Source organism: Engystomops pustulosus, chromosome 7 (assembly GCF_040894005.1).
Source record: "Engystomops pustulosus chromosome 7, aEngPut4.maternal, whole genome shotgun sequence".
NCBI lineage: Eukaryota > Metazoa > Chordata > Amphibia > Anura > Leptodactylidae > Engystomops > Engystomops pustulosus.
This window is the reverse complement of record NC_092417.1, coordinates 28,112,531-28,256,709: the sequence shown is the minus strand read 5'-3', so window position 1 is coordinate 28,256,709 and position 144,179 is coordinate 28,112,531. Positions and strand designations below refer to the sequence as shown.

The following is a 144,179-nucleotide window of genomic DNA, read 5'->3' as shown; positions in this document are numbered from 1 at the left end:
AATTCTTACGTAGACATGTGAGTTTCTATGGCAACAGACTACAAACACTCTGTGTAGTCTGATCCTGTATTTGTATTCTCTCATATTTTTTTCCTCTGCTGTAACTCTTGTGTAACCCTTGTGTAACCCTTAACGCAATTAACATTGGGAAGGTGGTGGATTAAGACTGGTGTGGGTCCTGGGCTGTATGAATATTATAGCCCCTACAAGTCTGGGATTCACTTCCTACATATGGTACTAGAATCAGCTTCTTGGGAAATAGAGGATGGGTCCCTTCAGCCTGCTTTGAAACTGCAGCTTCAGGACCTTTGGAGGACCTTCAAAGGTCTTGAAATGGCTCTTTAATCCCAATGGGCCCCCTAGAAGACTTGATCCCCGGGTCACCGCCCAAACCGCCTATATTATAATACACTACTGGGAAGCTTAGTAAGAAGTGAAGGTGCATATGTAAGGTCCTCAAAACTAAGAGACACTTTAGAACTCTTCTATGTCTCACATAAAGGGCTAAGTAATTGGATACTTCCAACCACTAGTAATGCAACCTGTATATTCCTTGCTCCCGTTCCGGCAGTGCAACTCTGATCCTGTCTGATCCCGACTTTAACCTTCACCATGTTTCTGGATATTCCACCAACCTTGCCCTCCTACGTGTTATGTTCAACTCTTAATTCTATTGTGGACTACACTCCAATCCATCTTGATTGGCCTTCTAATGAGGTTCCTTAGGTATGTTCCTGAATACCCTACTTCTTCTTAAAGGAGGCATCCCATATAAGCTAAACATATGGCCTTTTAGGTAATCATCCTTCGATATAAGCGTATCTTACTTAAAAAAAAATGTGGTGCACCATGGATGAAGCCCAGTGTACCGTTTTCACAAGAGGAACAGGACATTGTCAAGCAAGGTTGAGTAGGAGTTGCTGGATGTTGAAACTGGACAAGAGCTGGTACATTAGACGTCACCCACTAGAAAGGTAATCTAATCAAAAATGAAAAGTCCATATTTACTAATTGATGTTGAAGGACACTGCATACAGATTGTGACCACGACATCTCCAGCAAGCCTTTATAAAGCTATGGTTTTGGTTCCAAATCAAATCTGCCTGGGTGGAGTGCTGCAGTGGGTCCATGGTAGTAGGTCCACCTGAGTCACCAGCGCATGCGCAGTGCAAACTGACGAGGATAAGGGCTGTACAACTTGACTACCGCTTAGTATTCAGAAGCAAGGTGGACTGCTAGATGCACTGTACATGCCCTGGAGGCTCATGGGAACCCAACCTTTTTCACTGTATCATAGTAGATTATGATATAGATTTGGAAGTGGTAGCGAGGGGCTAAAACCACCCACCAAATGTTATAGTGGGAAGGACCTTCACCCAGGAAAACCTCATACATGTTCCTGCTCTCAGTACACATGAGCTATATCAGGACTTTTGAAGGTCCTCTAAAGGTCATGAAACATGAAGACAGATGGGAGGCAACTTTTATTCCCTAAGAACCTTGATTTTAGGACCATAAGTAGGAAGTGATCCCAAAACTACCGGACATTCCTTTGAATAGTGGAAAATAAGGAGATTGTTTAGACTGGCAAATGGGTTACAGTATATACCCAGATATAATATCGCCACCGCGTCTAATAGTCAAGGATTCTGGACCAAGAACCTTCTAGTTACTCGGATTCTGTAACATAAAAATCAGTTACGTAAACAAGACAAACTCAAAACCGTTGCCCTGGAAGAAGCAGCGTGGTGGAAGTGAACACTTCTTCATATCGCTGGAGCATAACTGGATCCCCATGATACGTGTATTGTATCTCGCCTTGCGCTACGCCGCACGTTATTGTTCCCAGGAACACAAGCAGGTGCTCATTGTTGTCTGTGCCGGTGCTGAAGGTCGTCACATAATGAAGACATTCAGCTTGTACATTGTGTCTTTGCTAATTGCCGCAAATTAAAAGGCTCTCGGTTCGGCTGGCGTGCTGCGAGTTTACAAATATAGGATTTGGCGATGGGGTAATGTGTCAAAATATTGTTAGCGTGTCATTTTTATTTCTTCAGAATAAACATAATCGTTATTCTAAGCCGTAAAAATTGCATTCCCTCCACTGTGTCACAGCACCTCTCCCTGGGAATAATGCGGCTCGTGCTCAATTTCTTCTTTGACCAAAAGATTAGAGATTTATGTTTTCGTTACGCTCAGAATTAGCATTTTTTTGCACTGGATGAAATGGAACATTATGCAGAAAATGTACTGATAAAATATGTATTTATACATAGAGCAGAGGCACCTCTAGAGTTCTCTTCAGTCGGGGTCCAATACCCTAGACATGGCAGAGTGGATTTTCAGCAACCCCCCTTCGGCACCAAATACATAGAGCACATGCCCCATTACCCCTCCATAGCTACACTTGCAGCTCCATGTATGATAGTAAACAGTATATGAGAGTGACTCATCAAACACTTAACAAGTTTTGGGGTAATTTTTAAAAATTTTTTCCAAAATTTATTGTAAAAGTCACAAATTTTTAAGCACCACTATTTCTGCACCATAATTTGTAACTTCAGGGGGGGCTGCCTTACATGGTAACCAAAAGAAGCTCTGTTTTCCTTATTCCAACCTGGAAAAAGTATTTGCATATTTTCCAGAATCCCTGAGTGGAGCATAAATGGCTGTAAATCGTCACACGCCTGCAAGGCAGCCTTAATTGGCAAAGTCTCCATAAGGAGAACTTTTACTTCCTTATGGAATAGATGCACTGATTTGACTTTAATTCTGTATCATGTCATTAGGCCTCTTGCAGGTCATGCTTGATTTCAAGGGAGCTGCCTTACAAGGTAGCTAAGAGTTGTGCTTTTCCTTATCCCATGCTGGAATACGTATTTGCATATTTCCCACTGCACAAACTAGTCTAGCTTTCACTCAGTTTCGGAGTGGAAGACATGCAATATTCATTGGGAGGAAGTGTCAAGATCACCCCATAAATCCCGCCCATTTTCCTGCCTTTCACTCTCTATCTGTTTGATACTGTCATGAATACTTCTCTATTACAGGCATAACACACTGCAATACATAAGAAGTGAAGTTCATTATAAAAAAAGATTAAAGAGCGCTTTCATATTTTGATGTATTAGGTATTGCTGATGCAATTTATTCCAGTTGGTATAAATAAATAAAATGTTCTATATTTGTTATAGAAACACAAATATGGTAAGACTAATAAAAAATCCTAAAATGTTTGCTGGTGTATTAAAACATATATATATTTGTCATCACTGTAGAATGTATTGGCCTGTATAACCTGTCACCACTGACAACCCCCACAGCCACCATTCTTCAAGCTACCCCGCCTCCTAACTGACGGTAACACTGCAAATTTGGCCTTCCTCAGGAGTGATAGAGGGGTAAATGAGGGACTTAAGAGAGACATTGGCTGTGTGTAACTTGCTGAAGAGAAATCAGCTCCCTCATTCCCCCTACCTTGGGAATTCTCTTAAGCTGGAAATTTTTACTATCTTGTGATGTCACACCCCTCTTCCATGCTCCCAGTCTGGGAGGGGGAGGTATGGGGGTGTGCACAATTAGCAGCCCAGAGTGCCGGACATCTTGTCCTGGGGCTCCGGCCTGCTAATTAAAAATCTTTTTTTCTGGTCGATCCTTGCATGTCAACATTAAAGAAGACCAGCGCCAGGATAGGAAGAAGATGAGCAGGGGTGAGTATAGTTTGTTTTTTGATAAATTAAGTGGTTGGGCCTTATTTTTTTGCTACTAATTTTGATTTCATCATAACATATCGTCCTGACTCTAAGGCCAAATACAAACGACTGTATGGGGGACGTATGTATGGCCCCAAGCTCGCAGGTGTACATACATCCCCCATAGACGATATGTGCGGTGCCGTACCACTCCGTACACAGGAATAAGACAGGACATGTCTTATCTTTCCCCGTGTACACAGGAATAAGACAGGACATGTCTTATCTTTCCCCGTGTGCATGGCTGTACACGTGCATCTCCATGTAGGGGTGACCCCACCCCTACTCCTCTCCAGTATGTATGGGCATATGGCTCGTTGGGCATACGTTCGTGTGAATCCAGACTAAGAATGTTAAAGTGGTATTCCAATCTGGGCATTCACATTTCATTTAATTCATTTGCCATTTGAAAACATTTCTTCAATTGGATGTTATTAAAAAAAATGTTCCTGTGTGAAGATAATTTCTCATAAATGTAGTCATATGGTCCCTTAGAAAAAAGGTAGCTGCCATGGATACGACCGCCCCACACTCTAACAGCGGTGGCTAGACATGCGCTAGTGAGTCCTGCCTGACCACATGGATTCAGCAATCATTACTACAGGACTGTGGGACATGTAGTAACTCCTGGACATTTCATATACAAAAACCTTTTGCTTCTTTGGGCAATCACTTCGGCAGAGGTGGTCATAGCCAAGAATACAGTCTTGTTTCTAAGGGACCATACGACTACATTTATGAGAAATTATCTTCCCACAGGTATATTTTTTTTAATAACATCTAATTGAAGAAATATTTATGTATGGCAGATTAATCAAACTAAATGATGATGCCCCCTTTTGCAGTTTTGCAAGCAATACCTCCGAGGCTACTCCTAAAAAGGTCTATACCCTGGTGTTGTCATTCCTGTCATTGGACATGACTTAGCCACCGCCATTTCTACTTACTAAGAATTTGCTCCAGACAATGTTCCTGTTGTGAAGCTGTTCCCCCCAATTTTCATCTCTAAGTTTGGCTGGTGGCCACCTTGGTCTATTGATGTCCAGGATTACAATACATGTGAGGTCTGGGCTAGATCTAAAGCATCTCATCGTTATCCGAAAGGGGCTTCTATAGACTCTCCCTCTTCCAATTGATAGAAAAAATCTTTAACATCACATTGGTGGGAGTCTGGCACCCAGGATTCTCATATCATAACTTTTCTTGGCTCTCTTCTCTGTGTAGTGGTCAGAAGTGACTACTGCAGATCGGCTTTCATTTATTGAAACAAGAGTTAAGAAGCAGTAACTCTAACTCTACATAGCTCTACGTAACTGTGCCGCTACATAGAGAATGGAGCTGTAATGTGAAAAGATACCTGTAAGGGGGACTGGGACTCCGGGAAGACAGACAGGACAGTGAACCCCCAAACTGTTACCAGCCTACATAAAGAACAATCCCTCTTAATGTGTAGGCATTAAACAAGACTTACAAACAACACAAAAGTGAGGTCAGAAGTCCGTGTCACAACAAAGATAGGGAATACGCACAAAATCAAAATGAAATGGGATAGTCAAAATCAATAGATCACAAGTAAGCTAGCTACAAATATAACCAGCACCAGTACTAGCTGTGAACTGAATACTCAGAGAACCTCAGCTGCAGATGACTGGGGCAGACCTCCGTCAACCGCAGCAGTTAACTACCGCTAGATCAGAGCAGAGCTGCACAGGGACTATTAGTGCAAAAGTCCAAACACAGTCAGAAACCTAAAGCAAAGTTCACACTAAGAAATGTCACACAAAATCACAGAAGGAAAGTTAATGCCTCCTAAGCCGCATTCTGCAGACAAAATAAGATGCTGGGATCAACATTACAATACCACAGATAAATGCAACTCATCCCACAAAAAACAAGCCACAGAGGCCACTGGGCCGTGTACTAACCTGGCCGGACTCTGGGAGCTAAGGCTACACCACGCCCCAGTAGCATCTATAGTTAATTTACATAATTCTAAACTAAAGTTTTTAACAAATTAGGTTATGTTCCAGGATTATTAAATTATAGATTAGGGCAGAGGCAGCAGGAGGAATCTACCATCACATCTACTTCTGATGGTCGATTCCTCATGGTAGGTTTCCTTTAAGGCTATAGTAGAATTGTATACATTCATACTGAATGAATAAATAAATGTATACAATATTTTTCTGCTATAAGAACCAACATGAAATGCTGCTCAGCCACTTCAGGGTTCTCTCATGAATCGTACACTTGGCTATAGGTCACAGTTTTCTTCTGGCTTCCATGCACGGAGCGAAGCAAGGAGACTCTACAAACAGCCTGAAATCAATAGGTATTTTCTTAAGCTCTGCTGCGGCTGGATGCATTCAGGGAACGTCTATGGACAATCTTCCCTGCGCTACAAATTTCACACACTCAAGTGGTTATTGTAATCTTGGGAGAATGGAGCCTCGGAGATGACATTGTGCCGCGTGTGTGCTCAGTATGCTGAGGGGCACAGTGGTAATATCGAGACGTTTATTCATTTTCTAGGAGTATTCTAGTTTATTTCACTCTTACTTAAAGGCAACTGCCATGCTGTGCCCATTTACCCCCTACTATATATGTGCTTGCCAACAAAAAATGACCATGTCTACCTGTCCACTACTTATCCCAACCTCATCCTGTCTACCGCTTACTACTCACCTCTGATTGCCTGACGCTATGTCTGAATACAATTCCTGCTTGTGTATATGCAATCCAGCATTTAATACCCCTTGCAGGAATTGAAGTGGTTGTACCACCATAGTAACTTATCCCTAATCAAAGGTGGGACTCCCAGTGATGGGGAGACGGAAAGACTGAGTATGTGCATGGATTCCCATATTTTTATAGCACTGCTGGGACCTTGTCTGGTACATAGAGATGTTTACTCTTTCCCCCTATCGCTAGGTGTCCCAGTGGTTCATAAGTTTACACTTGCGTTCCTCCTACAGATGGACTTTCTCTCCATTGCTGGGACTAGGGTGGAACTGGACCACCAGAGTGCCAACCGATCCTCCAGGAAGTAATGACACATAATATTTGTCTTCCAATGTCCAAAAAAAGATCAACTATGTTTATATAGCAAGGAGATTCAGAACAAGATGGTAGGTCAACAGAGTCTGGTTTACAGTGTAGGCTTAAAGGTGCCCTATGTAAGTGACCAGCAGCCACAGAGTGAAGCAGAAGTGCCCCAGGAGTGGTGATGTTGGAGTGCCTGAACTCACTGGAGTTCAGGTGGGAGACAGCACATTTAGGCTACAACACATTTTTGCCCTCTGTTGTAAGGACACGTTGGCCGATTATAATTTAGGGCAAAAATACACTGTCCTGTTCTACTCCTTGCTTTTGTAAGTGGGAGGAGAAGTGAACTTCAGTACCTGCCATTAATTGGACAATGACATCACTGGTATACAGGAGTATATCGGAGACTGTCAGAGGAGGAGCACACAGATATTCGGAAGGTCAGGTCGTTTGGAATTGCTAAATTATTTTATTTGAATTCTCGGGGTCACAACGCGTTTCAGAGTTCATAACTCAAGTGAAGTGAAATGAGACTAAAGGAGTATAAAGCATAAGATAAAAACAAAAACAAACTTGATGTAAGATCAACATCCTCATGTAAGGAAACATCATGTTTTTATACTCTTTTAGTCTCATTTCACTTGATAAAGGAGTTGTGAACTCCAAAACGCGTTGTGACCCCGAGATATCAAATAAATAATTTATCTATTCCAATCGACCTGACCTTCCTGTGTGCGCCTCCTCTGATAATCTCCAATATACTTCTCTACGCTTTGATCATGACTGTCTTGGCAACTGTGTGTCGATGACCTATGTCACTTATCTATGTTCCCAGCTATGCTATGGTAATCCCATACTGCCATACGGTGCCTGGATATATGAGTAAGTGTCCCTGGTTTATCATGATATTGGCTTTGATGGTAGATTTCCTTTTGTTTCAGAAATAGTCCGTCCCATTCCATTATTCCACGCTGCCAATGAATGATGATGAGGACATTGTAAGGCCACCAGATGCTTAGAAGTACCTACTTGACCAAGGCATCTGAGGGGTGTCAGTTGTAGGTAACACCTGAAACCCTCTACAGATGCCATTATCATCTCTATGTAGTATCAATGAGATGCAGTTACATTTATGTGATGAACAACTACATAATTTCGTGACAAATAGTAAAATTTCTTCAAGTGGAGCAACCATAGGAGGTTTTATAGAGTTAGTGGGTAAATGTAAAAAGTTTGCCACTTCATATTTTTTTGAAATGTACATAATGTACCGTAAGAGCAGAAGAGGACAGATCACACCAGGAACATGGAGTTTAATTGACTTGAATTATTTAATAGCAGATACATAGTGATTCAAGATCAAGGCTGCAAATGTGTTCGGAAGCTTGTCCTTGTGTACCAGGCTGTTTATTGCTTTTCACTGTGTACACAATGTGCAGTTTTAAAAAACTTTATAAATATAAGAACGTTTTTAATATATGTACAGAGATATCAGCTGTTTTCTTTACTCATTATTATTTTTTCTCGCTGAGAGTTTAGTTTCATGGGTTTATAGCCACAAGCTTCTGTAGAGTTGGTTTCCCAAGATGGACTGTCAGCTCGCAGAGTTATCAGATTACAGCTTTACATAGAGGTCTATGAAGGGGAAAAGAGTATAAAGAATCAGAGACATAGGGGGATGTGAAGGAAACCGTGACATTTCGGACCTCTGAAGGGTACGCAAGGTCACTTAGTTATCTTTTTTTTTAGACACTCCCAGAACGCACAGGTTTTGGAAGGCGTAGGAAGTGATTTAAAGTTGTCCACACAACTTCCGGATATGGCACAACAACAATTTACAACCCTGAATAGCTATAAGATCCTTCTCACAAGCCTCAGTGAAACAGAACCTTTTCAACCCAATTAAGCTGCCACCAGTTCTCCTATAATATAAGCCCGGTCTGTATCAGGATTATATAGGGTGAGGAACCAATCCAGTAGCATGTATATAACCGAGACGCGGACATGGGATTCATGGATTGAGATAAAAGACCAACACAGGTTAAATTTTGTATTTTAATTGCCATAAGGGCACACTAAACAATATATATAGTAGAGATATAGGCAGTTAAGCAGAGTACAAAATACAAAGGTAAAACTACAAGTATCAGCAGTTCAGTAATTTAGTTACCTTGTCCACACCTTAAGATCTTCCTCTGCACTTGATGCGAAATTGGTTCCCAGACAAAAAGCATCAAAGGTTTTCTGATTATATCAGGCGCAGAGCCAGGAGGGGTCATGGGTCCCTCCTAGCTGGTATTACATCCAGAACCTTGGAGATGTCTTAGCTTCTCAAAGGAAGTCGTAAGGTCGGGGCTCTGGTATCATTGGATCCGAGTCAATACCTGGATCGCATTGACACCAAACCCATTTGCTATGGTCCCATCCTGAGATTTGTATATCTCTGGGCCCAAGGATGCTGGAACCTAAATAGACATATCGATATGTTATCTGGGGACATAGGTTCCAAAAAAGTATTTCGTCTTGGGCTGAGATGGACCATAACTCCATAACCGTCCCTAATCAACATAGCTGTGGAGATCTTTTAAAGCAACCCCTCCTGGAGTGATAGTAACACCCAAGCTAGCTCAATTAGGCTAATTAAGCTGAAGCTGGGGAGAAGGGGTGGGAGTGGAGGATTTTAGTAGGGCCTCCATCCCCCTGGCCCTATTTATCACAGGAGACATTTATCATATGCTGGAAATTTGTGCGCTGGCGTAGGATGAAAGCCCTGCCTCTCCAGATACATCAGGCTCCATCTGGCGTAGAATTGCGCTATTACCATCTACAGTTGTAGGCTATAGTGAATGTGCAGGTGTGGGCGTTATTCCAATCCACCGCAGCCATGTCCCCTTTAAGTCTGTCCATGCCTACTGGCGTAGGAGCCCTGGTCTATGTCTCCAATTCAGTGCCGTGATTCTGTGTAACAATGTCCATGATGTTTCTGAATAAGAGTTTAGGCTCATGAGTTTAGGCAAACAGCCACAAAGGGGCAGATTTATCAAGTGTCTGAAAGTCAGAATATTTCCAGTTGCCCATGGCAACCAATCACAGCTCCCCTTTAAAATATTCATGAGCACTGGTAAAATGAAAGCTGAGCTGTGATTGGTTGTCATGGGCAACTGGAAATATTCTGACTTTCAGACACTTGATAAATCTGCCCCAAAATGTTACACTGCTGGTCTACCAAGATGGACTGACAGCTCATAGAGATATCAGATAACAGCTTTACTAGAGGGCAAGAAGAGGGAGAAAGAAAGAGACACAGAAACAGACATAGGCTGCTGCAGCTAATATTGCGTTTCTTTCTCACCCCAAGTGCTTTATTCACATCAAAACTGCTCAATCAATAGGGATTTTCTATAATATTCTTCATAGGGGCAGATTTACTTACCCGGTCCGGCGCGTTCTCTGCGCTGGATTCGGGTCCGGACGGGATTCATCAAGGTAGTTCCTCCGCCGTCCACCAGGTGGCGCTGCTGCGCTGAAAAGCATCTGAACGCGCTGGAGTTCACCGGGCCGGACCAGGTGAAGGTAAGCGCGTCCCAAGCGACACATTTCTTTTTTTAAATGCGGTGGTTTTTCCGAATCTGTTGGGTTTTCGCTCAACCACGCCCCCCGATTTCCGTCGCGTGCATGACAGCGCCGATGCGCCACAATCCGATCGCGTGCGCCAAAATCCCGGGGCAATACAGGGGAAATCGGCGCAAATCGGAAATATTCGGGTAACACGTCGGAAAAACGCGAATCGGGCCCTTAGTAAATGACCCCCTTAGTGTTTGAGAGTTTAGGATCACATGCAGATAATCTTCACTTCCCCACCTTTGTGACAACTGAAAATTAAAAAGAGAGTCTGAAGGGGTGGAAATACTTTAATGTAGAATACTAGCTAAAAATAGTGTTACTCCTCATGTACATACATGTGGTAGCTGATGTTATATCTGTGGTGGCTTCATCCTTGGTCAGCTAGGTGCAGCAGAGCCAATAACCATTGTTCTGCCCTTACTAGTGTGAACACTACTCTGTTTCTGTAACCTAGTTAACCTTCTGTAATGGAGCCCTTATCCTATCAGGGTTTGAAAAAGGATTCTAATATTATATAACATGTTCCGGGAATTTGTCCTCAAAGTTTGTTATACAGGCGGTCCCCTACTTAAGGACATCCGACTTACAGACGACCCATAGTTACAGACGGACCCCTCTGCCCACTGTGACCTCTGGTGAAGTCTCTGTATGCTTCAATATAGTCCCAGACTGCAATGATCAGCTGTAAGGTGTCTGTTATGAAGCTTTATTGATAATCCATTACAGCAAAATTTTTGAAAATCCAATTGTCACTGGGACAAAATTAAATTTTTTCTGGAGCAACAATTATAAAATATACAGTTTCGACTTACATACAAATTCAACTTATGTACAAACCCAAGGAACCTATCTTGTAAGTAACCCGGGGACTGCCTGTAGTTCACACTTGTCCAAGCTCACAATTCTTCTGTCTGCTCATATCTGGTATGCTCTGACCCCTTGGCTTGTCTTTCTGATATTCCCCTATTGTATTTGGTACTTCGTTGTCCTCTAGGTTCTTGACTCTTGCGACTTTTGTTTGTCTTGTCTTTTTGTTCCTCATCTGTTGTAATCAATTTGATTTAGGCCACATTCACACGAACCGAGGACCAGGTGAGTACATGTTGACGTGCGGCAGACAAGGAGGTGGTAACCCCTCCCCTCTCCATAAGCGATAGCGACGCACTGCCGTACAGACAGACAAAGACAGAACATGTTGTATCTTCTTTTCGTGTACAGTGCGGTACGGTGCCACATGTGTTTGCCATTTATGGGGACGTATATATGTTTGCATGATGGTTGGGTGAATGGGGCATTAAGCAGGGACTGTCGCCTAGTTACTGGACACTGCCTAGGGTGGTTACGAGTAAGTAGGTAGGTACCATCTGCTGGGTTCAGTTTTAGGGCTCACAGTCTGTGTCCGTCCCAGTGTTCCCAGTCTGCCATATTACAACTGATCCTGAAAATCCACTTTAAAGCAGGCTTTATACTTCTATTCACCAATTTCTATAATGTTGGTGCTTTGAGGGAAGACTGAAAGGTTTGGAAAGTTACTGGCGAAAATGTCAACAAGGTCTCACACTTCTGCCACCAGTATATTACAGACCAAACCTTTATCTACATATATTATATAATATTTTAGTGTATAACCCCAGATGTTCACAAGAAATGGATTTTAGTTCGAGCTTGAGATTCTTCTGTCTGCTCATATCTGGTATCTTCTGACCCCCTTGGTTTGTCTTTCTGATATTCCCCTATTGTATTTGGTACTTCGTTGTCCTCTAGGTTCTTGACTCTTGTGACTTTTGTTTGTTTGTCTTGTGTGCCACACTCACACGACCGTAGCCCGACGTGTGCGCCCCCAGTCGTAGCCCAGGTGAGCACATATTGGCGTGCGGCAGAAGAGGAGGGGGTGACCCCTCCCCTCATCCAATTACATATTTTTCCTGTATTCGTTGGAATTTCATATATTCTTTTTTCCAGGGCTGCTATGATCCTCCAGACAGCCTCGGTTATGACATTGTCAGTGCTGACAAAGCACAAGTAGCCCCCAGTAATTGGCATTGATCACAGCACTTCAGGGGCTACACGGCCAGGATCAATCCTTATGACCGGTGCCGAAGGGGCCATCTTCTAGAAGATTATACATGGGACAGCTGATGTCTTCATTATCAAATCCCTGTAGTTTTAGGATCTTTCCTGTGATTTTCACATATGTGGTAATGCAGGGAAGGGTTAACATCCACAGGCTGCTACTGTGTTGACACCGTACGGTAACAAGTCAGTACAAAACCATTACAATCTGCACCAAGAAAACTTATAATATCTGTAACTGATTTTCCGAAAAACACCGGATTGCACTTTTGCATCGATTTAGCATACTTGCCTAGGATACAGTAAGTAACTTTTTTCGGATTTACGCCATACGTTTACGTACTTTCCTGTGTGACTTCAATCAATGTTTCCATGGCAGCATCCCTCGGTTGGGAATACACAGTGATAGTAATTAGTAGCCACGGCTCAATGGCGGCTTCCTCAGACTCCTGCTAACCCTTAGCTCCACAGAAAAATCTCTTTTAGCAAGAATATGATTTGGTCGTGACCCGAGTGACTGTGAGGAGAGATATGAATTGCCCAGGACATTGTTATTAAATGGAGATGTTGTGGTGGGAGTCACCGGGGAGATAAGGGGGACACAAGGGAAGAGTAAATACATTACTAGAGGTAAATGAGGTTAAGCTAATAGTAGATTGATAGAACATGTAGTGACCGGAGACATAGAGGGAGAGTAAACACACATTAGATCATGGCGGACAGTTCCCAGTGATGAACTGATCATCGGGACGCTCATGGGAGGAGGTTTTTTCATAATTTATTATCAGTTCTTAGAATAGGCAAAAGGTATGAGCCATTCAGGTCTGGGTTTGCTGAGTGTGGCCGAACCCCAAACCTGACAAATGTGCGGTGGGAGTCATGGGTATTGACAGGGCCGGCTCAAGGTTTTAGTGGGCCCCTTCATGGGCCGCCCTCCACTCCAGCTACACTGCCCTCTCACTCCAGCCACACTGCCCCCCCACCCCCTGTACGCACACTGTATCCCCCCTCCAGCTACACTGCCCCCCTCCAGCTACACTGCCCCCCCTGTACACACACTGTATCCCCCCTCAAGCTACACTGCCTCCCCCTCGAGCTACACTGCCCCCCCTCGAGCTACACTGCCCCCCCACCCCCTGTACGCACACTGTATCCCCCCTCCAGCTACACTGCCCCCCTCCAGCTACACTGCCCCCCCTGTACACACACTGTATCCCCCCTCAAGCTACACTGCCTCCCCCTCGAGCTACACTGCCCCTCCTCGAGCTACACTGCCCCCTCGAGCTACACTGCCCCTCTCGAGCTACACTGCCCCCCCCCCGAGTTACACTGCCCCCTCGAGCTACACTGCCCCCTCAAGCTACACTGCCCCCTCAAGCTACACTGCCCCCCTCGAGCTACATTGCCCCCTCGAGCTACACTGCCCCCCCGAGTTACACTGCCCCCTCGAGCTACACTGCCCCCTCAAGCTACACTGCCCCCCCTCGAGCTACACTGCCCCCCCCTCGAGCTACACTGCCCCCCTCGTGCTACACTGCCCCCCCTCGAGCTACACAGCCCCCCTCAAGCTACACTGCCCCCCATCGAGCTACACTGCCCCCTCGAGCTACACTGCCCCCCCCTCGAGCTACACTGCCCCCTTGAGCTACAGTGCCCCCCCCTCGAGCTACACAGCCCCCCTCAAGCTACACTGCCCCCCATCGAGCTACACTGCCCCCTCGAGCTACACTGCCCCCCCCTCGAGCTACACTGCCCCCTTGAGCTACAGTGCCCCCCCCTCGAGCTACACTGCCCCCCTCGAGCTACACTGCTCCCCCAAGCTACACTGCCCCCTCCCCTCCAGGAAAGAAAAAGAACTCACCTGTCCTCGTTGCTCCGAAGCAGCGCAGGAACAGCTGCCATCTTTCTTCGGCATGCGCCCGCTGTATGCGCCAGCCTTGAAGCCGTCACACGTGATCTTATGACGTCATCATGTGCACCGGCTTCAGAGCCGTCACATACAGTGGGGAACAAGGACAGGTGGTTTTCGGATTCTCGTCAGGAGCGCAGCATTGAGGCAGAAAACTACACCAGCTGAAAGGGGATCATTTGTACCAGTGTCTTAAAGCAACACTGGTACAATTGATCCGGGGGCCCAAATGGGACCCTCCAGCACCCCATGGCCCCGGCACTTACCCAGGTAAGCCGGGTGCTGTCGCCGGGCCTGGGGGTTGGACTGCCACAGATCTGATAGCGATCACCTATGGTGTTAAGCAAATCGGAAACTGCAATGTTAGGGTCCATGGCGAACATTGAGGGATTGGGTTCGGTGTTTGGGTTCGTCCTTACCGGTAACACCCCCAAATGTGTCACCCTTTAAATGCTGCCAGTGTACAAACATTATCCCTAGGATGGTTGTGGCAACTTATATCCTCTATTGGATGAACGTAGAATCTATATGGTCCAAGCTCAGCTATAGAAAATAAGGATGAACAAGTCTCTCTGCTTGCTGGTACACTACAGTGCCTGAGGCTCCTCCTGCTCTATAACATTCTGGGCCACATTTACTGAAGCCCCTATGCCAGTTTTCGGTCTGACTTTGCATACTCATTCGTGTCACAGCTATACTATACCTGAAAGGTGTATTCCAGTTCCGGGTGTTTGGACTGTGTGCCATATTTATCATGCCGAGTGGGAGAGAATTGTGCCACATGCTCTATATAAAAGGTGCAAAAGGTGTCGGAACAGTGCAGGGGACCCCAGATTCATGGAGAACGTGCACCACAATTCATAAATCTGGCGCCCTCTACACACCTAGTGCATAGTACATTGTCTACAGATAGAACATTACGTATAGGGGCAGATTTATCAAGCTGTGTAAAAGTCAGAATATTCTTATCAATCACAGCTCCCCATGAAAATATTCATGAGCACAGGTAAAATAAAATGAGCTTTAATTGGTTGCCATGGGAAAGTGAGAATATTCTGACTTTTACACAGCTTGATAAATCTGCCCCATAATCTTCACAGCTCCTCCTGCTCGATAACATGCTGCCTGCAGATAGGACACTACATACAATCTGCTCATCTCCTCCTGCTCTATAACATGCTGCCTGCAGATAGGACACTACATACAATCTGCTCATCTCCTCCTGCTCTATGACATGCTGCCTGCAGATAGGACACTACATACAATCTGCTCATCTCCTCCTGCTCTATAACATGCTGCCTGCAGATAGGACACTACATACAATCTGCTCAGCTCCTCCTGCTCTATAACCTGCTGCCTGCAGATAGGACACTATGTACAATCTGCTCAGCTCCTCCTGCTCTATAACATGCTGCCTGCAGATAGGACACTATGTACAATCTGCTCAGCTCCTCCTGCTCTATAACATGCTGTCTGCAGATAGGACACTATGTACAATATGCTCAGCACCTCCTGCTCTATAACATGCTGCTTACAGATAGGACACTATGTACAATCTGCTCAGCTCCTCCTGCTCTATAACATGCTGCCTGCAGATAGGACACTGTGTACAATCTGCTCAGCTCATCCTGCTCTATAACATGCTGCCTGCAGATAGGACACTATGTACAATCTGCTCAGCTCCTCCTACTCTATAACATGCTGCCTGCAGATAGGACACTATATACAATCTGCTCAGCTCCTCCTGCTCTATAACATGCTGCCTGCAGATAGGACACTGTGTACAATCTGCTCAGCTCCTCCTGCTCTATAACATGCTGCCTGCAGATAGGACACTGTGTACAATCTGCTCAGCTCCTCCTGCTCTATAACATGCTGCCTGCAGATAGGACACTATGTACAATCTGCTCAGCTCATCCTGCTCTATAACATGCTGCCTGCAGATAGGACACTATGTACAATCTGCTCAGCTCCTCCTACTCTATAACATGCTGCCTGCAGACAGGACACTATATACAATCTGCTCAGCTCCTCCTGCTCTATAACATGCTGCCTGCAGATATGACACTATGTACAATCTGCTCAGCTCCTCCTGCTCTATAACATGCTGCCTGCAGATAGGACACTGTGTACAATCTGCTCAGCTCCTCCTGCTCTATAACATGCTGCCTGCAGATAGGACACTGTGTACAATCTGCTCAGCTCCTCCTGCTCTATAACATGCTGCCTGCAGATAGGACACTATGTACAATCTGCTCAGCTCATCCTGCTCTATAACATGCTGCCTGCAGATAGGACACTATGTACAATCTGCTCAGCTCCTCCTACTCTATAACATGCTGCCTGCAGACAGGACACTATATACAATCTGCTCAGCTCCTCCTGCTCTATAACATGCTGCCTGCAGATATGACACTATGTACAATCTGCTCAGCTCCTCCTGCTCTATAACATGCTGTCTATGGCACAACTATGCACAAAATACTGATTTTATCTTATTTTCTATTCATTAAAATTTTTAACCAAACTAACAACTTCACACAACATTATTTTATAAAGAATTCCTGAGTTCATCCCTTCTATGTGACCCGGCATAATCTGTTCCTTCACATATATTAGATCCCGCCGATCATACGGTTACTTCTAATTTCAGTGTAAAATGATGATAAAAAAGCCACATATGATAAGTGGTTTATTATCTTTTCAGCCTTACGTGTCCGGCACAGATTACACGCGGCTCCTCTGCACAGAAAATAACTTTATCTTAATCTCAATAATCCTCTCCGGCCATTAATTTAGAAATATTAAACAGATAAAACAGACATTATGAAAAGAGGAGGGTTCGGGAGACCCCCGGCTTGTGTGGGGTAGGAGCAGCCGAGGAGGAGAACATATGTAATGTGCAGGATGCATCAGGCTGCTGTATTGTTGTAAATGTATTTAATCTTTTAGTGTTCTCATGGTAACCAAATGTCTAGAGAGCTTTGTGCATCGTGCAATTAATCATGACGGAGCACGGGCACACTGACATCTGTGCCCAACCACTACTTACCAGGCAGGGGAGCCAGTGCTCCAAAATACTGGGAGCAAACCTATAGTACAGGCAGTCCCCAGGTCACGTTTGGAGGTTTGTTCTTAAGTTGAGTTTGTATGTAAGTCGGAACTGTATATTTTATCATTGTAATCCCAGACAAAATTTTTTTGGTCTCTGTGACAATTGGATTTTAAAAATGTTGGGTTGTCATAAGAATCAATATTAACACTAAAGCTTCATTACAGACACCTGTGATAACTGTTACAGTTGATTATTGTAGCCTAAGGATAAAGTACAGTAAATTACCAACATCCAGAGGTCTGTTTGTAACTAGGGGTCGTCTGTAAATCAGGTGTTCTTAAGTAGGGGACCGCCTGTCGGAGAAAAAAACAGCACAGAACCGTTACCGGTGCCATAGAATGAAGATAAAGTCATTTCTCCACAACAATCCAAAAGAATTTTACAATCCGGTATTTGTCCCTCAAGAGCAGAGATGTAGCACTGAGCAGTGAGCTGGGATAGATATGTCTACATCTATGTGCAGTTTGTATCTTCACCTCTGTATTGTAGGTTTCCTCTGATTTCTACAGAGTTTTCAGAATGATATCTTAAAGGTGTCCAACTCATTGGGGGTCATTTACTAAGGGCCCGATTCGCGTTTTCCCGACGTGTTACCCGAATATTTCCGATTTGCGTCGATTTTCCTTGAATTGCCTCGGGATTTTGGCTCACGCGATCGGATTGTGGCGCATCGGCGCTGGCATGCACGCAACAGACATCGGGGGGCGTGGCCGAGCGAAAACCCGACGGATTTGGAGAAACCGCCGCATTTAAAAAAAAAAAAAGTGTCGCAGGACTCGCGCTTACCTTCACTCAGCCCGGCTTGGTGAAGATCAGTGCATTCCGGGGAACTTCAGCGCAGCAGCGCCACCTGGTGGACGTCGGAGGAACTGCCTTAGTAGATCCGGCCAGACCCGAATCCACCGCAGAGAACGCGCCGCTGGATCGCGAATGGACCGGGTAAGTAAATCTTCCCCACTATCACTGAGGGAAAATAAATAATTTAAAGGCAATTTAAATGTAACTACAACTTAACAGTAAAAAAGTTTGGATGGAATGGAAGCATTTTTTCTACTTACCTCCGAACCAGGAGGAGAAGCTCAGAGGTGACGCCCCCACTACAGCCGAATAGAGGACAAACACTTGAGGCCACCTGCCCATCAGCAAGTTCGGTCTGAGAAACTTGCTCTGAGCACTGGTGGGGGGGATTTACTGGACTGAAACCTCAAACCACTGGACTAAACCGACTGAACATTCTTGTAGATAACTTTCCGGGCCATGACAGTAACATTGTCCTCCCAAACCCCCCGTTACCCCACTGTTTGGCAGTAACATTTTCCTCTTAGTAACCCCCACACCATGACTGCTACATTCTCCTCTCAACTAAGAAACCACAACACCATGGCAGTAATATTCTCCTCTAAGTAACCCCCACACCATGGCAGTAATATTCTCCTCTAAGTAACCCCCACACCATGGCAGTAATATTCTCCTCTAAGTAACCCCCACACCATGGCAGTAATATTCTCCTCTAAGTAACCCCCACACCATGGCAGTAATATTCTCCTCTAAGTAACCCCCACACCATGGTAGTAATATTCTCCTCTAAGTAACCCCCACACCATGGCATTAATATTCTTCTCTAAGTAACCCCCACACAATGGTAGTAATATTCTCCTCTAAGTAACCCCCACACCATGGCAGTAATATTCTCCTCTAAGTAACCCCCACACCATGGAAGTAATATTCTCCTCTAAGTAACCCCCACAACGTGGCAGTAACATTCTCCTCTAAGTAACCCCCACACCATGGCAGTAATATTCTCCTCTCAACATAGTAACCCCCACACCATGGCAGTAATATTCTCCTCTAAGTAACCCCCACACCATGGCAGTAATATTCTCCTCTAAGTAACCCCCACACCATGGTAGTAATATTCTCCTCTAAGTAACCCTCACACCATGGCATTAATATTCTTCTCTAAGTAACCCCCACACCATGGCAGTAATATTCTCCTCTAAGTAACCCCCACACCATGGCAGTAATATTCTCCTCTAAGTAACCCCCACACCATGGAAGTAATATTCTCCTCTAAGTAACCCCCACACCGTGGCAGTAACATTCTCCTCTAAGTAACCCCCACACCATGGCAGTAATATTCTCCTCTCAACATAGTAACCCCCACACCATGGCAGTAATATTCTCCTCTAAGTAACCCCCACACCATGGCAGTAATATTCTGCTCTAAGTAACCCCCACACCATGGCAGTAATATTCTCCTCTAAGTAACCCCCACACCATGGTAGTAATATTCTCCTCTAAGTAACCCCCACACCATGACAGTAATATTCTCCTCTAAGTAACCCCCACACCATGACAGTAATATTCTCCTCTAAGTAACCCCCACACCATGGCAGTAATATTCTCCTCTAAGTAACCCCCACACCATGGCAGTAATATTCTCCTCTAAGTAACCCCCACACCATGGTAGTAATATTCTCCTCTAAGTAACCCCCACACCATGGCAGTAATATTCTCCTCTAAGTAAACCCCACACCATGGTAGTAATATTCTCCTCTAAGTAACCCCCACACCATGGCAGTAATATTCTCCTCTAAGTAACCCCCACACCATGGTAGTAATATTCTCCTCTATGTAACCACCACACCATGGTAGTAATATTCTCCTCTAAGTAACCCCCACACCATGGTAGTAATTTTCTCCTCTATGTAACCACCACACCATGGCAGTAATATTCTCCTCTAAGTAACCCCCACACCATGGCAGTAATATTCTCCTCTTTGTAACCACCACACCATGGTAGTAACATTCTCCTCTAAGTAACCCTCACACCATGGTAGTAACATTCTCAACTAAGTAACCCCCACACCATGGCAGTAATATTCTCCTCTAAGTAACCCCCACACCATGGCAGTAATATTCTCCTCTAAGTAACCCCCACACCATGGCAGTAATATTCTCCTCTAAGTAACCCCCACACCATGGTAGTAATATTCTCCTCTAAGTAACCCTCACACCATGGTAGCAACATTCTCCTGTAAGTAACCCCCACACCACGGCAGTAATATTCTCCTCTAAGTAACCCCCACACCATGGCAGTAATATTCTCCTCTAAGTAACCCCCACACCATGGTAGTAATATTCTCCTCTATGTAACCACCACACCATGGAAGTAATATTCTCCTCCAAGTAACCCCCACGCCATGGTAGTAATATTCCCCTCAAAGTAACCCTCACCCCATGGTAGTAATATTCTCCTCTAAGTAACCCCCACACCATGGCAGTAATATTCCCCTCTAAGTAACCCCCACACCATGGCAGTAATATTCTCCTCTGAGGAACCCCCACACCATGGCAGTAATATTCTCCTCTAAGTAACCCCCACACCATGGCAGTAATATTCTCCTCTATGTAACCACCACACCATGGAAGTAATATTCTCCTCCAAGTAACCCCCACGCCATGGTAGTAATATTCTCCTCTAAGTAACCCTCACACCATGGCAGTAATATTCTCCTCTAAGTAACCCCCACACCATGGCAGTAATATTCTCCTCTAAGTAACCCCTACATCATGGCAGTAATATTCTTCTCTAAGTAACCCCCACACCATGGCAGTAATATTCTCCTCTAAGTAACCCTCACACCACGGCAGTAATATTCTCCTCTAAGTAAACCCCACACCATGGTAGTAATATTCTCCTCTAAGTAACCCCCACACCATGGCAGTAATATTCTCCTCTAAGTAACCCCCACACCATGGTAGTAATATTCTCCTCTATGTAACCACCACACCATGGTAGTAATATTCTCCTCTAAGTAACCCCCACACCATGGTAGTAATTTTCTCCTCTATGTAACCACCACACCATGGCAGTAATATTCTCCTCTAAGTAACCCCCACACCATGGCAGTAATATTCTCCTCTTTGTAACCACCACACCATGGTAGTAACATTCTCCTCTAAGTAACCCTCACACCATGGTAGTAACATTCTCAACTAAGTAACCCCCACACCATGGCAGTAATATTCTCCTCTAAGTAACCCCCACACCATGGCAGTAATATTCTCCTCTAAGTAACCCCCACACCATGGCAGTAATATTCTCCTCTAAGTAACCCCCACACCATGGTAGTAATATTCTCCTCTAAGTAACCCTCACACCATGGTAGCAACATTCTCCTGTAAGTAACCCCCACACCACGGCAGTAATATTCTCCTCTAAGTAACCCCCACACCATGGCAGTAATATTCTCCTCTAAGTAACCCCCACACCATGGTAATAATATTCTCCTCTATGTAACCACCACACCATGGAAGTAATATTCTCCTCCAAGTAACCCCCACGCCATGGTAGTAATATTCCCCTCAAAGTAACCCTCACCCCATGGTAGTAATATTCTCCTCTAAGTAACCCCCACACCATGGCAGTAATATTCCCCTCTAAGTAACCCCCACACCATGGCAGTAATATTCTCCTCTGAGGAACCCCCACACCATGGCAGTAATATTCTCCTCTAAGTAACCCCCACACCATGGCAGTAATATTCTCCTCTATGTAACCACCACACCATGGAAGTAATATTCTCCTCCAAGTAACCCCCACGCCATGGTAGTAATATTCTCCTCTAAGTAACCCTCACACCATGGCAGTAATATTCTCCTCTAAGTAACCCCCACACCATGGCAGTAATATTCTCCTCTAAGTAACCCCTACATCATGGCAGTAATATTCTTCTCTAAGTAACCCCCACACCATGGCAGTAATATTCTCCTCTAAGTAACCCTCACACCACGGCAGTAATATTCTCCTCTAAGTAACCCCCACACCATGGCAGTAATATTCTCCTCTAAGTAACCACCACACCATGGTAGTAATATTCTCCTCTAAGTAACCCCCACACCATGGCAGTAATATTCTCCTTTAAGTAACCCTCACATCATGGTAGTAACATTCTCCTCTAAGTAACCCCCACACCATGGTAGTAATATTCTCCTCTAAGTAACCCTCACACCATGGCAGTAATATTCTCCTCTAAGTAACCCCCACACAATGGCAGTAATATTCTCCTCTAAGTAACCCTCACACCATGGCAGTAATATTCTCCTCTAAGTAACCCCCACACCATGGCAGTAATATTCTCCTCTAAGTAACCCCCACACCATGACGGTAATATTCTCCTCTAAGTAACCCCCACACCATGGTAGTAATATTCACCTCTAAGTAACCCCCACACCATGGCAGTAATATTCTCCTCTAAGTAACCCCCACACCATGGCAGTAATATTCTCCTCCAAGTAACCCCCACACAATGGTAGTAATATTCTCTTCTATGTAACCACCACACCATGGAAGTAATATTCTCCTCCAAGTAACCCCCACGCCATGGTAGTAATATTCCCCTCTAAGTAACCCTCACACCATGGCAGTAATATTCTCCTCTATGTAACCACCACACCATGGCAGTAATATTCTCCTCTAAGTAACCCCCACACCATGGAAGTAATATTCTCCTCCAAGTAACCCCCACACCATGGCAGTAATATTCTCCTCTAAGTAACCCCCACACCATGGCAGTAATATTCTCCTCTAAGTAACCCCCACACCATGGAAGTAATATTCTCCTCTAAGTAACCCCCACACCATGGCAGTAATATTCTCCTCTAAGTAACCCCCACACCATGGTAGTAATATTCTCCTCTAAGTAACCCCCACACCATGGCAGTAATATTCTCCTCTAAGTAACCCCCACACCATGGCAGTAATATTCTCCTCCAAGTAACCCCCACACCATGGCAGTAATATTCTCCTCTAAGTAACCCCCACACCATGGCAGTAATATTCTCCTCTAAGTAACCCCCACACCATGGAAGTAATATTCTCCTCTAAGTAACCCCCACACCATGGCAGTAATATTCTCCTCTAAGTAACCCCCACACCATGGTAGTAATATTCTCCTCTAAGTAACCCCCACACCATGGCAGTAATATTCTCCTCTAAGTAACCCCCACACCATGGCAGTAATATTCTCCTCTAAGTAACCCCCACACCATGACAGTAATATTCTCCTCTAAGTAACCCCCACACCATGGTAGTAAAATTCACCTCTAAGTAACCCCCACACCATGGCAGTAATATTCTCCTCTAAGTAACCCCCACACCATGGCAGTAATATTCTCCTCTAAGTAACCCACACACAATGGTAGTAATATTCTCCTCTATGTAACCACCACACCATGGAAGTAATATTCTCCTCCAAGTAACCCCCACGCCATGGTAGTAATATTCCCCTCTAAGTAACCCTCACACCATGGCAGTAATATTCTCCTCTATGTAAACACCACACCATGGCAGTAATATTCTCCTCTAAGTAACCCCCACACCATGGAAGTAATATTCTCCTCCAAGTAACCCCCACACCATGGCAGTAATATTCTCCTCTAAGTAACCCCCACACCATGGCAGTAATATTCTCCTCTAAGTAACCCCCACACCATGGAAGTAATATTCTCCTCTAAGTAACCCCCACACCATGGCAGTAATATTCTCCTCTAAGTAACCCCCACACCATGGCAGTAATATTCTCCTCCAAGTAACCCCCACACCATGGCAGTAATATTCTCCTCTAAGTAACCCCCACACCATGGCAGTAATATTCTCCTCTAAGTAACCCCCACACCATGGTAGTAATATTCTCCTCTATGTAACCACCACACCATGGAAGTAATATTCTCCTCCAAGTAACCCCCACACCATGGTAGTAATATTCCCCTCTAAGTAACCCTCACACCATGGTAGTAATATTCTCCTCTAAGTAACCCCCACACCATGACAGTAATATTCTCCTCTAAGTAACCCCCACACCATGGCAGTAATATTCTCCTCTATGTAACCACCACACCATGGAAGTAATATTCTCCTCCAAGTAACCCCCACGCCATGGTAGTAATATTCCCCTCTAAGTAACCCTCACACCATGGCAGTAATATTCTCCTCTAAGTAACCCCCACACCATGGCAGTAATATTCTCCTCTAAGTAACCCCCACACCATGGCAGTAATATTCTCCTCTAAGTAACCCCCACACCATGGCAGTAATATTCTCCTCTAAGTAACCCCCACACCATGGTAGTAATATTCTCCTCTAAGTAACCCCCACACCATGGCAGTAATATTCTCCTCTAAGTAACCACCACACCATGGCAGTAATATTCTCCTCTAAGTGACCCGCACACCATGGCAGTAATATTTTCCTCTAAGTGACCCCCACACCATGGTAGTAATATTCTCCTCTAAGTGACCCGCACACCATGGCAGTAATATTCTCCTCTAAGTAACCCCCACACCATGGTAGTAATATTCTCCTCTAAGTAACCCCCACACCATGGCAGTAATATTCTCCTCTAAGTAACCCCCACACCATGGCAGTAATATTCTCCTCTAAGTAACCCCCACACCATGGCAGTAATATTCTCCTCTAAGTAACCCCCACACCATGGCAGTAATATTCTCCTCTAAGTAACCCCCACACCATGGCAGTAATATTCTCCTCTAAGTAACCCCCACACCATGGTAGTAATATTCTCCTCTAAGTAACCCCCACACCATGGCAGTAATATTCTCCTCTAAGTAACCCCCACACCATGGTAGTAATATTCTCCTCTAAGTAACCCCCACACCATGGTAGTAATATTCTCCTCTAAGTAACCCCCACACCATGGCAGTAATATTCTCCTCTAAGTAACCCCCACACCATGGCAGTAATATTCTCCTCTAAGTGACCCGCACACCATGGCAGTAATATTTTCCTCTAAGTGACCCCCACACCATGGTAGTAATATTCTCCTCTATGTAATCCCTACACCATGGCAGTAATAATCTCCTCTAAGTAACCCCCACACCATGGCAGTAATATTCTCCTCTAAGTAACCCCCACACCATGGTAGTAACCTTTTCCTCTGGGGAACCCCCACACCATGGCAGTAATATTCTCCTCTGAGGAACCCCCACACCATGGCAGTAATATTCTCCTCTGAGGAACCCCCACACCATGGAAGTAATATTCTCCTCTGAGGAACCCCCACACAATGGCAGTAATATTCTCCTCTAAGTAACCCCCACACCCTGGTAGTAATATTCTCCTCTATGTAACCACCACACCATGGTAGTAATATTCTCCTCTAAGTAACCCCCGACACCATGGCAGTAATATTCTCCTCTCAACCACTCGCCACTCATATGGCAGTAAAAAGTCTCTTTACCCAGCACCCAACTCCCAACCTATGTCCCCTTTTGTGCCATGGAGAGAAAAGGGAAGAAGGTGTCTGACGGTCTCATCAATAGTCCTCAACTCCTGGCCTTAGAGGTTTCCCTTCCTGGCATCTGACAGTAAGACACCAACCCAGTCGAATATTCCTGAGGCCAGTGATGTGTTCCAGGTTATTTGGCAAGTCACATCAGCCAGAAGAGAGAGTGTCCATATAGTATTATCTTGCCCTGGAGGACCTGACAACTCTGGGCATTAGACACTAATTTTAAATACAATGTTGTAATACTTCACTTCTCCTGTGGTGGCGCTGCAGGAAACAGAACACCCGCTACCTGGTTCCTGTGGAGATCACCGCTAATCACTTCTCTTCTTTCATTATCTTTAGATAAGTCTAAAAAAATGACATTTCTCTCAATGTCTTGAGGAGTGCGCTTTTAGCAGTCGGCGAGTGGCGCGCACCACTTCAGAACTGTTCAGCATTGATTTCTGTGACTTTAAATGGCCGAGAACAAAAAGCCATTGATTTGAGTGGAGAGTGGACAGGCCTGAGTGGCCTCCATAGCTGTGCTGTAATAAGCTGGGCTGAAGCCGCAGGAGTCGTTCCACCTATTGATCCGTTAGATGTACTGATAGACATGAAGCTCTAGGGGTCCTTGATGTCCTCCTGAGCAGCACCCCCCTGTTATGTCACGCTGAGTATATATGTAACGCTCAGTGTGGTGTACGGGTAAGGTGATGTAGGTGTCACATCACTGCCGGGTGCCAGATGCACTTTATAGAGTCTTTGGCAGAAAACCCGGGATCAATATTGATCAAGGCCTTGGAGTGGTTGGCGGAGGGTGAGGGTCTACGTTTTCCAGTCCTCCCCCCTGTGATCATCGCCATGGAAGCTGGAGCCTAATAAAGCCCCCGGAATGTCATGTAATGCTACCAAACCTATGACCAGGTGCAATATCAAGCCCCCCTGTGACACTGAGAATTAAGGGGAACAAGACTCCCATGCTGGTAATTGCGGAGGGGCGTTTGACCACCGGAATTGATACGATCGTTATCCTATATCCTATGAATAGGGGTAAACAATGTCACCTTTTTAATAGAAATATTTAAAAAGTAACCCTTTTAAAAGAAATCTACCATCACAATCCATCATGATAAAACAGGGACACTTACTCATAGATCCAGGCACTGTGACTGCGCTAATCTTCTTATATTTGTTATCCATGGCCTCCTACCTTCTAAAATCAACTTTTAGAATTATGCTAATGAGCCTGCGGTGCTCTGTTCTGTAGCTTCACAGACTGTTACACTGTGCATGAGCTTGTCTCCCCATTTACATTGGGAGTCCGCTCTTCGCTCTGCCTAATCTCACACAGTGGGTAGAGGAAAGTGCTCTTGCACACTGTAAAAGGCAGAGAAACTACAGCATGGAGGGGCTCTGGTAACACACGCCCTGCAAAGCCCTTCTGGCTCATTACAATAATTTAAAAAAATGATTTTAGAAGGAAGGAGGCCATGGATAACAGATATAAGAAGATTAACACAGTCACAATGTCTGGATCTATGAGTAAGTGTCACTGGTAAGTGCCCCTGCTTGCTGTAGCTTCACAGGCTGTTACACTCTCCCTGTCTCCCCCTTCTCCCTCAGCACTTTCCCCCCTGGATGGAGAAGTGCTCCTGCACAGTGTAAAAGCCTGTGAATCTGCTGTTGTAACACCCCCAGAGCCCTTCTGGCTTATTAGCATGATTTTAAAAGTTGATTTTAGAAAGAAGGAGACCATGGATAAGAAATATAAGAAGATTACCACAGTCACGGTGCCTGGAGCTATGAGTAATGTCCCTGGTTAATCATGCTTGGTTTTTGATGGTAGATTAAGGTGAAAAAAAAAAATCTTATTGATTCCATAAAAGTCTGAACTATTGTATGAAATATCACACAGCTGCATCAGTAAAAATCTAAAAGAAGTTATAAATTACGATCTCACAGTACAATTGGTCCCCTACTTAAGAACACCCGACTTACAGACGACCCCTAGTTACAAACGGACCTCTGGATGTTGGTCATTTATTGTGCTTTAGTCCTAGGCTACAATAATCAGCTATAACAGTCATCACAGGCGTCTGTAATGAAGCTTTATTGTTACTCCTGGTACCTCCTTATGATAACCCAACATATTTTTAAAATCCAATTGTCACAAAACATTTTTGGCTGGGGTTACAATGATAAAATATACAGTTTCGACTTACATACAAATTCAACTTAAAGGGCACCTACCACCACGATTCTACCTATAAAGGTAGATCGGGTGGTAGGTGGATGTAAGGGACGTGAGGAGAGCTCTTTTTAGAGCTAATCCTCACGTCCCTGCTAACTTTTAGTACACTTTATTGAACTAATATGTAAATTTCGTTATGCGGCTACTGGGGCGTGGAGTAGCCGAGCACGAGGCTACACAGCGCGGCTACTCCACGCCTCAGTAGCCACATTACTCCTCCTACCCTGTAGTGTGCGGCGCGCAGCTCCTCGTAGCTGCGCGCCCTCGTCCGACAAGCCGGGTACTGCGCATGCGCAGTAGCTCCGGCCTCGGAGCTGGGGCTGCTTAGCCGCCGGCCTGCGTTCTGCGCATGCGCAGAACGCCATCATGACGGACGAGGGCGCGCAGCTACGAGGAGCTGCGCGCCGCACGCTACAGGGTAGGAGGAGTAATGTGGCTACTGGGGCGTGGAGTAGCCGCGCTGTGTAGCCTCGTGCTAGGCTATTCCACGCCCCAGTAGCCGCATAACGAAATTTACATATTAGTTCCATAAAGTGTACCAAAAGTTAGCGGGACGTGAGGATTCGCTCTAAAAAGAGCTATCCTCATGTCCCTTACATCCACCTACCACCCAATCTACCTACCTTTATAGGTAGATTCGTGGTGGTAGGTTCCCTTTAAGAACAAACCTACAGAACTCATCATATACGTAACCCGGGTACTGCCTGTATAGGGGATAAATGTCTGATTGTTTGGGTTTCCTGGGTGTCCCGCAGAAGTCAATTAACCGTGTAACAAGTTTTGTCTTGCACACAATTGACTTCAATTGGATTTCTGGGACATCACACAGGACCATTGATCATTATGGAGGAGTCAAGTTGGATTTGCATCATCAATCGCAGCCTCTGCATATACTGGATTTTAGATCTAAACATGAAACGGTCAAGATGACCAGAACGTTCACGTGTTGTGATCTGTGTACTATATGTGAATAATAGGCTACATATTGGGAGAAGGCTTATGTTTTTTTTTGCATCTATGTAAATAAAAAGAAGAAAAAATATTGGAATTTGCTCCTTGTTTTATTGCATCAATGATAAATTACAAAATCCATTTAATTACAACAGCACTTCATAAAATGCTATGCAAAACCTAAAATATTCAGTAAGATAATGGCTCCTGCAACATCCCCCACTGGGACTAGCCTTTTCTTGGGGCCTGGAGGCAGACAGGGCCGAGAATACGGTAGTGGCTGGCGGTTGCGGTCACGGTGCTTGGTATGGGGACCGGAGGGCTGTCTTACAGCCTGGCAGGTCTCCAGCAGGTGGTGTGTGCAAGAAATAAGGAGGGAGAGGCTGATGTACTGGTTCTCCCTGGGGTAACTCCTGGGTGTCTGTAAGATAGGTCCCTGGGTAATGGGTGGGGAGCCCATAGTGGTAACAGCCATAACCAGGGATCAGACGGAGGCAACGTTGTGCAAATGAACTCACTGTTCTTTATTGAACAACAGGTAGCAGGCAACGGGCCAAAACAGCCAACAGCAGATGTGGATTCTGGTTACTGGAGTGGTCGTGGAGAGTGGTCCGCAGGAATAGTGCACCAGCCTGGTAGTAGATGCCGGCTGGGATAATTGAGATGGAGCTGTGCCCAAACTGTGAAAGCTGGAGCTCTGGATTAGAGTCTCCAATTGCGTGCGCCAAAAACCTGGGGCAATTCGGGGCAAATAGGAAATATTTGCGTCGTTCGGACCCTTAGTAAATGGGCCCCACTGTCTCTCTCATCACTCAGACCATGTGGTCTGGACTGCTGACAGGCAAAGACCATGAGGTCAGAGCAGCTAAGACCATGTGCTCCCCCTGCACAGGGACTTATACTACTCCCCCTGGTCAGGTGGTAGCACCTCTCCAAACACACTCCAGTTTACAATACAGCCACATAATTGGATAACATCTTACACCCATTTAACTAGAGAGAGACCCCCACAGATCACGAAAACGAGGAGTCCGATGGGGTCCCACTTACCTCCGTCAGACCCCATCAGCCGGCCATGATTGTTCTGCTCAATGAATCTCTATGGAGCTGACAGAGATCTTGGAGCGTGGAGCTCGGCAATTTCCGTCAGCTCCATAGAGATTAATGAAGCAGAATGGTCATGCGCGGTCATCTGCTCAATTAATCTGACAGAGTGAAGAAGGGTCCGATGGACCTGTGGGGGTCTCAGCACTGAGGCCTCCACTGATAAGAAAGTTAGGCCCTATTCCATGGATACGGCCTAACTTTCCTTTGAGGGAAAACCCCTTTAAATACAATCTGTCATGGAAAAAACAGATAAAAAACAGGGACATAAAAGATAGTGAAGAAAAAGGAAAAATGAGATCATGAGACTATGCCCTTAAAGGGGTTGTCAGGGATAAAGTTACATCATGTCAACAGTGCACTGCCTATAAATCCATAGTAAACCAGGGACACTTATTCATAGATCCAGGCACTGTGACTGTTTTAATCTTCTTATATTTGTTGTCCATGGCCTCCTCCCTTCTAAAATTTTGCTAATGACCTGGAAGGCTACCCTAGCCCCTCTGTGATGTGGCTTTACAGACTGTTACACGGTCTCACCCTCCCCCCTGCTCCCTCAGCACTTACACAGTGAGCACATTCTGCCAGGGGGGCGGGGGGGGGAGACAATGTAACAACCTGTAGAGCCAGGTTCAGGCTCATTAGGATCATTTTAAAAGTTGATTTTAGAAGGAAGGAGGCCATGGATAACACATATAAGAAGATTACCACAGTCACGGAGCCTGGATCTATGAGTAAGTGTCCCTGGTTTATCATGATGGATATTGATGGTAGATTTCATGAACTGTGGAGTAAGAAGTCCTGGTACCTGAAGAACCCATTAGGGTCCACTAGACACTAGTATGAGGTATGACTTTTGAAGATTTAAGCTTTAAGGTATACGTCCGGTCAATAAACATCTTCATACGGACCGCGCGTCTTAACTTCATTCAGTACATCAGCTATGACAGCCACCGCCGGAATAGTAATGCCGAGCCCCGAAGGACTTCCTACCGTCTGCCAAGCTAAGAGATGAGAGGACACTTATCTTGATTTTAGAGCTCCCTGGAGGCTGAGACTTACATTGACATATCCGCATATGTATTCACCTCACATTGTAATAAAAGATAAAATATGAATCAATAGAAAAATAATCTATAGACAGTCGGAACGCTTACCCAGATTACACCGGACTATCATCCGAACGGTTTGTGCTATCAAATCCACAATAAGTACAAATTGCATGTCCTTAGTATAATACAGGTATATTATCCAGATAGTATTGTAGGGGCTGCAGTGCCCCCTACTGGATTTAGAGAGGTCATTTGACAATACAGAGAAATATCACTTGTGTGTACAGAAGAAATCCAGATAATCCAGTGATCCGGGGATTGAAGTGACAGATTATTAGAAATTGTAAACCACTGGATGAGATAGAGATTAGAAAGGGGGCACAATAGTCAGAAAATCACTATGTATCTATCTAACTCATATCTATGGAGGATATTTGTCAGGGTTTTTGCGCCATATTAGTTGCTATTATTTTCCCCAATCCGCCATCTTCATGCCAGTGGGGCAAGGAGGGGTGTAAAGGGAAGGAGTGCAGCCGGCTAGGAGTGGGCCATGCGGGGCATTCCTGTCCCTACCCCCTGCGCACTGGTTTCAGGCCAGTAAATTCAAGTCTGAGGGGCTCTGGTGGGTGTTTTCAGAGCCCCTCAGTGCTCCAGCATCACTGGCTGTTACAATGAGCAGAACATGTCTCTCCTCAATGTAAAGACAACACTGAGGGTCTTTAGAAATACCAGAGCCCTTTCGACTCATTAGCATAATTTTCAAAGTTTATTTTAGTAGGAAGGAGCCCGTGGATAACAGATATAAGAAGATTACCACAGTCACGGCGCCTGGATCTATGACTATGATCTATCATGATGGATTTTGATGGTAGATTTTCCTTGAAGACGTTTTACAACGGGGGTATGAAAATAAGAAACTTTTTTTTATAAAAAAAATGTCCACTGAAAAATATTTGAATTGGCTTGAGCTGTTACGATGTTGGGGAAAGCAGCAGAAGTGAGGGCCCAAAACAGCCGTGAATTCTGTAGTCATCGGAGAAGTCGCCATTGGTGGTCTGAGTCAGAGACAGAAGAAAGGGAAAAGAGAATGACTAAAGGGTGGCATGCAACAGGGCTCGAGTTTGAGTACAGTCCAGGGCCTGTGGTCCACCAGTGGTTACCCCTTTGATTCGACGTTGATGGCTTCTAGTTTGAGTTCATTGGAGGACCCTGGCTATAGGTCACTTCTGGCTTCGGTTTTATTGGTCTAGATTGGCCTGGGGATTGTAAGTTTGGGGAGCTTGGTATGGGATCTTTATTTGTCTGTGGAATGATTTAGCTTGTGTTGTTTAGACATTGGAAGGAAGGAGACTCAAAACAGCAGTTGGGACATCATGATGGTCAGAGTCAGATACAGAAGAAAGGGAAAAGAGAAAATGATGAAGAGGGCAGACTTCATAAAGAAGGGGGGGGGGGGGGGTCAAGATTGAGTATAGTCCAGGGCCTGTGCTCTACCTAATCCAACTGTTGTTACCCCGACCTCTGAATAACCACAGATGGCTTCTTCCATTCTGGAAATTGTATTAGAAGCCTACACTACTTTAGCATGACTGTTGCCTTTAAAGGGAACCTGTCACCAGTGACTCCACCCACACAAACCACACAGAGTACCTTTAAGATTTCTTTATATATGTTCCACTATCCATGGGATTAGAGCGACCATTCTACTAAAAAACTTTTAAATTCTTGCCCTTTGTTACTCAAAAGTCATGAAGGCGGAGGAACAGAGGCATAACTTGAGGGGGTGCAGAGGTTGCGATCGCACCCGGGCCCAAGAGGTTTAGGGGGCCCTTATGGTGTCACTTTCCCATATGAGAAGACTATTACTATAAACCATACATTATAGTCGGGGGCCTGGCACAGTCTTTGCACTGGGGCCCATCAGCTTCTAGTTACGCCACTGCGGAGGAATTCTCTTCAGTGAGTCACACTCAGCTATAGTCTCTCTCAACTTCCTCACTTCCCCCCTCAGGGGGCGAGGTTAGCTGTGTTAAAGGAAACCTACCACTTGTAGTGGCAGGTTTCTGATGGAAATACCGGGCACCAGCTCAGGGTGAGCTGGTGCCGGAGCTTACCATGCGCGCGGCTCTCATTCACTTCTTATGTAGCCGCGCGCACGGTAAGCGCCGAGCGCGTACCTGCCTGCGCCGGCTATAAAGTTTAAAAAGTGTTTTAAACCGCGATACCGCGGTTTAAAACACTAATGAAAATAAGCTCCGGCACCAGCTCACCCTGAGCTGGTGCCCGGTATTTCCATCAGAAACCTGCCACTACAAGTGGTAGGTTTCCTTTAATGTCAGTTAGGAGGCGGGATAGCTTGACTGTATGCTAGAGAGCCTCCACCTCCATGATTAGAGCTTTAGTAACAGAGGGCATCAATAATAAAGGTCTTTTTTAGAAGAATAGTGAGTCTGATCCCATGGATAGAGGCATCAGTGGAACATGTAGAAAGACATCTAGAAGGTCCTGTGTGTGGTTTGCGGGGGAGGGCCGCTGATGGCAGGTTCCCTTTACTAGTAAATTATGTATGTTTCTAAAGTAACAAATAAAGCTACACGATTCAACCATAGGTTATTACTGTATGACTGATTACTATGCCTATAATTGGCTCGCATATATAATAACCGGCTCATCTATGTAAGCTTCACAAGACAACAGTTTATCCTAATCTTAGTAATTTCCTAAAGCCACAAAATGGAGGGGATTTAGGAGATGAAAACATATCAGGAAAGCCGTCTTCTACACGACAGCGGAGATATCACAATTAATACAATGAGTGGAGGGATATAACGGGTCTCATCAAGACTTGATTGTAAGGGCGGTTCTCTTATAATTCTGGACTCTTAATTATTTTACCCAGTAGGGAACGATGTGGGGGGAGGGATATGTATCCTGTACAGCATGAAAAATTACTCTACCTTAGGCTCCACTCCAGTCCCATTGATTTATATGGGAATCTGTGCTGGTAACATCGGCTTGTAGCATAGACCCCCAATAGAATGAAAAATTGGGCAACAGCCACGCCCCTAGTGCACCGGAAAGCTCATTTGCATGAAGATTAAAAGCAAATTTTCATTGGTGAATGGGTAAGGTAGGTCCTAAAAGCCTACAATTTGCTCATGATGATTTTTGTAGGGTTATGTAGGAACAGGGAGAAAAATAAAAAGAAAGTTTGTTAGCCACTTCACGCATAAGGGCGTATGCACTAGAGGTCAAAATTAGAGAACACACAGTTTTCTAAATGTCAAGGTCATTGGGGCAGATTTACTTACTCGGTCCATTCACGATCCAGCGGCGCGTTCTCTGCGGTGGATTCGGGTCCGGCCGGGATTCACTAAGGCAGTTCCTCCGCCGTGCACCAGATGTCGCTGCTGCGCTGAAGTCCGCCGAGGCCCGCTTGCATGCCCTGAAATTCACCGGCCTATACCTGGTGAAGGTAAGTGCAATGCGGCGGTTTTTCCGAATCCGTCGGGTTTTCGTTCGGCCACGCCCCCTGATTTCCGTCGCATGCATGCCGGCGCCGATGCGCCAAAATCCGATCGCGTGCGCCAAAATCCTGGGGCAATTCAGGGGAAATCGGCGCAAATCGGAAATATTCGGGTAACACGTAGGGAAAACGCGAATTGGGCCCTTAGTAAATGACCCCCATTGTGTAGTGCTGTGTGAATATATCCTAAAGTGCAATCTATCTGTATTTTAAAGATGACTTTTCAACTCAATAAAACAATCTAGCTGCATAGGGCCGGCGCCATCGCTGGGCATGCCTGGGCAAGTGCCAGGGCCCACTATTCCTGGGAGGGGGGCCCACATAAGGCTGTACATAAGGAATCTATGGGGCGAGTAGGACTGTACCTAATGAAACCATAGGGGGTAAGGGGGCTTTATATAAAATACCCATGAGGGGACTGTAGATAAAATAACCATGGGGGGCTGTTTGGAATGATAAACTAGGGAATATTTTAGGAAACAAGAGACTATTTTAATTTATTAATTTCTAATGCCACCACGTGAGTTCACTGCAATGGGGCCTACTGATGCTCTGTCGCCCAGGAGCCTACTGAAACCTGGAGCCGACCCTGTAGCTGCACATACTATAGGAAAAAGCTCCCTAGCCCTCCCCCAGTTATTGAACTGTTAAATTTCTAGCTTTATCGTAACATACTGAAAAGCTGTGAAACACTGAGGCACGTAGCGGTCCAATTGACGGACCTAGCGTATTCATGAGGGGGTGGTCTGAGGCCAACTGAGTACGCGGTGACAGAAGCATCGACCCTGCATTTCATATGGTATGGGAGTGGCGGTCTGGGAGAGAAGCTGAAGAAAGGGGAGTGCCTCGGACCACCTCCTCATTAATACGCCAGACCACTGTATGGTAGCTCCGTCGATAGGACCGCCAGGTAGGTCTGTGTTTCACAGCTTTTCGGTATGTTCTGATAAAGCTAGAATGTGCATTATGTGCAGCTAGATTGTTTTATTGCGCTGACAGGTTCTCTTTAAGCTTATTTCTCACATTGTATAGATTCTAAAGCAAATAATAAATATGTAAATGAGGTTATTGTAAACGACACTGATCAAAATTAGGGAACACTCTCAGATACCTGCAAGTTATTGGTGTTAATCTGCCACCTGGTAATAATTTCCTTAATTATCTGACAAACCCGATGTAACTGCCACCTAACTTTCCAGTTTACACTGACTGCAAAAATGGTGTGCCATCTGAAACCCTCCGGGCAGCAGGTTATCCAATTAAAGGCCAATGGGGAGACCCCATCAGCCATAGCAAGAGAAGTTGGTCGTTCCAAGTCCATGATTTCTAGAATATTGAATATAATAAAAAAGAAACAAAAGTATAAATATATAGCGCTCTCACTGGGTTTATAGGGAATATGGGGAAATAGACCCCAATTTAGCAGGTCACTGTAGGTGTAGGGGAGATTAGGGCTGCTGGCTGCAGTACTCTCTTTACGGTACATATTAAAATAGTAAAACCGCAGTTGTAGGAATTAGTTGTTTTTTCCTCTTTACCTACAACTAATATCTAGATTATTGCATCTTTATAACATGACCCTCAACAGACAAATGCAAGAGAGGACAGGATAATGCAGAGAATCTCCATGGGCAATCTTTTCATCACTGCAGCTGGAATTGCTCTCCAGTTCAGATCTAGAACAGGGTAATGATCTGTCTCATCATTCAGGGGCAGATTTACTTACCCAGTCCATTCGCGATCCAGCGGCGCGTTCTGTGCGGTGGATTCGGGTCCGGACGGGATTCATTAAGGCAGTTCCTCCTACTTCCACCAGGTGGCGCTGCTGCGCTGAAGTTCCCCGGAATGCACTCAGGTTCACCGGCCTATTCCTGGTGAAGGTAAGTGCAAACTCCGCAACACTTTTTTTTAAAAAAAATGCGGCGGTTTTTCCAAATCCGTCGGGTTTTCGTTCGGCCATGCCCCCCGATTTCTGTCGTGTGCATGCCGTCGCAATCCGATCGCATGCGCCAAAAACCTGAGGCAATACAGGGAAAATCTGCGCAAATTGGAAATATTCGGGTAACACGTCGGGAAAATGCGAATCGGGCCCTTAGTAAATGACCCGCAATGAATCCATGGGGATGAGGGGGGTTGTGTTTTGGTGAGGTTTGCTATGATAAACTAGGGAATATTTTAGGGTAAAAAGTTCCCATAGTATAAAAACTTTAGCTCGTCCTACATGTCCTCAAACAGCTCCATACACCAAAGTATGAAAAAGTTACAGGGGTATGAGAATATTGCAATGCAAAGACCTTTTTTTTGGAATACAGGAAGTGAAAAATGCGTAAAAAACTGATGTCTCGCACATGTTTTCAGATTTTGGAATCACATTACATAACATTGCAGTCAGCTGGATAAATACTACAATGTGGAGGCTGCAGATCTGCCAGCAGGGGGCAGAGTAACACAAGTTTTCCCAATTTACCTGACATAACCTCGTGTCACTGTGTGCGCTGCCTGACTGAGGACATGGTCTCCGTATGACATGAAGTGACATGAGAATAATATCTTCTATTATGACTATTCAGGATACGGACTCCAACGTGATCGCTGTGCGGGAGGAATTATCGTGTAGGTGCCTTACAGATGGATTGATTGACCTAGATATTTCTCATACAATAATTTCCCAATTGAAAAGTTATTTATTTTTGTGCTCTGATATATAGTTATTATTATTTATTATTATTATTATTATTATTATTTGAATATACAGAGAAAACACTGTATAAAGTTTCATCATAAGCTGCAGAGATATGGAGAATATTCACGTCTCGCAGCAGAGACGTCTTTCATCCGCTGGTGTCAATAGGGCTCATTTATTAACAAATCCGCGGAACGCATTTTCGTCGAATCTTGGAAATTTTCGATATTTGAGCCGCTGCAACAGCTATTTAGAAGGGGATTGTGTCGCACCCGATCGGATTTTGGACGATCCGACTGATTCGGACTTAGCGCACGAGTTAATATTCAAATTGTGTCGCAACCAATGCACTTACATGCACCGGGAAGAAGATGGTGAACTCCGGCAGACCTGAGCGGGGAAGCGACAAAATGCAGGATATCAAGCGCCCGATCTATGTGAATCGCGGCAAAGGGCATGCACTTCGGGTGAGCTCCGTCGGCCAGGTAAGTAAATGTGCCCCAATGGGGCTCATTTACTAAGGGCTCCGCGGCCGCACTCTCGTCGGGTTTCCCCAATTTTTCCATTGCGACAGAAATCGGGGGGCGTGGCTGTCAGACAACCCGACGGATTCGGAAAAAACGCAGAATCTAAAAAACGAAATGTGTCACAAGATCAAACATTTACATGAACCGGGAAGAAGCAGGTGAACTCCGGCGGACCTCGGCGCAGCAGCGACACCTACTGGATATTGGACGCACAACCTTAGCGAATCCCGGCAGAACCCGAATCCACGTCGGGCAACGCGCCGCGGTATCGCGGCAGGACCGGGTAAGTAAATGAGCCCCAAAGTGTTCAGCCCGTAGAAATGGACCGGTATTCTGATCCGATCCCACAGATTGCATACGTTGCACTGGACGGATGTTGTAGTGCATGCAGTGTGTGGAAGATGTAGTAGTGCACACCGTGTGCAGAGGAGGTAGTAGTCCAAGCCGTATGTGGAGGATGTTGTAGTGCATGCAGTGTGAGGAGGCAGTAGTGCACACCGTGTGTGGAGGAGGTAGTAATGCACACCGTGTGCAGAGGAGGTAGTAGTCCAAGCCGTATGTGGAGGATGTTGTAGTGCATGCAGTGTGAGGAGGCAGTAGTGTACACTGTGTGTGGAGGAGGTAGTAGTGCATGCCATGTGTGGAGGAGGTAGTAGTCCAAGCCGTATGTGGAGGATGTTGTAGTGCATGCAGTGTGAGGAGGCAGTAGTGCACACTGTGTGTGGAGGAGGTAGTAATGCATGCCGTGTGTGGAGGTGGTAGTAGTGCAACCGTGTGTGGAGGAGGTAGTAGTGCAAGCTGTGTGTGGAGGATGTAGTAGTGCACGCCGTGTGGAGGATGTAGTAGTGCAGACCGTGTGTGGAGGAGGTAGTAGTGCATGCCATGTGTGGAGGAGGTAGTAGTGCATGCCTTGTGTGGAGGAGGTAGTAGTGCATGCCTTGTGTGGAGGAGGTAGTAGTGCATGCCTTGTGTGGAGGAGGTAGTAGTGCATGTGGTGTGTGGAGGTGGTAGTGATGCACGCCGTGTGTGGAGATGGTAGTAGTGCAAGCCGTGTGTGGAGGATATAGTAGTGCCCGCCGTGTGCAGAGGATGTTGTAGTGCATGTTGTCTGTGGAGGTGGTAATAGTACACGCCGTGTGGAGGAGGTATTAGTGCACGCCGTGTGCGGAGGATGTTGTAGTGCACGCCGTGTGCCCAAATCCGATCGTGTGCGCCAAAATCCCGGGGCAATTCGTCGCAAATCGGAAATCGACGGGAAACCTGACGAAAGTGCGCGATTCGGACCCTTAGTAAATGAGCCCTACTGTGTTTGGAGGAGGTAGTGGGGCATGCAATTTGAGAACTAGCTACTAAAACCATAAACCTTCTTTGTTTATTTGTAAAAAATAAGCAGACATAAAAAAAAATTTGGATTTTGGAAAGAAGACAAATGGCAAAAGTTTTCTACAAAAAATTTGTGGCAAAAAATAGAACATTTGAAAGTCAGAAAATTTGAATTCTTTTCACATTTTTCCTAAAATGTTGAATTTCTACCCCAATCAGCAAAATTATTCTACTAATAAAAACTACAATTTGTCACGAGAAAACAAATTTAAAATCAGTTAGATAAGTTAAAGTGTTAAAAAGTCATGACGACACGTAGAGACACCGACACGTAGACACGTAGAGACACCGGTCAGATTTTTAAAAAACGGCTGAGCCTTAAAGGGGTTTTCCCATCTGGGCAATCACATTTAATTTAATTCATTTGCCTTATGTAAACATTTCTTCAATTGGATGTTATTAAAAAAATGTTCCTGATAGCTTGTTTGGATACGACCACCTCACACTCTGGCAGTGGTGGCCAGACATGCGCTATTGTGCTCTGCCTGACCACATGGATTCAGGAATCATTACCACAGGGATATACAGTAACTCTGGGACATTTCACATACAAAAACCTATTGTTTCTTTATGCAATCCCTCCAGCAGAGGTGGTCGTATCCAAAGACACGGTCTTGTTTCTAAGGGACCAAATCATTTATGAGATATTATCTTCACACAGGTAAAAAAAATGTTTATATATGGCAGATTAATGAAACTGAATGCCCAGATTGGAGAATACCGTCCTGAAGGGGTTTATGTCGCTATGTGGGTTCACTGCAAATGGGTCTACTGAAGCTTGGTCACCCAGGGGCCTACTGAAACCTGGAGCCAACCCTTGTAGTAACTCTGCCTGTCCATAATAATAAAAACAGGGTAGCGATCCCTTTAAGATTTAACCAACAAGCCGACATTTTTACTTTTTAATTGCAGGACGAGTTATATTATTTAATTTTGGGATGTGCATCTCTGATTTAGGCTTATAAATGAGTTTATGTGGCTGCACTTTATGTACATGCTCAGGAGTGAAGCTCCTCTGCTATAGAAATGAGTTTATGTGGCTGCACTTTATGTACATGCTCAGGAGTGAAGCTCCTCTGCTATAGATCAGGGGAATAAGGCACTGGGAAGCAATGGCCGCTCTCATCTTTTTTCTTGCATATAACAATTTTTATTCAGCTCTGTAAATAAAATAATCAAAAAGCAATTGCTTGTGAAAGAAGGGGAGGTAAGAAAAGGTAATGCAAAAACTGAGAAGGTTAACAAAAGCCAATATAGATTTTGTATCTCTGTGATAGTACCTACCGATAGAATAAAGTCATTAGAAGTTCGGGCCCAGGTTTGGCTGAAAAACTTAAACTCTCTCTTTACTAACCCATCCCGTGTTCCCGTCTGTTATCCAGCAAACACCAGATACCAAGTTCCAGGCTTCTCTGCAGTCCCATGGACATTAGACTTTGTATATAAGATGGCGGCCGATGACAGGTTCAAGCAGCATTAATTTATTTAATAAATTATTTTCATTTCATTCCATTAAAAAGAAGGGAGCCCCCTCATCCTCATAGACTGTAAGCTCTTGTGTCACCCCCTCATCCTCATAGACTGTAAGCTCTTGTGTCACCCCCTCATCCTCATAGACTGTAAGCTCTTGTGTCACCCCCTCATCCTCATAGACTGCAAGCTCTTGTGTCACCCCCTCATCCTCATAGACAGTAAGCTCTTGTGTCACCCCCTCATCCTCATAGACTGTAAGCTCTTGTGTCACCCCCTGATCCTTATAGACTGTAAGCTCTTGTGTCACCCCCTCATCCTCATAGACTGTAAGCTCTGGTGTCACCCCCTCATCCTCATAGACTGTAAGCTCTTGTGTCACCCCCTCATCCTCATAGACTGTAAGCTCTTGTGTCACCCCCTCATCCTCATAGACTGTAAGCTCTTGTGTCACCCCCTCATCCTCATAGACAGTAAGCTCTCGTGTCACCCCCTCATCCTCATAGACTGTAAGCTCTGGTGTCACCTCCTCATCCTCATAGACTGTAAGCTCTTGTGTCACCCCCCTCATCCTCATAGACTGTAAGCTCTTGTGTCACCCCCCTCATCCTCATAGACTGTAAGCTCTTGTGTCACCCCCTCATCCTGATAGACTGTAAGCTCTTGTGTCACCCCCTCATCCTCGTAGACTGTAAACTCTTGTGTCACCCCCTCATCCTCATAGACTGTAAGCTCTTGTGTCACCCCCTCATCCTCATAGACTGTAAGCTCTTGTGTCACCCCCTCATCCTCATAGACTGTAAGCTCTTGTGTCACCCCCTCATCCTCATAGACTGTAAGCTGCTGTGTCACCCCCTCATCCTCATAGACTGTAAGCTCTTGTGTCACCCTTTCATCCACATAGACTGTAAGCTCTTGTGTCACCCCCTCATCCTCATAGACTGTAAGCTCTTGCGTCACCCCCTCATCCTCATAGACTGTAAGCTCTTGTGTCACCCCTCATCCTCATAGACTGTAAGCTCTTGTGTCACCCCCTCATCCTCATAGACTGTAAGCTCTTGTGTCACCCCTCATCCTCATAGACCAGTGATGGCGAACCTATGACACGTGTGTCAACACTGACACCCGCCGTCCGCCCCCCTCCATGTGTAATGTGCTGCCCCAGTGTAATGTGCTACCCCTATGTTAATGTCCCGCCCCCATCCCTGTGTTTCTGCCCCTGTGTAATGTGCTACCCCTATGTTAATGTCCCGCCCCCATCCCTGTGTTTCTGCCCCTGTGTAATGTGCTCCCCCTGTGTTAATGTCCCGCCCCCGTCCCTGTGTTTCTGCCCCTGTGTAATGTGCTGCCCCTGTGTTAATGTCCCGCCCCAGTCCCTGTGTTTCTGCCCTCTGCTTACCTGTCCGACGCCGCGTTGGTCCGCCCACCGTCTGCAACTCCTCCGGCTCCTCCAGGCTGCAGTGCGCGCTGCTCGTCACGTGACTGATGCGACCTGACGTCAGGTCACGTGAGTCACGTGACCCGAGGCGCGCGGTGCAACCTGGAGGAGCCGAGCCGCCTGCAGTAAAGCTACAGGGAAGAAGACATCACTGGGTAAGTATATAAGTTTATTATTATATTATATTTAAAGGGAGGCGGCTAGGGGTATTTTAGTAGTAAAAGGAGGCAGCTAGGGGTATTTTAGTAGTAAAAGGAGGCCGCTAGGGGTATTTTAGTAGTAAAGGGAGGCCGCTAGGGGTATTTTAGTAGTAAAAGGAGGCCGCTAGGGGTATTTTAGTAGTAAAGTGAGGCCGCTAGGGGTATTTTAGTAGTAAAGGGAGGCCGCTAGGGGTATTTTAGTAGTAAAGGGAGGCTGCTAGGGGTATTTTAGTAGTAAAAGGAGGCCGCTAGGGGTATTTTAGTAGTAAAGGAAGGCCGCTAGGGGTATTTTAGTAGTAAAGGGAGGCCGCTAGGGGTATTTTAGTAGTAAAGGGAGGCCGCTGGGGCATTTTATTAGGGAAGGAAGGCCGCTAGGGGCATTTTAATAGTAAAGGGAGGCCGCTGCTGGACATGTTATTAATAAGGGGAGGCCGCTGCTGGATATGTTATTAATAAGGGGAGGCCGCTGCTGGACATGTTATTAATAAGGGTAGGCCGCTGCTGGACATGTTATTAATAAGGGGAGGCCGCTGCAGGACATGTTATTACAAAATTAAGTTTTTTTCTAAAAGTGACACAGCACCCGAGTTATGCTCGGTTTTTTGGCGAATTTTGACACACCAAGCTCAAAAGGTTGCCCATCACTGTCATAGACTGTAAACTCATGTGTCACCCCCTCATCCTCATAGACTGTAAACTCTTGCGTCACCCCCTCATCCTCATAGACTGTAAGCTCTTGTGTCACCCCTCATCCTCATAGACTGTAAGCTCTTGTGTCACCCTTCATCCTCATAGACTGTAAGCTCTTGTGTCACCCCCTCATCCTCATAGACTGTAAGCTCTTGTGTCAGCCCTCATCCTCATAGACTGTAAGCTCTTGTGTCACCCCCTCATCCTCATAGACTGTAAGCTCTTGTGTCACCCCCTCATCCTCATAGACTGTAAGCTCTTGTGTCACCCCCTCATCCTCATAGACTGTCAGCTCTTGTGTCACCCCCTCATCCTCATAGACTGTAGGCTCTTGTGTCACCTCCTCGTAGCCTGTAAGCTCTTGTGTCATCCCCTCATCCTCATAGACTGTAAGCTCTTGTGTCACCCCCCTCATCCTCGTAGACTGTAAGCTCTTGCGTCACCCCTTCATCCTCATAGACTGTAAGCTCTTGTGTCACCCCCCTCATCCTCGTAGACTGTAAGCTCTTGTGTCTCCCCTCATCCTCATAGACTGTAAGCTCTTGTGTCACCCCCTCATCCTCATAGACTGTAAGCTCTTGCGTCACCCCCTCATCCTCATAGACTGTAAGCTCTTGTGTCACCCCCTCATCCTCATAGACTGTAAGCTCTTGCATCACCCCCTCATCCTCATAGACTGTAAGCTCTCGTGTCACCCCTCATCCTCATAGACTGTAAGCTCTTGTGTCACCCCTCATCCTCATAGACTGTAATCTCTTGTGTCACCCGCTCATCCTCATAGACTGTAAGCTCTTGTGTCTCCCCTCATCCTCATAGACTGTAAGCTCGTGTCCCTCCTCTTCCTCATAGACTGTAAGCTCTTGTGTCAACCCCTCATCCTCATAGACTGTGAGCTCCTGTGTCAACCCCTCATCCTCATAGACTGTAAGCTCTTGTGTCATCCCCTCATCCTCATAGACTGTAAGCTCTTGTGTCACCCCCCTCATCCTCATAGACTGTAAGCTCTTGTGTCACCCCCTCATCCTCATAGACTGTAAGCTCTTGCATCACCCCCTCATCCTCATACTGTAAGCTCTCGTGTCACCCCTCATCCTCATAGACTGTAAGCTCTTGTGTCACCCCTCATCCTCATAGACTGTAATCTCTTGTGTCACCCGCTCATCCTCATAGACTGTAAGCTCTTGTGTCTCCCCTCATCCTCATAGACTGTAAGCTCGTGTCCCTCCTCTTCCTCATAGACTGTAAGCTCTTGTGTCAACCCCTCATCCTCATAGACTGTGAGCTCCTGTGTCAACCCCTCATCCTCATAGACTGTAAGCTCTTGTGTCATCCCCTCATCCTCATAGACTGTAAGCTCTTGTGTCACCCCCTCATCCTCATAGACTGTAAGCTCTTGTGTCACCCCCTCATCCTCATAGACTGTAAGCTCTTGTGTCACCCCCTCATCCTCATAGACTGTAAGCTAATGTGCACTCTGCCCCCATCTTGTCAGAAAAAAACAGAAATGTAAATATTTTTGCTAATTTATTAAACAAGAAAAACTGAAATATAACGCTGTGACACTCATATTTAACTCACATGATGTCCAGTTATTTCTGATCCTCCTTGAGATAGTTCCACCCCTTCATTGGAGACCAGGTGTATTTAATTTAACTGATTGGACTTGATTAGGAAAGACACGCACCTGTCTATATAAGACCTAACAGCTCACAGTGCATGTCAGAGCACATGAGAATAATGAGGTATATAGAACTGCCCAAAGGACTCAGAGACAGAATTGTAGCAAGGCACAGATTCGGCCAAGGTTATGAAATAATTTCTGCAACACTCACGGTTCCTTAGAGCACAGTGGCCTCCATAATCCTTAAATGGAAGAAGTTTGGGACGACCACAACTCTTCCTTGACCTGATCATCCAGCCAAACTAAGCAATCGTGGGAAAAGAGCCTTGGTGAAAGGGGTAAAGAAGAACTATAAGATCACTGTGGGTGAGCTCCAGAGATGCAGTAGAGAAATGGGAGTCGCCTATCACTGCAGCCTCCACCAGTTGGGGCTTCTTGGCAGAGTCTGTCGATGGAAGCCTCTCCTCAGTGCCATACATATGAAAGCCGCATACAGAGTGCAAAACACATAAAGGACTCTCAGACTATGAGAAATAAGGTTCTCTGGTCCGATTAGATGAAGATTTTACATTTTGGTATTAATTCTAAGTGATGGAGAAAACCAGGCGCTGCTCATCACCTGCCAAATACAATGCCAACAGTAAAACATGGAGGTGTAGTAATCCAGACATCAGGAGCCATTGTAGGCCGGAGCAGTCATGAAGGATCTCTATCTCAACTACAGGGAAAGCTCTGTTTTCACTAAGCCATTTTGGTAAGTCCTCTCCCTCCCTGCATGTGAACCTCGCAGACCAGGTGTAGAAGAATAAGTCAATGTCATCAGCCATGATTTCCGACATCCACATTCTTTTTTCTTTTAATTCTTTTATTTTATACAGCACACACAGATTACGCAGCGCTGCACAAAGCATGTCAAATTGGTCCCTGTCCTCATGGGGCTCACAATCTAAACAGCCTAACAGTATGTTTTGGAGTGTGGGAGGAAACCAGAGGAAACCCACAAACACGGAGAGAACATACAAACTCTTTGCAGATGTTGACCTGGGTGGGATTCGAACCCAGGACCCCAGCGCTGCAAGGCAGAAGTGCTACTCACTCAGCCAACGTGCCGGCCAATCCACATCAAACAGTTTGTCTCTGTTACCCATTCAGCGAGGGCAGTGCATGCGGTAGATTTCCAATGAGGTGGAATCACAGTTCTTGCTGCTGTCAAGAAATGTCTGAAGAGACCTTTCCTGAGAGAAGACAAAGGGCCTGGGATCATGGACCTACATCTGGAGATTTTCAACCCTGACAAAGAATAGTAGAGGGTGAAGACAGCATTCCAGAAAATTAGGCATATTGGGCACATGCCCCAAATATGGAGCATAGAGACAATGTCAACTTTACATCACCAGCGAGTCTCTGAAACAGAAACGCTTTGCGCAGGAGTTGAGGGTATCGGCACCATATATAATTCTTCTCTTGGGAAAGATTGTTGCCAGTCGTCTTCTGCTTCCCACGCGCACACAAAAACGGTATAACGGAGCAGGGGAAGAGGTAATGAGGTATGTAGCCACGATAGAAAAAAATTAGTCGGAGGGAGAAAACTAAGGGAGTAAAACTTTTGTTAAAGTCTACTTTTTACCCTGTCCTTCCAACCATAAACATTTCCAGGGATGAGAATCCATAATGAAAAAAAATTCCTACATACATGATGAAATGAAAAACCTTCAAGGGCGGCGCACTCATACTATATACGGGGCTTGGACTAATTATATATGCATTCACTGCCAAAAAAAAAGGAACATTGGAGTGGTTGGATCTAAATAAAGCTTCTCCAATAAAAGCCCTCCACCAAGAGAACCGACACGCCATGTGATATGTCCTGCACATCTCTCTGAACTGTGTCCCTTGTATCAATACTAGAGCTGACCATCCACCATTTGCGATGGCTCTACAGCAAAGGTAGGGTGAAAGTGACCTCCATAATCCATACAGATCCCAAACATAACCTAGATTCAGTCCTAAAGCTAATACGGTCCACTAATGCCACTCCAAACAGAGGACACAATGACTGGTTGGCAATGGCAGGACATGTATTGGGCACAAAGACCCTTCTGCTAAGCCCCTTCTTATAGTTCAGGCAGAGACAGGGGTTTGTAAATAAGGTGTGGACAACAAAATTGTGGAAGCAGCTTGTGCGTGTAATTAAATGGAAGGTTCTTCGCCTCCTGGTATTGGCCGGCCAGATACTGTGCACCGTGTGTGTGCACTCCCGTAAGCAACCACTTGGTCAAAACGGCCTAGATGCCAAGCAGCTCTTCAAATCGCCATCCTTTCCGTCTAATGATGCGCCCCTTCTTTAAGCCTGTCAACTGGGCAACATGTCTTTGATCGTATCAATGATCGCTCAATGAGCTATCACCTAATGTCCTACTACCTCAAAGTAGATGACGTATATGACAAAGTCACTCTTGAGTGGTAGACAGTCAAGTCAGGGCAAGCAGTAGTCATGAACACTTGGTCAAACCTTGTGTTCAGGTGAGGAACAAAGTTCATGTGTCACATCTACTGCCCCATGGTAATTGAATGTTCTTCAACCCACAAATGTTGGGGCACAGGGGGACACCTACTGTCCAAAAATCAATGAGGCCAGTTGCCCATGATTGAAAGTAAAATCGCAGGGTTTCCTTCAGAAAGTCCAAGTGTTATCTGACCATCTATTTTTGTAGTTCTAGTGTGTTCCGAGTAGGGTCAGATTTTCTCAGCCGAGTATTACTGCTCTGAGCTACTTCACTGACACATGTGCGCTGAGGATGGCGCATGCGCGGTGCTTCCGTGAATCCAGCCAGCCTTAGATGGGTACATGTAGGGCCAGCACCGCCCACTCAAGGATCATTCCATGGAGGACAGTAATGTCCATGAAGAGGCACGCCTAAGAGGAGGCAGGGAATTTCACTGCATGGTGCAGCTCCCACTAGATCTCAGGGGAGACAGCATGATTAGACGTAATTTTTGGAGGAACTCTGGATCGCATTAGCGCTGTAAATACACCCCTGGCACACTTGTAATGTAGTCAAAATGGTACTTTATGGATTTTGTAGGGGGTCTCTGTTGCCTTTAAGTGGACCTCGACCTGCATGTGTACAATGTATGTGATGTCATCACTCCAGGTCCATACAGGAGTACAACAGATGTTATTTTTTTCTATGTCTCCACAAATATGTCCCAATTCTAGAATCCCTCTTTAAATTCCCTCCTATAAGGCCTTTGCTGCCTCTAATACCAGCCCTGGCCCCGTGCTCACACCTCTGCCCAGCATGACGGCACACTGCCAACATCACAGGCCTATGCCCTGCTTCCCCCCTTCATCAGCTCTGGCCCAAAACACTGCACCCAGCAGCCTCCACGTGTCTCCAGCTGTCTTCCGGGAAACACTCCCCGCTCAGACTACAACTCCCGGCGAGCGCCGCGCGGCGCGCGCATGCGCCGTACCCCCGCGGCGCCCTTGGTGCGCTGTGGGGCGTGTAGTTCAGAGCCGCGGCCTTCCCTCTATCCGCGGGCGTCTCGGCACTACATTTCCCGGCAGGCGTTGCGCGCTGCGTGTCGGAGGCTCCGGCTCTGGCTAATGATCCCTAGCAGTGTCTAGTCACGTGTGGCTTCCGCTGATCTGTTTTCCTGGGCACAGTGAGGGGCTGCCCCTGCCTTCAGTTCCCCTCACTCGGGTTGTTTTGTCCCCTGCGCCTTTTTTTTTGTTTTCTTTTGTTTTTGTTTTTTTAGTTTTTCTTTGCTCCCCCCCCCACCTACACTACGGATCTGCCCCTGCACCATCTCCATCTCTCCGGGTCACGGCTTCCTCTATGAAAGCATGAGCGATAACGATGACATCGAGGTGGAAAGCGACGTGAGTGCTCCAACTATATCCTATCCCTGTGCCGGGGGCGGTATACAGCGCTATATACCCTGCTCCTCTCCTCCATCTTAAAGGGAGGGGGGGGTCTTCCCCTTTAAGGCCAGAGCCGTGGTCGGTTTGTGGCCCAGTGGGGTGGGGGAAGGGAGCAGGAGAAAGGATCCCCTTAAATCTTTACCATTAAGAGGGTCCCTGCTTGGTTATAAGAGATGATCTCCGTTATTATAAAGTAAATGTCTTATTATCTTTTATTATTATCAACCTGATGAGAAAATCCTTTAAATATCCTGCCGGACCTGTCTGATCGCTGGGTAAACAAGCGTCATATCCAGGAATGTGATGACGCAGGGCTCCGAATATCAACATAGTCAATAATGATGAGATATAGGATCCTGTATTACCCATTATTTACTGACGGACCCCCAGGAAGCGTCCGTTCGGTGGTCTTTGTTGATTATATCGGATCGTAACCCAACTTGTCAAATGTTGTATATAAAATAGTAACTATACGGGTCAGTAATAGTGTAAGTGGACCTGATGTCCACCTGACATGGACATATGGCTCGGATTGGCAGCCGATCCAGCAACCCGACGCCCAATAGCAACTAGCCATGGCTATGAATGGACAAGGGGTTGACCAATCATAGCCATGTCTAGTCGCTAGGGGGTGTGGTTTTGGCCAATCCGGTAATATTTCCAGGCCCGGCAGCAGAATGCTGAACCCTACTATCCCTGGTCCGCACTGTAGTGGATCCCTTTAAGGAATGTGTCCGTAAAAAAAAAAAAATGAACACTGTAACCTGAGATGAGGTTGTGAGACGGAAGTGTTATATCCGCGTGATGATATCTGAGGCGAGTCTCAAATAATTGGGACAGTTTTATTTATGTTTGAGGAAGGAGAATCCAGGGAGATCAGGAACGGTGATCAGGACGTACGCAGTAAGTGCTGATATTTCGGTAGTGTGATTATCCGGTATTGGTGGAGCTGGACAGGTAATAGCTGATAAAATGAAAAAAAAAGATGGATATTTGGGACAAAACTGGGGTAATGGTCCCCAATGAGAACTAGGCGCCCAATGAGCGCTAAGCTTGAGACCTATTTGTACCTCAGAACCATTTAAGACTAAACTTTTTATTTCTTTATCGCTGAGGTGGTAAAGCACAAATTCTAATTTATTTTTTTGTTATATGTTATCATATTTAAAGGACATCTACCACCAGAATGAATGACTGTATGCAAATGAGCCTGATGTGCTCTATTAACACCTATGGAGTCAGGAGCCCCTCAGACTCATTTGCATACAGCCCTTCATCCTGGTGGAAGATTCCCTTTAAGTTATTTTGTTAAAGGAGTTAACAGTGACCTGCCATCGATGGCCCTAACCTACTGCCCCTTGCGGACCTGGTTGTGTACATTTTTCTATGTTATTTTCACACCACTTGGGGGCCAATGATAAAAAAATAAAATTCCCATCCCATGTGAAACCCCTTTAAAGGACCGAAATGCCATAATCTTTCTGCGGGAGAACTACGGGGCAAATTGTATCATACTCTGTAGCCATATGGTGCGGATCGCAATGTTTCGGTTTATGAGGCGGGTACTTCGCAAAGTAAATGAATAGCTGTCACGTCTGTGGGAATCAGGGAAATGTGCAAATAATTTTTCCAGGGAAAAAAATTCCCTCTTAGCTACCATGTAAGGCAGCTCCCTTACCATCAAGCATGACTTTTAGGAGGCCTAATGACTTGATGCAGGATTAAAGCCAAACCAGTATATCTATTCCAGAAGGAACAGATTCCCAACTGTAGACAACTCTGTTTCAAAGTCTTCGCATCTCATCAGCACCGCGGAATTCAGACACATACGCTGAGGATTTTTTCGAAAATGAGCATTCCTAGATTATTATTGTACCCTACACAATATTGTAGCGAATATTCCCTAGAGTAGGAGGCCGTATATTGAAATTAAAGGGGTTATATGTTCCCCCATAATCGGTGTGGAGTGTCATGTGGCTGTGTAAATAAAGATTTATTAAAGGGGATGTCCAGGATAGAAATATTTTTTCATGGGCCCTGTGTGGTCTAAGTATAACAAAAAATTACCTCAGATACTTACCGCAGTCCGTAACTCTGGTTCAGCACGGCGCCTCCTGTCTGTCCGTATACAAAGGCTAAGCTGTGACATCACGTCAATAGTGTACGCCCACTGTATCCTAGGACGTAGATGATGTCACAGCTGAGGCCGGCCGTGAAGGATCAGAGGTAAGTACAGGTTGCCATAGAATAAAGTTCAGATCCTGTGAAGCCCCCTGACTCCCATTACAATGACCAGGAGAGCCATGTCGGGTGCGACATCCATGTGTAGTCTGCTGGTTTTTCGTGAGACTCTTCACACACTACATACATTTTCTAGATGTATTTCTGATTGTGCTGGTTTTGGGTGGAAAGGTAGAAGATAAAAGTCCTAATTAATGATGACAGGCCGGACATTTCTGCAGGGTGCAGCCATATATTCTTACACCCACCCATTGTATCTGAGGTCCTATACATCGAGCACTATCCTGAAATGCAGTTACGGTCATATATTCATTAGATGTGGCATTGGACGCCACGTTACTCTGTCGGACTCTAGAAATGCCCCGTGCCACCAAAACTTTGATAAGATTGTGTAGGTTGTGTAGGAATCTGAGGAGACACACAGGTTAGGTTGTCCTTTGCAAACCTTCAATTCCCAAGAGGTATGGGGGACAGGGCATATTGTCAATCAGACCCCTGGCTAGTATTTTTTTTTTGTACACTGGTTCGTTGATTTTCATTTGCAACCATCTAACACCAATGTCCATAGTATTGTAGATAATGATGAAAATAAGGCACAGGTCCGACCTGTAAAAGCAACAGTGTTGATCCAGAGGAACGCCAAAAATAAAACCCTACAAAATGTTTTTTTCCCTACAATGGGGTATTTTTCTCTCAAGGTTACTCTTGAAGCCTCCTCTCTTCTAGGTGTAGAGGATGCCTTGGTCTATGGTGATGGTAGAACCTCCTCTCCTCTAGGTGTAGAGAATGCCGCCTGTCTATGGTGATGGTAGAACCTCCTCTCCTCTAGGTGTAGAGGATGCCCCCTGTCTATGGTGATGGTAGAGCCTCCTCTCCTCTAGGTGTAGAGAATGCCCCCTGTCTATGGTGATAGTAGAACCTCCTCTCCTCTAGGTGTAGAGGATGCCCCCTGTCTATGGTGATGGTAGAACCACCTCTCCTCTAGGTGTAGAGGATGCCCCCCTGTCTATGGTGATGGTAGAACCTCCTCTCCTCTAGGTGTAGAGGATGCCCCTGTCTATGGTGATGGTAGAACCTCCTCCCCTCTAGGTGTAGAGGATTCCCCCTGTCTGTGGTGATGGTAGAGCCTCCTCTCCTCTAGGTGTAGTGGATGCCCCCTGTCTATGGTGATGGTAGAGCCTCCTCTCCTCTAGGTGTAGAGGATGTCCCTGTCTATGGTGATGGTAGAGCCTCCTCTCCTCTAGGTGTAGAGGATACCCCCTGTCTATGGTCATGGTAGAACCTCCTCTCCTCAAGGTGTAGAGGATGTCCCCAGTCTATGGTGATGGTAGAACCTCCTCTCCTCTAGGTGTAGAGGATGTCCCCAGTCTATGGTGATGGTAGAACCTCCTCTCCTCTAGGTGTAGAGGATGCCCCCTGTCTATAGTGATGATAGAACCGCCTGTCCTCTAGGTGTAGAGGATGCCCCCCTGTCTATGGTGATGGTAGAACCTCCTCTCCTCTAGGTGTAGAGGATGCCCCTGTCTATGGTGATGGTAGAACCTCCTCCCCTCTAGGTGTAGAGGATTCCCCCTGTCTGTGGTGATGGTAGAGCCTCCTCTCCTCTAGGTGTAGTGGATGCCCCCTGTCTATGGTGATGGTAGAGCCTCCTCTCCTCTAGGTGTAGAGGATGTCCCTGTCTATGGTGATGGTAGAGCCTCCTCTCCTCTAGGTGTAGAGGATACCCCCTGTCTATGGTCATGGTAGAACCTCCTCTCCTCAAGGTGTAGAGGATGTCCCCAGTCTATGGTGATGGTAGAACCTCCTCTCCTCTAGGTGTAGAGGATGTCCCCAGTCTATGGTGATGGTAGAACCTCCTCTCCTCTAGGTGTAGAGGATGCCCCCTGTCTATAGTGATGATAGAACCGCCTGTCCTCTAGGTGTAGAGGATGCCCCCCTGTCTATGGTGATGGTAGAACCTCCTCTCCTCTAGGTGTAGAGGATGCCCCTGTCTATGGTGATGGTAGAACCTCCTCCCCTCTAGGTGTAGAGGATTCCCCCTGTCTGTGGTGATGGTAGAGCCTCCTCTCCTCTAGGTGTAGTGGATGCCCCCTGTCTATGGTGATGGTAGAGCCTCCTCTCCTCTAGGTGTAGAGGATGTCCCTGTCTATGGTGATGGTAGAGCCTCCTCTCCTCTAGGTGTAGAGGATACCCCCTGTCTATGGTCATGGTAGAACCTCCTCTCCTCAAGGTGTAGAGGATGTCCCCAGTCTATGGTGATGGTAGAACCTCCTCTCCTCTAGGTGTAGAGGATGTCCCCAGTCTATGGTGATGGTAGAACCTCCTCTCCTCTAGGTGTAGAGGATGCCCCCTGTCTATAGTGATGATAGAACCGCCTGTCCTCTAGGTGTAGAGGATGCCCCCTGTCTATGGTGATGGTAGAACCTCCTCTCCTCTAGGTGTAGAGGATGTCCCCAGTCTATGGTGATGGTAGAACCTCCTCTCCTCTAGGTGTAGAGGATGCCCCCTGTCTATGGTGATGGTAGAACCTCCTCTCCTCTAGGTGTAGAGGATGCCCCTGTCTATGGTGATGGTAGAACCTCCTCTCCTCTAGGTGTAGAGGATGCCCCCTGTCTATGGTGATGGTAGAACCTCCTCTCCTCTAGGTGTAGAGCATGCCCCCTGTCTATGGTGATGGTAGAACCTCCTCTCCTCTAGGTGTAGAGGATGCCCCCTGTCTATGGTGATGGTAGAACCTCCTCTCCTCTAAGTGTAGAGGATACCCCCTGTCTATGGTGATGGTATAGCTGCCTCTCCTCTAGGTGTAGTCAAAATCAAATTGATGACGCAGTGTGAACATTTCCTTATGTCATTATACTAAATATTACTTTAATCACATCTCCGCCTGTAGAACAACATGGGCCCTACTCTAATTTTATCTGGACCTGTATGTCATTTTTTCTGACAGAAAATTACAGAATTTTCTCTCGCCTTAATACCTGAAGTCAGTAATCTCCATTACAATAATATCTGTGTGAGGCCTTCTGTCACTGTCTGACGAAATTTGACATTACAATTGTAGATTTCTTCATGTTAAGGTTTGCTAATTAAAGGGGGAAGCCATTTAAAAAAAAAAAATGTTGATCAGACTATGTTATGGAGATCGATGTCTGACTTCTTATGTCATTTTTTACATGTTGTAATACAGACATTGTTTACCAGGTTCATGGTAATGGCAACTATTAGATACCCAGCGAGTATAAGACGAGGTCCTAAAAATCAGACTTTATTTTTTTTATCATAAAAATTCAGTATTTATTACATTGTTGAGGGGCCTGTATCTGACATGATTGGTTGAAGGGCATTCCGGTCCCCGTGTTTCATCCACACCTTGGTTGGAAGCAATAGGCTTCATGGTACACAAGGAGGCAGAGGGTGGTGGGAGAAATGGGTACATGTAGGTTGGGTAAAGTCCAGACCCAATTGTGTGTATGCCTATGTTGAGGTGTGGTAGCTATAATAGGACCTCCATCTATTCCTCTTACACCCTGTAATTATATGGCTGTTGACCACCTTAAATAAGAAGCCATATTGTGCCACTACTTTACCATTGGTGGTCCAATGAGCTTCATATGGTACATGCCCGGACATTGCCATGAAAGGTTAATTTCTACAAGTTAAGCTACTGAAATGTAGTTACAGATGCCTATAAATAATATGGTGGTGGTTTTCACAGTGTTTCAGCCAGTGGGCTATGGTGAAGCCCCTTAGACCACCAACGGTAATTTAGTGGAACTATAGGGAATCGGGGGCAGCCTTCTTAGGGTGGTCACTCTATAGGACTATAGGGGTTAATGGACAACTATATACAGGGTGTAATAGCAATAGATGATGGTAATATCATCAGCAAGGACACCTTAATCCTTGCAATTGGGTCTGGACTTACCCCACCATGCATGTACCCATGGCCCCCTCTGCCCCGCTACCTCCTTGAGAAACCTTGAAACCAATTGTTTCCAACCCCAGGTGTTGAGGCAACATGGGGACCGAATTTGGATCAAGCAGACCTCATTGGATCTAAGCATTGACCACTTCCAGAACCAGTGAGACCCGAAATGGGGCCCGGTTTTAATATTTGCCTATAGCCAAAGTGTAATATGTTTTTCCATCATCCTTTCGTGAGGTGTCTCGATGGAGACCAGATTGGTCTGCCGCTGGGACGGTGGTTTAGCATTTACACGTTTTAAAATTCATATTTTAAAACAAATGAAGTAAAAGTTGCATTTTTTACATATAAATAAGGTTTATTCTACACTTTTGGAGCTTTATTCTTTGACTAGTGGAATCAACAGCAAAGATTAACCTTATCTTTCATTGCTGAACTAATTATTCTTATGTACGATTACCCATTGACATTTTAGGGATGGGTCTCCTTCGGCGCTCCTAGTTTTAAAAAATTGTGACTATAAACCGAGCTAAACTGAGAGAAAAATTTTTTGTCATGACTGAATGATTGCTTTGGGAGTCATCTTCAGTAAATGGGGATGGACGTGAAGCCAAACTATGAAATCGTATTTTAGGCCGGGCCTGATGGTTGCTGCGGGTAACACCTCCATGTTTCTATGAAGTAATTGTCCTGCACAAGGGGAAATTATAATTTATTTCTATGGTGTAGTGTATATTAGTCCTTAGACTTGGCCTTAAACATGTGAGGGGAGATGGTTGTTCCTCTCACCACTGCCAATGTTAAGAATTTGTCAGTAACCTTGATAATGGCCGCCCTGACACAGCCCCCATACGGCCTGACAGAAGGAGGTCAGCTCTGTCTATGGCCTGCAGATACAGACCTGTCTACATGGATTGAAGGTTGTAATTACTGTCAGTCACGCTCTGACTAAAACGGGTGAATATTTAAGCATTAAGTGTAATGCGCTGTGTATCTAATGGCTGCCCGGGGCAGGTTACACCTCCCTAATCTGCAAAATAGGGTTTTTTACCTGACGTGTATCGATACCGTGTCTGCATACCTAAGACTTTGTTCACACCTATGTTCAAGCCTCAAAAGGTGTCATTCTATTTGGCAGGATGATATAAGACGCCACACAGCAATATTTTTTGTGTGGTAAATTGATCAGTTAATGGGGTGATATTGGTGTGACCCGCTTTTCTATTATTTTTTGGGTTTATTTTCCAGTGTAGAAACTCACAACCCAGATGTAAAATCCAGGTTCAATTAAAATGCACCTTCAGTTTAAAAAAAATACACCTTTGCCCTCGCTCCTACCAATCATGGCTTTTCCTGCCTCTGTTATCTGCTCTTGCGCCGCATTGCCCGACATTGAGCCGGGCACACAAACTCCGTAACTAGTTGCGTACCCGGCTCACTGCCTAGCAACCCAGAAGTGACCCGGGTATGAAACTCTCTACCTGGCTCACTGTCTGGTTTCTAGGCTCATTAGCATATTTATAAAAGTTGATTTAGATGATTACCACAGGCACACTGCCTGGATCTATGAGTAAGTGTCCCTGGTTAATCATGATGGATTTTGATGGTAGATTTCCTTTAAAAGTCATTTCCCTGAAAGAAATTCAGCGGCCAAGTCCATCCGTGTGGATGTACCTTTGGCGTTTTGTATGTCACCATGTATGGTGACAATTGTCTGTGAGAATTTCAAGACCGAAACTGTGCAAGAAGCAGGACACAAAACATCCTCGTCTTGTGCAGGACTCTTGTACGGTGCGGCAATGAGCCTCCTGCAAAGGGCCACCAGGTCTCCTTGGGGTTCTTGCAGGACCACCAAGCACTTTCAGGGATTTTTCTGGGTTCACAGAGCCTCCTTGGGGTTCCTGCTTCTTCCATAGTTTCAACATATGACCCATGTTTCTTGGGCCAAGCATGGTACAGGGACCCTAACTAATCATTTTATCCGCACCCCTCCCCAAATACACATGACACTGAAATTACTATAATTGTTCTTGTTTTCTATTTTTTTTCACATGTTGAAAAAAAAAATTAACGGAGGCCTACATATGTAATTTTCCCTTTTTGTTTTAGGACGAGTCGTCGACGTTTTACTCGGTATGTGACTTTCCCTGGTGATCCTGTTTATATTCTCCTATTGTTATTATAGAGTGTTACATCTGCATATGATGGGCTTCCTGTACTAAACTGGTCATACGGTAGAGGGGGATTTATATGCAGGCGGTCCCCTACTTAAGGACACCCGACTTACAGACAACCCATAGTTACAGACAGACCCCTCTGACCTCTGGTGAAGCTCTCTGGATGTTACTATAGTCCCAGACTGCAATGATCAGCTGTAAGGTGTCTGTAATGCATCTTTATTGATAATCCTTGGTCCCATTACAGCAAAAAATGTTTAAACTCGAATTGTCACTGGGGCCAAAATTTTTTTTGTTTGGATCTACAATTATATATAACATATACAGTTTTGACTTGCATACAAATTCAACTTAAGAACAAACCTATGGGACCTATCTTGTACGTAACCCGGGGACTGCCTGTACTACTATTTTATCCCCCCTTGCAACATGGAACAATTAATCTTTATTTAATTATTATTATTTTTTTTTTTAAATAGCTTCTCTAAGTTGAATTCCTGGTTACCCCTAAAATGCATCAGTACCAGATCTATGGGGGACCATCGCCACCAGGCAATCAGTTAGTTCAGGCACTCGACCCTCTATGTTCACATTTTAGTATCATTTGGAGCGCACAGTAAAAGTTTACCAAAAAGTGACGTGAATGCCTTTTTTTCACCAATTTCACCACATCTGGAATTTTTTTTCCAGCTTCCCAGTACACGGCATGGAAGTACAGTAAAATTTGTAATGCAGAAATGAAGCCCTCACACCGCGCTGTACACAGAAAACTGAAAACTTATAGATTTTTTGAAGGTGGGGAGCGAAAAATGAGTGAAAAAGGAGTACGCCCGTAGGGGGTTAATTTTTTTATCGTTTTTTTTGTTTGTTTGTTTCATCTTGTGCTAAAACTTTTTGTAGCTCTTCGGTCACTCGTGCTGGTGTGTAATACAGGCGTCCGGCCATAGGACGCGTGAGATGGCTGTTGGCAGAGTGATGTTTCCCCTCTTGGCAATAAACATCCACACTTGGCCCGGCTGAGCGTACATGTTATTCCAGTAGGGAAAGTGAGATACACGGCTGCCAGACACATCTGGCACCACCTATGTCCAAGGAAAACAGTCTTGGGATTGGATAAACCCAGCTGCCTGACTCCCCTACATCCCGCTGGAAAACGTTTTGTATGTCGGTCGCTTTAGGCTTTGTTTAGATGTAAGACCCCGATATATAACCACACACCGTAACACTAAGCCCCCGATATATAACCACACACCCTAACACTAAGCCCCCGATATATAACCACACACCCCAACACTAAGCCCCCGATATATAACCACGCACCGTAACACTAAGCCCCCGATATATAACCACACACCCTAACACTAAGCCCCCGATATATAACCACGCATCGTAACACTAAGCCCCCGATATATACCCACACACCCCAACACTAAGCCCCCGATATTTAACCACGCACCGTAACACTAAGCCCCCGATATATAACCACACACCGTAACACTAAGCCCCCAATATATAACCACACACCGTAACACCAAGCCCCCATATAAGCCCCCGATATATAACCACACACCGTAACACTAAGCCCCCGATATATATAACCACACACCGTAACGCTAAGCCCCCGATATATATAACCATACACCGTAACACTAAGCCCCCGATATATATAACCACACACCGTAACACTAAGCCCCCGATATATATAACCACACACCGTAACGCTAAGCCCCCGATATATATAACCACACACCCCAACACTAAGCCCCCGATATATAACCACGCACCGTAAGACTATGCCCCCGATATATAACCACACACCGTAAGACTATGCCCCCGATATATAACCACACACCGTAAGACTATGCCCCCGATATATAACCACACACCGTAAGACTATGCCCCCGATATATAACCACACACCGTAAGACTATGCCCCCGATATATAACCACACACCGTAAGACTATGCCCCCGATATATAACCACACACCGTAAGACTATGCCCCCGATATATAACCACACACCGTAAGACTATGCCCCCGATATATAACCACACACCGTAAGACTATGCCCCCGATATATAACCACACACCGTAAGACTATGCCCCCGATATATAACCACACACCGTAAGACTATGCCCCCGATATATAACCACACACCGTAAGACTATGCCCCCGATATATAACCACACACCGTAAGACTATGCCCCCGATATATAACCACACACCGTAAGTCTATGCCCCCGATATATAACCACACACCGTAAGACTATGCCCCCGATATATAACCACACACCGTAAGACTATGCCCCCGATATATATAACCACACACCGTAAGACTATGCCCCCGATATATATAACCACACACCGTAAGACTATGTCCCCGATATATATAACCACACACCGTAAGACTATGTCCCCGATATATATAACCACACACCGTAAGACTATGCCCCCGATATATAACCACACACCGTAAGACTATGTCCCCGATATATAACCACACACCGTAACGCTAAGCCCCCGATATATAACCACACACCGTAAGACTATGCCCCCGATATATATAACCACACACCGTAAGACTATGCCCCCGATATATAACCACACACCGTAAGTCTATGCCCCCGATATATAACCACACACCGTAAGACTATGCCCCCGATATATAACCACACACCGTAAGACTATGCCCCCGATATATATAACCACACACCGTAAGACTATGCCCCCGATATATATAACCACACACCGTAAGACTATGTCCCCGATATATATAACCACACACCGTAAGACTATGTCCCCGATATATATAACCACACACCGTAAGACTATGTCCCCGATATATATAACCACACACCGTAAGACTATGCCCCCGATATATAACCACACACCGTAAGTCTATGCCCCCGATATATAACCACACACCGTAAGACTATGCCCCCGATATATAACCACACACCGTAAGACTATGCCCCCGATATATATAACCACACACCGTAAGACTATGCCCCCGATATATAACCACACACCGTAAGACTATGCCCCCGATATATAACCACACACCGTAACACTGAGCCCCCGATATATAACCACACACTGTAGTAATAAGCCCCCAGATAAGACCCCGATATATAACCACCTTAATATGACTTCTGTTTGTGACATGAGAATCTGTTTTTGAGGAAAATAGTTTTGTAATGTGAATATTTCAATGTAGAAAATTGGCGGCATACGGAGATGCAGGCCTCGATAACGATATCGGATCACTTATCTCCAGCTTTTTTTGTTAATAACATTGAATTAGAGAATGTAGTTTGTTATCCTGAGATACAGGCAGTCCCGGGTTACATACAAGATAGGGTCTGTAGGTTTTTCTTAAGTTGAATTTGTATGCAAGTCGGAACTGTATATTTTATCATTGTAATCCCAGCCAGAACTTTTTTGGTCCCTGTGACAATTGGATTTTAAAAATGTTGGGTTGTCATAAGAATCAGGATTAACACTAAAGCTTCAGTACAGACACCTGTGATAACTGTTATAGCTGACTATTGTAGCCTAAGGATATAGTACAGTAAATTATCAATATCCAGAGGTCCGTTTGTAACTAGGGGTCGTATGTAAGTCGAGTGTTCTTAAGTAGGGGACCGCCTGTATTTAAGAATCTTGTCTTCTTGGGGATTTCCCTTTAATAAGTGATGGTCCTAGAAGTGAAGTACCCTTTTGTATCATTCATTATGGTGCATTGTGTACAAATACAGGCTTTTTATTTATGTCTTGCAAAATGGTGAAAAAGTGGTAATTCAGGCATTTGGGTGCTATTTTCCATTACAGGTTTTACCATCTGGAATAATTGTTTTTGTATTTTGAAAGATATGGACTTTTTGGTCTTGGGTTACTTAACATGTGTTAACATTGGTGTTTGCTGCATTATGCAGCTCATGAGTCCTGTTCATACCTCCTTGATGGCACCATGACTTGGTTATATCACATGTTGTTAATGGATTTAAAGAAAATCTACCATCACAATCCATCCTGATAAACCAGGGACATTACTCATAGATCCAGGCACTGTGACTGTGGTGATCTTCTTCTATTAGTTATCCATGGCCTCCTTCATTCTAAAAATTTCATTCTAATGAGCTAGGGGGGCTCCTGGGAGGTGTTAACAAAGCCCCACCTACTGTTACACTGTACAGGAGAACTTCCCCCTCCCTCTACCTGCTTTAATCTCACACAATGGGAGAGAGAAGTGCTCCTGCACAGTGTAACGCCCCCAGAGCCCTTCAGAACTCGTTAGCATAATTTTAAGTTGATTTTGGAAAGGAGGCCATGGATAACAATTATAAGAAGGTTACTACAGTCACAGTGCCTGGATCTTAGAGTAAGTCCTGATGCAAAAGACCAAATGTATTTTTCGGTCTAGTTTTTGTGACCGCTGTATGTCTCCCGTAGGCCACCGTAAGTGAGCCGTATTTCGGTAAAAAAAATAGGCTTTTATGGAGAGATTTATCAGAAGTGTAAGAAGAGGTAAAACTGTTCTAGTTGCCCATGGCAACCAATCCAAGCTCAGCTTTCATTTTATAATCAGCTGTTGGAAAATGAAAGCTGAGCTCTGATTGGTTGTCATGATTTAAGGTGTAACTAAAATTAAAAAGAAAATCTTGAGAAGTAAAGGTTACGTGGAATCCACCAGGATTGACCAGCATGCACCTTGTTCTGTTTCCTTCCCTCCTCCTGATTTCCTAACTGCAGCAGCAATGTAAATATTTTGCTTGCTCTGGAGTTGCCATGGCAACCTCAACTTGCCTAACCTTTCTGTACACAAGCCGTGACCTTCACTCGTGAAAACACACTTGTAAATGGAGGTCACCTGACAGGAAGTTCAGGCTCAGCTGTGACTCCTATTGTTTACATTACTGGAGCAATTACATCAGGAAAGAAACCGAAGAGGTGCAGCAGTGAGGCCTTGCAATAAGGGGCACACTGGGCCTAGCTTTGCATTCTGCTTTAAAGTTTTTTTTTTTCACTATCTTTAAAAAAAAAAAAATCCTTAACCCCATAAGGACGCAGCCATTTTGTAGCTTAAGGCTCAGCCCCATATTTTGGATTCTGACTTTACATGGTTATAACTTTTGAACACTGTTACTTATCAAAACGATTCTGAGATTGTGTTTTTTTCCCCGCATGTTGTACTTCATTTTAGTGGTAAATTTTGGCTGATAAGTTTTTTGCTTTTTTTTTTACAAAAATAAAAGAAAAACATTTTTTGAAAAATTTGCCATTTTTTTTAAAATTCAAAATCATTGCGTTTTCAGGCCGATAGATTTACCACCTACATAAGTTGCTGAATAACATTTCCCATTTGTCTTCTTTACATTTTTTTATAATTTTGGAAATATCTGGATAATTTATTTTGCCGTCACGCGGCTTACAAATCGAATATCAGTTTTCCATATTTTCAGATTTGACTATTTTGGGGATAAATACAGTTTTGAATGAAATTTTAAATAACATTTTAACATTTAAAAAAAATAACCTATATAACCAACCCATTTTCAAATCTGCACCCCTCAAACTATCAGAAACAGCTTTTAGGAAGATTGTTAAACCCTTGAGATCTTCATAGTAATTGAATCAAAATGGAGGTGAAATTTAGAATGGTCAAATTTTGTTGGTTATACGTTCATTTAGCCCTAAAATGTACACATTTCCAAAAGATAAAAAGAGAAAACCCACCATACAATTTGTTCTACAATTTCTCCCGAGTACAGAGACCCCCAAAATGTGGTAGTTTCTAGTTTTATGGGCGCACAGCGAGGTGCAGAAGGGATGTATGGACCTACAGCTGCCAGGATTTTAGTTTCCTCATTGGCCTTTTTTGTAGGCTATAAAATTTTCGCTTTTCCGTTATTGGGGCCATGTGATGGCAATTGTTTTGCGGGATGAGATGCATAGAAGGAGACACGAGGTGAGGACTCTCAATCTATGCGGGAGGGTAGAAGGACACACGAGGTGAGGACTCACAATCTATACGGGAGGGTAGAAGGACACACGAGGTGAGGGCTCACAATCTATACGAGAGGATAGAAGGAGACACGAGGTGAGGGCTCACAATCTATACGGGAGGGTAGAAGGAGACACGAGGTGAGGGCTCACAATCTATACGGGAGGGTAGAAGGAGACAAGAGGTGAGGGCTTACAATCTATACGGGAGGGTAGAAGGAGACACGAGGTGAGGACTCACAATCTATACGGGAGGATAGAAGGAGACACGAGGTGAGGGCTCACAATCTATGCGGGAGGGTAGAAGGAGACACGAGGTGAGGGCTCACAATCTATGCGGGAGGATAGAAGGAGACACGAGGTGAGGGCTCACAATCTATACGGGAGGATAGAAGGAGACACGAGGTGAGGACTCTCAATCTATATGGGAGGGTAGAAGGACACACGAGGTGAGGGCTCACAATCTATACGAGAGGATAGAAGGAGACACGAGGTGAGGGCTCACAATCTATACGGGAGGGTAGAAGGAGACACGAGGTGAGGGCTCACAATCTATGCGGGAGGGTAGAAGGAGACACACGAGGTGAGGGCTCACAATCTATATGGGAGGGTAGAAGGAGACACGAGGTGAGGGCTCACAATCTATGCGGGAGGGTAGAAGGAGACACGAGGTGAGGGCTCACAATCTATACGGGAGGATAGAAGGAGACACGAGGTGAGGGCTCACAATCTATATGGGAGGATAGAAGGAGACACGAGGTGAGGGCTCACAATCTATATGGGAGGGTAGAAGGAGACACACGAGGTGAGAGCTCACAATCTATATGGGAGGGTATAAGGAGACACACGAGGTGAGGGCTCACAATCTATATGGGAGGGTAGAAGGAGACACACGAGGTGAGGGCTCACAATCTATATGGGAGGGAAGATGGAGACACGAGGTGAGGGCTCACAATCTATATGGGAGGATAGAAGGAGACATGAGGTGAGGGCTCACAATCTATAAGGGAGGATAGAAGGAGACACGAGGTGAGGGCTCACAATCTATGCGGGAGGGTAGAAGGAGACACACGAGGTGAGGGCTCACAATCTATGCGGGAGGGTAGAAGGACACACGAGGTGAGGGCTCACAATCTATTCGAGAGGATAGAAGGAGACACGGGATGAGGGCTCACAATCTATACGGGAGGGTAGAAGGAGACACACGAGGTGAGGGCTCACAATCTATATGGGAGGGTAGAAGGAGACACAAGGTGAGGGCTCACAATCTATGTGGGAGGGTAGAAGGAGACACGAGGTGAGGGCTCACAATCTATATGGGAGGGTAGAAGGAGACACGAGGTGAGGGAGCAGGGCAGTTATTCTGTGTTGTAGGTGATCCTATACGGATAGGTTTTCAGGTTACATTTGAGTGGTCCCTGTTACCTTCCCCACACCCGGTGAGAGACTGCTATGACTATGTGTGGTTGGAGTAAGCAGGATTCCTACTGTCTCCCCTAAGAGTCCTATCCTACACTTGGGGCACCAGACATCACCCAACACGTTTACTATATGTGTTAGCTCCAACCCTCCTGGTCATCTAGAATACTTCTTGCTTATGGTGCTACGTTCCTGTACGTTCCTGTTCCTGAAAACGTAACTAAAGGACACACAAATATGGTTCTGTGGATATATTTTAGGCACCTGTCCCCATTGACCTTTACATGGGGCTACAGGAGGCACCTGCCCATGCCTGTAGGATCCCTCTTGGTGTCATACTGATCCCGATCGGTGTTCTTGCTGTCTTCTCCCCCGTACGGCGGCCATGTTATCCTACATGTGTGAGTCCTGTCAGAGCATTCCCTCCTGTGCATCTTCGATATCCCCCCGTCCTATATTTCACTTCCCTCCCGTCCCCAAAGCTTGAGGCGTTTTCTACATCAACATCTGTTGCGGAGCTTTAGTGCCGTTACCACATGAAAGGCCCTTAATTATTAACCCCGCGCGGGCATAAGAGGTTCATGCAGCCTCTCCATACAGCCGGCGAGAGCCAAGTCCCCTATAGCGTTAATTTGCTTCAAATATTGGTGGAAATGTGATTTATTCATGAAGCCGGTGGAGCTCCAGTACAATAATGAAGTGTGGGGAGAGGATTAGTTATGCATAGCTGCCTATCTCCATGTGTTTCCCTGACCGGCTGCTCTTCTTAGAATCGCTGAAAAGGCTCTGAAACTAGGACACAAAGGGGGAGATTTATCATCAAGTTTCTGAGGTAAAACTGTTCTAGTTGCCCATGGAAACCAATCAGAGCTCAGCTTTCATTTTAAAAACCGCTGTGGGAAAATGAAAGCTGCGCTCTGATTGGTTGCCATGGGCAACTAGAACAGCTCTGCTCTAAAAGACTTAAGTTAAATCTCCCCCAAAATCTTGGGGGTCTGTGTCTGTTAGAAATACGCGTGAGGCAATGGGATCTACACCTAAAGAGTTCCGTCTTCCACACTATAACCCAGCTGGTACCATATAAAAACCTCACCCAATACAGAGAGTTATAGATGATAGAGTTTTTAAAATTTATTTAAGAAAGGAGTGTTGCAGGACTTGAATATTGAACAGATTTCTTAAAGGGGTTTGCCCATGAAACAAAAAAAAAAAAAAAAGTTGTCAAATTTCAATCCCCTATTCATGTTTACACATTAACCCCTTAGTGACCTGGCCTGAAAAGGCACCAGTGACCGGGGCATTTTATAACAAATTTTCGTACGTGCTGGTTTCAGGGCCATAACTTTTTTTTTTTTTTGCATGCTACCTTAAATTTTTGTGGGGTTTTTTTTTTTTTTTTTTTGGGACACATAGAGCTCGTTAAAATAAAAATGTAAACATTTTTATTTAGTATTTTATATTTGGGGTTAAAAGTGGGTAAAAAAGGCTGTTTTTGTAATTTCTAGTACTTTTTTTTTTTTTTTTTTTTTAGAAAAAAAACTTCAAATTACCTCAAAATGAACACAATTGATGAATTCCTTAATGTGTTTCGGGCAAACGGGGTGACTACGGCGATGCTTTTTGTAGTGTAGTTTATTGTATGGGGAAATGTCATTGTATTTTTATGAATATTTTATGAATACTTTTTTGTTTGTGTCTTTACTATATATGTTCCCCACCGTGAGGTCATAAAAGACCCCTGGGGGACATTTTCACTTATTTTTATTTATTTTTTTTATTTCCCTTTTAAAAAAAAAAAAATATATATATTATTTTCTTTTAAAATCTTCCCCTGTAACTGGGGCATCTATAAGAGCCTCGGTTACAGGGGAAATGACCACCTGACACTGGGGAGTCTGATCAGAGCTGGACTGGTACAAGTGACCGCCGGGTCTATGGAACCGGCGTCCGCCCCGGCTCTGCTCCTCCATGTTTTGCTCTACTTCAGCGCAATTCTGAGAGGAGCGGAAAAGGGAGTAGCATTAACAAACTGCATCTCCCTTCTCCCCAGTGTCTCAGGGTGTGTCTGACAGCTGCTAGGCAGTTAAAGATAATTTTTAACCCTTTGTGGAGGTCCCAGCAATCGGACCCCACCGCTTTAGATTGTTATTCCCTATCCTATAGACAGGGGTTAATAATCAAAGATGTTACAACCCCTTTTTAAATATTTTGAGTATTGGTCTGTGCTATCCTGATCTTAAAAATCTTTGTCAGTGTTTCTGAATACTGCCACTACTTTATAAAACTTTATTTCACATTACCTGAGTCCCTCCGCATTCGGTGAGTCCCATGGGGGGGGGGGGGGTTGCAGCAGTTTGTGTACCTGTGTCTCAGTCTGTGTCATGTATTCTTCCTCCACACATTACCAACCCCCTCCCTCTCCTCTCTGCTCATTACTGTGAGGGGGCTGGGAGCTGGATGGGTGTGGAAGACAGGAGACCTAGACACAGACTGCTACTGCAAATGTAGGCTGTGGTATATACGGTATGCCTCCCCATGGTGCATGCAGCCACATACAGGATACATTTTAGCAACAAGGCGTGTGTTATATTTTTTGGGTGATCGTGTGGGTCTCATAGTTTATTCTTTGGCCTTTTTTTTTGGTTATATTTGTAGCGTTACAAAGTCTGAATTCCGCCCTGTATTTTGTCCCATTTCCAGGCAGACAAAAGAGCACATCACAATGCACTGGAGCGGAAGCGCAGGGACCATATCAAGGACAGCTTCCACAGCCTAAGAGACTCCGTACCTTCACTCCAGGGCGAAAAGGTGAGTCCCAAAGTATGTTACATTTTACTCCAGTCCCAGTTGGGTTTTAATGCTAGAACTCGATCTTGATGTTTCTTTCTTCTTTTTTTTTTTTTTTTTCTTTTTCTTTTCTTTCGACAATTTCTTTCCATCAGCTTAGCCTTATGAGGTCTTGTTCTTTGCGGGACAAGTTGTACTTTGTAATGGCACTGTTGTTATTTGCATAATGTATAGTTAAATAAAGAAAAAAATCCATTCATTTTAAGTAAATAAGGAATTTATGTGTTGTAAAAAATGACCTGTTACCTTTACTCCGGCAGATCGATACGAATACAACTATACATATGTATGTTATGTTTTATGTGATTACGAGAACAGGGGTCTTGCCTATGAGTGGAGTACAGGTGGAGCGTGCGTTCTGTCACTCCATTCCTTGTCATAGATCAGTCTGATCTTGAATGGGGCGGCAGTATGAATGCTTGACCGATCACTCAATTTGTTAGGGTACGGTTGGGGGACAGGATTACCACTAATCTAACTTATATTATCCCCTACGCTGTACTAGAGCCTCATCCATTCCATAATTAGGGTGTTTCCGAGGTCTGATCACCTCCGACTATGAAGTGATGGCGCGACCTTTATCACATGGAAATACCCTTCCTACTTCTGGTGCTTAAAATCGTGATCTATTGTGAGCCCCCTTTTACTTTCTCCCCCTTTTTAAAGGCTTCACGGGCTCAAATACTGGACAAAGCAACAGAATATATACAGTATATGAGGAGGAAAAATCACACACACCAGCAAGACATCGACGACCTAAAGAGACAGAACGCTCTATTAGAACAACAAGGTACGGAAGGGTCCTCCAGCTCCTCGCATTCATCTCCTATAACCGTATTTCTTTCCATGACAGCGGCCTGAAGTTATTGTTACCTACTTGCCTCAAACTTTTACTTTAGTTGCTCCAAAAAAAAAAAAAAGGGAACAGTAGACGGGACTCGGTAGGTAAATGTGTCTCCCAGCCCTTCTATAGGTTCAAAACGAAACCATAACACGTTGGTTCGTAAGTGCAGATACAACGCCCGTAGACTGTTGTGAATTTGTGATATACACTGCTGGATGCCGCCGCACCCTTGGCTCCCACATTGTGTGATTTGAGGTCTTCTTTAGGTCGGATCAACCTACGGGTGATGGACCAGTATAAATGAGTGCGGATACTTGATAAAAAAAAATGCTTCTGCCTGTGTTCAGGTCCGTAAACAGGAGTCTGTTCAGATTTATGAAGTCTTTGGGGAGGGGAGGGGGGAAGAGGCAGAGGAAAGGGCAGAAGGGGGTGACAAGCTGCGGCTATGCTAGTCTTTCGGCACACCTCATAGCCCGATAGTTCTGCTCTGAAGTGGTTACAGATGGGAATTCTCATCTCATTGCCCACTGTCAAAATCCAGCAGATTTACACCCCCCCCCCCCCTCTCCAGAGAATTATAATGTACAGTATATTATAGATCCATTTTTGGGGACAGGAAACAGCTGTAATTTACTAGTTGGCTGTCAGACATATTAACTCTTAAAGGGGTTGTTTAATATATGGTTTGGTTGGGGGGGGGGGGCTTAAAAAAAAAAATAAAGTACTTAAACTCCCCTTTACTGTTCTCCTGGGGCGACGCCTGTCACTGCCTGGCTCTGCCTTTTTTTAATTGAGGTCAATGGTGCTATCCTGACCCACTGGCGCACGCCTCCAGTTTATTGTTTTTTTTTAAGGCTATAGTCGCACACACGTACGATATACGTACTATATACTTCCCCCATACATGGGGATGGGCGCACGGCACCCTACGGGAGCAGTGCATGTTCTGTCTTTCTCCTGTAATAAGGCACCGCGGCCATATATCGCTATGGAGAAGGGGTGGGGGCGAGCAGCGCTCACCTCTTCCTCCTCTCCCCGGCGCCGAAGTGTGCCCGCCGTACTACGGTACGTCTGTGTGAATATAGCCTAAGCCCCACTCACCACCACCATATTTCAACCCCTTTAAGGAGCTGCTTTGATGCGTCACGTCAGTCCGTGTAGTAGTGTTTTTATTTTCCGGACTAACGCATCGCCCTAATGCATATCACAAGCGAGGAAGTAGCTGACTTTTCACATGAGTGATCACCCTGGGACATGAAGATTGGTACATAACCTGAATGTTTTCTCTGTTTTTTTTTTTTTAACAGTCCGTGCGCTGGAGAAAGCGAAATCCAATTCTCGCCTTCAGTCGAACTACTCATCATCCGACAGCAGCCTTTACACCAATCCCAACGGCAGCACCATATCTGCCTTCGATGGGGGATCCGACTCCAGCTCCGAGTCCGAACCCGAGGAACCCCAAAGCCGAAAGAAGCTACGGATGGAAGCAAGTTAAGCAAACACGAGCAATAAAACCAGCAACCTGTACCAAGCTTCTCAACTTCAGACCCTCCATAGCCCAAAAATAGGCCCGTACAGCTCCTTTAAGGACTTCTGCCTAATCTTTTTGTTTGTTCCCCCTCCCCTTTTACCCCCCTCGTTACCATTAAGCAATCGGACTGCATTTCTTTTACTTTCCCCTATATACCCCCCTCTCCCCTCCCCCTATATGTTATTTAAACCTCATTGACACGTCCATTCTTACCTACCGTACAAAAATGCACTCGGCGCGCGCCCGACACTTGACGCGCCATTACCCATCATACCCGCCTGCAGTGTGCCGTCTCGTAAGACGGGGTATCACAAGGTGAACAAAACCAGTTAGGAAAACAAGGGGGGGAAAAACAAACACCAAAACACATTTATTTTTTTATTATATTTTATCTTTTTTTTTTTTTTTTTTTTTTTTTGCATTTTTCTGAATAATTTATGCTTCCATGAGCTTTATAGTCGCAAAAAAAAAAGTGGAAGCGATGCCTTGCCACGTTAAAAACAAAACCTAAGTACTTGGTGCTGCAGTTGACCACCTGGGTGAAAATACTTTTCGAAAACCATATTAAAATGCTTTGCTAATTTTGTTTTTATTTTTTTTTGTATTTCGAGTGTTTTTTTTTTTTTTTTTTTTGTGTTGTCACACGTCTTTAAAGGGAACCTGTCACCAGGAGATCCATTTTTAGCACTCCCCCAGTCCCCACAGAGCATAGTACATACACTGCCAAAGAGTTTTTGTATTAAAAATAGGTTTTACAGAAAAAAAAGATGTTATATTGTACCTTTCATTAGCATCTGCTGTGTGACTAGGCAGTTGCCAAATGGGAGGGGCTAAAAAGGAGCAGCCCCCCCCCCCACCCTTGGGGAACAGCTACTCCATGTGACCTTTTCAAATATATGAAAACACCCATCACTGGGCTTAGCGACGCCCCCTGCTGCTCTACAGCCAATCCCGTGTGAGGGGAGTTGTTCATATATTTGAAAAGGTCACATGTTTCCCAAGGGTGGGGGGGAACTGCTCCTTTCCAGCCCCTCCCATTGGGCAACTACCTAGTCACACAGCAGATGCTAATGAAAGGTACAACCAATTTTTTATACAAAAAAACTTTGGCAGTGTAAGTACTATGCTCTGTGGGGACTGGGGGAGTGCTAAAAATGGGTTCCTGGTGACGGGTTCCCTTTAAAGATGACTGTGTAATAACTTGGAGAACATATTAGCGGTGTCCACTCGTAGTCGGGAGATTGGGTTGGGATTCTTAGTTCCAAATAAATCCCGCCCACACTTTCCCTCCTCCCCCTTACTATTTTAATCCGTGGCGTCCATCCCCCTCCGAAGGGTTCGCTTCCCATGACTGAGCGCCATCCAGTGGCCATTATAATGGTCGTAACTGAATCCTCCCAAGATCGTCCCTAGACTTCACTTAGAAATTCTATTTTTTTTTTATTCTTTTCCGAGAAATCTGTGAATTCGACCAAATTTCAAAATTAAAAAGATCACTTGTGCATGTGTGTTTCTGTATGCATTTGCCAAATTAAATTTGTTCTGTGTGACAGGTAGTAGTTTTGTGTCATGTTCACTGCAGAGAAGTGATAGGGTCATCCTTCACATATGCTACGGTCACCTACCCCCCCACGGATCATTTTATTTACAAAGGACTAGAAAAAAACATGGCTGCTTTCTGCCAGAGACGACACATTTGTCTGGAAGTGGCACCCGAGCTGCAATACTAAACATGACCTGTGGACAGATGTGGCGCTGTGTATCGAAGATAGCAGCTTTATGTTCACAATCCTGGACGACCCCCTCCATAGCTCCATTGCTACTATCCTATTCAGTGTTTCAATGTGGGATTTGGATAAGGGGGGATCACGGTGATCGGGGCGATCACCTTCCAAATATCGTATGTGTTAGGGGGAGGAACCATTGAATTTGGTCCTCCCTTGTAATCTTCTTTTATAGTTTAATTACCATCTGTATTTGATTAAGTAACCGGAAAAGGATGATCGCACTGATCGAGCCCACCGACTACCACGTAAATAGTGTGTGAGGGGGAGGAGCCATGGAATTTGTGTCGTTCGGTTTGGCCTTTTTATTTGTCTGCCATCTTCCTATAATGTCTCATCACCATCTATGTTTATTTAGGGAACCAGAGCAGGGCGATCACACTGATCGAGCATCCTCCGAGGGGGAGGAGCCATTGAATTTGTGCCGTTTGGGATAGGCATCTGATTTTTCCCGCCCTTGCTTTGTAATTTGACTACTACTTTTCCAAAATAGAACTCGTTGTTTGGCTGGTCGGTATTTTCCCCCTTTTTTTCGTTTAAGATTTGGTTTGCTTTTACATTTTAATTTTTTTTTGTATATTTTTTTTTATTGTGATGTATTATGCCAGGATTGTCACATCTAAAGCCATTTCATAGGTGGAAGGTTGTATCCCTCATCATAGGATCACACTCCCTGCATAGAAATTATAGATCTTTGCGTCTTCCTCCGCCATATATACAGCTGGGTTTTGGCTCTGATTTTTACCCATTGCCTCTGTGTCTCCCCTTGTGGCCATAACCCAACACAACAAGGCAGACTTGTCATTTTTTAGGCTGATGGCTGCTATGGGAGGTGCCATAGTGATTGCTATGACTATGGGAGGTGCCATAGTGATTGCTATGACTATGGGAGGTGCCATAGTGATTGCTATGACTATGGGAGGTGCCATAGTGATTGCTATGACTATGGGAGGTGCCATAGTGATTGCTATGACTATGGGAGGTGCCATAGTGATTGCTATGACGATGGGAGGTGCCATAGTGATTGCTATGACGATGGGAGGTGCCATAGTGATTGCTATGACGATGGGAGGTGCCATAGTGATTGCTATGACGATGGGAGGTGCCATAGTGATTGCTATGACGATGGGAGGTGCCATAGTGGTTGCTATGACGATGGGAGGTGCCATAGTGGTTGCTATGACGATGGGAGGTGCCACAGTAGCCGCTTTGACACCCATGGACATAACCAAGTTGATGGAATTAGGGAGGAGGCAGCTTTTATTTGCTGGTGGGGAGGGCACAATATTGTACTTTTTTTTTTTTTTTTTTATTTTATTTCTTGAAGTAATGCAAGTAACATGAATTCTGGGAAAAAAACATAATATAATTGTTATTGTGTTGGTAAATCTAATATCTTGTCGTATCAAGTGTGCACCGAATGTAGCACACAATTGTTGAACTTCTGATGGCTATAAAGCATCGTGAATATTTAAAGGGCTCCAGTAGGGGATTTTTAAAAAATATTTTTTAAATGGGTCATTGTGTAAAAACAATATAAAACAAGCAGTACTGAAATTGCTGATTTTTTTTTTTTTTTTTTTTTTTCTTTTCCCCTATTCTGATCCCTGATTGGTGTCAACACAGATGGAAATTTCGGCTCAACCAATCACAGGCAACTGTGGTGACCAGTCATGGATAGTGATTGGCTTTAGCAGTCATTTCTTGTGTTGAGGCGGAATCAGGAAGTTGAGTATTGTCTTTTTTGGTCATTGCTTTTATATAAAGATTTGTCCAAATTGGCAAATAATTTGATATTGTTTCCAATAAACTTTCTCTGTCCATTCCTCACAGGTCTTCTGATTCTCTACTGCTTGCTGTAATTCTATAGGAAGCTAGATCTCTGCTTCCTGTCATTTTATAGGAAGCTTCATTGTTCATACCCTGTCGATAAAAAAACGGTCCCTGGTCATGTGATATCACACAGGTGCACAACTCGTTATATATCCCTGGTCATGTGATGTCACACAGGTGCACAACTCGTTATATATCCCTGGTCATGTGATGTCACACAGGTGCACAACTCGTTATATATCCCTGGTCATGTGATGTCACACAGGTGCACAACTCGTTATATATCCCTGGTCATGTGATGTCACACAGGTGCACAATTAGTTATAACACGGAGAGTAATTAGAGCTGTGTTTTATAATAATAACCGTGCACCTGTGTGACATCACATGACGATGATGATATAACGATCCATGCACCTGTATGTGGTTACATGTCCATGGATGTAACAAGCCGTGCACCTGTGTGACATCACATGACCAGGGATATATAACGAGCCGTGCATCTATGTGACATCATACGACTAGTGGGATATAAGCTCTGAACCTGTGTGACATCACATGTCCAGGGACTAGTTTATATCCACAGGGAGTAAACCATAAAACTTCCTATAGAATGACAGCAAGCAGAGCTCTAGAAAACGGTAAGGAATTGATACAGAACGTATATTGGAAACTTGTAGAAATATTCATCACACAAACATGATAAATTATTTGCAGATAGTGGACCACTCCTTTAAATCGGGCACACTATCGATAAGCTCATTACATAGGACACTGAGCTGGAAGAATTTAGTGGCCATGTTGGGTTACTGCAGCTTGGAGAATGGGCACGGTTAGCGGAATCGGCTCATTCGTGGTGCTACCCAGTGCCTGACAATCTGCTCTTATGGATAGGAGACCATTTACGGTAATAAAAAAAAAAAAATTCCACCACTGGACAACCCCTTTAAGTCCACTATTTTATAGTATAGAATAAAACTGGTGGCAGCTATTTTCCATTGTGAGACTGTGTGTCCTACAGGCGTGCATGCGGGAGATGTATTAACCTCCGAAATAGGGCAGCATTAGGTTATGTGTGTGTATAGTTGTCGGTCACTTGATTGCTGCAGATTTTTTTATTTTTTAATTCTTTTTTTTTTTTTTTTATACCCCCTTCCCCCCCTCCTTTTATTTTTTTTATCTCTGTACATGTCTGACCCCGAGAATGCCAGGGGGCATCAGGATGGCCGAAGAGGTCATATAGTTTACCTTGTTATGGTTCAGTGTTGGTGAATAGCTAAATTATCTTTTTTTTTTTTTTTTTTTTTTTTAATTATATATTTTTTGCACATAACAAAGTCTATGTGCAGAGGAATATGATACTTTTATGTTTTGTTTTACCCCCACTCTATGAAATACTAGGTAATTATTGTACATAAGCTCAATTGGCCATCTCAAATTAATGTTCACCTTTACAATAAAAGTATAAATAAAATCTTATTTTATCCTTAAAACTGCATTTGTTTTTTCATTATGCATATTACAGCTCTATGTAACCCTTAGGCCTCGGTCACGCATTGTGCACGGGGGGGTTTGCTTCATCCTGATCGTATATGCATTTCCAGGGAAACAAGTGTGATTGGGGTGGTTAACGACCACATGTCTCCCTGGAAACGCATATATGATCGGGCCGAGAACTTTAAATTTGTGGAATAGCCGAGCTGAAGCTCTAGTCACAGCAGGGACAGCAGAGAGCTTCAAGAAGGGTCTAGATGCCTTTTTACACCTAAATAACATTGATGGTTATGTGATATAGAATTATTTCCCCTGAATCCTTTCCTCATCCAATCCCTTCCCTTCCTTGGTTGAACTTTGATGGACATCTGTCTTTTTTCAACCATATAAACTATGTACAATCTGCTCAGCTCCTCCTGCTCTATAACATGCTGCCTGCAGATGGGACACTATGTACAATCTGCTCAGCTCCTCCTGCTCTATAACATACTACCTGCAGATAGGACACTGTACAATCTGCTCAGCTCCTCCTGCTCTATATCATGCTGCCTGCAGATAGGACACTATGTACAATTTGCTCAGCTCCTCCTGCTCTATAACATGCTGCCTGAAGATAGGAGACTATGTATAATCTGCTCAGCTCCTCCTGCTCTATAACATGCTGTCTGCAGATAGGACACTATGTAAAATCTGCTCTGCTCCTCCTGCTCTATAACATGCTGCCTGCACACAGTACAATCTGCGCAGATAACAAAGTCGGTATTTGGTTTGCGCAGAATTTACACTAAAAAACCCTCCATCACGTCACTGTAATGTACCTGGTATCAGCAGTGATGGAGGCAGAAGTACCAGGAGCGCTGACCCAAGAGGAATACAAGAGATTTTATTAATCTTAATGCAACATAATATCACACATTCACAATCCTGAGGGTGGCGCTGTGTGCCTCAGTGACCCGACATACAGAAAACTACACGGCAGAACCGACCCATCTGGTATCTTCTTATCTACAACATACACTGATACCAGGGATATAGCGGACCGGAGAGCACTGGTCTCACCCAAGTGGTAGCATGGCAGATAGGGACCCGGCGCCAAGATAGCGCACCAAGTATATAGCAGACTATCGTCAAGCAGGTACCAGGAAAATAGAAGAAAGCAGTAAACCTGGCGCAATGCAATGGCAGCGGGCATTGTAATGGTAGACAATGGACAGGGCAAATAGTAAACCTAGCATCATGTAACCGCCCCGGGAGAGTAGTAACCTGGCATCGTGTAATTGGAGAGAAGGGCATCGGGCGAGTAGTAAACTGGTACCAGGCAAGTAGTAAAATGGTTCCAATGGGTTAGTGATCTGGTACCACTAGTGGTGGTATGATGCCAAGCAGATAAGAGACTGGCTCCAAATGACTAATAAAAGAGTACTAAGCAGGTAGTAACATAGCATCATGTACGTGGTACCATGGTACGTGGCAAGTAGTGAAATGGTTCCAGCAGGACAGTAGACTGGTACCTACAAGTAGTAATATAATGATGCCAGGCAGTCAGGGCAATGGCTCCATGCAAGTAATAAATAGCACTTAGAACATAACTGGTACCAGGCAGGTAGGTGTCTGGTACCCTCTGCCTCTCTATGCCCAGTGCATGACTCTTATGCCACCTTGGTAAGTTTAATGTCTCCTGTGACCCTGAGCCCGGTGACGGCTTTGAGTTGTGGTACGCGATGCGTGAAGTCGCACAGTCGTTGTCCGTCCAGGAGAACCCGCATTTGTTGATGTTCACAGTGGATCTCCATCTGGAATGAGAAGAACAAGAGTAATGGAGAAGATGTCCGGCTATCCGACCTTTACCAAAGCCCTTGGATGTGCTCCATACATAATCCTGTCATATGGATACTACTACTCCGGCTATTATACCTGCACTGAGATCTACATAGAATTATACCCACATATGGTACATAAGCCCTATTTTCAGAGGTGCCCTTCACTATGAGAACCCCTCCACAACTTAGTTGTGACTATCCTACTCCTGGTTAAAGGGATATTCTCACCTACCATATATAAACATTTCTTCCGTTGGATGTTATTACAAATAATCTACCTGTGAAGATAATTTCCAATAAATGTAGCCATGTTGTCACTTAGAAATTAGATGTCCTTGGATACGACCACCTCAGCATCCTGGCAGAGGTGTCAGACATGCGCTATCGAGTCCTGCCTGACCAATTTGAAGGTGATGGTGGTTGTATCTAAAGGACAACATGGCAACATTTACTTCACATAGTAACTTTTTTTTAATAACATACAATTGAAGATATGTACAGTATGTATATGACAGATAAATCACATCAAATGTGAATGCTCAGATGAGAAAACCCCTTTAAATCCTTAATCTTCTGAAAACTTAAAAACTAGATGGGACCACAGTTGTCACTAGTAATACAGCGCCATCCCCGGGCATAAATCCCGACTGTCCTGGATACGGCGGGACAGTCCCGTGTGGGAGGAGGTATATCCTGGGACATCAACTCTGTCCTAACAGAGTTGTATACAGTGATATTGTAGAGAGTCTGCAGGTGCGATTATATGAAGTCGTCTCCCTGCCATCTTCAGGGAGGAAAGAAGAGCTGCTGCAGGGGAGTGGGGAGAGGTAAGTGTTTGATGTTTATTACAATAAGGATCTGGGGCCACAATATGAGAGAAAGCTGCTGTTGGGGGACATAATATAAGGGGGAGCTGGGGAGAAGGCACAGTCTGAGGCTGCTAAAATATCAGTGGGGGCACAATATAAGGGGGAGGAGTTGGTCACACTATGACAGTAAGCAGTGGGGGGCCCTAAGGGCGAGAATTATACAGAGTGGGCCTGGAGTAAGGGGCATGGGCTTAGGGGGGATTTCCGTGGTGCGCATGACTTGCCAGATGCTTTACTCATTCTTATAGGAGATTTGGGACAATTTTCTCTAGTAGTGAATAATGTGGTGGCTGAGTATCACCCCATAATAACCCATTATACTTATGGACCCCCATTCATGCGATCACAGCGATCCCAGATTATTGGGGTTGTTGTGTGCTCACATGACAGTGAAAAACACTACCAGAGCCTCAAACACATGCAGGAATAAGACCTGGCCAGTCATCTCACACATAGTGCCATGGAAACCTGGGCATGAGCTATCCAGGGGCGGATAAGACCACCATGGGCCCTGGGCTGTATGAATATTATAGCCCCTACAAGTCTGGAGTCACTTCCTACATATGGGACTAGAATCTACTTCTTGGAAAATGAAGGATATGTCCCTTCTGCCTTCTGCAGTTTCAGGACCTTTGGAGGACCTTAAAAGGGCCTGAAATGGCTCTTGTGTACATGTGTATTGCCCCCAAATGTCTTTGTGTCACCCTTTAATGAACGTATAGGGGTCTTTAGACTCTTACCTTAAAGTTGTCTCCAGGGGTGAAAGGGAAATATGGGACTTTCCTCTCCTCTGCTCCCCAAATTCCTGCAAACTTGGCATTTCGGATGATGGATCTGTCCCTGAAGTTGACGGTCAGTAGAAATGGGATGTCCTCCTCTGTGTCCCTGGGACTGGACAGCAAACTGACGGTAAAGCTGCACACAGAAGGGGATATATCAGAGCCGCCAACATGAACGACTGAAGATACCCCCTTCATGGAGATAAAGGGTCCGCCATTTAGGATCTATGAAATAAAGTCTATACAGAACTTCTATATCGTGGACCCAGCACATCCAGGCAATACAAATAGATGCCATACATTTCAATGGCTAATGTGTAATGCTCTATTTCCCCTGTGGGGGGCGCTTTACAGCACCTTATATCATTCACAGTTAGTGGCTGATCTTATGGGTCACAGTTGCAGGTAAAAAATACCTATGGTTTCACGCAACCCCTTCATCCCTCCTATAGCCCCTGTGAATGGTTTAAAGGGGATGCCCTTAGCACTAGACACCCCTTCCCCAAACTGAATTTTCTTGGGTCCACCATGTGATTATCAGGACCCATCAACTTTTGTAGCTTCCAAGTTGGGTTGTCTACCACCAGGATGAAGGACTGTATGCAAATAAGCCTGAGGGGCTTCAGACTCCATAGGTGTTACTAGAGCCTGGAGACCCTCAGGCTCATTTGCATACAGTCCTTCATCCTGGTGGTAGATATCCTGGACTTTTGAGGGCTAAACCCTCGGGTACATGGTGGGCCAGTCCAACCCTCCCCTAATAATACATATGGTGTCCTAATATCCTAAATAGGAAACTATGGATGGAAGAGCCATCACTATAAGTAACATATAGAAACTGGCTCCATTATATCCCTAAATCAGCCCCTTCCTCATGGCTGGTGTTGACCCTCACGGTGCCTCAACATTACCAAAATGAGGTTGGGTGCCCAGTGCAGTCACGCCCTACTTGTCTCCCATAGCACAAAGCACAGAGATTCGGGGGCTGTGTATTACAGTTGTAGGATGAGGATTAGGTTTTGCGGGTCTGATTTTAGGGGAGACACAGGGTAACTGACCCCAATCCCTAATCATTGTAAAAGACTTAAAAAATAGGTTGAGCCAAAAACAGAAAAATAATCTATTGTTTGTGTAGATGTAACCAGATATACAGATAGATGTTACCTCTGGGGTCTGACGTCTACAAGCCCCATGATGGTGATCCTCATCGCCGGCTTCAGCCCTCCTCTGATGTCACCCACATATTGTACTCCCTGCAAATGGAAAAGAGAGGGGAATCAGTCACAATAGAAGGAACTGCTAATACGGATTATACAAGTGTCACACACAGGGATGTCACAGTACTGGGATAATACACACAGGGATGTCACAGTACTGGGATAATACACACAGGGATGTCACAGTACAGGGATAATACACATAGTGATGTCACAGTACAGGGATAATACACACAGTGATGTCACAGTACAGGATAATACACACAGTGATGTCACAGTACAGAGATAATACACACAGTGATGTCACAGTACAGGGATAATACACACAGTGATGTGACATTACAGGGATAATACACACAGTGATGTCACAGTACAGGGATAATACACAGTGATGTCACAGTACAGGGATAATACCCACAGGGATGTCACAGTACAGTGATAATACACACAATGATATCACAGTACAAGGATAATACACACAGTGATGTCACAGTACAGAGATAATACACACAGTGATGTCACAGTACAGGGATAATACTCACAGTGATGTCACAGTACAGGGAAAATACTCACATTGACGTCACAGTACAGGGATAATACACACAGTGATGTCACAGTACAGGGATTATACACACAGTGATGTCACAGTACAGAGATAATGCACACAGTGATGTCACAGTACAGGGATAATACACACAGTGATGTCACAGTACTGGGATAATACACACAGGGATGTCACAGTACAGGGATAATACACACAGTGATGTCACAGTACAGAGATAATACACACAGGGATGTCACAGTACAGGGATAATACACATAGTGATGTCACAGTACAGGGATAATACACACAGTGATGTCACAGTACAGGATAATACACACAGTGATGTCACAGTACAGAGATAATACACACAGTGATGTCACAGTACAGGGATAATACACACAGTGATGTGACATTACAGGGATAATACACACAGTGATGTCACAGTACAGGGATAATACACAGTGATGTCACAGTACAGGGATAATACCCACAGGGATGTCACAGTACAGTGATAATACACACAATGATATCACAGTACAAGGATAATACACACAGTGATGTCACAGTACAGAGATAATACACACAGTGATGTCACAGTACAGGGATAATACACACAGTGATGTCACAGTACAGGGATAATACACACAGTGATGTCACAGTACAGATAATACACACAGTGATGTCACAGTACAAGGGGTAATACACACAGTGATGTCACAGTACAGGGATAATACACACAGTGATGTCACAGTACAGGGATAATACACACAGTGATGTCACAGTACAGATAATACACACAGTGATGTCACAGTACAAGGGATGATACACACAGTGATGTCACAGTACAGGGATAATACACACAGTGATGTCACAGTACAGAGATAATACACACAGTGATGTCACAGTACAGAGATAATACACACAGTGATATCACAGTACAGAGATAATATACACAGTGATGTCACAGTACAGGGATAATACACACAGTGATGTCACCGTACAGGGATAATACACACAGTGATGTCACAGTACAAGGATAATACATACAGTGATGTCACAGTACTGGGATAATACACACAGGGATGTCACAGTACAGGAATAATACACACAGTGATGTCACAGTACGGGGATAATACACACAGTGATGTCACAGTACAGGGATAATACACACAGTGATGTCACAGTACAGGGATAATACACACAGTGATGTCACAGTACAGGGATAATACACACAGTGATGTCACAGTACAGAGATAATACACACAGGGATGTCACAGTACAGGGATAATACACATAGTGATGTCACAGTACAGGGATAATACACACAGTGATGTCACAGTACAGGATAATACACACAGTGATGTCACAGTACAGAGATAATACACACAGTGATGTCACAGTACAGGGATAATACACACAGTGATGTCACAGTACAGGGATAATACACAGTGATGTCACAGTACAGGGATAATACCCACAGGGATGTCACAGTACAGTGATAATACACACAATGATATCACAGTACAAGGATAATACACACAGTGATGTCACAGTACAGAGATAATACACACAGTGATGTCACAGTACAGGGATAATACTCACAGTGATGTCACAGTACAGGGAAAATACTCACATTGACGTCACAGTACAGGGATAATACACACAGTGATGTCACAGTACAGGGATTATACACACAGTGATGTCACAGTACAGAGATAATGCACACAGTGATGTCACAGTACAGGGATAATACACACAGTGATGTCACAGTACAGGGATAATACACACAGTGATGTCACAGTACAGATAATACACACAGTGATGTCACAGTACAAGGGGTAATACACACAGTGATGTCACAGTACAGGGATAATACACACAGTGATGTCACAGTACAGGGATAATACACACAGTGATGTCACAGTACAGATAATACACACAGTGATGTCACAGTACAAGGGATGATACACACAGTGATGTCACAGTACAGGGATAATACACACAGTGATGTCACAGTACAGAGATAATACACACAGTGATATCACAGTACAGAGATAATATACACAGTGATGTCACAGTACAGGGATAATACACACAGTGATGTCACCGTACAGGGATAATACACACAGTGATGTCACAGTACAAGGATAATACACACAGTGATGTCACAGTACAGAGATAATACACACAGTGATGTCACAGTACAGGGATAATACTCACAGTGACGTCACAGTACAGGGATAATACACACAGTGATGTCACAGTACAGGGATTATACACACAGTGATGTCACAGTACAGAGATAATGCACACAGTGATGTCACAGTACAGGGATAATAAACCCAGTGATGTCACAGTACAGAGATAATACACACAGTGATGTCACAGTACAGGGATAATACACACAGTGATGTCACAGTACAGATAATACACACAGTGATGTCACAGTACAAGGGATAATACACACAGTGATGTCACAGTACAGGGATAATACACACAGTGATGTCACAGTACAGATAATACACACAGTGATGTCACAGTACAAGGGATAATACACACAGTGATGTCACAGTACAGGGATAATACACACAGTGATGTCACAGTACAGAGATAATACACACAGTGATGGCACAGTACAGGATAATACACACAATGATATCACAGTACAGAGATAATATACACAGTGATGTCACAGTACAGGGATAATACACACAGTGATGTCACAGTACAGAGATAATATACACAGTGATGTCACAGTACAGGGATAATACACACAGTGATGTCACAGTACAGGATAATACACACAGTGATGTCACAGTACAGAGATAATACACACAGTGATGTCACAGTACAGGGATAATACACATAGTGATGTCACAGTACAGGGGTAATACAAACAGTGATGTCACAGTACAGGGATAATATACACAGTGATGTCACAGTACAGAGATAATACACACAGTGATGTCACAGTACAGGGATAATACACATAGTGATGTCACAGTACAAGGGATAATACACACAGTGATGTCACAGTACAGGGATAATACACACAGTGATGTCACAGTACAGATAATACACACAGTGATGTCACAGTACAAGGGATAATACACACAGTGATGTCACAGTACAGGGATAATACACACAGTGATGTCACAGTACAGAGATAATACACACAGTGATGGCACAGTACAGGATAATACACACAATGATATCACAGTACAGAGATAATATACACAGTGATGTCACAGTACAGGGATAATACACACAGTGATGTCACAGTACAGAGATAATATACACAGTGATGTCACAGTACAGGGATAATACACACAGTGATGTCACAGTACAGGATAATACACACAGTGATGTCACAGTACAGAGATAATACACACAGTGATGTCACAGTACAGGGATAATACACATAGTGATGTCACAGTACAGGGGTAATACAAACAGTGATGTCACAGTACAGGGATAATATACACAGTGATGTCACAGTACAGGGATAATACACACAGTGATGTCACAGTACAGGGATAATACACACAGTGATGTCACAGTACAGGATAATACACACAGTGATGTCACAGTACAGGGATAATACACACAGTGATGTCACAGTACAGGGATAATACACACAGTGATGTCACAGTACAGATAATACACACAGTGATGTCACAGTACAAGGGATAATACACACAGTGATGTCACAGTACAGGGATAATACACACAGTGATGTCACAGTACAGAGATAATACACACAGTGATGTCACAGTACAGGATAATACACACAGTGATATCACAGTACAGAGATAATATACACAGTGATGTCACAGTACAGGGATAATACACACAGTGATGTCACAGTACAGAGATAATATACACAGTGATGTCACAGTACAGGGATAATACACACAGTGATGTCACAGTACAGGATAATACACACAGTGATGTCACAGTACAGAGATAATACACACAGTGATGTCACAGTACAGGGATAATACACATAGTGATGTCACAGTACAGGGGTAATACAAACAGTGATGTCACAGTACAGGGATAATATACACAGTGATGTCACAGTACAGGGATAATACACACAGTGATGTCACAGTACAGGGATAATACACACAGTGATGTCACAGTACAGGGATAATACACACAGTGATATCACAGTACAGAGATAATACACACAGTGATGTCACAGTACAGGATAATACACACAGTGATATCACAGTACAGAGATAATATACACAGTGATGTCACAGTACAGGGATAATACACACAGTGATGTCACAGTACAGAGATAATATACACAGTGATGTCACAGTACAGGGATAATACACACAGTGATGTCACAGTACAGAGATAATATACACAGTGATGTCACAGTACAGGGATAATATACACAGTGATGTCACAGTACAGGGATAATACACACAGTGATGTCACAGTACAGGATAATACACACAGTGATGTCAAAGTACAGAGATAATACACACAGTGATGTCACAGTGCAGGGATAATACACATAGTGATGTCACAGTACAGGGGTAATACAAACAGTGATGTCACAGTACAGGGATAATATACACAGTGATGTCACAGTACAGGGATAATACACACAGTGATGTCACAGTACAGGGATAATACACACAGTGATGTCACAGTACAGGATAATACACACAGTGATGTCACAGTACAGGGATAATACACACAGTGATGTCACAGTACAGGGATAATACACACAGTGATGTCACAGTACAGGATAATACACACAGTGATGTCACAGTACAGGATATAATACACACAATGATGTCACAGTGCAGGGATAATACACACAGTGATGTCACAGTACAGGGATAATACACACAGTGATGTCACAGTACAGGATAATACACACAGTGGAGGGCTTGGACTGCTGGGTATAATGTGACACTGAGCTCATGACAAATACTCCTGATGACGTCCTTTTAATCAAACATCAACAATTTCTTTTAAAAAATCTGTAGCTACCACACAGCGCTGCAGCGCCTCCATATCTGTGTGCAGCAGTCTGACTCGTTCATAAAAAAACAGGTCCCAGCCCAAACGCTGCTCATAGATAAGGATTATTACCATTCAAATCCCCCGCCGCCCGTCCCCTCACCCTAATGCAGTGTTATCAGCATCTCTAACACAGATATTGTGCCTAGTGCCAGCCCCATTTATGAGAACCGTCCTGAACTGCAATACCAGACACAACCAATGATCAAGCGTGGAGCTGTTTTAAAAAATAATCAGCTATTTTGTAAAATTATATACATCTCCTATGAGTAAATTCCTAGTTTGGAGTCCACCGTAATATCTGCTGCTACTGAGAAAAGATACTACGTCTGTGAGTTTTTTGCTCAGGTTTTTAGTTTTATTTAGTTTTTGATAGGAAATCTACCATTAAAACCCAGCATGATAAACCAGGGGCACTTACTTACAAATCCAGACACTGTGACTGTGGTCGTCTTCTTATATGTGTTATCCATGGCCTCCTTCCTTCTAAATTCAACTTTTACAATTATGCTAATGAGCCACAAGGACTCCTGTGGGTGTTACCAGAGCCCCTCTGTGCTGCAGCCTTACATGATGATTTTCCTGTTTCTCCCTCTGCACTTCCCCCTCCCTCTGCTTGATGTAAGGAAGTTTCAGCACATGGTGGGTGAAGGAAGTACTCTTGCACAGTGTAACAGCCTGTACATCTACAGCACGGAAGGGCCCCTCCATTCTGTAGCTTTGCAGGCTGTTACACTGTGCAGGAGCACATACCTCCACCCAATGTGCTTAAACCTCCTCTGCTCTGGTGAGATTACATCCGGCAGAGGGAGGAGGGGAGAAAGTGTAACAGTCTGTGAAGACAGAGCATAAAGGGGCTCTGGTAGGACTCCCAGAGCTCTTCTGGCTCATTACCATAATTGTAAAAGTTGATTTTAGAAGGATGGAGACCATGGATAACAAATATAAGAAGATTACCACAGTCCCGGTGCCTGGATCTATGAGTAATGTCCCTGGTTTATCAGGATGGATTTTTGATGGTAGATTTCGAAGGCTTCTGCAAAAATTTGACTCCAGTAACAAGGAGCTAAAATCATAGGTTACCACGGCCATCACATGTCCATATGTTTCACTATGAGGCAACAAGTTGTAGGCTACTTTACAAAAATTTCCCTCTCTTCAATGCTTTCAATTATTTCACCTCTTTCACTTATAAGTAAACAATGAAGTTGGATGACCATAACTGTTATAATACAAAGCTCTACAACAAGATCTCTGCTTGCTGTTAGTGAATGGTAAAATTACTAAGTGAAATCTTGCTTTGATATCATAACTGTAACAGCTGAGAGTTTGTTACAATTGCTGTACACTGGCAATTTTCTTTGAGTTAAAGGATGTGTCCCACGATGGAAACATATTAACTATGTACAGTATATAGTGTGTGATCATTGGGGGTCCGACCTCAAAGATGATTGAATTTTAAGGGGGTCGGTGTTCCCTTAGTTCCAAATATTATTGGGTGTCCGGAGATAGCCGCACACTCATCTACCTTCAGCAATCCCATCTACTTGTGTTGTTGGTATGTGCCATACAAGTCTAAGGGACAAGGCTATAATGCCTAAAATCCACCCCACCAAAATTAAGGGCAGCGCAACTCCTGACCTCTAGTTAATACTCTATGATAATCAACTGCCCTCTCTTTAGGATGGACAACCCCTGTAAGTAAATCCCTAGCTCACATGTCTCAAATGCTCATAGGTTGCTATAGTGCAGTGATGGCGAACCTTTTGGAGACCGAGTGCCAAAACTACAACCAAAATCCACTTATTTTCCCGTGAAGTGCCAACATGGCATTTTAAGCAGTAACTTATTGCTACCTGTTCTTCCACATCTTTCAATTGTATCGCCCCCCTGAGGCCACCAATACAGTTGAAAGAAGGAGGGCACATTCAAACTCTCGTTGTAGCTTCTCTCCAGGGTCTCTCTGTAGAGGAAAAGTGGTTGGTCCAGCAGGGTGACCTCCAAAGATATTGCAGTTCTGTCAACACCTTCTCACTTTTCCCGCAGTTCCTAACAGCCAATGAAGTGTTGCTTTAAAATAGCTCTGAGAGCAGCATCTCTTAAGTTGCCTGGGACTTGGTGGATTTGGTCATATTTGTTGAACTCTGTCCTGAGGTGATGGTCTGAGTGCCCACAGAAATGGCTCCAAGAGCCACCTCTGGCACCCGTGCCATAGGTTCGCCACCACTGCTATAGTGTGTATAGAATGGATACAAATGTAGCAAACCCTCAGTTGTGAGATGAATCAGTTCTACATAGATCTTAGGGTGATGCCACACCTGGCGTTTTGAACCCGTTTTTGGTCCGTTTTTAAGCAGTCCGTTAAAAAAACGCATGCGTTACCAATTATCTTAATTAAAACTGGTCAAAAAACGGATGCGTTTTCAGAAAACGCATGTGTTTTTTAAAGGACTGCTTAAAAACTGACCAAAAACGGGTTCAAAACGCCATGTGTGCCATCACCCTTAAATGTTTCTAGTCTATGACAACAAGCCAAAATGTTTAACATTTGAAAAACAAGTATAACAGATTGCAGAAATTATTCTCCAGGAATTCCATTCTTTTTGAGAAATTGTCTACTCACGTTAGCGCAGGTCTCTATTTCGGTCATGGTGAGAGGCGGATGCTGGCGATACTGCGGAGCTGGTGACACTGTGGAGCTGGTGATACTGCGGAGATGGTGATACTGCGGAGCTGGTGACACTGTGGAGCTGGTGATACTGCGGAGATGGTGATACTGCGGAGCTGGTGACACTGTGGAGCTGTGATGTAGAACAGGAGTTTATATTCCCCTTTCAAAAGTAAACACTAAGTACAGTCCAGAGGCGGAGAGGGACTTATCTGTACTATACAGTCTATACTACAAGCTGAGTCACAACCACAGACTACAACCCTCATCTAGTCACCATGGTAACGGCAAACTATGATCCGGGCTCCTAGTAGTCAACGTCTTTTCCTACAAATTATATTCTCATCCAATGTAGACAGATCACTAACACTACAATGTGTAGGGAAGGCTGGGCCCCACGGTAATATTGTAGATTGGGCCCAAGTATTATTGTAACTGTTATTAAATAAAAATCTGATCAATGATCCAAATCTTCTGCTAAGACCTCCACCGATCACAAGAAAGGGACCCTCACCATTCACAAGAACGGGGGTCTTCTTACTTCCCACTAATAGAATGAAGCGGCAGGTCGAACATGAGTCCTTGTGCTCCATTTATTATTATGGGTGCCTTGGACATTGCTGAGCACTGCGCTTATGTATCTGTGACACTCACATTCATTAAGTGTTCCTGAGATACTAGAGCATTGTGCTCAGCAATTTCCGATGCTCTTCTAGTATTGAATGGAGCAGCAGGACTCAAGCTCCACCTACCACTTCATTTTAGTAGTGAGAACATGACCCTCGTTCTTGCAGATGGTGAGGGTCCCAGCAGTCAGACCCTCACAAAAGTGACCCTCACCATTCACAAGAACGAGGGTCGCTTTCTCACTAATTGAATGAGTCCTGAAATGTAACTGTGGAAAATTGTATAAAAAGGGCTTGTCACGTGTAAGATATCTTCAGAAGAAAATTTGTACAGAGAGTTATGGAGGGTCTTTTATTCCGGTTGCCATAGCACTTCATAACAAAGAATTGGCGGCTGCTGAACACAACTGAATACCGTCTTGGAGATAATTAGGCCATTTTATGATGTGTTGTTTTGATTGTATGTCTTATGTATGTTTTTTTTATATGTTTTATCCTATGTCTATGACTGAGGCAAAAGAATTTCCCTTTGGGGATATATAAAGTTTTATCTCATCTGATCTGCTGTTCTGTGCTCAGCAATTTCCACTGCTCCCATAGTATTGTGTGGAGTAGTCGGACTCATTCTCAACCTGCCTCTTCATTCATTTAGTGAGAACAGGACCCTCGTCCTTGTGGATGGTGGGGGTCCCAGCAGTCAGGTCCTCACCAATCATATACAGGTGGTCCCCTACTTAAGCACACTCGACTTGCATACGACCCCTAGTTACGGACCTCTGGATATTGATAATTTATTGTACTTTAGTCCCAGGCTACACTGATCACCTGTAACAGTTATCAAATGTGTCTGTAATGAAGCTTTATTGCTAATCCTGGTTCTTCTGACAATCCAACATTTTTAAAATCCATTTGTCACAGAGACCAAAAAAGTTCTGGCTGGGATTACAATGATAAATTATACAGTTCCAACTTACATACAAATTCAACTTAAGAACAAACCCTGGGACTGCCTGTAGTTATGCTTTGTAAAAATAAGGCACAGTCAGCCCTGAAAGTGTTTTTCACTAATATTTATGGTCAGAAACTAATTAGGGTGATGCCACATGTGGCGTTTTGAACCCGTTTTTGGTCCGTTTTAAGCAGTCTGTACAAAAACGCATGCATTTTTTAACTGACTTCTTAAAAACATACCAAAAACGGGTTCAAAAAGCCACGTGTGGCATCTCCCTTATGGGTCCAAGAGTGCTAACCATTACACCCTGGAACCTTACATGTGCGCATATATATGTGGTAAAATTATTGAATGTCAGAATATCTGCAGTTTACAATCAATTACAGCTCCTCCTGACTGGATGAGGAACCAAAAAGTCCATCTCTACCAGTCAGGGAGAAAAGCTGCACGCTATTGTGTGTGATAAACTTTGCCAGTTAAGGCCGCCTTGCAGGTGTGAGGAGACTTACAGCCATTGATGCTCCACTAGGGGATACTGGGAAATATGGATATACATATAATGAAAACATTGCTACCTTGCTCTCCTCATGTCATTAGGCTTTCTGAAAGGTCGTGCTAGATGTAAACCCCTTAACGCTTTATGACGTACATGTACGGAAAAATTAAAAAGTTTGTGAAAAATGGAAACGCAAAAACAAAACAAAATGACCTGGGGGCTGCCTTAGAAGGCAGCTAAGAGGCAATGTTTCCCTTCTCATCCATCCCTTCCGTGCACATTCTACAGTGAGGAAAACCCTTTTGAACCTGAGATTAAAATAGCTGTAAAAAAAACTATTTTACCTTTTTGAATTATTTATTAAACAAAAAAATTATTATTATTTTATTGAATCTGCAAAGTAGAAACTGAAGTCTCACGCTGATCAGTGGCGCCTCCCGCCGGTCGTTCCGTTTGTGACGTCACCAGTAGGTGATGAGAAGGGGCGGAGCACTCGCATCACGTGCTCAGAGCCAGTCACATGACCTCGGTGGGTCACATGACTCGCTGTATATGGGAGGGCTGAGGGCCGCGCACGGTGTGAGTGGAGTGCGCGGAGATGTCGCGGCGGCAGCAGCAGCAGCGGTTGTGCTGGGATGAGCCGGAGGCGGCATGGAGCAGGCTGCGAGAGTTCTTCTGCCGGTGCTTACGGAGGGAGCACTGGGCGCTGGCCCGGGCCTGTCTGCCGCAACTGTTCCGGGGTCCTGATGCCGAACACATCGAGGAGATACTGAGGGGGCTGGTCCGAGCGCCGCATGTGCTGAGGTGGGTGTGCTGCCCCCTGCTGGAGCCCCGGAACATACACCAACAGTGCCCCCTGTATAACACTGGCCTGCACAGTGCCCCCCACCATAAGATGTGCCCCCTGTATAACACTGGCCTACACAGTGCCCCCCGCCAGAAGATGTGCCCCCCCCCCCTGTATAACACTGGCCTGCACAGTGCCCCTCGCCATAAGATATGCCCCCTGTATAACACTGGCCTGCACAGTGCCCCTCGCCATAAGATGTGCTCCCTGTATAACACTGGCCTGCACAGTGCCCCCCGCCATAAGATGTGCCCCCTGTATAACACTGGCCTGCACAGTGCCCTGCCCTCCGCCATAAGATGTGCCCCCTGTATTATACTGGCCTGCACAGTGCCCCCTGCCATAAGATGTGCCCCCTGTATAACACTGGCCTGCACAGTGCCCCCCGCCATAAGATGTGCCCCCTGTATTATACTGGCCTGCACAGTGCCCCCCGCCATAAGATGTGCCCCCTGTATAACACTGGCCTGCACAATGCCCCCTGCTATATGATGTGCCCCCTGTATAACACTGGCCTGCACAGCGCCCCCTGCCATAAGATGTGCCCCCTGTATAACACTGGCCTGCACAGTGCCCTGCCCCCTGCCATAAGATGTGCCCCCTGTATAACACTGGCCTGCACAGTGCCCCCCGCCATAAGATGTGCCCCCTGTATAACACTGGCCTGCACAGTGCCCCCCGCCATAAGATGTGCCCCCTGTATAACACTGGCCTGCACAGTGCCCCCCGCCATAAGATGTGCCCCCTGTATAACACTGGCCTGCACAGTGCCCCCCGCCATAAGATGTGCCCCCTGTATAACACTGGCCTGCACAGTGCCCCCCGCCATAAGATGTGCCCCCTGTATAACACTGGCCTGCACAGTGCCCCCCGCCATAAGATGTGCCCCCTGTATAACACTGGCCTGCACAGTGCCCCCCGCCATAAGATGTGCCCCCTGTATAACACTGGCCTGCACAGTGCCCCCCGCCATAAGATGTGCCCCCTGTATAACACTGGCCTGCACAGTGCCCCCCGCCATAAGATGTGCCCCCTGTATTATACTGGCCTGCACAGTGCCCCCCGCCATAAGATGTGCCCCCTGTATAACACTGGCCTGCACAGTGCCCTGCCCCCCGCCATAAGATGTGCCCCCTGTATAACACTGGCCTGCACAGTGCCCTGCCCTCCGCCATAAGATGTGCCCCCTGTATAACACTGGCCTGCACAGTGCCCTGCCCTCCGCCATAAGATGTGCCCCCTGTATTATACTGGCCTGCACAGTGCCCCCTGCCATAAGATGTGCCCCCTGTATAACACTGGCCTGCACAGTGCCCTGCCCCCCGCCATAAGATGTGCCCCCTGTATTATACTGGCCTGCACAGTGCCCCCCGCCATAAGATGTGCCCCCTGTATAACACTGGCCTGCACAATGCCCCCTGCTATATGATGTGCCCCCTGTATAACACTGGCCTGCACAGCGCCCCCTGCTATATGATGTGCCCCCTGTATAACACTGGCCTGCACAGCGCCCCCTGCCATAAGATGTGCCCCCTGTATAACACTGGCCTGCACAGTGCCCTGCCCCCTGCCATAAGATGTGCCCCCTGTATAACACTGGCCTGCACAGTGCCCTGCCCCCTGCCATAAGATGTGCCCCCTGTATAACACTGGCCTGCACAGTGCCCCCCGCCATAAGATGTGCCCCCTGTATAACACTGGCCTGCACAGTGCCCCCCGCCATAAGATGTGCCCCCTGTATAACACTGGCCTGCACAGTGCCCCCCGCCATAAGATGTGCCCCCTGTATAACACTGGCCTGCACAGTGCCCCCCGCCATAAGATGTGCCCCCTGTATAACACTGGCCTGCACAGTGCCCCCCGCCATAAGATGTGCCCCCTGTATAACACTGGCCTGCACAGTGCCCTGCCCCCCGCTATAAGATGTGCCCCCTGTATAACACTGGCCTGCACAGTGCCCCCCGCCATAAGATGTGCCCCCTGTATAACACTGGCCTGCACAGTGCCCCCCGCCAGAAGATGTGCCCCCCCCCCCCACCCTGTATAATACTGGTCTGCACAGTGCCCCCCACCATAAGATGTACCCCATACATAGCTATTATATCTGCACCTGGGAAAGCTGGGTGATCACCGGTACGGCCTCCAGTACAGGGTTATCCCGGATCCTCATTGTTCTCTATTCTTGCTTTTGCAGCCATGATGTAGCGCCCCCTCCCCAGAGACTCGCCTGGTTCTGGCTCCACGCCTTGGAGGACTGGCACAGCTGGGCTGATGTAAGTACAGGGCACATACAGGTCTGGTGAATGGTTACATAATGTAAGACGCTGCTGGAGATTTTCAACACTTAAATTGTGCTGCATGTGTCATGGATTACAAAGGGTTCAATATGGCGTCACTCTGATCCGACATTGATGGCTGCAGGTGAACAAAGACTGGTCTCAGCAACGATGCTGCTGTATATGGCACACGACTGCTGAGACCGGTGACTGGCTGCAGCTCCTACTCTTTATTCTTAAAGGTTATGTGTATGAGCACAGCCGCCCCTTTAACACGGCCTTATATTCTATCCCCTATCCCACTCATATTACACTTAGTGGTTATCCTGCGCTCTCATTACATTCTGGACGGGATCCAGGAAACACTTTACTTTTCTGTTCCAGCGAGTGAGAATTTCTCTTCTGCTTTTTGGCTTGCACATGTTGTGATACTAAAACTTCTTACTATATGTAACCCCTCAGGGACCAGGTTTTAAAGAAAATCTACCACCAAAATCCTTCCTGGTAAACCAGGGGCATTTACTCCTAGATAAGTGGTAATCTTCTTATATTAGTTACTCAGGGGGGGGGGGGGGTGCTGTTGCTTCACAGGCTTTTACACAGTCCATCCCACTTCCTTGTCACTCCCTCTCCCCCTCATTCTGACTGATGAATTCTCACACTCTGGCAGGGGATGTGGGGGGGAGGAGTGGATTTGACAGTGCACCAGTTTGTGAAGATACAACACGGAGGGGCCCCAGTAACACCCCTCAAAGCCCTTCCTTCAGGCTGATTAATATAATTTTAAAATGAAGGAGGCCATGGATAACATATATAAGGTTTCCACAGTCCCGGTGCCTGGATCTATGAGTAAGTGTTCCTAGTTTGTCGTGGTTGAGTTTGATGGTAGATTACCTATTAATGAGCCATTGACCTCAGAGGTGATCGCGTGATACGACACCCATCATATACAATGTATCACCTACTCCCGATAAGTGATACCTGGATGCGGTCATGTATGTGTATGGGGCACAGTTACTGGCAGTGTTGTCATGTGGATCCTGCAGAACTGCTCACGTCTATATTGTACTTTGTGTTGTAGAAGGGGCCGCCGGATATTGTCAGAGACGAGACGGAGTTTCTTGTCTTACTGGAGGAGTTTCAGGACAACGCATCGGAGCAGAGCGTGAAGGTAACATCCGGGGAAGTGCGCACAAAACTTTGGGCCGTGGGTTATCACTGACTCTTATGGGGTGTGTAGTCAGTAAGCCACGCTCTAACCTTAGAGGGGTTACACCAAGCTAGAAGGACGCCCCCTATCTACAGGATTAACTATAAGCTGAACCGTGCGGGTCTGACTATTGGGACCACAAACAGTCCCAACACGTCCATTTGTATATTAGAGGGAGCAGCAGCTTGACTATTAGTGAGAACAAGACCCATCATCAGTAGGGATCCCCTTCACCAGATCATCACAATCAGCTTGTTATCCATTGATAAGGGGCTATGTTTTTACAACCCCTTTAACTCTGTAGTGACAACTCCCACTGCTCCAGGACACCCCCTTGCTTTACACTGCAGTTCTGCCTACTCCGATGTACTGAAGCCAATACAGTATCACAGCTAAACTTAATATCTTCATCTACCCCAATTTTGTAATCCAAATTAAGAGCTCTGTCCCCACGGGCCCCATCACATACCGATATCAGACTTGTAGAATATACGGTATTATTTATACGGATCTTTCCCCCGCAGGAGCTGTATGATGCATTTCAATACAGTCGCGCCGAATTAAAGGACTACAGAAGGGAAATGCCAAGTCCCAGGTTCAGCGAGGGGACAATCTCATCTCTGCGGGGTTTTCTTACCCAGAATCCTCGGCTGGTGCAGTCGCTGCTGGGTTTTCTCTTAGTAGATGAGGCTCACCCGGCCTCCGGGGAATACAACCACTACCTTCTGAACATCACTGTGACCTTCCTCCTGGACGTGTTACCGTCACTCCGGGGGGGAGACGAGGCCGGAGATGGGCGTCCAGTGGATTGGTTATACAGCGTCTTGTGCACCATGCACTTCAGAATGGAGCTCCAGGCAGCGGAGCTCAGGCGTCTATGTGAGCAGCTCTATCACACCTGCTCCGATAAGGGAAGGCTTTCCGAGGATCGCGTCCAGGCGTGTTTACTGAGGAAGCAGAACTCCGCACTGGTCAGTCTGTACAGCACCGTGGCCAATGACATAATAAGGGGCATCACTCACAAGTCTCCCGGAAAAGGTTTGTTGGTTGATGTATAAAATGTGGCTAATTTTATGGGAATGTCTTGGGGCCTCCTGTTACTTTGTTACACTTCAGAGCTGCAATCAACGTTCTGCTGATATTCAAATCATCAATAAGGGCATTCACTTGAACGTTTAAGAAGCCTATGATCCCTTTAACGGATTTCTATCTGTCTTGGCTATAGGATAGGTCAGTGATGGCGAACCTTTTAGAGGCCGAGTGCCCAAACTACAACCAAGACCCACTTATTTATTGCAAAGTGCCAACACAGAAATGTAATTTGTGATTTATACTTCCTGTTCTGTCACAGCTTTCATTGATACCAGCACCTGAGGACACTAATAAAGCAGAAAATGGGAGAAATTTGGATGGTCATTGTAGCTTCCCTCCACGGTCCCATAAACAGGAAGAATTGTCAGGGCCGGAGCAGGAGCTCCAATGATAATCCAGATCTGTCCACACCTTCCCACTCCTCCAGTAGTCCCAGATAGCACTGTCACTTTAAAATAGCTCTGTGCACAGCAAGTCCTGGGCTGTCTGGGACTGCAGGAAGATACCTGGAGTCATCTCTGGTGATGGCCTGAGTGCCCACAGAAAGGGCTCTGAGTGCCACCTCTGGCACCAGTGCCATAGGTTCGCCACCACTGGGATAGGTCATCACTATCAGAATAGTAGGAACAGCTCCATGATCTGTGTGTTTTGATTTGTGTAACGGGTATAGGTGAGCTGACGTGTGGGTTTAGCTGTGCTACGTGGACATACTAGCAGACGAACAACCAATCCGGCAAATTGATGCCTTTAACAACTAGCCATGGCTATGATTTGGTCCCAGGCGAGTGGCCAAACCCTATCGCCTGGTCCGCTCTTTTCTACTTACGGGACTACTGGGCTCCTATTAACCTGTATTTGGTTATAACCAATAACCCCCTAAAGAATAAAAAGGATCCAGCATGTAAAATGCAACTTGTCCAATCCTTCCTTCATTTAGAAGACAATGCAGTCTCCTGGACTGTACCCATGTTCTTTTATTGATGAGACTATAGATGTAGAGGATAACCTCCCAGCTGGCATCACATTGCCCATGTGATGCTATGCTGAGTCATCATGGGATTTATGCTCCAGACTCCAGCAGACTGCTGGGTAATGAGTATATTATACATCAGGTAGGTGCGGAGTGTGATATATTATACAGATAGGTGGAGGAATTGAAAGACTCTTCATATTCTATAATTATAGAACACAATGTTTTCCTCTCGTCTAGGAACAGGAGCGTCTCAGGAACTCGCAGATACAGACAAGGCAGCCCTTAGCTTATTCTGTGACCGGGAGCAGGAGACGCCGTGGAAGAAGATCTATTTCTACAGTCTGTCTTCAGGCAAACATTTCCTGGAGCAGGTTCTGGTCAGTGATGGATCTGTATATACTGGATCTGGTGATGTCATACCTGTACTACCTGCTACTGCTGGACCATTCATGACCTCCATTACCACATGATGGTTTTTGTGACATTTGGAATATCTAAGTTTGACTTGGTTTTCCCCTATATACAAAGAATGACTAAGTTTCTGATCAATGTGGACCCTGATAAAAAAAGTCTGATTTGTTCCCCAAATGTCACTACATCCAAAATCCTCAAAGTCTTCTCCTATAATAGAACCGTCTGTCCTAAGTTCTTGTCTTTTCGTCCCTCGCAGCTCACATCTCTGGCCCTCCTGAAAAAAGAAGACTTCTCCAGTCTAGATCTCCTGCTGTCCAATGAGTTTCAGCCTTTGAGACGTCTTCTAGTTCTGCTGGGATGGACCCACCTCCAGAGTACGGAGTCTGCCAAATCACTTCTGCGCGTCATGCACAAAAATTCGGTGCGTCTATTTAAGTTGTTCCAACAGCTCAATATTCTTCTCTTGTTAATCACAGTATATTGTGGCTGTGTGATTGTTCTGCCAGTACACAAGTGAGGCATTCAACAGTCTCATAGTTATAGCTCCAGCTGTATTCACGAGTAGGGCACTTCTATCTTTGACCCTGAGGACTATACTAAAGATCTATGGCATTCCTGTACAATGGACTCCCTTCTATATACATTGCCCACTCTAGACTGGATGGATCATGTGGTCTTGTATAGTCTGTTACCATGGAGACACAAAAGCCTGCATAGGAGCTGCAAACTGGAAAAATATTAGTTTTAAGGGGATCAAAATACGTTGTGGATAGTGGATACTTTTGTATTATTGCTGTCTGTGTGTGTGTCATACAAACTCAACTTAACAGACAAACATACAGACCCTATCCTGTACGTAAGTCGGAACTGTATATTTTATAATTGTAACTCCAGACAAATTTTTTGGTCTCTGTGACAACTGGATTTTAAAAACGGTGACCAGGATTAATAATAAAGCTTAGACACCTTTGATGGTTATAGCTGATTATTGTAGCCGAAGGCTAAAGTACAGTAACTTGCCAACATCCAGAGGTCCGTTTGTAACTAGGGGTTGGGTGTTCTTAAGTAGGGGACCGTCTGTAGTTTATATAACTTTTTTTTTTTTTTTTTTTTTTTTTATTGCTCCATTGCAACTGCTGCAAAAATTTCTGATGTTAATATATATTTCCTCTTGCAGGACGTCTGCAATGACTCAATATTGAAGGAGTTCTGTCAGGGTCTCCTGTATCAGGTGGAAGCACTGGATTGGTGCTTTGAGCACAGCAGGTAGGTGTCCATGACTTACTTTATTGCTTTTAGTTAGTCTTATCTTTATTAGACTTGCGTTCGTGGCTTCTTTTGGAACAATCATCAGTTTTTCACATAGACAGAAATTGTTGCACTAATTCTATTAACATTACAAAGTTGGAGCGGTGTGTATGTAAGTATTCTCCCCCCCCCCCCCCCCCTCTTCCTTACATTTTTGGTGGAGGCTGTGCCTTATACTGCAGCTCAGCCACTTTTCCAAGCTGCAATATCAAGCACAGCTAATACTTAAAGGGCTTTTAAACCCCTTTACATATACTTGTATTGTAGCTGTAATAGATCCAAGACGCACTCTTGGCACCCAACGTATAAAGAATATGTAAGTGTATATATCAGTTCAGTAACCTCTGCCCCTGGTGTCGTTATACAGACAAGAGATTTCTAGGAAAGATGTCCCCCGCCACTTGTGTACCCTGGACAGCCATTCTGCCCTGTATATCCTTCATCATCTCACCAATCTGCCGCAGCTGAACGAAGATGAAGTCCTGAAGCTTCTGCACAGAGGGGTCCCTAAGGAAGGTGCGCTCATCCGTCTTATCTGTGTGACTGTAGTGTTGGCACAGGACACGTGAGGTGCTAGCGGATGCATCACAGAGCCAAGGATGTGTGGGAAACTAATAGGATGTTTGAGCCTTGGTGACTCTTAAAGGGAACTGGTTATGCACATTAACTCGCCCAAAAAATCATTTAAAAACTGTGATTAAAAAGCATCATCCCTAAATGGTTCATTCCCATGGCTGCAATGTTTCCAAAATCAGTTTGTAAAGTCCTGCATATTAAAGATTGGTTATGTAAAAGTGCTACCATCTTCTGCTGTACGGAACGTTGACAGAGAACTCCGTTACATCATTGGGCACTTCTTGTCATGTGACCGGGGTGATGTCATCTAAGGGCCTGTGAAATCTGTAATGTCTACCCTATGTGTGTATCTGATCACATGAAATCACAGCAGCCTCTGTGGAGGATTGGCAGGAGCTGAAGTCCGTGGAGGGTGCTGTGATTACCTACAGTACTGTACGTAAGGGTCTTAATACAGATAACTTTTGGCAGCAGCAATTTGCTCTTTTCTTTTTACTAATGTTGTGTGAATGTAGTAAAGGGCCATGGTGGGGGATGTACAGCAGCTCAGCTCATTACCAGTCTCTATACTGTCGGCAGTAAATATAGAGAAGCTAATGCATAATTTTATAGTAGTGCACCATTCCTGGCAGCCTAGGGTAGTTGAGGTCTTGATGCACTTTCTTCTTGTGGACCTGGGTTGAAGAGTTGTTGGTGCACTATTGGATGTGTTTCGACTCTGTCTGGTACTAATGTGTATCCCTTAAAAGAAACGAATGTGCAATCCCTAGTGTTATAGAAGTGTGGCCACTATCCCTGGTTAGTGAGGGTATCCCTGGTTTATTATGTAGTGAGAAGCACTGTCCCTGGTGACCTAGGGTAGTGAAGCTCTGTTACTAGCTCAACTGGATACTTGTGTTCTTAACCTGCTATCATTGAGTAACTATAGTAGTGGCAAAGTTATTGCACTACCTCTGGGCTAGGGTAGTGGAGACCTTGATACTTTCCTAATGGAAATAGGATGATGGAGGAGTTGCTGTCCTATCCCTGGTGGACAAGTGTGTCCCTGGTGCACTTGGTAGTATATAAGCTAATGCACCATCTCTGGTGGGTTAGGGAAGTTAAGGTCCACAATTCTCTGGTCTAGTAGAGAAGTCATGACTCCCTCCCCCTTCATCCATGGTAGTGTGTGATTATAAAGCGGTATGTATGCCGTAACTTTCTGACTGCCGTATCCATATCAAATAGTGAATGACTTGTATTTATCTTGCTGGCTTCACAGAACATAGAGATCTTCCAGCGCCGGCTCCCAACCGGAACATAGTGGTGTTTCAGGCTTTCTGTGCGATGAAGTATGCCATCTATGCCCTGTGTGTCAATGCTGCCAGTCATGGCAAGGACTACCACTCCCACCAGCTGAGCGGCTCACTAGATGACGGAGAGTGCTCCAAGGGCTCAGGTGAGGGGCACTTCTCATCACAAGATAATTCAAGTACTTGTCTTCGTATTGGTCCAAATATTTCCTTTCTGTTTTTGTTGCAGAGGATCCAAATCTTTTTGTACAGTATTTAACCAAGTGCCAGTATTACATATCCACGCTGCCTTTACCCCTAAAGCTGGAGCTTCTGGAAAACATCTTCTCCTTAATGTTTACATCTGCGTCCGATCTGACCTCCGAGCCTCCCCTCCTTGAGGCCGTCACTGTGCAGGAAGGTGAAGAAGTCTCGGACTTGAAGCTGCGGAGGAGCCCCGAGTCGTCGTCTTTGACTATGTCTCCGCTGGAAAGTCCCCTATATAATAGTAGTGCAATAATCGCTGACCTCAGTGATGCCACTCAAGGATCAACACCAAGTGCTTTAGAAAGTTCTCACAACAACGTGTGGGACCCGGCGAGGCCGAGCTGTGTAGACCTCAAGCGCATCACCAGCAGGTTGAGTGGATATTTGGCGGACGAAGTTGTGGTGGAAACTTTCTTAAAATTGTTAAAGGAGCAGGTAGACCAAATTAAAGACTCGGTTGACACGAGCGATAAGGACTTTGGTGAGGAATGTAAGATCCCTACTTCAGAAGACTTCAACAATAGGGTCGTCCAGTTGTCAAAGTACATTAGCGAAGCTCAGTGGAGATACCAAGTGGTGATGCACAACAGGAATGCAGGTACGTGACTTGTTACTCTTGGGCTTTCCCGGAGCCGGTTCTTCGTTTGCAGAAACATGGTTTTGCATCACTGCCAAAAAGCTGTTCTAGCAGGTGCATGTCGGATACCTGTGGGTGACGACCAGAGATCTTTGTAGGGATCAGTGTGTTGTAAAGGCTCTACCCTCATCCATCATTGCTGTAGTACATTGTTTGCAGAACTGTTTGGGAGCTCAAGGAACTGTGGTGGATGGGAGTCGTATAGAGGCACCAGAATCTTCAGAATAAACAGAATGGGAGGGGGCCCAGACTTATGGGAGCAGCAGAGGATGGAGAAGGGCTGGATCTGTGGGAGCGGCAGCAGTGGGTGGCAGGATCTGGGGGAGCGGCAGCAGTGGGTGGCAGGATCTGTGGGAGCCGGTGGATGATGAGAATGGGGGGGGGGGGGTTTATTGTGGATCTGTATTTTTGGCAGTGCTGCCTTTTACCAAATTATTTGCAGGAGTTCTGCATCTTGCTGGATGGAGCCAGACCCCTCTGTGCGTATAGAAAATAAGTAAAATACAGGCAGTCTCTCTTTTATGTGAAATTTTAAAATCTATAGGTCATAATCATTGCTGCTTCTAGGAAAAGGCTGGACTATGAAACTAAAATTGGATAAATTATTTTTTTGGTCAACTCTTACCCCCTAAAAGGAGTAAAATGTAATAATTGTCAGGGGTTTGCAGGATTTTGCTGTGGTAAGGGGTAAGGTGCCAGGATCTTATGATGTAAAGTAACCTGTAAGTGTTGTATGTTTTCTACAGAGTACGAGCAGGTGTCTGCACGAGTGCAACTAAGAACCTACAAAACTCCCAGTAATAAAAGACGTAAAAGAACCAAAGGATGTAAGTGTAAATGCTTAGGTTGTACAGTCTCTAGGGGCTCCATGACTTTTTTTTTAATTGGATGTAAACGCATTAAAATATTCAGCATGTAAGTGCTGTCGTAGTCTGAGGGGAGGGGGAGTGGAGAGTCACCGAAGCAAACGCTCTACCATATGTACAGGTAGGGCTTCAGGCTTATATGGTGACTGAGGAGCGCATACATCTATGGGATTAACCTTTTACCTTATAATTCATTCTAGCGGGTTCCAGGAAAGCGAATGAGAGCACGAGCAGCGAGCTGAGCACATCAGGTAGTGACCACACGAACTCTAAGTCCTCTACACACTGTCCTTGTACATACACTTGTCTAAATATCATTCCCTTCTTGCAGAGAGCTGTGCCAGCAATCTATCAGCCCGAACAGACATGGAAGGCCGCAGCCTCCTCCAACTTAGGAATAACCTCATCCCTATGATGCTGGCCCCTCCGGAATCGCTGCTCATATCATGTATACTGAGGGGGAACTACGCGGACGCCCATGATGTAGGTGACAGAGGGTCATCCGGCCTTATTTTGACTTCTTACAATGCTTTGGCATTTGGTTTAGTATAGAAGATGTTTTGGAATATTTTTAGGGTCTAGGGAAAATAGAGATAAGTAGTTCATGTTCTGGTGGTGAAGGCTTAAATATCTAGGGTATAAAAGCTTAATTTATACCCTGGTAGTTTAGGGTAATTGTTAGAAGGAAGAGCCCATTAGACCCTTATACTGAGACTTCATTGATGTCTATTAATGAGAAGCTGAATACCCACTGATCAAACCAATCAGACATGGGGCTGCCCTATAACTGGTAGACAATGTGAAATGATCTCCTCCTATCCCATTACTCAGGTCTCCAGGATGTTTAACCTGCAGTCTTCCCCATGTTACGGCGAGCTCATCTTCATGGAGCGACACCAAGGCGTCGTGCACGAGCTCTCAAAGGTGGAGAAGAAAATCGAAAATCAAACCTCAGAGGTCGGCATCAAAAAGCCGAGCAGTAGCCGCTCCACCCTGCAAGCCATAGGGAACGCAGCAGCGGCAGGTGAGCGCTGTCCTCCTAGGACCAAGTCATTGCTGGTTGTGATCTGTGACTTGTATCCTCCTTGTAGTTTTATGGTGAAAGCCCGTTTTACTACTAGAGATAAGGTCATTTAACAATGCAGTCCTGTTAAAGAGAATGGGGCAGAACTGCTATTCAAAAAGCAACCACTATACGTAGTCTGGCGCTGTGCTTGGTAATCAGTGAGGAGACTGCAGCACTTGTCCTGAAGCTGCACGACTAGTATGATCCTTCATGCAGGTTTGTTTAAACAGGCTCCTCCAAGAGTTAGAATACATGGCCGCTTTTTTCTAGAACCGCTCCTCCCCTACTACCATGGGTAGTATCTGGTATTACAGCTAAGCTCAATTCATCTCTATACCAGCACAGGCCATGGTCGGGTTTGGCGCGGTTTATGGGACAGGATGTTTTTGATCCACTTTGTCTGGGTTTGGCTTTGGGGCTATGTGCTTGCTCAGATCGGAGGGGGCGGCTCTTTACCCCTCCTCCCTTCATATGGCTGCCCGACTCTGCACAGTGAGCACCCGTTGTGTCACCGCTACAGCCATGGTAGCCATGCATCATTCATGACCAAATCACTGCCCCCATGACGGCTGTGTGAATGAGCCCCAACTAGAAGGGAATTTGCAGGGACAAAAACTTCACATTGGTTTTCTCTGGCACTGAGGAGACCGTATCTACAAAGAGGCTGAAAACTCTTAGTAGGTACGGGCTCAAACTTCTTCACTACTTCTTTGTACTTCACTGTTTTTGCAAACTCTAGTAATTCCCGCGTGACTGGCGTTCGGCCATCCCAGCTCTCCGCCTCGAAGCGTGGAAACTGGCTTTATGTATTTCCCCCATTGTAGAGTGCCGCTGTGTGGCATTGCACCTCAAGGCTATTCACTTGTGCAACTACCTCTTAATAGATGAGTGATGTTCCAGGCGTTAACCCTATCCTCACTTGTCTTGTCATGTGCCCCCCCCTCCCCTCCTCAGGAATGGTGTTCTATTCCATCTCAGACGTGACGGATAAGTTGGTGGCCCCCGCGGAGTCGCTGATCCCAGCATTACAGGATGACTTCTGGTTGAGGAGCGCTCGCTTGGAGAAGAACGACCCCTGGAGACACGTGGTGGAGGAGATGAATCCGGCAGCCATGGCGGCCTTTGATCTGGCGTGCACACAAGCTCATCTATGGAAAACCTGCAAACAGCTGCTGGAGACGGCCGAGAGGAAGCTGCAGAAATGTCTGGAAGGCAAAGGTGTGTTGTGGTCGGATATATAATCGTATGCCAGCTCTCCACTATGGAGGACATGGCATGACCCCTGGCCGCTCCGGTGGACTAATGGAGCAGACCGCCCTGCATGACTGTTCTGCTCCATTTAATCTCTATGGAGCTGACAGATCTTGAAGCGCAGTCGATGGACCCCTTAACTTTAGTTTGTCTGAAAACCCTTTTTAACTACTACACGGCCGCCATAGAGATGGATGTCTTGGAATAGGAATCTGTTGTCCATTAGAAAATGTGTTTGTATCTACAGGTCGGAGCTCTGTCATCGCAGATCATCCTGAAGGGATTAGAGGTGTCCAAGCAGTTCTTCAGCAACTGAGTAAAATTATCAGCTACCCCAGCCTGCAGCATGAACAGACAGAGACCGGTAAGATGCCTTACAGAAGTTATTAGATTACATGGTCTGTGAAAAGGGGGTTGAGATGCAGAGAAATAAGGAGCTGCTGCTGAAGAATATATGCCCCATGTGCTATATCCACATGAATACTGTTCAGCACTGCTCTAGATTGTCCTTCCAAAATGACATGTCCTTAACCACTGATCTTGCAGAGGAGAAGATAAGCGGCCAGCTGAAGTGTAGCATAGCGGAGCTGTTACATACCTCCTACTTGGTGCTAGAAGATGACCACATGGTCCGCCATATCACCCTGAGCCACGAGCTGGAGAAGAACATCGCACAGCTGAAATCTGCAGTCTCTGCCCTCGGTGAGTCCAATTCTCTAGTCTTGCCAAAACTCTGCAAAAATCCTGGATGCTGAATGAAGACAGTCTTTGCTTACTCTTTTTCGTAATATTTAACTTTATTGCACTACCTGGTGATGGGTGTCTATACTGGACGTGGTGTCTTGTTGTTGTCCTCATTGTGTCCCATTTTTTTTTTTACTCAGAACCTAAAGCCAATCCGGTCCAATCTCTTATGGACCAGTTGTCAATGAAACCTCAAGATGTTCAGGTGCATCCTGTTCGCCAGCACATGACTCTACTCATGAGCAACCTGGAGGAGCTTGCCAGGCTGCTGGACAATCGGGGGTTAACCTCCAGCCCCCTCCATTCCTTCTTTACATATGTAGACACCTTGGCCAAGGTTACTACCCAAAGTATAAATCCAGATTCAGGTAAGTCACAAGGGGTTTGCCTGCACAATGTGACGGTTATTGTCACGGTGCGTTGTCTTACCATACCATTGTATGTATCTGTCCTCACACTGCTGTTCTGTTTTTCTGTACTGAGCAGCTTCCTAGATCCTCCCTTCTCTTTTGTGTCTGCTGTATTTAACTCAAAGCAGAGGGGAGGTTACTATGCAGCAGCTCAATGCAGAGAGCTAAGGCACAGCAGTGTGAGCACACGGACATACTGAGCAGCCCTTCACCAGCTCTTGGCCAAGAGGTTTAGTCACTTTTAAGTTCTGTAAAGGGACCCTATTAGGACAGGCCTTGTTCCACTACACATGACAGTCCCTGACCACATAGTAGCATGCAGTAGTCCTGGATCAAACATCACTTTTCTTTGTAGAAACTGTGGACGTAAAAGTGGCGAATCCCTTTATTCTTCTGCATCAGAAGCCGACACAAGTGATGTCCCATCTGCTGTTTGAGCGTCAAGTCCCACCGGAAAGGTAACGCCATCCATGTTGTGTTCCCCAAGATGATAAACCAGGGGCACTTACTCATAGATCCAGGCACCGTGACTGTGGTAATCTTCTTATATTTGGATTTGAAAAGGGCGGAGACGATGGATAACACTTTTAGAATTATGCAAATGAAGTTCTCTGGGGTAGTTACCAGAGCCCCTCCATGTTTTAGCTTCACAAGCTGTTACAATGTGCAGAAGCACTTCCTTTTCTCTGTGCTGCTGCAGTGTGATTACAACTGGAAGAGGGAAGGGGGAGACTATGTAACGGCCTGTGAAGCTACAACATGCAGGCGCCCATGCTCATTACCATCATTTTTAAAGTTGATTTTAGAAGGAAGGAGACCCCGGATAACAAATACCGTATAAGAAGATTACCACAGTCATGTTGCCGGGATGTACAGTTTATCATGATAGAATTTGGAGATATATAATATAAATTTTTGTGATTTCTCAATTTTCCTTCTTTCAGGTTGTCTTCCTTGTTGCAGAAAGAGAATCTAGGGCTGAACGTGGAGCAGGTGATAGCGGATTGCTGCTGCGAGAGTCTGTCCTTCTGCAATATGCGGAGGGTAAATCAGGGGCAAAGTCTCCTACAGAGCCTGGTCCAGTCTGCACAGCAGTGTGTGGACTCTTCGCTACCGGATCTCGACCTGACGATATCTATGAGCCCCCAGGATAGCGAGGACATTCCTTTAAGTCACCCTACATATCCTGCCTCTGATTCTGGGCAGTACTTCCTTACAGCTTCTACCCTGAACTTCTTAAAGGAGAAATCCTCACTAACCGCAGCCATAGCTTGTTTAAGTGCAAGCAAAAGTGTCAAGCCGGCCAAGTCTGGCCTGTCCTGGATGGAGTTACGAGGCAGCAAGAAAGAAGCTCCTCTGGAGATGGAGACCATTGCCAAGGAGTGTGACTCGCTGCTGTCAGAGTTCCCCGTCTTAAGTCGGTACCTTACCATAATGTCCGAACCATTTAGAGAAGGTTCCCAGGAAGGGGAAGGGTTGAGTAGTTCTCTATGTGGGAAACCATGGACATCCTCAGTCCTCTTAGGACTACATGCATCCTCGGCGTGCACTGTAATATCTGAAGCTTTCCAGAATGCGCTCTCCAAGAAGAACTGGGCCAGTGCGCTGCAGATTCTGGATCTCTATGTCGGTGACTTGGACCTCAAACAAGTCACGGATGCCGTATTGTGCTGTGCTGCTGCTGAAGGTAAACGGCGTAGAACAAAAATGAAAAATTTGTGACCCCATTAAAAAGCAAGTTTAAAGATGTACCTGACTCCTTCCCAGCAGACACCCATGAGTCATGTGGGAATTTCTCTATGCTTTGAACTTCCTTATTGCCCCCTCCCTTCTGACTATGGCACTGTAACTGTGCAAGCAACCTCTGCGCTTGAAAGCTCTTCTCTATTTCTCTGACTCGAGCTCCAAGGTCTCGCTGCGCACATGTAGCTTCTCCTGGCCGGTTGCTACGCAGTGACCTAAGTATGCAACTGACTTGCATTTGCGTACCTACTGTAGCTTACCATGTAGCGACCAGCCACGAGCATATCAGAGCTTAAATAGTGCCGTAGTCAGAAGGGAGGGGGTGTTGAGAGTGCTGAAAGGGGAGGTTGCTTACTTGGAGGGTGAAGGTGAACGCCCACATGACTCGAAGTTGTTTTGTTAGTAATTTCATGGGCACTATTGATGGAAGACGGCTTCCCTTTTAACTTGCATGATGTGAATGTAATTGCCCTGTATGAATAATCCTTCTTTGTGATCAATTTAGAAAATGAAGGCTGGAGACGTCTATTATCAATTCAGGATGCCACAGTGAGAAGCAAACTGGCTCTAAGATTTCTAGACAAATGGCCTCTGGATGCCTGCGGGGACATTTTATCTTACTGTGTATCTGTGAACAGTATAGAGGATAGCCTCAAGCTGGAGCTACTGATGAAGAAGAAAGAAATGGATATGTACAGCAAGGTAACGAGGAATTCATTAGATTATTTCTTCAATCTTCTTGCACACATTTGTAGTGTAGTACACTCGGTGGAGGCTGGGTATGGATGCTATACAGGCTATTGTGGCCTCCACTAAGCAAATGCTGCTCTCTGCTGTGGGATGTGGGATGATCTAGTGAGGACTGCTCCACTTTTATCTGTTTACGGGGTAGAAATGGGCAAAAAAGAGGCCCCCATCTGCCAGAATGTCTATGTGCATTGGGACACTTCCTCCTAGATATACTGGGTCTACATCCAGTATATCTAGGAGGAAGTCTCCCAATGCACATAGACATTCTGGCAGATGGGGAGATTTATTGTAAGAATCAGAGCCACCAATTAGAGCTCAGCTAATTGGTTAATGCTTTTATATGGCCACGATAAGCATTTTCAGCAGTTCCCCCACCCCCTGAAGCCTCTATCTACTTTCTATGTTATGTCCTATATGCTGCACACTGATGGAGGAGATCCTTCTCTATGGCTCACTTGGCAGGATCATTCAGGTTATATTTCTGCTACTGTGAAAAGCTGCTTAAAGACGTTGGAGATGGTATTTTGTAAGTCTTGAGTCTGTCTTGGGAGACCAAGATTGAACATAGTCTGTTGAGTTGCAGAAGGAAGGATCTGTTGCATAGTTTATTGAAGTTACTTGTCACATTACTTTGTATATGCTGGGAGTACATGACGCTCCTGCACCTCGTACAATCACACACTGACCCCCAGAGCTTCTTTCAGATTCTGACCCTACGGGAAGATAAAACTTGGGCCAGTTGGCAAGATTTAAAGGAAGACTGTAAAAGAGATCCTCAGTCTATAGTCAACATGATCTTAGATGCCAAGGTAAGGCACGGGGGGATTTTTTTTTTGTTTTTTTTCTTCTGGGTATCTGATATTTGACCATAAATTCGCCTTTTACTCGTTACGGGGTTCAACGCTGTGAAGAACTGTCTTCTATATTGATAGGTATCGGTATATGGTGGATACCCTGCCAGCCCCCGCTCCCTAATATAAGGCCTGTAGGAAAAAAAATCCCGCTGTACTCTCCTTCCTATGCCCCCCAGCAGGTCCTCTTCTATACAGCGATGCTCCGGCATAGTCTCCGTGTCCCGGTGCCGTCAGCTGCTCAGTGACATTCTGCTATGTGTGCTGGCACCGGGCGGCTGACCTCATCGTTCCTGCGATGGACCTTGTGAGGACACGGAGCTGATGCCGGAGCATTGCTGTATAGAAGAGGACCTGCAGGGGGACATTGGAAGGTGATTACACGTTTTTTTTGTTTTTTTGCTGAAAAATTCGGCTTATACTCAAGTATTTACGTTTTTTTTATTTTTTTAAACTCCCTCCCACTAGCATAAAGTCTCATTACTTCTACCATATACTGCAATACTACTGTGGACTGGGAGACTAGGACTCTGGGGACAAAATGTGATTTTATTTGTATATTAGATTTTTTTTTTTTTTTTTTGGTTTGTCTCTATGTAGGATTATGAGCTGTGTGAGGACTGGGGACTCTTCTATCCGATCCCTTCAGATCTTCTTGTAAGCCTGTACCGTGATCATCTGCTACATCTTCTGAAGAGGAAAGATGCTGAGAAATCTGTACAGGTACTAAAGTAGAAAGTGTCTGCTATAGCGCCCCCTGTGGACTAGACTTCACTGTAGCGGTCATATCGCTCTCTTCTCTTGTATATTTCTGCAACAAATGCAGAAATTCTACCATTTAGAAGCTTAAATATTCTGACTATAATGTGAGCCCCCCCTAATCCGCTGTAGGTTTTCTGTATCCACTTGTATAATATAATAGGGAGATAATTTGCATATCATTTTCTTTGGTAGATTATGAAGAGAGTTGAGGATCCGAATACATGTTTCACCATCATGGAGCAGGCCCTCCTGCTAGATCCTGGCATCTTTGGGAGTCGCTTCATATCAGAGTACCTGCTGGCACATTTTACAGATCGTCTCACCGAGATTCGAAGCGAAGAAATTAGGAATATTTTCTTGGGATCCACGGTAATGAATCTTCAGCATGAGATGAGTGATTATGATATCGGTAGCCAATATTAGAGCATCCCGAACTTGGGCAATCAAAGCCAGGGCTAGTAGGTAGAGGCGTCAATTTGCCAGATTGGCTGCACAGCCACCAATCTGTGCAACACGTCCGGGTCGTGGTACACACCCAAACTTAAGAAGTATGGTTCGGAGCCTCAGTGCTGGGAGTAGCACCGTATACACAGTAGCTGATGTATACAGCTCTGCCCCGCTCGCTGGGTAACTACAACTCTCATCCTGTTCCCATCACACTGACTTGTTGTCCATTGTGCCGTCTCTTCTAGATATTACTATCCCTTCCAGAAGACACTCATCCCAACTATGAACATCTCCTCTCCTGCCCGCTGCTGATGATGGAGCAGCTGCTGATGAACATGAAGATGGAGTGGCTCTCCATGGCCATGCAGACCTTGAAGCCGTATCTGGTGGATCCAGTTTTCCCCTTATCTATAGAGGATGTGGACAGGTTGCTGAGCACATACGCTGGGAAAGCCCTGGACATCCCATTCTCCTTCAGAGAAAAAAGACCAGGTTTGTTTCTCCTCTTTGCAATGCGGGCAAAGGTCTGGGGGCCTAGAGGCTTATATGGGGGCTAAAGTTCTGATGCTACTGGAAGGTACCAAGATCTGGTGGCCATATGTCTTCAGCTGTCTCTATAAATGGGACTATTAAGTTTCCCAGAGGAACGGAGTCTAACAAATCGAGTACAGACAGGCAAAACCAGCAGCAACTTTCCTCCATAACGTTACCAGACAATGCATTCAGGGGTATAGCATTCTTGTTCTGGTTGGGCAGTATAGAGGTATATAGGGTATGGAGGAAGGATAGGTTATACCAGAGGTCAAAACGCTTGTGTATAAGCATGGATAAGAATCCACAGGCAGTTTAACGCTTTGAAAAAAGTATCATGCGTATTATTGTGCGTGACCCTTTTTCTTGATCTTATGGGTAAATGAGCAATGCTTGACACATTCATTGATAAAGCTCTTTATACACTGTAAATTGAAGGGAAGTATGAAGCTTTATTACAAGTTAGCGGGCTGCAGGCATTTCAAATGGAGCGAGTGGTGCTGAGGCTGTAGGGTCCGGCATCTATGGTAAAGATAATTTTACAGAGGGAGATTGACAGGTTCTAGAACATCAGACTATGCAGAAGAGGGGTTTGGAGTAGTGCTGTAATCTTTAGTCTAAAATATATATATATATATGTGTATTTATAGCTCTTCTTTCTTGGTTATAAATCTGGCAGATAAGGAATTATTTAACCCTCTCCTGTCTAATTGTTGAAACACTTTGTGCCTCTCGCATTGCTGCTTTTTCCCAGCTTTCTGCAACACAGATTGAAAATGCTCGGGTCTGTCGCTCTACTCTGCTATAAAGGATGTTTACCACCAGAATAAATTATCGTAAACCAAGCACAAAGACCTACTGGTGTGTGTAAACCCTCTGGCAGGATCCATTCTTTAACCTTGTTATGCCCTTGTGTGGTTTTTAAGGCTCTAGGCTCCATTGGTGTTAATGGAAACTGGAGCCTCTCGGGCTCATTTTGCATAATGTTTAAAGCTTTAAGGGCCTAAGCTTAAATAAAAATGGTTCCTGCCAGATGAGGCACACATCGGTATGTCCTTGGTTTACAATAAATGATCCTGGTAGGGTAAGTGTCCTTTAAAGGAAATCTGCCATTCACATAAAGTATGGATAAACCAGGGACACTTACTCCTAGGTCCTGGCACCATGACTGTGGTCATCTTCTATTTTTCATCCATGACCTCCTTCCTTCTGAAATCAATTGTTAGAATTGTGCTAATGAGGCAGAAGGGCTTTGGGGGTGGTTGCCAGTGCTCTGTGCTGCATATTCACAGGATGTTACACTGTGCAGGAGCACAGAAACTTTGTTTGCAGAAACTTCCTCTGCTGCGGAGAGATTACATCAGGAAGGGGAAGCAATAAGAAGCCTGTGAAACTTACAACATAGAAGGGCTCTGGTAACATGCTAATGAGGCAGAATGACTCCGGGAGATAAGTTTTTAAAAGTTGATGTTAGAAGGAAGGAGGCCATAGATGGCTAATGCAAGAGGATTCCCACAGTCACGGTGCCTGGATCTATGAGTAAGTGGTTTATGCTTGACTTTGGTAGATTTTCCTTTTTAAGGATATTTTCTGCTGTCAGAAAATCCACATCACTTTCCGTGTCCCTTCCCACCATCTGGTTTTTTAATTAATTTGCCCTAAATCTGCCTGCAACTTGGGCCACGTTGCTTCATAGTGGAGGTTGCATTCAGATTTGAGCCAAAATCCCACATGTGAACGTGCCCTAGGAATTTGGTTTCTATCTCTATAACCGAAGTAGGGTTCCACCGATACCAGAATTTTGTGTGTGATACAATACCAGGAAAATTATCACGAGACTCTATACCCATACAATACTTTTCAAGAAAATGTCTGTATAGTGCAAAGCGGCAGCGTCCCACATTACTGGCGCTACTTTTTGTATGGGTGCACAGGGGGCGCCGATGTGACGGTTTTTAGTAAGCTGTAAAATATTCATCTTTCTGTTAATGTGGCCATGCGAGGGCTTATTTTTTGCAGGATGAGAAGGCATCAATTCTTTTCTTTTGGTGTTCACTATATAACCATATATACCTGTTACCCTTATTCTATGGGTCAGTACAATTAAAACCTACCGTATCCATAATATATCTATCTAACTTTGCATTTCATAAATTTTGCAGAATTAAAAAAAAAAAAAAAAAAAAATCGAGTGTTTTGGCATCGCCGCCTTCTGAAGGTTATAACTTTTTTTTTTTTTTTATTTGGGGCTTATTTTTAGCAGTGAATTATATTTTTTACACCAGTAACATTGGAGTAGTACTTTTAAAATTGTTATTAGGGTTCCCAGTATTGGAAATGACCGAGCAATCATTTTAATACATTGTTTTGGCTGATCTTGCATGCCCTGGCTATGTACAGCATGGGGGGTCCTGATCAGACCCCCTGGGCTACCCTGGCAAAGACTAACAGTTCAAAACCCTGCAAAAGTGGCCTGGGGGGAGGGGTTGTTGATTGTGGGGGAAGAGACCCCTAGAAGGAAATATCCTTAACAGGTGGAGCTAATGTCTCGCGGAAAGGTTAACCCCTTCCTGCTCAGCTCCTCTGATTAAAGCTGCTTTGGTGCCTGGAAAATTGGCCGGCAGTACAGCAGTGTGTGACCGGTGCTTTTAGCTTGTACCCTTAAACACTCACAATGGGAGCTCGCTCAGATTGTGTGTGTTACACAGGGGTGCTGCTGTGCTGGCTGATGGTGGGGGCCGGGGGGTATTGAACAGTTTTGGGCTTCTTTAGAAATTTCGACGCATCGTGCAAACCCTAAACCAAAGCAAATAAAATGTGATCCATCAAATGACTAAAACTCCTCGGTTCAGACCCCATTGGGTCTTCACACAACCTTGCATCTGCAGTAAAGGCCACTATGCACACACACTCTCTTCCAGGACAAGCCTCTTGCGAAAGTGATGATGGACTCTCCCATACGCTGACATATTATTCCTGTGCTTTGCTTCCTCCCTGGCTATTTGCACTATAGTGCGACCTCCTTTTTGGTACCAGTTGTGTCGGGTTTATCCACTTGCTATAGACTGGTGTAGATGCATGGCGGCAGCTGCTTGGCTATATAATGCACTTGGAGACCTCCGATATCTTGTGCAATTGATGCGTTGAATTAAATTTCTCCAGATACTGTGAGTCGAATGCCTGAAAGCAGCGCTCAGTCTATAGACCCAGAGCAAGACTCTCCGCCCTCCCCCGGAGAAGTGGAGGGCTCTCCTTTTGTGGGTAAAGTATTAGGGCTTTATTTTATACTTGTGTGTCGTCTTGTGTACATCACATCCATGAAGACACTACCACCCACTATAGGGCACCATTAATTTCATGGGGTTCACCAATGAGTACAAAAGGCACAAAACTGGAGCGGATTGGCAAAGGTGGAGGAGGACCCTGGTCCTGAGGGCTCACACTCTATATGGGAGACTCTAGGTGAAGGCTAGGATTCTCATGTCAGCATATCACATGACTTCTCCTCCGCTTGCTTCAGATCGCTCTCGCCTGCAGACGCCTGGAAGTCTTTCCGAAAAAGGTCATAGAAGGAACAAGTCTTCTCCAGAGTTTATCCCCCCAGATAAACCTCCTGCCAAAACGGAATGGATCCCCGATGACACCGAAGTCACCTGCATGGTCTGCAAGAGCGAAAGATTCACCATGGTGAGTAGAGGGGACACTCCGAATCTGACCCCCTTAAAGGGAACCGGTCACCAAGTTATGCTGCACATATACATATGAAAAGCCACAACCTAAGAACAGCCATTGATGGGGTGTCCTTCCCCAGGATGAGCTGTTATTGGGTAGCACGATGATGATGATAACATGAGTAGCGCTGGAGGATTGTCTTATCATTTGCACCCGTGTCTTGTCTCCCTCCTAGTTTAACCGCAGACATCACTGCAGGCGATGCGGGCGCCTGGTCTGTAGCTCCTGCTCCATGAAGACTATGGCGGTGGACGGCTGCCGGGAAAATCCGGCACGTGTGTGCGATCAGTGTCACAGCTATTTCTACACAGAGTAAGTATGAAAAAGACCAAACTGTTAGGGCTACTTTATTTAGCCTGGAAATGTCACCACCGGGGGGTGCTATTCTTATTTGCCTTGTATACGTGGTGAGTGGTAGCCTTAGAAGGGTGCGCCTATCTTATAGATTCATGATGCCCTTACTGGATAGGTCATAAATGGATAAGTGGAGTTCCCTGAGAATAGCGCAGAGGCTATTCTCCTTTCAACTCTGTGGCAAAGAGCAGTCCAGCTACAACCCTGGAATAGATATGTATTTTTTCAGTCCTGTGTAGCCTTTCCTTTAATATGTGTTAACCACAGATCTGCAGAGACCATCCCTCAAGGTAGCACATGGATGAGGTGCTAGGTCCAGCATGCACCAGAAGCGCTGCGTGTTATAGTTGCAACATCTGCCTGAATGCTGAGCAACCGGAACTGAACTCTTCAGTTCAGTTCTGGTTGTCGGCGTTTCAGCCATAAGTTGGACACTAGTGTGTAAGGGGCTTTACTTCAGCTGCAGCTTTTCGTGGTCAAAACTGTTGAGATAATCCCTTTTAAATGGATTTTCCAGAGGGAAATGTGGAATTGTAAAAAGCCTGAATAGCAAAGATAATAAATGCCCCCCGCATCTGCCTCTCAGACAATGTAACTATCCAGATGACTAGAGACCATATGATAACCTTCTCTTTGTTTGTTTGCAGCCCGAATAAAACCGATGATGACTTTGAACATTTGGAAGGTAATGTTACTGTATGGACATGTAGATAAGGACTAATATGTGATGTATCCGTTTATATAACTGGGGAGCTATAAAGGGATCTGTTCCATGACCGGTTCCCATAGAGCCCCAGTAACTAACACCCTTCTTTTAGCTATAAATTGTTCCCATCAGATCCCCATGTATTCAACTTTTACCTGGTATCCTGGGATATCTATAGTGAGTCCAAGGTGGGTGTGGCCTCCGCTGATCCAGCAGCAGTAAAGTCATGTGACCAGGGTGACCTCATTGCAGGTCCTTTAGCCTCCTAACGTTAGCAGCATGTAGACCACGCACGTATGTCATGTCTGCATTAACTTCTACTCCTCTCCATGCAGACTGTTGCAATTTTTATGTGTCTATCGTTTTTGTTTTTTAATTTGGTCAGATATGTGCATGGGGAACAGTTAATAGGCTAAAGGACCTGTGATGTTACCTTGCTAACATGACAATAGGCTGCACCTCCTGACCTGCTTAAAAGATCCCAAGATATTGGGCAAGTTTATAACTCTGATCTGGAAAGACTTCTAAGTCCCAGGCAACATGAAGACCTGTCCTGGTTACTCATCAGAGCCCCAGTGCTGATGGGTTTCTGCCCCCATAAACATTAGATGAAGTCTTATCTGTAATATATGGCACCTCCCGACCCTCCATGGGTAAGTTTGGAATGCAGACACTCTCGCCATTCGTTTGCATATAAGCTTTTCTCCGATTGGCCATCACTCCCGAATCCCCCCCCCCCCCCCCATGCACAAGTTGTGCAGAGAGGCCGAGTGGACCCCATTATCTAAAGACTTTTGAATGCGTCTAAACGTACCCCGGTATAAATACAATGTAAAACATTATCTTAACAGCACCAGTAATTTTTTTTGTTTCCTTACACAGAAAACAATGGAATTGACTTGGATCTGTCCGAAGTCCTGCAGCTCACTAAAGCCCCTGAAGTGGACTGGTGGTTGTCGCTCAACGAAGCCGAGAACGAGGTGGAGAGGAAGGAGTTTTATTATGAGCAGGTACTTGGGGCTTCTTCCAATAGGCGTAATATGCAGTATTCCAAAAGCCAAAATAGATGCATCTATTTAGATGATATGAACGAGCTTGAATGATATAGCTGTATCTTCTGTCACGTAATCATAAGATGCTCTGTAAGTAGAATGGGACCCGTCCATGTTACCCTCTAGGCATCAAAGCAGTTTTTGAGGGATAATTTTAAAGAAAATCTTCCATCAAAATCCATCATGATAAACTATGGATGCTCACTCGTAGATCCAGGCACTGGGACTGCGGTAATCTTCTTATATTTGTTATCCATGGCCTCCATCCGTCTAAAAATCAACTTTAACATTATGGTAATGAGCCAGAAAGGCTCTGTGGGTGTTACAGGCTGTTGCTGTCTCTCTCTCCCTTCATACTCCTTTTCCTGCTGTAATCTCAGCAGCCCACAGTGGGAGTAGAAGTGCAGGAGGGAGAGACAGTGTAACAGCCTGTGAAGCTATAGCACGGAGAGACTCTGGTTACGCCCCTCAGACACTTCTGGCTCAATGGCATAAGTTGTAAAAGTAGATTTTAGAAGGTCCCCGGTTTATCATGATGGATTTTGATAAATTTCCTTTAAGGAATTGTTGGCGTGTCTTGAAGTGAACCTGGAGGCAAAAACATAAACACAAGATAAATAATAATTTTTGTTCTAATGCTGTGAATTTATACGCAGTCTGAATCTGACACCTTGTGCCTCTGCAGGCCCCAAGTGCGTCTCTGTGCTCCACCATCCTTAGCCTGCACTCGAAAAGCGATGAATGCGGCTACCAGCTCATCGAACGCTGCTGCCGCCTCTCCGAGGGTCTCACCAACTCCGAGATGGACAGTCGCCTCCTGCTGGATATCATGAAAAACCTGCTCTTTAATGCCAAAATGATTTTCGTCAAAGCGGCGAGTAGTCACGACCTCGCACTGTGCGACAGGTACGTGGTTTTCCCCATCTTGTATTACTAGGATATGTATCTATATGATGGATCTCTGTTTTTGGGAGTGTAGCATGGTGGCCCCCAGTTTCCCAGATTGTTGGCCCCCCTACAAGTGAACTAGGCTGGACTCTGCTCCCTTCATACTGTCAAAGAACATTGCTTTGTGATGAAACCATCGTCCACTTTGGAGTCCACAAAGTTTGGGGTGTTCTTACCATCTTGGAGATATTCCATCACATTGGGTGCAGCAAGTTTTTAGTAAAATGGATCTATTTTTTGTTTCAGTTACACCAGTAAGGTGGACTTGCTGAAGATTCTGGTGGCGGCGTCCTACAATGACATCCCTTCTCTGGAGGAGATTGTCAGACCGGCCGCCGTGGTGCGGCTAAGGAATCGACTCCTGGAAGCAGAATACTACAACTTGGCTATAGAGGTATTAGTATTGTAGTGCGCAGTGACTCGGGTTGCCATAGGGGGGACCTATACATCTACTTTAAAGTACATTATATGACTTTCCTTCATATTTCATAACATAGGTCTCTACCAAGTCCGGACTGGACCCCTCGGGTGTATGGCATGCTTGGGGCATGGCTTGTCTCAAGGCTGATTATTTACCTGAAGCGAGGGAGAAGTTCAGCAGATGTTTGAAAGCTCCTGTGGATCTGAATCAAAAGAATATTGGATCGAAGCTCCTGGACGATGTTGTTCAACACTTGGATTCTGTATCCAAATCCGCTATGCTGGTTGTAAGGCATCATCTTGTTTGGTATAATAAGGGACCCCAAAACATCCATGGTCAGCAGTAAAGTAATTTTTTTGTTTAAACTTGGATTCAAAGCTTCAAATCCCCGGAGAAGGTGAAATTCTGCCTTTCTAAAGCCACCACTAGGGGGGGCTAACTGTATTCTGGGGGGGTTATTGATTTTAATACTTTTTTTAAGACTTAAACTCCTCAGCAATGTGTGATGGATGTCTAAACCTAGGTCTGACTGCTGGTCACCAGAATGGGGGGTCATTTGTTCCTTTTTTGAGTAGAGTTGTGGTTGCGCTATTGTGGCCATCGGATAGGTGCTTGGTTTGTGACTGAAGCCATATCTGATATCCCTCCTTTTGTTCTCTTGCAGAAAGATGATGATTTTTTTGCAACCATAAGAGAACTGGAAGCGACCCTGAAAACTGACTGCCTCCTGTACGATATAATGCCAGAGGGGAAGATCCAGAAAAACACCTACTACCAGGAATGTCTGTACTACCTGCACACGTACGGCAGTAACCTGGCCATTATCCAGTTCTACATGCGGCACGACCTCATGCGCGACGCTCTGCTGCATCTGCTTAACAAGGTAGAGGGTCCTGACGGCTTTTATTGTCTTATGGAACCTAAGTGATAGGATGGTCCAGGATATTGTATCCTCTGCTCTTCCCATAGGAATGTCCTGGGGAGATCTTCATAGAAGGCATCTTTGTGCCCAGCTACGAATGCGGCAAACTGCATGCGCTGGAAACCTTGTTAGAATCCATTGACCAATCGCTGGAGAGCTGGAGCGTCTACCTCCTCGATTCCTGCAAACATCTGCAGCAGAAGAACTACTTCAACATCTTGTATGAGCTGCAGCAGTTTATGAAGGTGAGTCTATACCCGGACAGGAGCCTGCATTCATCTTGTATCAGATTACATCCATATTCTGCTCAATCCATGTGGACGAACCTACAGTATCAAGGATGAGACTCCTTGCATCATTGGGATAAATGATGCAAGGAGTCCCTGATTCCTTGCAAAACATTGTTGCTGAATTATAATTGTGATTCCAAGGGTGTCTGAGCATCAGTGATGCTTGGAGTCCCGTCTGCGACTCAAGGACTGATCACAGCAGTGTGAATTGGCCCTATACTTGTCGTTTGCAAAGAGCTTCATCTCTGATCTGTGACTTTGTACATCGCAGGATCACGTTCGCGCGGCCATGACCTGCATACGATTTTTCTCGCACAAAGCCAAAAACTACCGTGACTTGGCCAACAACCTGACGTGGTTGATAAAATCCAAGGAGCACCTGAAAATCTCCTTACAGGAAGCCTCCCGGAGCAACAGAAGGAAATCCTTCGATACGTTTAGGAAGAAAATGACTGCAACTGATGTGTCCAGGTAATTCCCGCAAAGTATTGGTATAACCTAATGCGCCGGTATTGTGTCTGGCAGGCGCAGACACAATTACAAATAATACATATAAATGTAATAAAATATGGATATATAGATAAAGCAGAGCCCATAATTCATGAGTCTTCATCTGCATTTGTTGCGCTGGAGGACCTATCCTGCCCATGCACTACAGGCATCCTATCTTTATCACCAGGGACTGTGTAATGTTTGATTTGCCCTGTGGGGGCGCTGTAGCTGAGATAAATACTTACTATTACGATCCCATGACTTGCTGTGTGTTTTAACTCTTATTGGCTCATTGTCTTCCAGGCACATTAACACTGTCGAACTTCAGATGGAGATCACCAAGTTCCTGCAGAGGTGCGGGAGCTTTCAGACGGAGGTAGACGACTCGCCGCCTCCTATTTTTTTTGGGAGCAGCGCGATGATGGTAGAAGTGGCCTACAGGGTGAGCGCCTGGCTGACTTGCAGCTAAGACCTAAAGACCTAAACAATAATATAGACTAAAAAGTGAACAAAGTTCTCCCGACATTCACACCCCAAATTATACCCACAGGGGGTCATGGTGGTTTGCTTCAGTAGTGTCTTCTTACATTGTAGACCTTTCACCACCTCGGGTGTATGGGGATTATCATATCATAATGTAGGGGCTGCTTCATGGATTCAGGGGCACTTTGTATTCTCTTTCTAGCTCCCACGGTTGCTGAGATCTCAGTCACGGTATCTGATCACTGTAATACACTTTGCTGTCAGGTTTGAGGAGCTGGAGCAGAGGATGTTATGATGTACATGTGCTATGACAAGAGTTTAAGCACATCCTCTGCTCCAGGTCCTCCTCTCTGACGGCAAACAATGATCAGATACCGGGACTGATATCTCAGCAACTATTGGAGCCCAGCATTCATGTGTCAGTAATGCTAATATGGTGGGCAGGGGGTAGACAAAGCAGGTAGTCTGTGGGTGAGAATGCAGCCAATAGCTGCCGAGCAGGAAGTGCATTGGGGGAGGTGGTGTTGGACTGCAGCCAATAGCTGTGGAGCAGGAAGTGGTGTGGGAGGGAACACGCAGCATCATGTATAATAAATTTGAAATATTCAATGTGTATCTTTTCTGTATATTAGGTGATACTGGGAGGGAAGAATGTAGAAGAAGGTTTTGGAATCGCCTTTCGGGTGATTCAGGTAAGTTTGTTGTGACCGATGTATCAAAGCCGTAATGTCTCACATGTGTTTCTAGTCCATCCAGGAATCTCCCTTTAATTTGTTGCACACAGCATTCTCCAGAGGTTTTAAGGCTCCTCTTTAATTTTGGGGAAATCTGATTCCTGTAGGGAAGAGATTAAGACCATTATTTTAAAATGAAAGTCTAAGTTCCCCCAAATTTCTTGTTGTGTGGGTGAAAATATGTGGAACATAGAAGTGACCATAAAGGTTGGGATTCCTTCAGTTTACAACTTCTGTTATTCCTGCAGCACATAAGTGCCTAGGATTGTGCCGATCCAGCAAAACGGATGTACAATGAGAATTAAGATCTGTAACAGTAATGCTCCATCTTCTGCTTCTTTAAAGGGACACTCCAGTCACACCTTGATTATACCTTGTGCAGGACTCCAGGTTCTAGGAATACAATGTAGAGGAGTCCTGCTCCTCCCACTAGGTCCTGCACCTTGTATTATCCAATGAATTGGCTCGGACTGGAGTGTTCCTTTTAAATGTTCATCACTTTCCATTTCAGGATTTTCAGCTGGACGCCTTCAAGGTGTACAGCAAAGTGTGCAAGCAGCTGGTGCAGGAGGAGAGCTACTCTGAGATCCTGCAGCTGGTGAAGTGCGTCAGCGAGTCCGGCATCGCCGCCGAGAAGGACTGCGATCTGATCCTACTGAGATGCGTAGAAGAAATGCCCGACGTTGATTCTGATGTAAGACGCTGCTTATTGTATTGCACCTAGGGAGAGGCGGGGGGTGGGTCAGAATTTGCATAAACTATGGCTGCTTGTTTGATGTGAATTCCTGAAGTTGGTGCAATACTGCACACAACCACTAGACATGTGTGGCGCTATTTCTGAAGGAAAACGGCCTTCTGATCACCTGCCCTCTAGATGGGGAATAAGTCTTTGCTCAATGGTGGGAACTTGCTGATCACAAAAACCAGGGGTGCTGGTCCAGAATGTGTCCTATAACTTAAGACTACAGAACCAGTACCACATGGAGCCCTATTCATGCTAATGGACACACAATCTGTGAAACTTTTATATCCTTCTGCGACCAAAATTGGATCTTGCAGGTGTCGCAATGTCAGTGAGGATTGGCGATACCAGGCGATGTCTTGTAAGGCGCTGTCCCGGGTGATGTGGTTCTTATCCTGATATACAGGTTTATACTATTTTTATTCTGTTTTCAGGAACTAGACTTACTCATCCAAGGCATGAAGAGTGACGAGATCAAGGTAAGTGTTCTCAGAAATTCACTGGCTTAAGGCATTCCCCTGAAAACAAGCCCGGAATTATTCAACAATTAATTAAAAATTACGTTTAATCCTATTTTAAATTTTTACTTCTTGGTAACATTCCAAAACCTGAATTGTGAATTTCTTGTGTTGCCCTAATTTCTCATGTTGAGCAATGACCCTTTCCTTCTATGAGCACCTCCATTGCATCTGTCAGCTGTAGAGGGACACACTTCATACTGCTCTGAACTGTTGCACCTGGAAACAGTTTTGATGTCATTTTTAAAGAGGGGAATCTCCCCTTTATTATGGTATAAGGATTGTGTTTCTAGGTGATGGTGGACACTGAGATATCCATAGTTACAGCAAGACCCCGTGCACAAGCTTCTATGGCAGCTGTATGCGAGCTGAATGAACGGCAGATGGCATATGGCCGTAATAGAAGAACTTGTCACCATTACAGAAAAAAAAAAATATGTAGAAAGTTTGAGCATGTACTTAAGTACGGTCCGGCTGCACTCTCCATGAAAATTGAAAATGACACTCCCAACAGTAATTTAGACCATGTGTAATCCTTGTGACATTTAAAAGGGCAGAGTCTCCTCTTTAAAATGACACCAGCAAGGTGAAAATAGATTTTCACTTGTACTCTGAATCTTGCAAATGCCTTTTTTATTCTGAGAAATGGGGTAGAAGTAAAAATTTTGTTGGCATGCTGTTGCTAGATTACACTTGCCTTCAATGTCTGCAGGCATCAAATATAATGTACTGACAGCCCCTTCTCCTCCCACTCGCAGATCAAGGCGTTCCTGGCCTGCCGTATGATGCGCTCCGCCTACCTGACCGCCGTCAAGCAGGAACACGAGAAAGCCATCGAGCTGGTGCAGGAAGTATGGCAGACGGCGTACAACATCAATGACGATGTGGTGCAGGGCATCTGCTCCAAGTGGCTTGTAGAGCACCCACCTGTGCCCAAGCAGACGCAGCGGCATGCCTCCCGCAAGTGACCCCCGATACGGGTCATATTCAACCAGCCGCCATCTTCTGCTCCTCTATGTAGCAGGTCAAAGACTATCAAAATGTATTATATTTCTACCTCACTCCCTAACTGCGGATGCCCCACTTTTATACTAGTATTTTATAATGTGTGTATACAGTCACGCCGGGCGTCACATGATGGGTGCACAGAGATTACATATTACCCACAGTTGCCAATCCTCCCTACATGAAGGTGTGAGGCCAAACTCTGATCTCCTAGAGGGAAATTCTATTTATGAAATTTTTTTTTGCCTTTTTTATAAATTTGCACAAAATATAATAATTTCATGAAAAACAAACTAGAAAGTGATGATACTTAATCATAAACACTAGTCCACTCTCATTTTCCGAGACAATGCTACTTTTTTTATTGCAGGGTCTTATCAGATTTGAATAAAGAGTCTGCATTTATATTTTTCTTGGGAATAGCACCACCTCTGTTTTTGTGGCTGTGTCTGGTATTGCAGCTCGGAACGGTTTCATAGTTAAGCAGGTTGAGCTTGTAGTACCAGTTAAAACCCATGAGAGGCGCTGTATATGCGGAGATAAAGCACTCCAAATTATAGATATGAGGTGGTCCTATCCACCGGACATCTATATATGTGACTGTGTGGTTGTCATATCATAAAAGTTAATCAATGGGTTAAAACTGAACCTTTTTTTTTTTTTTTTCTTATTTGCTTTTAAAAGGGAATTTTTTAGCAATTTTTTTTTCTTGTAACACGTAGTGTTATTCCCTGATTTCACTGCGTTTAGGGAAATCACATTTTAAAGGGTTAATTTGAAGACTTTTTTTTTTTTTTTTTTTTTTTTTTTTTGTGGTTGGGGGTAAAATATAAAAAAATAAAAACATGGAGTAATCTTCTACCTCTTATGGTCCATTGATGGAGAGTGGTAAAGACTCGGGTGACCACTGAAACCAATCACATTTGCAGGAATGATGTCATTGCTGTATGTGTGACCGATCAGGACAGAGTGGTCAAGGCACCAGAGGTAGGCAAATATTCCTAATGTTTTTATTATGCACCTTCCTCGGCCACAAAAGGTTTTCAGCTTTGCACATAAAATCCCTTTAAACGTGCAATATTATGTAATGTATATATTTTATAATAATTGTTAGGCAACAAAATTAGGACCTGGCACAGAGTCCTCCGCATCTTTCCTCTCAATTTATAAGGATCTAATCACTAGACTTGATATATGTACTCTGATTAAAGTAGCTGTGGGTCACGTATATAAAACCATGCCCAGTAGCAAGACGCAGGACTTCGTGTTATGTCCTGTCTTCTGGCAGATGGAGGAGGCCGTGCAGTCTGTGTATGCTTATCACCTCCATCATAACCACTTATGTATCTGTGGTTGGAAGGGCACACAGATATACTTGTCACTCCCCTCAAGACACTGATATTGGAGTGGTTGTGACTTGACGCTGCGTTCAGTAATGGCTGCACGGCCTCCTCCGTTCCCCTAGAAGACGGCACGATGTCACAGGGAGTCCTTAGGCCTGCTGCCTGGGGGTTGTGACTGTGGCTACAAATTGTATCTTTAGGTTCTTTCACTTGCCCTGTTTATCTACTATACTTACCCTGGTTAAGTGAGGTTTTTTTTTTTTTTTTGTTATTGGTGGTCAACCCTTTTAAGGAATATTTTGGTTATGATTTGTATGTTCTGATTACATGCAGAGCTGCCTAGAAGTATCAGTATTGATGTAGATGTATTATGTCGGACCTATTACAAGGATGATTCTTGTCCCTCACGTGACTCCGTTTTACACCAGACCATCTGGTATATGTGATGTTACTGGGTCACTTGTCTTCCTGGTGTTACACTGCTTGCTGAACATAATCCCTTAGTATTGTTGAGAGACATCTAGTGGTAAGCCATTGGTTCAGTAGTCTATTGCCAGTCATTGCCCTGAACAAGAGCAAATCCTAAAAGAACCGACCATTATCCAGCTAGATTATCCTGCTAGATACATTTGTTTGAAAAAAAATTTTATTGAGCAGATTACAAAGGTTTTTTTTTTTTTTTTTTTTTTTTTGTAAGGTGATCGGAAAATAGGTGCTAACGGATGTTTAACAGTTGTGTGTTCATAAAAAATGTAAAAAAAATTAATAAGTAGAGGTTTGAGTTGTTAGACCACTAAATATAAAAATATACAATATTTTTTTTTTTTTTTTTCTCATTTCTTTCCTCTGAATTTTTGCAAGGCAACTAGCCGTAGCAGAAGCTGTCCCTTCCTAAAATCTGCTTGCTAAACAGAATGCCAATTTCTGCCTTCATGTCTAAGCTCCACCCCTTCCAATCGATTTTTAACTGCCAAATTGATTAGCAGGAAATTCAAACATCTGTTACTTGGTTTTTGATTGTATTCATTTCTAGGTCCTGGGGAAAGAATCAGAACAGTTACAACTCTTAGGGTTGGTCATTTAGCCTTCTTAGTTTTCCAGAATCGTGGATGTAGTCATCTCCTATTATGGCAGACCTATCATTCAGCAGCATAAGAATGCAGTTACATATTGCAGGGCCGTGCTGATCATCATGTAGGGATGATGTCTGTGTGTAAATCTCCTGGATCGCTTGCATAACTCTTATGTAATCTTATGACCCCCAAGGCCCTCTGACGACTTTGTTCTGGGAAAATATTCTGATCTATGCAATATTTGTAAATGCTGCTTCTTCCTGATTTGCACTGTGATCCTTGCACTTTACACTTGTGTATTTTATACAGTTATGTGCAAGTTTTTCTTGTAGAGTCCATGACTAAATAATCTTAGATGTTGGGGGGAGGAGGGGGGGGGGGGGCTTTTGTCTAACACAAAATAAATGACAAATTTATCAAATCAAATAAAGATTGTGTTTTTTTTTTTTTTCAGAATAGATGTGTCCTCAGTTTTATTTATATATATTTTAATTACTGTGGTTGTATAATAGTAATGAATTGATTGAATCTCAACTGTCTGCCAGAAATCTGTGTCTTCCATACATTGCTCTATACATTTTGGGACGTAAGAATTTCCCTTCTTAGACTTTGCCAATTAAGGCTGTCTTGCAGGCGTGTGGTGACTTGTAGCCATTGATGCTTCACTAGAGGATTCTGGGGAAAATTGCAAATACATTGACTTTAATCCCCACATGTCATTAGGCTTCCTGACAGTCATGCTTGATAAGGGAGCTTCATTACAAGGTAGCTAAGAGGCAGTTTTTTTCCTTATCCGATCTTGGAAAACATCTGCTTTGTGAATATTGAGATGATGTAAATGAGCCTCTACCCTTGTCCTGCAGAGTCTGTTATGGACAGTACAGTATGTTCCCGGGGGGCTTGTTTTCTGTACATTTTTGCTGACATGATTGTGAGTACACAAGACCTGTTTGGACAAGTTTAATGTACAGCCAGGTTAAAAAACGCAAGACCCTGACCGGGAGGGTTCAGTCTGCAGATCGCACAGCACAGGGATGGCCTGGAGATTCCTGCTGCTACACTCAGCGTGCCTGGTGGTGGCTTTGTTGAGTATTTTACCTTTTGGGTCCTTGAGACCGATTTCTGAAGAAGTAGAAGAAGGATCCCCTGAGACTGTCTCATTGGCCGAAATCAATAGTCCATCTGTCCTCCAGCCCCGCGGGAGGAAGCTGGACCCCGTGGCCCAGGTCAGCTCCGATGAGTTCAAACTTGCAGCGGTAAGAATTTCCTATAAATTTTACGTCCCTATTGCTAAACCTACTCCGAATGTATCATATTTGTCGAGGCAATGCAGTCCCATATCATAGACTGATCTCTTCTACATCTATATTAGACCTCATACGTATTTCTCATGGAATACGCAACCTTACAGCGTTCAGTCCAGAAACTCTGGGCTCTAACACCGGCGCGGTCTCCCGCCAACTAGTGACTTCCACCTTAAAACCTCCCCGAGAGCATCTTGACCTAGTGTAGGATTTGTGCTGATCTCTCTCTATCTGTACCAATTTATACACATCTAATGTAAAATCTCAGACAATATATTTTGGACTGTAGGTAAACTTTTCCAGCTCAGCTACATCTGTAAGGTATGATAATGGGATGTTAGGACTAGGTGTCCCGAGGGCACAGAAGATCCTGTGAAACCCTGTGACTATTCCATTAGAATATGACTGGAAGCATAACATGCCATACGTGGCCTCCCCTCTAATTATCCTGCACTTGTATCATTCACTGTCTATAAGGGGGGAGGGGGGTGTAATAGACCCTCATGCTGAATCTATAGGTATGTACCCACAGGGGAATCTTATGAAATCCACCTTTGTGGCTTCAGCCATCTCTGGGAATATACACTGACATACACCATACATACGCCTGGTACAACCATTGAGAAAGCATTGAATACACAGGTTCTCTTTAAAGAGGATCTGGAATACTGTCAGCACAAACTGAGTCAAACTACAATCATTATCTTGTCATGCAGCTTAACACCATCCAGATCACGTTCTTAAAACGTATCGTCCATAAAATTAACTTTGAAGTAATATATAAGTTGGATAAAGTTGTAGAGGTGGAGCTCTTTGCACTGGAGTCAAGCTCTCCCCGCCTCGGGACATCCCCTCTGCTGTGAGTTGATGATATGAATCAAACTTTAGGAGTTATTGTTAGTAATGTACCTAGAAATGGGACCTTCAGTTAGTGAAAGGGTCATTCTGAGTGGGGGGAAAGCTTGACTTCAGTGCTAAACTCTCCACCTCCATGACGTTATACAACCAATTTATATCTCACTTCAAAGTTGATTTTTCTAGTCCATTAACCACTCTGCTCCATTAAAGAAATGTGATCTGGAAGGTTAAGCCTCTTAACACACTGGTAGTTGTTTATTGTATCAATTGCTGCTGATGGGTTCCCATTGGTGATCTCCAGTTAAATTGATACTTTAGCCGCCTTAACCAACACTAAAGGGGTTTTTGAAGCTTTCCAATGATGCACCCACAGATTACACGACCAAAAATACATGTTTTAATACATCCAAAAATATGACCACTGCATAAAAATGACATACCGAAATGTATTTTAGGGTACGGAATCAAAACTAATCTTGCTACATAGATACAGCATCAGTACCACGTTGACTACACACTAGATGGATATAGATATATAGAGATATAGATATATATTAGGACCAATCCTACTACATAGAGCACAAGAACAAAGATAAGTATATTGAAATAAGGCCACATCAAAGATTACTACATAGATACAGGACTAGAACCAAGCAGAGTTGGACAGACAGCCTTATTATCACATTGGGAGTAATTTACTAAGGGCCCGATTCGCGTTTTCCCCACGTGTTACCCGAATATTTCCGATTTGCACCGATTTCCCCTGAATTGCCCCGGGATTTTGGCGCACGCGATCGGTTTGTGGCGCATCAACGCCGGCATGCACGTGACGGAAATCGGGGGCGTGGCCAAGCGAAAACCCGGCGGATTCGGAAAAACCGCCGCATTTAAAACAATAAAAGTGGCGCTTGGGACGCGCTTACCTTCACTTAGTCCGGCTCGGTGAATTTCCGGGCATTCGGATGAATTTCAGCGCAGCAGCGCCACCTGGTGGACGGCGGAGGAACTGCCTTGATGAATCCCGGCCGGACCCGAATCCACCACAGAGAACGCGCCGCTGGATCGCGAACGGACTGGGTAAGTAAATCTGCCCCATTGTCTGATGCTGGAGGATAAATCTGACTTCACCGATGATGGTAACCAACATGGAGACAGATGATAAAGTCACAGCAGAGGAGATGCTGCAGAATTGTGAACTCATGAGTCACGCCAGCACTTACTTTAAATCTGGAGACCCCACACATAACGACTTTGATCGGATGAGCTTCATGCATATTAAACACAAAAATGTTAGAACCTTCATAACACTCGTTATTTACTGTACAGTAGCCAATACAGTAATGTCGCCCCCACAGTAGCCAATATAGTCTGTGCTCCCCCCACAGCAACGAATATAGAAACAGTGGCCCTCCCGGTAGCCATTAGTCATATTGCATATAGCTACAGTGCCCCATAGACAATGGGAAAAAAATAAAACTTTGTGCTCTCCTCTTCATCTCTCTGATGCTCTGAAGCTAAAAGTGACTCTGCTATGCTCATTTCTCCATGACTTTGGAGGTGATTTTGGATCGGTCAACCATCTATGGTGTAAGGGTCTCTGTTTGAAGATGTCATAGTAATTAGAATTTGGCATGTGCAATGTTAATATGCTTGATCTTTAGGTTTGCTGAGTTAAGTATTGGTCTTTTTGTGATATTTTGAACGAAAAGTCCCTGTTACTTTTCATCTGATGGAAATAAGTAATGCACATAGGATTCATCTTTAGATAAGGTAGACAATAGAACTTTTTGATATTCCACTTTTGTTATCCACCAGGACTATCTGATCCAGTTTGGCTACCTCCCTGATGAGAACATCACAGACTATGGTGTTCCAGACACTCCGTTTATCCCGGAGGACCAGCTACCTGAGGAGTTCATCAGTGGACTGGAATGGTTTCAAAGACAGAACGGGCTAAAAGTCACAGGTGAGCTGCAGAAACCCAATGAAGATTGATGACCACCCAAGTTCCATTGAACGTTGGACTGCTATCGATGGTCTATTCAGAACAAGGCCCTTTGTAATGTATTCACTGCCTCTGTATTATTATCCTAAGGCGATCACCCTTGGAGACAACTTACCCATACCTGTATGTGGTCTTTTGATATCCTTAGTTATGTTTAAAGGCTTTTTTTTGTAAGTTGGGCATTTTACTTTCCTTGTAGCTACCGATAGTTGGCACAGGAGGCCACTTTCTTCTTTTACCATCCATGGTGCAATGCCAGATCTCCTCAATGAAAATCGGTACCTCCAGAATGAAATTTGAATAAGAAAAACTTTACTGACCCAGACATTCTGCGTTTTTTTGTTTTTTTTTTCAATCCCACATGTACTATACACTGACCTCCATTAATTTTTCTTTCTCCAGGTAGACTGGATGATGAAACTAGTGATGCCATGAAACTGCCCCGCTGTGGCAAGCATGAGCAGCGCATGTCCTATAATGTGGGCGCCAAGTGGAACAAAGATACTCTAACCTATAAAATCATTAACTCTACTGCCCGGCTACCCGAAAAGCTGGTCAAAGAAGAGCTTGTTAAAGCCCTGAAGGTACAACATGGCGTAGACTTGACCTATGAAGGTGTTAAAAGTCCAAATCCCTATTTACTTGGAGACAGAATTTGACCAAGTGTATATAGTTCTTAATTGTAGGAGGAGGCCAAAGAAATCCTTTTCTGTCACAACCTTATCTTGCCCATGGGCTCGTCCGATGACCCAAACTAACAGTCTATTTTGTAATTTGTAGGAGTTGCTGAGCCCAAATCCAAAATTTTTACCAGGCCCCCAAATATAATGTATCTTGCATGCAATGTAAGTGCTAGTGTCTTCATACATGTAAAAGAGACTCTTTATGGGCTCCTTATGGTCCCTGGGCCCGGCTGCACCTCCAGGACCTTCTACAACTTATACCCTTGTATACCCAACATCCATAATGTGATGATATACTCTAGCTGTATCGTTGGCACCAATGTTACCCCTGCTTGTTTGCAGGTCTGGGAGAGTGTGTCCCCTCTGAAATTTGTAGAGGTTCGTGTCAATCAAACAGCCGACATCGATATGTTCTTTGTGTCCGGACGGCACAACGATGGAGAGAGGAATGCTTTCGATGGTCCAGGTCGTGTTCTTGGCCATGCCTTCATGCCACCATTCAGCAAATCTAAGAAGGCCATTGATGGAGACTTACATCTTGATAATGATGAGACATGGTCAATTAATGAAAAGAAAGGTACCTATATATGTGCCGTTAATATTGACCAGCACCTTAATTTATCGATATATCATTCATATTACCAATTTTTATGCTGTGTTACTGTAGGTGTGAACCTTTTGCAAGCAGCTGCCCATGAGCTTGGACATGCCTTGGGACTAGATCACTCCACTGTTCCTGGAGCCCTAATGGCCCCAACTTACAAGGGCTACAAGCCATTGTTCCAGCTTCATAAGGATGATATAGAAGCCATCCAAGCTCTTTATGGAAAGCCCTCAGAGAAGAAGACAGAGAAGGTAATTTCACCTACCGTTCCATCCAGTCCTGCTAAAGCCGTGACTCCCAGCGCTGGGAAAAAGACTGTCACCTCCAACCCCAAGGTTACCGAAGACAAGAGAGACCCAAAGAAGCAGTCTATCGTCAAGTTATGTAGTGAAGAACCAATTGACACTTTTGTAGCTACCAAGGAGGGTTCTATTTACCTATTCAAAGGTAGGTATGGTCAGATATAACCTACTTTGGATATTATTATATAACCACCCAACTACGATGCATGAATAGCTTAAAAAAGTAAGTGACAGTCCAGCCTCGTTCCAGGGAAAAACTTCACGATTTTATTGGAACATATCCATATATTGCCAGTATTGTTTTCAATGCTCCTTTACATAACCAACGCGTTTCGAACGGGTTAACCGTTCTTAGTCATGGTGTATCTGAGGAGGAGACGCGCACTCGACTTTATATTATGCCTGGTGGAATGCCTACACCTGTGGAAAGGTGTGGTGTGTCGACGTTGTGCACGTATGCCCCTCCTATACTCCATGTTACAAAAGTTTACATGGAATTTTACTTATACAAAAGTTAAAACTTACCAAACTTTATTTTGATACATTGTAAAATGATAAACAGGAATAGAACGAAATGCACCTTGCGAAAAAAGTGAATGAAATTAGTAAATGAAATAATAACTAAATAAACACCTTCGTTGTTTCCTGCTCCCGATCAGACTTCCGGCATTTCCTATCACCAGGGCAACGGAGGCGTCTCCGGAGACTGTTGTTAAACCGAATCCGCTGTGACGTACCGGCAGGGCATAGGTCAGGAAAGGCGCATGTATCATCACGTGTTAGGTTGCTGTGGTGACCTGTGTCCAATGGGGTGAATATCGGAGCGTAAATCCCTACATTCAGTTGTAACTCCGTATATCAAAAGACCCTGAGACTACCATTTGCCAGGAGGGACAGTGTCTTCTTATGCGATGTCGGCTGGCGATATGTAGGTAAGTTGATGCGGCTCGTGTGGAATCATATTGGTGCCTACGTTGCCCTGGTGTTCCGGGAGTACAATCGGATGCAAGTAGAAACAACTAGGATAGAAAGATAAAAATAGAAATAGTTAGAGGCAATTGATAAATTATTCGCGTTCTGTGTGCATTCGGTTCCAGTACATGGAAGCTAATTCTGAGTTAAAATGACAACAGAATCTTAAGTGTATTTAAAAACAAAAATCAAAAATCAAAATCGAGAACAGGATAACTTCGGGTTTGAAGTGGTACAGCTCCAGAGTAAACTGTTCTATTGATCTGTACCATTCCGTTAGTGACTCTGTTAAGCATCTATATCCATCTGTTAGTAACTCTATTGAGCATTGCTGGAAGAAAATTCATATACGAATTATTACATATGTTTTTTATATTTTTTTAAAAGGAATTACCCGTAAGATATGTATTTATGCGAAAAAAGGTTAGGATAAGATAAAGGTTAGGATAAAAGATGTATTGATACCTTGTAACTTCAGGTTTGTAGCAATATAGCTCCAGGATGAACTGTTCTATTAATCTATACTAATCCATTAGTACCTCTATTAAACATTGTTGGAAGGGAACTCACGCATAAATTATTGTATGTGTTTGATAAGAGACACAATTAAAGGTATATGACGTTATGAACCTATCCAGACGCAGTTTAACCAATTATCAGGAACATTTACTCTCATTGGGTCTAAATTTTGTGCCCAATAGGGACTTTGATTTATATAAGACGATATTGGATATCAACAAGTTTGTACGGGATTTGACAGTCAAAAAGCATTTTTTTAATGTTGACGTAGATAATATTTCCCCCATGCAACCATCGATAAACGTGTTTAGGAATTTGTCTTTCAGTGACCAGTTAACCATGTCCACTTTATTAAGCCTAGACAGTGATTCCGCACACAAAATAGGGCTTGATCAAGTGAGGAATTTTAACATAAAAAACCCCACCTTTTATCCCATACAGTCCAGAAGTGATTCCATGGATCTCTTTCAGGAACGTGTTGAGAGAGACTTGAAAGAATTACATGAAATACACCAGAAAAAAACTCATAATCTCTCTCCACACCTGAGGGGGGCCCTGGAAGAACTGAGGACATGGGACGATATAATAGTTAAAATGGCAGATAAGGGGGGTATGGTAGTGGTGATGGATAAAGACATGTACTGTGACCAGGTATATGCTCTGTTAGAGGATTCCACCACTTACAGGAAGTTGCAGTCCAATCCCACTATGTGTTTCAAGAATAAGATTAGCAAATTGCTGGATGAGGGTTTAGAGCTGGGAGTATTGACACAGAGACAGGCAGATCTCATTAATACCAAAGATCCTGTAACCCCCATCATGCACGCCCTACCCAAAATTCACAAGGGGACACAACCGCCACCAATGAGACCTATAGTCTCTGGAATAGGCTCAGTAAATGAAAATCTATGTGGGTGGTTGGATTCATTACTTCAACCTCTTGTACAGAGAGTACCGGGTTACCTCCAGGATACAAAGGATGCACTGAATTCTATACGTAATGTGGTTTGGGCCAGTAATTACACCTGGCTCAGTTGCGATGTGGTCTCATTGTACACATCGATACCCCATGATATAGCCATAAAATCACTAGGTTTCCATCTTGATAAATATAGTGATTATGAACCGGCTTTGAAGGAATTTATCATTGAAGTATGTTCATATTTGTTGACCCACAATTTTTTTCTCTTCAATGGCGAATATTTTTTGCAGGTTAGGGGTGTGAGTATGGGGGCTAAATTCTCCCCCTCGCTAGCAAATCTTGTCATGGCGTGGTGGGAGGAGCAGTTTATCTTTACGGATGATAATCCCTTTTCTCATTCCCTGGAGTGGTATGGCAGGTACATCGACGACGTTCTGATTATCTGGAGCGGCGATGTGCCTGCCATACCACTCTTTGTGGAATACATAAACAACAATGAGTACAATTTGAGCTTCACTTTTTCCAGTCACCCAAGTGATATGGTATTTTTGGATCTCGCTCTGTATGCCAGGGAAGGTGAGGAGGTACAGTTTTCCCCACACCGCAAGCCTACAGCAGGCAATACCATACTGCATGCTGATTCACAGCACCCCAAACATACTATAAAGGCCATTCCAGTTGGTGAATTTATGAGGCTCAGGCGCAATTGCAGCAAAGATGATGTGTATGAAGAGGAAATTGTTAAGGCAAGCAATAGATTCCGGGACAGGAATTATCCCAAATGGATGCTCACCAGAGCCAAAAAAATAGTAGATAAAAAACATCATGAGAGGCTTGCGGTTCCTGTACAGACAAAAAATTTGTCTAAGAAAAATTTGTCCAAAAGTAATAAACCCACACTGATCTTGACTTACAGTCCACAATACAAGAACATATCTAATATCGTGCAGAAACATCTCCCTCTTTTGCGTGCAGATCCAATCTTGGAACAAATTTTGACCACTGGTTGTAATATCATACCGCGACGAGGACAGACATTAGGTAACTCTTTATCACCCTCATTATACACTACTAAAACCAATACGACCTGGTTAATACAAAAAGGTTTCTTTAAATGTGGCATGAATCGCTGTAATACATGCAAGTATGTACAGAAAACTGATGTTTTTTTCAGTAGTAACCATGAACAGGAATATCGTATAAAAAGTTACATTAACTGTAACACGATTAATGTCATTTATGCCATCATATGTATAGAGTGTGATTTGATTTATGTGGGTCATACAGGACGCAAGTTTAAAACACGATTCTTAGAACATCTCAATGGAATTAACAAAACAGATATTAAATCATTGTCCGGGGCTTCCAGACATTTCATAAATATACATCAGAAAGATACGAGATCCCTTCGTACATTTGCTTTTGAAAAAGTACTCAAACCCATCAGAGGGGGTAATATTAACTCTAAATTATACAATCGTGAGGCTTACTGGATCTTTAATCTAGATACTCGATATCCAAAAGGTATGAATTATAGAAAGGAATTCATGTATCATTATTAACTATTATTAATCACTATGGGTAATTCCTTATCAAACACATACAATAATTTATGCGTGAGTTCCCTTCCAACAATGTTTAATAGAGGTACTAATGGATTAGTATAGATTAATAGAACAGTTCATCCTGGAGCTATATTGCTACAAACCTGAAGTTACAAGGTATCAATACATCTTTTATCCTAACCTTTTTTCGCATAAATACATATCTTACGGGTAATTCCTTTTAAAAAAATATAAAAAACATATGTAATAATTCGTATATGAATTTTCTTCCAGCAATGCTCAATAGAGTTACTAACAGATGGATATAGATGCTTAACAGAGTCACTAACGGAATGGTACAGATCAATAGAACAGTTTACTCTGGAGCTGTACCACTTCAAACCCGAAGTTATCCTGTTCTCGATTTTGATTTTTGATTTTTGTTTTTAAATACACTTAAGATTCTGTTGTCATTTTAACTCAGAATTAGCTTCCATGTACTGGAACCGAATGCACACAGAACGCGAATAATTTATCAATTGCCTCTAACTATTTCTATTTTTATCTTTCTATCCTAGTTGTTTCTACTTGCATCCGATTGTACTCCCGGAACACCAGGGCAACGTAGGCACCAATATGATTCCACACGAGCCGCATCAACTTACCTACATATCGCCAGCCGACATCGCATAAGAAGACACTGTCCCTCCTGGCAAATGGTAGTCTCAGGGTCTTTTGATATACGGAGTTACAACTGAATGTAGGGATTTACGCTCCGATATTCACCCCATTGGACACAGGTCACCACAGCAACCTAACACGTGATGATACATGCGCCTTTCCTGACCTATGCCCTGCCGGTACGTCACAGCGGATTCGGTTTAACAACAGTCTCCGGAGACGCCTCCGTTGCCCTGGTGATAGGAAATGCCGGAAGTCTGATCGGGAGCAGGAAACAACGAAGGTGTTTATTTAGTTATTATTTCATTTACTAATTTCATTCACTTTTTTCGCAAGGTGCATTTCGTTCTATTCCTGTTTATCATTTTACAATGTATCAAAATAAAGTTTGGTAAGTTTTAACTTTTGTATAAGTAAAATTCCATGTAAACTTTTGTAACATGGAGTATAGGAGGGGCATACGTGCACAACGTCGACACACCACACCTTTCCACAGGTGTAGGCATTCCACCAGGCATAATATAAAGTCGAGTGCGCGTCTCCTCCTCAGATACACCATGACTAAGAACGGTTAACCCGTTCGAAACGCGTTGGTTATGTAAAGGAGCATTGAAAACAATACTGGCAATATATGGATATGTTCCAATAAAATCGTGAAGTTTTTCCCTGGAACGAGGCTGGACTGTCACTTACTTTCTTACGAGTTAACCAGACTTCAACAAACGAAGTTAAGTCCGTGCCGGTTCGGGTACACAGAGGGGCTAGAGGTGAGCTGGAACTTTTTCTCTTTTTACCGCATGAATAGCTTAACCTTGTGCAACCCCTTCAATGTTAATCTACTGTTTTCTAGGTGAATATTTTTGGGATCTAAATCACGGAAAACTACCAATGACCCCAAAGAAGAAATACCCACAGCTGATTTCTACAAAGTGGAAAGAACTTCCAGCATCAATTGATGCATCAATTAGAATGCAAAACCCAACAGCAGGTCAGGATGGGAAGATCTTCTTTTTCAAGGTATTTTGACTGTGGTCGATTGTCAATGTTTCAATGACCTTGAGTATGGACTATTAATGGCGGAGTAAGGAGCTCTACAATTAACCTTACAAATAACCTTTCCCTAAAAAGAAATCAAAGGGTAATAGGCTATTTAAATCAAAATCATGCTCTAAACCAGAGATGGCAAACCTTTTAGAGACAGTGTGCCCAAACTACAACCAAAATCCACTTATTACCGTGAAGTGCCAACGTGGCATTTTAAGCAGTAACTTATTGCTTCCTGTTCTACCACATCTTTCAATCATATCAGCCGCCTGAGGCCACCAATACAAATGAAAGAAGGAGGGCAAATTCAGACTATCATTGTTGCTTCTCTCCAGGGTCTCTCTGTACAGGAAGAATGGTGGGTCTAGCACCAGTTAATGAAGTGTCGCAGTAAAATAGAGCTGACAGCAGCATCTCTTAAGTTTCCTGGGACTGCAGGAAGATTTGATGGATTTGGTCCTGTTTGGTGAACTCTGTCCTGGGGTAAAGGCCTGAGTGCCCACAAAGAGGGCTCTGAGTGCCACCTCTGTCACCCGTGCCATAGGTTTGCCACCACTGCTCTAAACTAAGAATTTTCTAGTAATCGAGTTCTGTTGGCTTTGTGAGGGCTTTGGTTCCTCATATTTCCTCACGTTTCGGAGGGGGAACCTCCTTCCTCTGACATGTCTGACATGTCTGAGGAAGGAGGTTCCCCCTCCGAAACGTCACGACACACCGGACGTTCATTGTCTCAGTAAGGAGCCACCGCTGAGAACGTGTGAACTTTTCTATGGACTTTGGCAACGCACTCCGAAGTTTGGTGATGTACTGATGCCTTTATGTCTTGTTTAAATGATGAAAATATAAAGATGGATTGATATACACTGTCGGTCTCTTGGATCTATTGAAAAATGTTGCAGTGTTGCAAGGAGTGAGAGCCTTGTAAAAAGCAGACCGGTGTTCACACGTTCACCTATCATTTATAGCCCAAGCGGGTTATTTGTTTGGCTTTGGTTTCTCTTCAGCTTTGGTCTGGAATCCATGAAACAATTTCCAGAAGGACTAGAGACCACTACTCTATGGAGTACCAGAGCCTGGTAGTGGTCCCAAGCTTATAAAATCCATCAACTTTCAGACAGTTGGGTCATTTTGCTGGAAAGCCCAATCAAATTTTGGCAACTCATTTTGAATAACACTCATTTACCCAGAAATGAATGTTTATATGAATGTTCATCCTTTTAATCTTGAACACGTCCACCAACCAAATGTCATATGATCTAGCAAGAACCATAATGCACCAATGATTGCACCAAGTCAATGGAGCTACACAAGCGCCAATCCACTTCTTATATCATTATCTGGCTCGTGCTACCGGCTAATAGCCTTTCAGTATAAACAAGCTTTCGCAGGTTTTTGATCATAATTCATAATCCAATGAGTCATTAAAATATAAGTGAATTTTGCTCCCCTTAGAAGAAAAATGTTGTGGATATACACTATAAAAAGCTGCTGGCACTATAGTCAGACCATTATTTTGGCCCTGTGGAAGAAACACAGGACAGAAGATGGCTGTTAGTCACATGTCCACATCACATGTCCTGCACAAGCCTGGGGAGGTCATGTGATCATCATGTCTCGCTGTAGTCGGCTGCTTGCAGTGCATCCAGTATGGCCGGTGTTGTGGTGTCATCTCAGTGAGGTAATGTGCAGTGATGGCAGTTACACATTATTACTATGGTAACAGAGCAGGACAGTCTGTTACATCATCACTGGGAGCAGAGCTGCTACTGAGAACTGAGGGATCATGGGACAAGTAGTTGTAGATGACGGCCATCTTGGAGATAACTCAAAATCAAACTATTTAAGCTCCGTTTTGTGATGACTGAGTTTTGTTGTATTCATTTATTCATAGTATTATGGGGTTTTGTATCATAAGTTTATTTTATTACCCAATTATAAGAATCAGATCATTTGGACTGAGCTCTTGTTCCAGGCACAGGAAACCCAGATTACCAGTGAACGACATGAAGGTCTGGATGAAGGCCACCAATGATCTTACCTTTATGGTTCATCCTAAGGATCTGTTGTTGTTCATAGTTGGATGACAAATTTGATTATAGAAATTTTAGTGTATAAGCAAGCAAAGCATTGTAGAGTATAATGTGTGTGTAGAGTGTACACATCTCCAAGATATTATCCAGTGTTCATAGACTTTTGTCATGGACACTTTGTATACTGACCTGCTTACCCCTGTATACATACAGAGATACTTCCATACACCATTATGCAACTTCCCAGATAACAGGTGCACAACCTTGATCCTGTAGTAGACTGTATACAGAGCTGACCGGTCCAGTCCAGCCATGTTTGTTCAGCCAGTAGGTTAGCACATGATAAAAATAATTAACCATTTGATAGATCTATCTATATTCCTTCAGCTGTACAATATAAATGTGGCAGATTTTAAAGCTCAGAGCAATTTAAAAAAAATTAGACTGAACCACATCAAAAAATAAAGGAAACATCAATCAAATTCCAATATCGAGCTACGGATTACAACCGTGATCCAGCTGACTGCACCAATTACATGTGCATGGGGGCCAACCAAGGGACTTCATGGATAATAAAGATTTTGTTAAAATTTCGTCATGTCCCATTTTTTGTTCTGAAGGGCGATGACTTTTTCCATTCTCCTTATGGGGTATGGGGTCCAGTAGGGAGATAGTTGTTGGTGGACAGTCAGGTCTAATTTGTGTGGATAGCCTAATATCAGTTTGTGGACACTCTGGGGTGGATGTATCTTTGACCAAGGCCACAAAATGTGAAAACACTTCAGAATTGCCTGTACAATTCTGCATGTTGGTCGTCAGTGAATCCGTCGAGGCTAACCTGCAGCATTTTCTTCCGGTGGCCCCCTCAGCCTAATACTATGTAAACCTGCAGCATAACCAAACTGAAACCTGTCCTGAATTCTTAGACCTATTTTGAAAGTCTGTGACTCTGAGTAGAGCCAAATCTAAAAAGTATTATGACGTTTTCTCGCTTCCCAGGGAGATCGGTACTGGAAATACGACAACGATCAACTGGAGGCCGGGTATCCAAAGCCGATTAAGGAAGGGTTTCCTGGTATTCCTAACAGCGTTGATGCTGCCTTCACTCAGCCTGCCATCGTAACAAAGGGGAACAAAGTAATTCGGGAAGAGAGGATTTTCTTTATTAAAGGTAAGATGACTACTGCTTGTAAGGTAGCAAAGGGCAAGGTCTTTCATTACGAAGATCAAGAATCCTAATACCGCAGCCTACAGAATGGGGTCTCTCACCTTTAGAGTAGGTTCTGGCTTGGCTAAAATTCCTTGCCATTTTTGAAGGCTCTTTGATAAGTCTTTCTACTGGATGAGGACTATTTGGCATGCTGCGTTCACTTTAATACAGGAAAACAGTAGAGCATTGCATATGTTTTATTAGAACTTTATGTATCTGTAGATCAGGACTGCAAAACATTTTTACATGTGACAGGCCCCATTGTACTGCTGCAAAACATGAAGGTGCCACCAATGTATCCACAAACATACAAACAGCAAATGCCATACTTCAGCAAAAAAAAAAAAAATACCCCCCACAACCTTTAAAAACATCATACAAAAACTGCAGCACAAAATGCCATCCCAGAACTATCAAATCCAGAAACCTCAAATACAAAGTCATGCAAATCCAATACTAGAGGATATCTAACAAAACAGACCCTGGACCAGAGAATAAATAAACCTGCAGACTCAGAGTGTAAATAATACAGCCCCAGAGCAGACACTGAATAATGAAAATCTCCAGAGCAGACAGTACACAATACCGACCCGAGACCAGAGGGTACACAATACCGACCCGAGACCAGAGGGTACACAATACCGACCCGAGACCAGGCGGTACACAATACCGACCCGAGACCAGGCGGTACACAATACCGACCCGAGACCAGGCGGTACACAATACCGACCCGAGACCAGGCGGTACACAATACCGACCCAACACAATATACAGGCAGTTACAAGATAGGTTCTGTAGATTTTATTATGGTAACCCCAGTCAATTTTTTTTGGTCTCTGTGACAATTGGATTTTATAACTTTTGGATTGTCATCAGAACCAGGATTAATAATAAATCTTCATTACAGACACCTGTGATAACTGTTACAGCTGTTTACTGTAGCCTAAGGCTAAGGCACAGTAAATTACCAATATCCAGAGGTCCGTTTGTAACTAGGGGTCGTCTGTAAGTCGGGTGTTCTTAAGTAGGGGACCGCCTGTATTGTACTAAAATTCTATGATATTTGTAAACCATTATATATCAAAACATATCTCTATTTTCTTAAGGGAAAAAGTTCTACCTGTATGATCCAGCTGCCGGCAACAGCTCCAGCCCCCAGATGCTACAAGACGACTGGGTGGGAGTGAAGCTTCCCATCACTGCTGCCCTCAGCTTGAAGAATGAAATGTACCTCATCGGCAAAAAGAAGTTCCAGAAGATTCTTCTGCTCACGTACTCCCAGAACAGAGTCTACGGCAACATTCACCAGGCTAAAAACCTGGATCAGCTGATCGCATGTGAAACCACGAAATAACCAACATACTTGTAATATTCATGATCTACTACTAGTCACATGACTACTCATTTCTATGGCACGCTCATTATTATAACAATGTCTGTACAAATATGGGAAGATTTATCATCAAGTTTCTGAGGTAAAAACTGTTCTAGTTGCCCATGGAAACCAATCAGAGCTCAGCTTTCATTTCATAAACAGCTGTGGGGAAATGAAAGCTGAGCTCTGATTGGTTACCATAGGCAACTAGAACAGTTCTGCTCTGAGAGACTTCTGATAAATCTCTCCCATAGTGTTTATTCTGTAGGAGAGGTACCGTATATACTCGAGTATAAGCCGAGTTTTTCAGCACAAAATTTGTGACGAAAAACCCTAACTCAGCTTATACTCGAGTCTATGAAAAAAAAATTAACACTGTACTCACCTTTCCGACGTCCCCCGTAGGTCCTCTTCTGCTTCCAATGTTCCGGTGCCAACTCAGGTCCTTCAGATCCTCTTCGAGTTCTTTGTTCCTCTTCGGGTACCCTTGCAATGCCAGTGGCTTACAAACAATGATGTCGGCAAGCGGCTGATGTCATTCTGTGTGCCGGCCGAGTCTGAAGACCTGAAGAGGAGTCGAAGAACCGGAAGAGGATCGGAGGACCCGAGGCGGCACTGGAGCATCGGAAGCAGAAGAGAACCTACAGGGGACGTCGGAAAGGTGAGTACAGTGTTTTTTGGCTTTTTTACTACAACGGCTGGCAGGCTATATACTATAGGGGGCTGGCAGGCTATATACTATAGAGGGCTGGCAGGCTATATACTATAGGGGGCTGGCAGGCCATATACTACAGGGGGGGGGCTGTCTGGCCATATACTACAGGGGGCTGGCAATATACTAGGAGGCTGTTTCCAATGCATTTCCTACCCTTGGCTTATACTCGAGTCAATAGGTTTTCCCAGTTTTTTGTGTTAAAATTAGGTACCCCGGCTTATACTCGGGTCAGCTTATACTCGAGTATATACAGTAAATGGGATAAAAAAAAGTTATATTTTCAGTCTCTGTTAAAATAGATTTTAATTGTCCCTCTTATTTTGTGTTTCAAGATGGCGTCTTCTCGCTGGCCACCTCTTACATTGTAATGAATGGAAACTACAATAAAATGGTGTTTGCTATTTTTTCCAGTGTATTACATGCGCGTCTTCATGTGCAGATCATGAAGTGCCCTTTCCTTTTAACCTTTAGAGGACTCTGCCCTTTTTCATTTTTGCATTTCTGTTTTTTACTCATTCCAAAAGCAATAACTTTTTTTTTCATGTGTATGGGCTTGTTATCTGCAGGACAAAATGTACCTTTTAAAGTGAAATTAAAAAACACATTTGCGCCGTATTTTTGTGGGCTCTATTTTCATGGCTTTAAAATAATTCTTTATTAATATAGCGCACACAGAGTAAGCAGTGCTACACAGAGCTTGTCATATCAGTCCCTGTCCCCAATGGGGCTCACAATCTAATCAACCTACCCGTGTGTTTTGCAGTGTGGGAGGAAACTGGAGGACCCGGAGGAAACCGACACAGACAGAACATACAAACTCTTTGCAGATGTTGAGCCTAGGACTTGAACCCATGCCCCCAGCGCTGCATGACTGTAGTGCTAACCACTGAGCTACCATGATGCCCCTTATTTCATTCTGTGCTCCAAATGACACTTCCTCTTTATTCTTTAGGTCGGTTCAATTACCGGGATACCAAATTTATATAAGTTTTATTAGGTTTTAGTAGATTTAAAAAAAAGATGTAAATGAAAAAATTAAATCTTTTGTCCAAAAACAATATTTGCCATTTTTCCAAATTCTGAGGCCAATAACTTTTTCACACTTTGGTGTATGGACCTGTGTAAGGTGTCATTTTTTTGCGGATGTATTAACATGTATCACTTTATGACCTATAAGACTGTTTGATCAGTTTTTATCCAAATAATCATGGATGGAAAAATGGCGAAAAAGTGGCGATTCGGACATTTGGGTGCTATTTTCCTTTATGGTGTTAACGGCCAGGAATAATGTTAATAATATAATACAGCTGACACCTACTGTGTATGGAGAAATATCAGCCTGTGAGCTTTCTCCATACACCCCCCGCAGCAGAGGACGTAATAGTACATCCTGGCCAGCACCAGGACATAATAGTACGTCCCGGTGTGCGAAGGGCTTTTAAGGGAACCTGTCACCAGGAGAGCCATTTTTAGCACTCCCCCAGTCCCCACAGAGCATAGTACATACACTGCCAAAGTGTTTTTGTATAAAAAAATAGGTTTTACAGAAAAAAAGATATGTTATATAGCACCTTTCAATACCATCTGCTATGTGGCTAGGCAGTTGTCCCCTGGGAGGGGCTGGAAAGGAGCAGTTTCCCCCCCCACCCTTGGGAAACAGCTTCTCCATGTGTCCTTTTCAAATATATGAAAACACCCATCACTTGGCTTAGCGACGCCCCCTACTCCTCTACAGCCAATCCCGAGTGAGGGGAGTTATTCATATATTTGAAAAGGACACATGGAGGAGCAGTTTCCCAAGGGTGGGGGGGGGGACTGCTCCTTTCCAGTCACTCACAGTGGATGAGTGCCTACTCATACAGCAGATGCTAATGAAAGGTACAATACAACATATGTTTTTTCTGTAAAACCTATTTTTATACAAACACACTTTGGCAGTGTATGTACTGTGCTCTGTGGGGACTGGGGGAGTGCTAAAAATGGGTCTCCTGGTGACAGGTTCCCTTTAAGGGTGTTGCATGGGACAAATAACACTGATTAGCGTGAAGAGAGAAGATAGCAGATATAATACTTGATAGTCCAAATGGTTATATACTGAGCCGTATTGATGCTGCCTTAGGCACTTACTGTACTTATTATTTCGTTGCGTCAAGTGAAAGCCTCTTTCCCTAATTCCAAGGAAGTGATAAATATATATATTTTTTTGTTTTGATTAACAAATGGCAAACCAGGACTTTGCCTATTTTACCAGTTAATGCTATCACTAACCCCATTGCCATCATCCCAATACCCACCAACACCATTGGTGCACAGGGTATAGTAAATTTAGCAGGCTGTGGCATCCCCTGCCCTGTGTCCCGTCCGTTTTAAAAAAGTAATGAGGATAGTGAGAGGGGAAAGGGTAGAAAACTAGAATTACATGTTCCCCATGAGACTAATAAGACCTTGGATGTTGTATCCAAGTGAAAATTGTTAGGATTTACACCAGAGGCATAACTAGAGTCCATCGGGTCCCGGGGTAAAAATCCTAACAGGGCTCCCTCCCTCTTTATCTTG

At 44.5% G+C, this 144,179-nt stretch overlaps 4 protein-coding genes across 11 annotated transcripts; 3 read left to right on the top strand and 1 right to left on the bottom strand.

The window, feature by feature from the left end:
* The first annotated feature begins 48,193 nt into the window (after positions 1 to 48,193).
* MAX (MYC associated factor X) lies at positions 48,194 to 70,295 on the top strand. Of its 6 annotated transcripts, none has more exons than XM_072115182.1 (5): positions 48,202 to 48,591; positions 56,909 to 56,932; positions 67,100 to 67,219; positions 67,913 to 68,036; positions 69,398 to 69,621. In XM_072115182.1, the coding sequence occupies exons 1-5, from the start codon at positions 48,556 to 48,558 to the stop codon at positions 69,583 to 69,585; spliced, it is 492 nt and encodes a 163-aa protein (XP_071971283.1). In that variant the 5' UTR covers positions 48,202 to 48,555; the 3' UTR covers positions 69,586 to 69,621. The 6 variants fall into 6 exon arrangements, with proteins under 6 accessions (XP_071971287.1, XP_071971288.1, XP_071971283.1 ...); XM_072115183.1 differs by having other exon boundaries at positions 48,211 to 48,591; positions 67,100 to 67,207; XM_072115186.1 differs by lacking the exon at positions 67,913 to 68,036 and having other exon boundaries at positions 48,194 to 48,591; positions 67,100 to 67,207; positions 69,398 to 70,295.
* A 5,305-nt stretch (positions 70,296 to 75,600) lies between these two features.
* Positions 75,601 to 90,256, bottom strand: LOC140069460 (galectin-related protein A-like). 2 transcript variants are annotated; one of them, XM_072115181.1, is made up of 5 exons: positions 90,168 to 90,256; positions 87,630 to 87,807; positions 79,364 to 79,452; positions 78,161 to 78,335; positions 75,601 to 76,524 (listed from the first exon to the last, which is right to left on the bottom strand). In XM_072115181.1, the coding sequence occupies exons 2-5, from the start codon at positions 87,654 to 87,656 to the stop codon at positions 76,381 to 76,383; spliced, it is 435 nt and encodes a 144-aa protein (XP_071971282.1). In that variant the 5' UTR covers positions 87,657 to 87,807; positions 90,168 to 90,256; the 3' UTR covers positions 75,601 to 76,380. The 2 variants fall into 2 exon arrangements, with proteins under 2 accessions (XP_071971282.1, XP_071971281.1); XM_072115180.1 differs by lacking the exon at positions 90,168 to 90,256 and adding an exon at positions 89,828 to 90,034.
* ZFYVE26 (zinc finger FYVE-type containing 26) lies at positions 90,253 to 123,223 on the top strand. Its single transcript, XM_072115179.1, has 41 exons — positions 90,253 to 90,552; positions 92,790 to 92,868; positions 93,953 to 94,042; positions 94,606 to 95,119; positions 96,384 to 96,523; positions 96,817 to 96,981; positions 97,738 to 97,826; positions 98,236 to 98,384; positions 99,706 to 99,882; positions 99,966 to 100,580; positions 101,366 to 101,446; positions 101,686 to 101,736; positions 101,817 to 101,968; positions 102,317 to 102,509; positions 103,506 to 103,769; positions 104,050 to 104,166; positions 104,349 to 104,504; positions 104,687 to 104,914; positions 105,312 to 105,414; positions 105,901 to 106,643; positions 107,205 to 107,401; positions 108,154 to 108,258; positions 108,901 to 109,023; positions 109,255 to 109,431; positions 109,755 to 110,001; positions 113,203 to 113,301; positions 113,561 to 113,727; positions 113,948 to 114,084; positions 114,774 to 114,811; positions 115,715 to 115,842; positions 116,570 to 116,790; positions 117,079 to 117,226; positions 117,330 to 117,539; positions 117,918 to 118,136; positions 118,223 to 118,420; positions 118,737 to 118,936; positions 119,261 to 119,399; positions 120,073 to 120,132; positions 120,686 to 120,868; positions 121,351 to 121,395; positions 122,193 to 123,223. Exons 1-41 carry the CDS (start codon positions 90,347 to 90,349, stop codon positions 122,400 to 122,402), a joined length of 7,563 nt encoding a protein of 2,520 aa, XP_071971280.1. The 5' UTR covers positions 90,253 to 90,346; the 3' UTR covers positions 122,403 to 123,223.
* A 2,613-nt stretch (positions 123,224 to 125,836) lies between these two features.
* Positions 125,837 to 142,585, top strand: LOC140068726 (matrix metalloproteinase-18-like). 2 transcript variants are annotated; one of them, XM_072114127.1, is made up of 9 exons: positions 125,837 to 126,111; positions 128,833 to 128,983; positions 129,425 to 129,606; positions 130,048 to 130,282; positions 130,373 to 130,756; positions 136,100 to 136,266; positions 139,323 to 139,494; positions 140,640 to 140,898; positions 142,387 to 142,585. In XM_072114127.1, the coding sequence occupies exons 1-8, from the start codon at positions 125,890 to 125,892 to the stop codon at positions 140,885 to 140,887; spliced, it is 1,761 nt and encodes a 586-aa protein (XP_071970228.1). In that variant the 5' UTR covers positions 125,837 to 125,889; the 3' UTR covers positions 140,888 to 140,898; positions 142,387 to 142,585. The 2 variants fall into 2 exon arrangements, with proteins under 2 accessions (XP_071970228.1, XP_071970227.1); XM_072114126.1 differs by lacking the exon at positions 142,387 to 142,585 and having other exon boundaries at positions 125,838 to 126,111; positions 140,640 to 142,238.
* The last annotated feature ends 1,594 nt before the right edge of the window (positions 142,586 to 144,179 follow it).

Coding starts and splice junctions, on each gene's coding strand:
- MAX (XM_072115182.1), top strand. CDS start 48,556: ATGAGCGATAACGATGACATCGAGGTGGAAAGCGAC. Junction 48,592..56,908: donor ACATCGAGGTGGAAAGCGAC/GTGAGTGCTCCA, acceptor TTTTTGTTTTAG/GACGAGTCGTCGACGTTTTA. Junction 68,037..69,397: donor CGCTCTATTAGAACAACAAG/GTACGGAAGGGT, acceptor TTTTTTTAACAG/TCCGTGCGCTGGAGAAAGCG.
- LOC140069460 (XM_072115180.1), bottom strand. Junction 78,336..79,363: donor GTAGACGTCAGACCCCAGAG/GTAACATCTATC, acceptor TTCTGTGTGCAG/CTTTACCGTCAGTTTGCTGT. Junction 76,525..78,160: donor CCCCTGGAGACAACTTTAAG/GTAAGAGTCTAA, acceptor TTCTCATTCCAG/ATGGAGATCCACTGTGAACA.
- ZFYVE26 (XM_072115179.1), top strand. CDS start 90,347: ATGTCGCGGCGGCAGCAGCAGCAGCGGTTGTGCTGGGATGAGCCGGAG. Junction 105,415..105,900: donor CGTCAAGTCCCACCGGAAAG/GTAACGCCATCC, acceptor TCCTTCTTTCAG/GTTGTCTTCCTTGTTGCAGA. Junction 109,024..109,254: donor ATGCTGAGAAATCTGTACAG/GTACTAAAGTAG, acceptor TTTCTTTGGTAG/ATTATGAAGAGAGTTGAGGA.
- LOC140068726 (XM_072114127.1), top strand. CDS start 125,890: ATGGCCTGGAGATTCCTGCTGCTACACTCAGCGTGCCTGGTGGTGGCT. Junction 128,984..129,424: donor GAACGGGCTAAAAGTCACAG/GTGAGCTGCAGA, acceptor TTCTTTCTCCAG/GTAGACTGGATGATGAAACT. Junction 136,267..139,322: donor GGAAGATCTTCTTTTTCAAG/GTATTTTGACTG, acceptor CTCGCTTCCCAG/GGAGATCGGTACTGGAAATA.